Raw genomic sequence first — 144179 nt, forward strand, 5'->3', positions numbered from 1 at the left:
ATCTGAATACAAACAGGTGAACTAACGAATAACCATGGTGCGGCGACAGGGCGTGGTTCTAGCGAGGTCTGCAGTAGGAGAGAGAGAGCCAGGAGATGAGCGGTGAGAAAGTGGGTCAAGTGCAAATAACAAACAAACACATGTGTATCTTGTTTCAGTTATTGGCATGGAGAGATAGGATAAAGCCACCGGGAAACAAGCGATGTGCGCGTGCGTGTTCTGGAGAGCTGCATCATTGATTGACAATCGTGCAGCTCGCTGTAATTTGCTATTAGCTCGATTAGCTAGCTGCTATTTCAAAAATGGCGGTCACTCACAACACAAGTTTGTTTGTTTAAGGTTCTTACTTCTAGACCAGCAATGTGTTGGTGCTACTTAAGAACCACTTTTCCTGGATCGGCGCTGGTGCTTTGTGGGTGTGGAAAGACAAAGAACCGATTTGAAACTATAGGCTCTGGCTCCGAACCAGCACCAGCACTGCCTTAGTGGAAAAGGGGTACTAGAGAGCAAAGTCGATGTACTCTGCTAGACTCCAACAGAGATCCCTTCTGGGCATGAGGAAGTGAATGCCCTCATCCAGCCCGCACCAAAAATGTCAGCCACCTTGGAAAATAAAAATAACTCCTCCATGTAGTCCCAGGCAGCTTCACGGTGCCACATTGATGGGAGCGATTTCCATCTTTCTTCTCATTCTTTGGGTCTAGTTTTCTGTAACGTGTAGAGTCCACAATGAAAGTTTGTCATGTTATGCAAATAACAATAAGGCCTGCTTATAGGCTTGTTATACTACCAGTTATGAGGGAAAATTAGCCTACTGATATGAAATTGTATAGCCTATCGATTAGATTAGATTAGATTAGATTCAACTTTATTGTCATTACACAAGTACAAGTACAAGGCAACGAAATGCAGTTTAGGTCTAACCAGAAGTGCAATAGCAGCAAGTGCAGGATATACAATGGTTGCATAAGTGCAGGACATGGAAATATACTGAATATATATATAAATATTAGTGCTGTCAAACGATTAAAATATTTAATCGCGATTAATCGCATTAATGTCATAGTTAACTCACAATTAATCACAATTAATCGCACATTTTTATTTATTCTAAATGTCCCTTGATTTCTTTTTGTCCCATTATTTTTTCTTATTTTAATGCTCTTATCAACATAGAAAAGTGGATCGGCTTGCTTTGTTCAAATGTTTGTTTTATTGAAAACAACATTGGCATACTTTAGTGTTCGATTTCACACCAACATTCTCACTTGGAGCAAATAATCTCACACAATGTAACACTGCCCATCAATAAAAGGGTGAAACAAATACTTTGTTGCACAAACAGCCCCTTCAACAGCCCTTTCTAAGGGATCAAAACAGGGTGATACAAAATAAAATTACAAAGTGCACATGCAAGGTAAACTAGGACTCCGCCTATAGTGCAGTTAAACCAGGGGTCGCCAACTAGCGGACTCCGGTCCGAATCCGGACCGCGAGATGCGTCCATCCGGACCGCGAAGCCTTTTGACATAATGAAACAGTTAACGTTGCAATGCTCACTGTTACTACGTTCAGACCCAGACGCACGGTCAAGCATGCAGTGAAGAAGAGACTGATGGTGCGCTCACACCGGACGCGAATGACGCGACATGCACGCCGCTTAATCCGCGCCGCAGAATGTCTATTTGCGTCTTTGCATTGACTTAAATCACTCGCGCAAAACGCTTCATTCGCGTCTGGTGTGTAGGCTACGCACCATCAGAGCAGAAAGCAGCGCTCAAGACAAGCACTTTTAGTTGAAGACCCCTGAGTTAAACCATAGCTTAATACGTTTCTCATTTCGGCGTCTCACGCTTGCCATCCACGTCTACTCTTTTAATGGCCCAAACGAGACGGGCAGCCGCAGCGTGCCTGATGTTTTGTTTCCGGTCTAGCTACATCCGGAGTGGTGTTGTAGTTTTTCTAACGTTACTAGTTGTTGCAACAGCATGTGAAAAAACTACAAAGTTTGTTAGACCAAAAAGAACGTTAATCTCGCGATAAAAAAATTGACGCCGTTAAAATAGGTTTGCGTTAACGCCGTTAATAACGCGTTTAACTGACAGCACTAATAAATATGTATAAATAGAGAGATGGTTATTACTATAAACAGAACTGAATTTACAGGTGAGTATGTACAGTGAATTAATATACAGATGGGTTATATTATTAATTATTATATTATATTATGTTATTATATAATATATTATATTATTATATTATATTATTATATTAATAATATATTATATTATTAATATACAGATCATATACAGATACAAAGGGGAACCATTATGGATGAAAATTCTGAGACTTGTTTTTAAAGTCACTATTATTTTTTTGGCTTTTAGTATGAATGTGTTAGCCTTAAAGCTACACTGTGTGATATTTTCCCCCATCTAGCGGTGAAAAGGTATATGACCATCCAGTGAATTTTAGTTTCTGTTCCTCTCAATTCCGATTTCGTTTTAACTCCTACGGTGGCCGATTTAGACCAAGATTAACATGAATTCCAGCTCGACCTCGTCCACATTCGACACAGTGCCTGTGGGATATTCTGTGCGCAGTGGGACCGTTGGAACTCAACTGGCCTAATTATTCGGCTAGAAAGAACTGCAGCTAATCCAGAGTGAACTTTGATGATAGTAATGTTTATTCAGTCATCCAATTGCAAGGCATAAACAGGTTTGCGTGGATATGTACATAAATGTGGTTTCTGTGAGAGAACAAATAAGGATGGTAAATATACATACACAGTTAAGAACTGTATAACTACCGGTATACTTATAAGTTACATTTGTATAATGTAACCGTAAACCAGAGCTTATTGTACCATATATAGGCGCTAAATGCAGCTGCTAACAAGCGGTGTCCGGTTACAAAAGTGTGTGCGCCGCTTTAACGTTAGCACTGCAGTGCGCTCTGTATAACAATTGTTAATATGCCGATTAGACCTGATGCATATTTCCATCAACATACATTACAAGCAAATATTTTCTATAAACGAATAAACATTGTTGATAACAAAATAGGTGAGCATTATGCTATTGTATGTTGACACAAAAATACTTCTGAGGTGACATCAACTGAATTACGCGATGACACACTCTGAAACACATCCACAATGACAATAACTATTATTACTTACGGAGTTATTAACGCACAGAAATACCACACAAGGAAAAACAGACTTTTGAGGAATAAACAAGCCAGGAAAACTCCGTATAACTGTTACTGGAGCTGCTGAGATGAAAACTCTCTGCACATGCACCAGACAAGTCTGAACAAGTTGACGCGCACATGCGCGAGGCAGAGAATTTTGTACAGTGCCATCAAGTGTTAAAACCGGTTAAAACGCCAAAGGCGAAGCTTGAATTTACGGGTATGTCCCTCTTTGGCTAATGTACTTTCAAGATGGAGGGGCAACATGGCGACCACCGTTAGATCCCATTACCTTATGTATTTTCAATGGCATATTATAAACTTACGAGAATACTTTATTACTTGAAAGAAGTAAATATACATTAATGAGCACATATATTTTTGAAAGAACTAAGTGTTTTTAGCTTAGAATAGACTAAAAAAGTTACACAGTGTAGCTTTAAAGGGATAGGGCACCCAAAAAGTATCCTATGATTTACTTACCCTCAAGCCATTCTAACCTTTTTTGGACTTTGGTAGTGTGTAGTGTAGTGAACTAATAATTTTACAACCAGGTTCAATTATGCACATGGGCTTTTGAGCTTCAAAATTGTCATTTTTAACCCTGGGTTAACATAATCATGGGTTATTTGTTTATGTGTCATGGTTTGTGCTTTTAGAACTAATCAGTCATAGGTAGTCACGTTCTGAGATTTCACATTGTAAACCGTAGGTTATTCTTATTTGCATAAGTAAAATACTTAAGGTATTGTTGGTCTATTCAAATAGTTTTTTCCACTATATAATTCCTGTATTTAGGGATAATGACTTTTTTTTTAGAAAATGTTAAGTAAAATGAGTAGGTGTCCAAAATGTTGAATGGTAGTATTAGTGAGTTTCTGCAGTTGTAAGAAGCGCATGAATATTTAATGACAGAATCGGATATATGAGGCAGAGGAGAAGATTTAATTTACGATTGGTTGTCTGTTGCTAATATTCTGTCCTTCCAGTGTAAGTTAGTTTTGCTGCATAATGAGTCTATATAAGCTCTCCTCAACTAAATGAAACATTTAACATTTCAAATGTTACCAGCTAGTTTGTTCGATCCAGTGTGTCTTCCTATGTTCGTGTGTGCGTGTGTGTTTGTGTGTTATAGTAGCCGAGGTTGTGTGAAGCCCCTGGGGTTGTAAGCTGATTAGCTTGCTCCTCCATCCCACGCTGCTCCTGGAGGGAGGAGATTTGGAGCTAAAATAACCCCTAAGTCCTCTCAGCAGCATGTGTACAGGTCAGGTTAACCGACGCACAGACACACATCCACAAACTAAGGCATCACCGCAGCTCTCAGGTAGAGTAGAATTTAAATGAGCTCTTTCTGCCTATCTCTCTCTCCCTGTCACAGATCACACAGGTAGAACGAGAGAGGTTGTCTTAAGCTTTTTGGGATGTGACGACCAGCTCTCTGGATGTTTCTCTCTATTGCAGCTGAAGTCTATAAGATCTCAACCAGGCTACCTGATTTAATGCATGTGTCTGTAGGAGTGCGGATGCGAGCTCTGGAGTTGGTCGTATTCTTTGTTTCCATGCCGACCCACAGGATGATGTGAGTCCGTTGTCTTTGGTGGACTGAAGGAAGCGAGGTATCCCGCAGTCCTGAGCACTGCTAGCATGCCTGTGCATCAGATATCGGTTGTACCCATTACTAAGGAGAAAGCCAAGAGCTCCAGCCGGAATAGAGACAAGAGTAAAGAGAATGAGGCAAGTACCCATTTCATGTGAATACATTTAACACAGAGAATGTGTAATGTATGTGGAGTTTTCATAACAAATATCATAGTTTGTTTCATTGTAATTAGTTATGTTGAAGGTAGAGGTATAGCCATCCATGGTTTTCCATGTGGTTACTATAGTCTGAAAATACTAGTTGGTATTTTTGATGGATTCTGTCGAGCAATAATACATTTACATTAGGGTTACTGTTTAGATAGGGGTCAGGTTGTAAGTTGTGACTATTGTCTGATATTAAGTTTGCAAATATCTGAGATTTAAGTGCTAAAGCAATTAAATCCTTCTGCTTGAATTTTTAGCTGTGAGGATAAAAACATGACTCAATCTAAAGAGTAATATAGCCTAGAGGAGGAGCTGGACTCTGTTGTATTGGAAAAGAAATGGCTATAAATAGAACCGTGTTACTTATATTTCAGCCTTTTCAGGGTCATTGTATACAAGTATATTGTAAATCACACATGCTTCTCCATCACATAGCTTCAGAATGTATGCATTCGTTTCAGCTGTGTGAATGTTTGTAATATCTAGGACATTTAATAGATGTATGATACTCAGATGGACAGTCCGATCACAGTCCATAGATCCGCAGTCCATTCACTGATCGTCGGATGCAACTCGCACACAAACATGGGAAGTGCTGCCTAAAATCACCAGCTAAATCCTTTTGAAAATTTTTGTTTTAGACACTTAGTAGGACACTTAGTCCACAAGCAGAATTGTATGCTATGTCAGTGAAATAACCTGTATTTATCAATTTTGGATAGACAGAAATATAAATATTATTATTTATTTGTTTTGCACACCTAATTGACACTGCTATTAAATTATTATAATGATTTTTTCCCCACAGTGATATCAACTATTTCAGATAAACTTTCCCCCTAAACAGCATGAAAATGTAAAGCAAACTCATTGGTTACGTTATGTGTAAATGTCTGGCTAAGCAAAGCTATTTTTAGTATGTTTTGGCTGCATTATCCAGAATCAATTTAGCCATTGAATAAATACTTTTTGGATTTGTTGCCAACAACAGAATGTTGTTGGATGGCCTAGCAAATGGATTTGTTGAACAGTCCTATGCAAATTTGTTTGTATCTTCTGTAAACGTGGTCACCCAGTTGGCTTTCGCCATCTAAGATGTGCTTAAAGTGCCCCTATTATGGATTTTTGAAAATTACCTTTCTTGTAGTGTGTAACATAATTCTAAGTGAATGAAAACATCCTGCAAAGTTTTAAATCTGAAAGTGCACCATATAAAAAGTTATTGTCTCTCAAAAGTAAGAGTCGACTCTGAGTCAATTAAACGAATCCTATTGAGTCCTAACTTGTGACGTCAAGACGAAACTTTAGCATATTGCCCGTCTACTTATTGCGCGCACAGACACCAGAGAAAACTTGAACCACCTCAAACACTGCAGCGGATACTGGATAGCATCATGTCGAGAAGATGCTGTACTTTACAATGTGTTGTTCATTGTGTAAGTATCTGGCTAACTCACGTTATTACTGTCTTACTGAAATACTACTGTAAATCAGCTGTGGGCTGAAGTATTACCTAAAACTATTAATGCAGATTGTCTGTAATTCTTAGAGCTTAGTAAAGATAAAGGATGGAGCAAGATTTGTTTTGCAAACTTTAATGTTACATCAGTCACTCACGTTAATGCTGGGCTAACGCATTGTTATTTATACACACACACACACACACACACACACACACACACACACACACACACACACACACACACACACACACACACACACGGCAATGCTGATTGTGAGGAATTACATCTCATAATGTACCTCAAACTGAGTAGCATCACTGAAAAAAACGTCCTGCTCAAGGTTCGGGTTGAATAGCTAGTTCTTCCAATGTTTCATTTAAAAAATGCGCTGTAGGCGGTGGACCAATCAATCAGAGCAGAGTAGGCATTTAAAGAGACTGATTCATCCATGGAGTCGTTTGAGAATAATTTAACACTGTAGTGATGTGCAATATATAATATGAGAAAATTGAATTACGAACCTGACCTTTGATGCATGTAAACCTGTTGTTGGAGACCTCCAAAACTAAATTAGGAAACTTTAAAATAGCATAATGGGGCACTTTAAGATGGTCTTGTCCTATTGACTTAAACCCTTGTGTGTTGGTGGTGTGTGTAGATAGGACATTGCTTTGCTGTACCCTGAACCAATGACCAACACCATAGTCATGAATGGATGGCATTGAAAACATTTTAGAAAATCATTTTTCGTGCCAATGAAAGAATGCAGTTTTAAAGTGAATGTATCAATTTTGATATTTCATATAACTTGAAATTACTGAGTTTAAAAATGTGTCTTTGAATCATTTGGCTAAAATGAAGGACAAATTAAAATTATAAATATAATACATTTGAATTTTTTTTTTTTTTTTTTTTCACACACTTCATCATTTTAAAGACAAAATTAACAATTAACAATAGTTTCAGAAAGGTTATTGTGTGTAAAAAATACATAAAAGATTTGCATGTCTTGAATAAAATGCCATGCCTAAAATTGGACAAAATTCTGAATTTAAAGGTATAGTTCACCCAAAAATGAAAAATATCCCATAATTTAAAAGTGAAAAAAGCATTACTGGTGCGACGGTGATGTCAGATGTAGCGTAAGCGTTTTGAACTGAGAGAGGCATCCGGTTGGATGTACTGCCAAATTCTCTGAAACGTAGAGAAATTAAATTATTAACATTAAATTCACGGGTAACAGCTCTGGTGGACATTCCTGCAGTCAGCATGCCAATTGCACGCTCCCATAAAACTTGTGACATCTGTGGCATTGTGCTGTGTGATAAAACTGTATATTTTAGAGTGGCCTTTTATTGTGGCCAGCCTAAGGCACACCTGTGCAATAATCATGCTGTCTAATCAGCATCTTGATATGCCACACCTGTGAGGTGGATGGATTATCTCGGCAAAGGAGAAGTGCTCACTAACACAGATTTAGACAGATTTGTGAACATTATTTGAGAGAAATATAGGCCGTTTGTGTACATGTAGATCTTTGAGTTCAGCTCATGAAAAACGGGGGCAAAAACAAAAGTGTATTTCAGCATGTTCAGTGTATTTTTTAATTCATGTGCCCTCGTAATCTGTAATCAAAATAAGTTTCAATAGCACACAACAATCTTTCTGTGCAAAAGTTTCCACCACAGGTCTAGTGTGTTGTTATACGTATATACGGGTGTTATGGTTTTTATATTATTGCAGTCAAGTTGATAGCAACTTCTGGGTGGTTTGCTAGGTGGTTGCTTACTGACCCTAAATCAAAAGAGCAAGTCTATGATATTCTGGCCCCTAGATATTTAGGGACCTGAGTCATAAGACTAAGATTTTTTTTTTAAAACTCACTGACAGGCAGAAATCCTGAAAAAGTATCAGTACACAACTCCCCCTAGCACGCAGACGTTCATTCATGTCAGTAGCACAATGGTGTAGGACGAGGTACTGCTGAACTTTACCGGTTAAGTTCCTTAACCCTAAACATGAGAGAAAGTAAGTGATGCCTATAATAATTACGCCTTGCAGGCACTGTAAGAATGATGAGGCTATCTGAATTCTTGAAAGCATTATCACATACCAAGAACTGAGCACTAAGCAAACACTTTAGTTATTGTTTCCTTCGTAATGGTTTTACTAATATTGAGACTCTAAGACCTTCCATATGTTGTGGGTGTATTTATGCGTGTGTGTTGTGTGGAAGCCAAGAGTGTGAAGTGCATTTCACGTGTTCCATTTCTGTGAATTAGCTGCTTTTTCTCTCTAGCAGGCGTCTAATCCACTGTGCTCTCTGCTGGAGCTGTCACATGTGATCACTCACTAACACACAAACACATAAGCACATTCTCTTGGCACCATGATGGGCACTAAATGTGCTCCCCTGGCAGCCTTTCCTGACTTTTGCTCTTTAAAACTAGATTTCAAGACACCATCAAAATTGTGTCTACTAGTTATGACAAATTAGATTACTGGTCAAAACAGTAATATTATGAAACATTGTTTTAATTTAAAATAACTATTATAATGTAATGTAATTAATTCATGTGATGACAAAGCAGAATTTTCAACAGCCATTACTTCAGTTTTCAGTGTCACTTTTATTCAGCAAGGATGCATTAAATTGATCAAAAGTAACAGTAAAGACATATATAACATTATAAATTATTTCCATTTCAAATAAATGCAGTTCTTTTGAACTTTCTGTTCATTAAAGAATACTGACATTTATTTTGATAAACTAAAGGTTTTCACAAATATGAAGCTGAATTTTGAAGACTAAAGTGAAATTAAACTGTAATACTATTTCACAGTATTACTGTTTTTTGTTTTGTTTTGTTTTTTACTGAATTTTTGATCAAATAAATGTAGCCTTGGTGAGCATAAGAGACAAAAAAAATTAAAAATCATAATGATTTATAACTTTTGACTGATAATGTACACTAGAGTGCCCCACAAATATTTATGGTTGAAAATACCTTTATTTTTATTGTCAGTGTTATTAATCACATATTTTCCCACCTCGCAGTGTGAATGTTTACACAGAGTAAAAACATGAAAACAGTGTTTTTGGATTCTATCAGTCACTGTCATTGCTGCTTGCTTGTTTGTGTGTGTGTGTGTGTGTGTGTGTGTGTGTGTGTGTGTGTGTGTGTGTGTGTGTGTTTGAGAAGTATTGTATAACTTTGATCTGGTGTGTATCTGATGCTATTGCAGACATGTACAGTTCAGTGTATATGCATAACAAATTAATAGATTCTGTGTAGTGGTTGTTAACCTGCTTTGAATATGTATACTATTGGAGTGTCTTAAACAATAGGTTTGGTGTTTTGTCTTTGTTTTTATATTGTCAAAATTGCTCCGGACATGCTTATTGCCAGCTGTTGGTTTGTACTGTGATTGATATTAAGATATTGATACATAGATTTTGCATTAGGTTTGCTATATCTGGCACTTTTGCATGTTGCAGGTAATGTACAATTCAAAATTAAACTGATTATTGTTGGTAGCATAGTATTGATCATCATAGAGACTGATTGTTTATTATTATGATGATGATGAACTCTTTCTACAGAAAGAGTTTACTCAACACACTGAGGCATCTGCTCCATTAACTTTAATTTAAAGAGGTTTTTTGTATCTGGACCAGCAAAATATTGCATCTGTGTGTGCTACTATCTATGGGTAGGTGCTTAGAGTAGTGGTTTGTGACCAGGTGTATCCCATCAGCACATTATCCCATAATGCACCTGTTTCTATAGTTAGCTTCTGCAGCCAGAGCTTTAATCTTGGTCTGTGATTGGCTGTAGGCACATTGCCTCTTAAACGAACACAAATCACAAGGGATGGTCACCATTGTACTGTATGTGCACCTGCATACATAAGTGTAAATGAATCCAACACTGACAGGTTTATCTAAAATAACAGCTGCTCTGAAGCTGAAACTAGGCAGAACGTTAGATGGCATACCTAGAAAACACTACCTCAGAGTCAGACATCAGAAAAAGTATTAGTAGATCTAACTCTGAAACTGCGTGTGTTAGCCTATTTACGTGGGTATCTAAATGAACGACCAGAGATAGACCAACCACTTATAGATTATACCTCAGAGAAGCAGCTCGAGCTAATCCAACCCTGCCTATAGCACATAAACATGCATGTGTGAGCTCTTGCATGCATCAGCCTTTGGAGAAAGCAGATGTGATCGGCAGTTTGGTAGCTCATAGAACATACAGGGGTGAATTTATGGATAAGTGAATGTCAGTTTGGATGTTTCTGGTTGTTGATGATTCTCTATTATTGTTTTATGATTTTGCATGCAATGGAGATGATATTGCTTATTATACTTGTCTTTGGCTTGCACACTAGGGCTCTAATGATTAAAAAATATGTCATGACTTCTCAGTTCTCAACTGCTTAGGTTGTGTGATGTTACCAAAATTGTAAATCCCGATATACATTTTAACCCTTGCAGTAGGCAAAACAAATAACTTAATTTGACAACTAATAAATGTATATCCAACTTTATCTGCATACATGTACTCATATAAAGCAATATATACACAAATTTTGGGGTCAGGGTTTTCTTTTATTTTTAAAGAAATTAATACTTTTATTTTGGGGTACATTAAGGGTACATTAATTAAAAGCGACAGTAAAGACATTTATAATGTTACAAATTATTTCCATTTCAATGAAATGCTGTTCTTTAGAACTTTCTATACATCAACGAATCCAGAAAATTGTGGTTTACACAAAAATATTAGTTTGTTAACTAATTGGGAATAATAAGAAATGTTTCTTGAGCAGCATATCAAAATGATTTCTGAAGGATCATGAGATGCTGAAGACTGGAATAATGGCTGCTGGTAGTTTATGCTGCTTAATTTTTGTAAAAACCGTGATAAAAAAAAAACATTTTCATGCAAGTTTGAACGTATGAAATGTTTGAAGTCTTTACTGTCACTTTTCATTAATTTCTAGCTTAATAAAATATTAATTTATTTGATAAAAATGTAGTGTTACTGACCCCAAACTGTTGTGTATATCATTTGAAATATATATTTATTGCAATAAAAAAAAAAGAAATAAACTAATTACCAATTTGTACTCTATTCATGGAAAGTTTGAGCTGTATTTACTTGTGTCTTGCACATGATCAAATTGGCTTTGTTTATTTTATGTTGTTGTTTTGTTTAAGCAATGATATAACGCATGCCTTTCGGTTTAAATTCGAGAATTGACTGGAGAGACAAACAGTATATGACCTATGAACCTTGATCTTAGAACATTGACTTGAACTTTGAGCCTAACTAGTATTTAAGGGTCAAGGCTAAACATGTGTGCCCCTAGTAGGGCTTTCCATGTTTCATACACAAGACCTTTACAGGGATTTTTGAGTGTTCTAGTAGATTCATTCTGGACAGCATTTACTTTGACCTGGATTCTGTAAATTATTCAAAGTCAAGACAGGAGCATTTTATTTCTCAGATATTTTTTCTCAGATGTAGAAGCAGTATTTTAAAAATAGCAAGAGGACATTAACTAAGGTCATATCAGAAACTTTGTCACACTCTGAAAAATGCTGGGTTGTTTCAACCCATGATTGGCTCAAATATGGACAAATCTTTGGGTTTAAAAGTTTAATCCAAAAATTGAATAAACTAACATTTGAGTTTGTCCATAATTGACCCAAACATGGGTTGAAACAACTCAGCATTTTTTTAGAGTATTCATTTGTGAATTCAAATAGTCAGAAGAAATGTGATCCTACGCTCTAAAAAATTCAGGGTCGTTTCAACCCCCATTTGGGTCAAATATGGGCAAACCCAACTGTTAAAACAAACATTTTAAAAAACGTTAAAATACATTTTTTAAACCCAATGGTTGAGTTTGTCCATATTTCACCCAAACGTGGGTTAAAACTACCCAGCATTTTTAGAGTGTATTATATATTAGCAGACTGCATAGATAAGGAGAGAATATCAATAAAAAGGTCATTTTACATGTGTGGTCAGAGTATAGAAATTCTAGACTGGATGAATGAGCACTATTTTTCCAACGAGGAAGCAGTGCAATCATTCAGAACAGAAGCTGAGGCTTTTATGTAGTGAACCCATTATGTGCATTACAGCACACACCACTTGAATCTAATTCTAAAGCCTGTTGAAAGCATCCAGAGGAGTAATTTTATTTGCTCAGATGTTGTTCTTTCAAAGCTCAGGGGCGTAATGGAGTTTTTAGTTATGTTTTATGCAAGTGTCAGCTTTATTTTAGATGGTTCTCCAAAAAATACATACAGACATAAAAACAGACACATATAATAGACAAAGTAGCAATAAAATGAATGTGCACTTTGTTTTTGTTGAAATCTCGGACTTTGCACAGAAGTTTAAGATGAAAGTCTCCATTTGCTCGGATTTCTCTTTAGAAGAAACAATCGAGATATTAAAGAGAACTCAATGGTGATTTTCTCTTCTATGGTCTGTAAGTGAAGGAGTGAGATGAAAACTATGTTTGGTTGAGTGGTGCATTCTGGGTGAACTCCAGGGGCCTCTGGGAATGGCTGAAGTTCAGGTGTGAATGCAAACATGGTCATCATGTTTGACTGATGTCAAACAATCAGAGAACATGTGTATAATAATATTATTGTCTCTCAAAGGATGCAGTTGCACCTGCATGCTCGCTTAAAGATGCACTGCAGGTGTATGAAATATTTAGGAGCTGATCAGATGTTGGTGACTGTCGACTTTCACATCAATAATTCAGAGCGATAGTGTCGCTCCAGGAGAGAGGGAACAGAGCTCAATACTAGCCTTACTAACATCAGCTAAACAACAAAGACATATTCAAAAAGAGAGCAATGTATTGGAACGTTTTGCTTAATTATATTCATCAGCTAGGTATATTGTAAAAGTACTTTTTTTTTTTTTGGTTAAAGTTACAATCATGGTAGTCTGACTTGTTTTTCTGTATAAGCCTGATATGCCAAATAAATGGTCTGTGTGTGTGTGCTTGCAACACCTTAAATGCACTATGTTCTCAAACTAATATTGACCCTCAGAGGATCATTTGTGTGTGTGCTCTTGTATGTTTGCTTGAAGGAAAAATAGTTAAGTTAATAATGGGCCAGGTGTGGACCAAAGGCAAAGGTGGACCCACCAAAAGCCCAGGAGGAATCAGCTCTGCCTGAGGCACATGGAGCCAATAAATGCTAATAAAGCTTGGTTTTCATGCCTGGCAAAACAAAGCATTCAGCATTTTAAAAATCAAAATCAAAAAGGTTCACAATTCCCTTTGTGCCAGTTGTGTTTTATATTGATTTCTAAACTAAATGCAGGAGAAAGTATTTGTTATACACTACTGTTTAAAAGTTTGGGGTCAGTAAGATTTAAAAACAAAACAAAGAAATGAGTTTTAGTTTTTCAGTGATGCATTAAATTCAATTAAAAAATGCATTAAATTGTCAAAAGTGAAAGAAAAGAAATGTATATGCTGTTCTTTTGAACATTCTATTCATCAAAGAATCCTGAAAAAAATATATCACGATTTCCACAAAAATATTTTCAACATTGAAAATAAATTTTAAATTGTAATAAATATCTTACAATAGTTTTTATTTTCAATACATTTAGTTTACCTTTATTTTTACAGTATTTTTTATCAAATAAGCTGAAATCTAATAGCTTGTACTTGATTGAAGATTACAAAGACCTTTTCTTTTTTGGAATAACAATGATGCTCTGATTAATTGTTCGCAATCAGACCACACAGTAAATTCCCCGGTGTTAAATTAACACCACTCTGTGTTCATATGGGAACCACCAGCAGGGTGTTAAAGGGGTGGTAAACCACGATTTCACTATTCTAACTTTAGCTAGCGTGTAATGTTGCTGCTTGAGCATAAACAACATCTGCAAAGTTACAACGTTCAAAGTTTAAAGCAAAGGGAGATATTTGCTTTTAAAGAAATCAGTTTCTAAGAACTACAGCAAACGGCCAGCAGGCGACTACAGACATTCCTCCAGGGTTGGTGACATCACCAGGCTCAATATTTACATAAACCCCTCCTCCGAGAATATTAAATAAGGGGGGGTGAGGCCATTTTGTATCGCGGCGCTGTTGTGGTATAGTTAGGCTGGAGTGTTGTTGCCGCAATGCCAAGGAAACGCTGTTATTTTCATTCGGATTGCAGGTCTGGGGTACTTGCTCTGTTCAGCCTTCCTTGGGACGGGGGTGCGTTGCAGAGCATTTAACATACAGCATGTTATATGCACGTGTGTGTATGAGTCAGCGGGGAACAGGCGCGCGCGGGGCTCCCTGCAGCACATCCACGGAGGAGAACTTCCACCATCTTCGCGATTTCAATGCCGGATTTGCACAACGTCAGCTGCGTGAAAAAAACACTGCCAGTGCGTGGATGCACGACGCGCGCGCTGCACATTTCACGGAGGACAACTTCCACAAACTTCGCGAGTTCAATACAGGATATGCACAACGGCTTGTCCTGAAAGCTGGATTTACAAACAGAAGCTGTTTACGGGCCACAACCTGTAAGTCTGATTTATTTTTCATCAATGTGTTTTCCTGTAATAGGTTGTAGCAAGGAAGTAAACAGATGACAACGCTGTTCTGCAAACCAGTCTGTTAAATGCTCATTCATACTTAACGTTATCCGACGAACACCTAACGTTACAAACACTAACGTTAAAATCTCAACAGCGAACCTGGCATTAGTGTAAATGATTCTTTGATTAGAGCTTTTATGTATTGTTTATCTACAGGCATGCTAAACATGGTTCTGTGTGTGATTTGGCTAACTTACTAGTAAAGCCAGTGCTTAGTGTTCGTTTTGGGTTAGTTCTTGCGACAGATATTTGGCTATAATCGTTCTAAAAATACAAAAGTTAAAGTGCCATTCAGTAGCGATTATAGATCCGCAGTCTTTACTCTTGAGGACTGAACAGGTTCTGCTCGATCATCTTCACTAAAATGTTCTCGGTCTGATTCGGGCTCATATGGTTTTATTGACGCCGTTGTTTCTAATACTGACCAAAGCACAGTCTACCGGTAAGGTAAGGGGCGTGACGTTTCCGATAAACATGCACTGCGGTTAGCGAATCACAACACACTGGGCCAGCTAACCAATCAGAGCCCATCGCGTATTTTTGAGGGACTGGCTTCATACAACCCGGAAAGCATCAGACCGTTTTACAAGGAGGGACAGAGCAGTGTAGAATAAAGGTCAAATATATGAAAAATAAGGCGATTTTTTTTTAAAACGAAGCATGAACACATGTTACAGTGCACCCCACAAACACAGTCAAGCCTTCAAAAGAATGTGTTTTACCACCCCTTTAAAATAACACTGAAGCAGTGTTAGAGTTCATTAGATACTTAAGTGATTAATTGAACGATGATTGTTTGATTATTGAAGACACCTGATAAAAACGAGCAGAATCACTGAAGGAAAGAGAAACACAAGAACTACAACTGACTTCCAGCCACAGCCTTAACGCCTGTACACTCCGGGACGAATATCGCGCGTGCTTATCACCAACGTTTTTCGGCGCGAATTGAGTGTTCACACCCAAGCGATTTTCACTGCCGATGCGCCAAGTGAATGTGCAAATTCAGTAGATGGCGCTCCCGGTACACAAGCTGGTGCTGCGGCACTTTTACGCTTCTGATACTCGCTTGTCATGCAGAAGAAGAAGAGACAGTATTTACGTGCTTGCAAAAAACATTCACACACTTTTTGCTAACTGGCAAGCAGCATTAGCAGTTAATCTTCTTCTTTGTCTACTTCTTCTTCGTCGTATCAATGTGTGCTCGGCCAGACTAAGTCGTGTTTTACTGTAACTTCAGCAGCTCCAGGCACGTGAACAAAAGCGCCGATCTCATTGGTTGGCTAGTTTTTAACGCGCCACATCAAAACTAAAAAAACACTGTTGGGGTAACAGTCTAAGACCCAGGACCAGTAGTAAAAAATGAAGACCAAGAGTCAGGAGTGCAATTAATTAAAGAAAGATTTAGGCTACTGAAGAATAGTTTGCCGTTTCATCAGCAGAAGCCAGCTTCAAGTCTCACAAGGAGTTCGTAGGCCGCGCTCCCTCTACCAGCCTACCCACCTCCGCCTATCGTACATACAATTTCTGAACAGTTATACTGTTTTCAAGGTCTCGCCACGTCATTACTGCAAGTTGAAGGATTCTGATTGGCTCCGAGAAAATGGACAGTCATGGTAAATTTCCACACATTGTCAGTTTATTAGATTCACGTGTACAGATATCAGTTGTTGACGCTTTCACCCCGGAATTATGCACGTAATGACCTTCCAGATTCTGGATCAGGCGCCAGCTTGCCCAAAACAACACGTCCACTCATCTCTTAGGATGCCCGTAATCCACATCCAATACTGATCTTTAACACCGAATACTGTGCACATACACAGATAAACAGTCTCTCCAAGGTTGGTTGGTTAAGTTTTCCAAAACACTGATAACATGTGCTTTTCTCTCAGTGAGAAGTACAGACAGGCCAATTCTTTAGTGTTTCAGTAAAAGGAAATATAAAATAAAATAAAATGAAATGAAAGACAAATCCATATTTCATCTCTGGAAGCAGTCACCACTCATAGACCAAATACAAACTTTAGAAAATATAAAGGAAGAAACAATCATTGGTCCTCTTGATTTAAGCAAAATCATAACTGGAAATAATCAGTAAAGTCATAATAATTATATAGGAGGATAAATATTGATTGAGGCTTTGATTATAAATTTAATTAGGATATAAAAAAAATATATATTATATTATATTATATTATATTATATTATATTATATTATATTATATTATATTATATTATATTATATTATATTTATTATATTATATTATATTGAAGCGGCAGTGGATCTCAGAATCCAACCTTTCACCACCCCAAGGCGGTTTTTTTTAAATGACGCTTTTACGCCTGCTGTTTTGCACGTCAGTGTGCACACTCACATTGCACCCTTTGTTTAATCACGAGGCGTTCAACGTCGGTGATAAACGCGTGCAAAAATCGTCCTGGTGTGAACAGGCCTTTAGATGAAATCAACTGAAAAGACATTAAATCTCTCTTATTACAAACCAGACTGACTTTATTTCTGTCCTTTTTCTACAGTTATTTTTGAGAATTAACAGGTTTTGATGTTGGTTGGTCACCATTATGGTGATCAGTGTTTCCTTTAGTTGGGCAGTTTGACTCATGACTATTTGTGATTTTGTTTGTCTTTTTAAGTCGGTTGTAGGTCTTGTGTTTCTCTTTCCTTCAGTGATTCTGCTCATTATCATCAGGTGTCTTCAATAATCAAACAATCATTGTTCAATTAATCACTTAAGTATCTAATTAATCTGCTGGTGGTTCCCATATGAACACCTGAGCGTTGTTAATTCAACACTGGGGAATTTACTGTACAGGAAGGTGCATTAAGAAAGTAAATAGATTTTCATGTTGACTGTTCAATGAATGAAGACCTGAATGATTCCCTTTCTCTTTTTCTCTATTGCTATGACATTATACCCCATTCTCAGAACCAAATTCTCAAAGCTCTAAACCCATTTGCCGAATAAATCACTCTTTCCACAAAACCTTGAACAAGTTCAGACAGTTAAAAGACCATTTGCAAATGTCATGCACTCTTTTTGCAAAACTCTAAACACATTCTCACTCTCTAAAACACATTTTGACGATTGTTCACACTTGTTTCTAAAGATGTGATCAAACCAACTGTACAAAATATAAGCCAGTTCAGAGTGCACAGGTAGCACATGTGCACTGAATGTTGAAACCAACAATGGATAGAGACAATCTGAGAAGGAGAGGAGGATGAGTATGTGTAAGAGGTGGTAGATGAGGACGAGAAAGAGAATGGTGTGGATAGGCTGGATTGGGCATACCAGATGTTTTTTTTCTTCCTTTGCCTGGCAAGAGACAGCAACGCCTGTGATGTATACAAAGTTCTCAGGCTGGACACAACACAAATATGGATGCTGAGGCAGAATGAATCACTCATTGACTTTGATTTAAAACTTTTTTGAGTGTACTATAACATGCTTTTTATTTAGAGTTTTCTTTGACCTTTTGGGCTTTTGCAGTTGGATTTTTACAGTATACAAAAATGTACAGAAATTCAATACAATACTATATTAGAATATACAGTACATTCAGTATACAATATATTCCCTGTGCGATTACAATACTTTTTTTTACATAAGTGGAAAATGTTTACTGCATTTACAGAATGTACAGAATTTTTTACATGTAAAAAATGTATACAATATAATTTTTCTTCTGTAACTACAAGCTCTGGATGCTGTGTTCTCCATTTTTTTGATGCAGTGTCTAATGAATGCTCTGTAGTTTTTATATATTGACTGATGTGGGCATGATCTGAAAGCTTTGTTTGATTTTGAGAACAGGTGAAATGGTTTTGAGGCGATTGTCTTTATTGTATGTATTTTTGGTTTTGTGAATATAGTTTGAAGATTTGGTTTTGTGTTTAAAGTTGTAAGAAAATGGGTGAAGGTTTCAATAAATGTGTCTTCACAATTGTGAAAAAATAGTCCTAAAAATAGTCTTTGTGTTCTTTAGTTAACATGACCACACACACACACACACATATTTGCACTCAAACGGTCTTACGAAGCTGCTGTTATTTTTAGTAATAGGATTGGTTTGTCTTAAAGCTGCAGTCACATTAAACGATCTGTTCAAACATGTGACAGAAACCCTGCTTTAAAAGCCAACTTTTCTTTATTTGTGTGTATTGTGTGAGAGTGCTTGTAATTTCAGCTCTGCTAGCTTCACCAAACTGAATTGCAAAAGTACTGAACAGATTTTGCACATACTCCCCCATTCTGCCATTGGTCAAACAGACCAACAGACAAACTCACACCATTGGTTGAATCTGTGTTGTTGTGGCAGCATTCTCCTACAAACCGAGCAAAGTTTTCATGACTCGTTTGTAAGTATCTGTTAAATGAATAATATAAGTGCCAAAACGGTCATAGATGATTGTACACTTTAAGTTGAGATAGGAGAAAGTATTGTATATTGTAGTACGACTATAATGGTATGGCCTCAGTGTGGATGAGAAGGAGAGAGCGCATACGATTAATCCTCTTTGTTTCCTTCAGGGTGAGAAGGCACCTGGGCGATCGGGAAGTCGATCCAGCAATATATCTAAGGTAACACCCACACCCACACCCACACCATCTTTATTCAAAGCAACCCCATTGACAACAAAGTAAGTGTATATTATTTTGCACTTTTGTGACCTGCTGTTTCAGGCCAGCAGTTCCACCCAAGGAGTCGTGCTGAACAGCGTCTCTCAAACATCAGTTACACCCTCCTCCCAGGACATATGCAGGTGAGTGTGGTCATTGACACAGGGGTGACCATGTTTATGATTGGGGCTTTGCTCATCTACATGTTTGCACATCCTGTGATTTTATGAAACAAGTTCTGTAATGTCAGTATCTTTGGATGTATATGCAGTGTAGTCCAAAAGTCTGAGACCACACGTTTGCAATTGATTATATTTCTATTTAAACCATAAAATAGGCAAACAGTTAGAGGATTTGGACAATGAATAGAAATATTTAGCATTCTGCACTATTTCTTGGTCAACAATCAAATTTGTAAGCAAATGTTTTCTATTGATAATTTAATTCTATTGATTAATTTGTAATAAAAGATCATAATTTCATTATTTATAAATTAAATAAATTAAATTTAAAATATAATTTATAATTTATTGTATTAATTGTAACATGTTGTATTAAAATAAATTACATCTTACGTTTTAAATAAAATTAAAATGAATTTATAAAACAGTTTGTAATTAAGTTACAAATGCAAAATAGAATAATATAATTTCTGAAAATGTTGTTTTAAATTATGAAGTTTTAATGCAAAATAGAATAAGATCATTTATGAAACTTTTTGTAACAAATTAAGAAGTTTGAATGCAAAATAGAATAATATCATTTCTGAAATTTCTTTATTAAATTATGAAGTTTGAATGCAAAATAGAATAATATAATTTATGAAACATTTTGTAATAAATTATGAAGTTTGAATGTAAAATAGAATAATATAATTTATGAAACATTTTGTAATGAATTATGAAGTTTGAATGCAAAATAGAATAATATTATGTATGAAACATTTTGTTAAACATAAATTATAAAGTCATAAAGTAAATTCAATTATGAATACAAAATAGAATGATATAGTTTATAAAACATTTTGTATTGAATTACATTGAGAATTCAAAATAGAAAAATATAAATGATGACATTTTGTATTAAATTAAATAAAAAAAAATCTTTAAATTAAAGTATAACTTGTAGTCTCAGACTTTGTATGTATGAATGCATACCTGTGAAGGTATGTTAAAGAAATGACATTGTGTTTTGAACGCCACATTTTATTTCTGTGGTTCTGTTTTAAAAATAGCCTAATTATTGAAGAGTGTATTGCAAGGAGAAATAAGGGCCAATGAGTGGAACAAAATCCACAGTTAAAAAGAAATTCACTTTTTATTTGTCCATTGTTTTTCACTCATCAATTATTTCATGCTCTGTGTCTTTTTCATCCCTTTTGTTTTTATATGGATGTGTGTGTGTGTGTGTGTGTGTGTTGTGCAGCTCTAGTGGTTACGCTAAACTAGATGGCTCAGATCAGACTACACCCATCATGCCCATAAACCCGGCCTCTGAGACCGCCCCCACTACGAAGCGTCAAGTCAAGCGTCGTATTCGGCGGCGACGGGAGAGCACCGGGATTGTTGGGTGCGCCAAGGAGTGTGTGGACCAGACGAGACATTCGCGATCGCATAAGCAAGTGCACACACACTCTGACTCATCCTCAGAAGACGAGCAACGCTGGAGAGAAGCTCGCTCTTGGAGCCGCGAGAAAGCGAGACGGAGACGCAGTGGTAGCCGACACACGAAAGCGCATTCCCGTGAGGAACAGGACGGCACTGAGCTCATGTCTGTCAACTCCGACGAGGGACAGAAAGAGAACCAGCCGCCACTGTGCAAGGGTCCCAACACTAAGGCCCACAAAAAGCTGTTGTCAAAAAGGGAGGAGCGTGGGGGCCAAAGTCAGGGGGCCAATCACAGGAAAGGGAATGAGCATGGTACTAGTAGGAGTGGAAGTGAGGAGGAGGAGCCTATTACAAAGACATATGAGGAGCGAGGTTCAGGAGAGCCAGATATGTCTGTCCCATCCCCCTATAAATGCACTAATCCTACCAATCAAAATGGCGCCATGCAACAAGCATGCACTGATGATGAACTAGAGGTGTGCAGGTGAGAAAAAGCAAGAGAGAAAGAGCTGCACACCCTCAGAAACCAACTGCTGCCTTGATCAATATAAACAAAGACCATTCATGTACATATATATTACAGCATGGTTTTTCAAACTGGGGTCCAGGGATCCCCAGGGGTACACAAGGGTGTGACAGGGGGTCTGTGGAAAAGCCCAGGGCTGCGTTTCCCAAAAGCATCATAGGCCAAGCATCATAAGTCAATTTAGGCTTACGATGCTTTAGGGAAATGCAGTCCAGAGAAAAACTAAAAAACTTTACAAAAAATACAATTAAAATGAAATAAATAAATAATACATTTAACAGTAAATGACTATACTGAGAAGAAAAAAAATATAATAATGTAACTTGATAGAAACAAATTTTAGATTCATTATATACATGTTTATGAAAAATGGATCCATTTAAAATTTTAGGATGGGGTGCCTCACATGAGGATGACCATATCCGAGTGTTTTATCTTATTTCTATTCATTACTTGGCACCTTATTTTAATACTACACTTATCAAGTCAAGTTTTATTAATAGAGCACAAGTTTAACACAACCGTAGTTGATCCAAAGTGCTTTACAATTCAATAAAATTAATCAATAAAAATAAGAGAGAGAAAAGTAGTAGGAAAAAAAACAAACAAAACAGAAATAGAAATCAAGTATCAAAATCAATGAAAATGTATATACATACAATACATAACATAGAACACCAGCTAATATAAAGTACATACACAGCATCACTTGAACGCTAGAGTAAAATGAAGTCTTTAAACTGGATTTAAAAGCATCCAGTGATGGAGAGGCCCTGATGTTCAAAGGTAGACTGTTCCAGAGCTTTGGGGCGACTAGAGAAAGCTCAATCACCTTTTGAGTAACACCGAGAACGAGAGCCAGATAAAAGTAACTGATCACAAGATCTTAGTGATCTAGAGGCTGTGTATTGTGTAATAAGATCACAAAGATAATCCGGGGCTGAATTGTGCAGTGCCCTCCTGTATGCAAAAAGAAGGATCTTAAAATATTATAGATTTTAGTTATTTATTATTGCTGTATATTTATTTTTCTTGTCATTACTTGTTCTGTGTATAATGCTTTGGCAATATTGTATGTAAACGCAATGCCAGTCAAGTATTTTTAAATTGAAAAATTGGGATGGATGTAAAAGTTGATCTGTTTTTGTTTGTGCAGGATCTGTCACTGTGAAGGTGATGAGGAGTGTCCGCTCATCACCCCCTGCCACTGTACAGGAAGTATGCGTTTCGTGCACCAGTCCTGCCTGCACCAGTGGATCAAGAGCTCTGATACACGCTGCTGCGAGCTGTGCAAATATGACTTCATCATGGAGACACACCTCAAACCTTTGCGCAAGGTAACACACATACACAAGTCTATGAACAGATCAGATCCTGTTTTATATACACACACACACACACACACACAGATTACTACCAAACAGTGGAATTAATTGTTCAGAAATGTTTGAAACTTTTTTTATAAATTTACAAATTATAATATACAAGAAACAAGATTAGCTTATTTCGATTAGCAGTGTGACTGCCTTTGATTTTCAATTATTGCCTTGCTTAGTCCCTCCCCTTTGAGAGATCGTCCAATCATCAAATAGAGATGCCCGGCTTCCAGTGGGAAAAGAAATATCCAGTGTCTGACATTTGCTTTTTTTTGTGAAAGAATGAAAGTATGAATTAAAAAGAAATACAGTATTATGTTAACTTTAACAGAAGCTAAAGTTAAGCAAAATTCAGGTTAAAATACACTACCGTTTAAAAGTTAGTAAAAAAATTTTTTTTAAAGAAATTTATATTTTTATTCAGAAAAGGCACATTAAATGGATCACAATTGACAGTAAAGACATTTCGGTAGCACTTTACAATAAGGTTTAATTAGTTAACATGACCTAATAATGACCTGCACTTCTAAAGCATTTATTAATCTCTGTTAATGTTAATTTCATAATTTACTAATACATTATTAAATTCAAAAGTTATATTTTGTTAACATTAGTTAATGCACTGTGAATTGTATAGCTATTGTAAGCATCATAATAAATAAATTAAAATAGTAATATAAGCATGTTATTGTAGGCCAGGCTTAAAATGAATTTAATGGTTAGGGGCTTGTTAAAAAATCCCTTAGAATGACCAGTAATAATAGTGATGCTGGCTTTAGCAAACACTGCTAATAAAATAAACTCAAGTGTGCAGATTTGTCTGAATGTGGAAATATTGTGAAGGTCAGACCACACACACGTCCTAGTGCTGCCACATTGTGGCTAAAAAATAATTACAGGAAGGAAAGAATAACAACGTTCATAGATATGATGCTCCCTGTGTTACTATTGTAATGGTCTTCTCACCGGCCTTCCCAAAAAGACCATTAGACAGCTGCAGCTCACACAGAACGCTGCTGCCAGGATTCTGAGCAGAACCAGAAAATATGACCATATTACACCAGTCCTCAGGTCTTTACACTGGCTTCCAGTTACATTTAGGATCGATTTTAAAGTATTATTACTGGTATATAAATCACTTAATGGCCTAGGATCTCAATACATTGCAGATATTCTCACTGAATATAAACCTAATAGATCACTCCGATCATCAGGATCAAGTCAGTTACACTCAAAGCAAGGAGAGTCTGCTTTTAGCTATTATGCCAGCCGCAGCTGGTACCATCTTCCTTGGTGGTTAGGCCAGGAAGATTTGTCTGCAAGGGTACTGTTTAAACGCACAGTTACCTGACAAATATTTTATTCTGAAATCCCTCCGATGCGAGGACGATCCGTTAAGATCTGCTCTGACGGATAAATATTTATATCCCTGGTGATTCCAAGAAGATTACCTGCAAGGGTACTGTATAAACGCACAGTTACCTGACTAATATAAATAGTGAAATTGTAAACCTGACTCTCCATTTTCTTCCACTCCAGATAGGGGTGATTCGGGTTATACTATTTTTTATTTTCTTCCACTCCAGATAGGGGTGATTCAGGTTATACTATTTTTTATTTTACTCTCTTATGAATATTTTAATTCCATTTCTGTGTAAATCACTTTGAATTGCCACTGTGTATGAAATGTGCTATATAAATAAACTTGCCTTGCCTTGTTCTCTGTTAGTGGGAGAAGCTACAGATGTCTACGAGCGAGCGACGGAAGATCTTCTGCTCTGTGACCTTTCACCTGGCGGCTGTGGTGTGTGTCATCTGGTCACTCTACGTTCTGATTGACCGCACGGCTGAAGAGATCCGCCAAGGCAAGAACAATGGTAAACCCAGTCACATGCACAATTTACACAATAGAATCAGATTGAGCTTTATTGCAAAGTATGTTTACACACAAGGAATCTGTTTTGGTGACAGAAGCTTCCACAGCACAGACAGAATAACAGCATTAAGGCACAGATGAAAATATATCAAAATTACACAATAGTTAATATTCGTATGCAGAGGTGTGAACGTTTGCAAGAGGACATGAGGTGCAATGCAGTGTTATTCAGGTTACTATGTAATTTAGTTTAGTACAGCTGGAATGTTGTATTGAACAATCCGCAGTTTTATTAGTGATTATATAATGGTGATGCAGTGTTGTAAAGTAGCTTTTATTTAGCTCATTTTATGTATTTTTTATTTATTTTACTCCTAAAGAATGATCAGTACTTTTGACAAAATAGGTTTAAAAAGATGTACACTCGCATGAAATTGGGAAAATATATTATTAAGTGTTGTTAAACACGTTTTCAGTCACTGAAATTGAAAAGTTGAAATAAGTTAATAAAATATAAGATGAAAAATGTAAACGTAAAAAAAAAAAACTAACTGAAAGAAGTTTAAGTTGAAGTACCAAACAAACTAAAACTAAAGCTATATAAATATTTTAACTAAAACTAGACTGAAAATTAAAATAAGCATATTAAAATACTAATAAATAGTAATAATACTATAATAGCCATTGTAAAAAGGACACTATTTAGTTGGACATAAGGTGGTTTGCCCTCTTATTTCTTTTTTATGGTTTTAGTTTTTGTTAACTACAATAATAATAACCCTGATCTGAGCTTAATCTATTGTTTAACCTGGGGCCCGTTTCAATAAGGAGGTTCAACCAACTCTGAGTTTAAACTTGAACTCTGAGTTGACTTACTCTGAGATGGGAAACTCTGAGTTTTGGGTTTCAGAACAGCTGAATTGAGGTAGTTCAATCAACTCTGAGTAGGCCGACTCTGGGTAAAGCACATGCACTCCAACTATGAAAAGCCACGATCAATGGAGCTCCGAAATTATGATTCACCATGGCAACAGCACCCAACAAAAAGATGTTTCCATACTTCCGGGTCAATCTGTAAGTTTAATTCTTAATTAGTTTAAGTTTAATTTTCATGGTATCCAAAAGGCAAAAAAAGAATGTGCAAAAATGAAAAATAAAAACATTATTCAATCAGGTAAAGCTTTAAGCATAAAATGTTCATGGGTGTAGGTTTAATTACTTTACAAACATTTGACATATTAAATAAATATCATTCAGTTTCCAATGTGCAGCAGCTTTTCCCACATTTCCCAGACCCTTTTCACAGTGATGACGTGTTTTAATGGTCATCAATATCGTAAATCCTGCAACGTTTTTTGTATTTTTTTTAAATGTATGTACATTTATAACACTAATACTTTGTATTATATTACTTTTGCATCAAATTACAATTAGGGTGTTTCTAATAAAGCGTCTATGGGAGTGATGGTGAAAAATAATATCTTTCTCTCTTTTCACTTCCGTTATCGATCTCACTCTATTTTTTCCCTCTTTTTGAAAGTTGTGTAATCACTATTGTGAAGTTTTTCTTTTGCTATTTGAGCAAATGAGGACACAAAAATATATATTTAATGTATTCTCTCATTCACCGCTATAAAAGTTAACCCAAATATGACGACTTGAGCTTCGGAAACCCAGAAATGTGAAAAGGGGCTATGCTCTTTTCACATAATGAAATGTTCTCTAATCACACCTGTTACATTTATTAATTAGGGTAATGACATTAACATTTGGCTTCTACTAAGGCCAGCCACACACCAGCACCACTGACAGATGAAGGGGAGATGGAGGAAGAATATTAACATCCAACAGGAAAAAGAATAAAGGAAATAAAGATGACCATCAAAATTGTAAATAAATGTATTTAACAGATGTAGTGGTGGTTATGGCATATATCTCGTACTACCATCTTGCAGCATCCTTCCATTCCATACAGTAATCCGTTTTCAGAAAGTGTGATGATGGGAATATGAGTGTCATCAATGCGTCCAACCACTGGAAATCCTAAAGGAAATTGTAATTATTAGGTTACTTCTAGAGGTTTATTAAGTGAATGTCAGGATCCTTCCTGTATAAAAGGACATGCCTTTTTTGTCACTTTGACAGTGTCCTCATGATGAAAATATGAGCAATGAATGAATGTTCCAGCACTGCAAAAAATGCTTTTCTTACTATGTATTTTTTTAAGTGGCAGATCATTTAATTTGTTTTAAGTAAACTTTGCTTACTTTAGATTTAGATTACATTTATAATTGTTTGATATTTGTACTTGAAATATGACCAAAATACTCAGTAAGAAAAGCATTTGTGGCATTTGAATGAATGAATTAAGTATTTAAACACCGCTGGCACTTTAAAAAGGGGAGGAGACTGAAAGAAACTCTGGGTTTACCAAAGAAAACCTGCTCCTGACCAGGTTAAGTTCACAGAGTAAGTTACCCTGGTAACTGACTCTGAGTATAAGTTACCTCTCTTTTAGAAACAGGCTTGACTTACCCTGCTTTCTCTGGTTTGACATACCTCCCATTCTGAAACAGAAAACCCAGAGTTTCCCTTATTTCAGGGTTAACATACTCAGAGTTTTCACTTAACCTCCTTTCTGAAACGGGCCCCTGAAATATTAGTATACAGGGTTCCCACGCTTCTTGAAAGTACTTGAAAGTACTTGAATTTCAGACACATGGATTCAAGGCCTGGAAAGTACTTGAAAACAAATATAGGTCCTTGAAAGTGCTTGAATTAAATTTGAAATACATTTTGTTTAGAATGGTGTTATTTAAAAAATTGTCTATCAAAGACAGAACGAAACGTTGCTTATGTTTGGGGGGTGGAGGGGAGTGGGGGAAAAAAACTTGAACCGATGGAGAGCAGTACATACACTTGCTGAAAATGAAAATGCGATTTTCTAGGCCGATATGGCTAGCTATAATAGGAACTATACTCTCATTTCTGTGTAAAAATCAAGGAACTTTGCTGCCGTACCATGGGTGGAGCGGAGCAATGAGATCACGCAGCGCCTGAAAATAGGCTAACTTCCATCAACATAACCAATGTGACGACCTGCTTGCACAGAGAGCGTGCTGGGACTATTTTCAGGCTCTGTGTAATATCATTGCGCCGCTGCACCCATGGTACAGCTCAAAGCTCTTTGATTTTTACGCAGGAATGAGAGTATAGTTCCTAGCCGTATCGGCCTAGAAAATAACAACTTTTCATTTTCTGTCGCCCTTAGTACACGATGTAACTATACACATCACAACATGTAAATAGGAAAAAGTAGGCTAGCTGGAGCCGTTTACCTCCAGTCTTTGTGCTAAGCTAGGCTAGCGGTCGGTGCGTCAGACAGAGTTGAGACACAACCAGACACGGAGATGAGAATGTATGGACTTATCTAACTCTGGGGGATACAGTGAATAAGCTAAAATCCCAAAAAGTCGGCGTGTTCCTTTTAAGTAGCCTACTTTAAGAGGTCTTTCGTGATGCTAAATATGCTGGGTTATGAATCTGATAGGTGCTTGAAATAAAATAAATGGTGTTTAAAAAAGTCCTTGAATCTGGTGTTCATGAAAGAGTGGGAACCCTGAGTATAATAATAATAACAGCATGTTAATTTGCATATCACCTTTCTAGAGCACCAAAATAGCTGAAATGTCATTTGGACTAAATGTCAATTATGCAAATTATGGGAGTAACTTCCGTTAAACTGTAAAAGGTTTGCTCTAAGAATGCAATAATAAGCATTTTCAAAAACTGGGTACAATTAAATGCCATTATTCTACTCACCATTTAACCATCGGACATTTAAAAGTGTAAAAGCATTAACAAATTACTACCACAGACCATGAATAACCCCCGATTATTTCTGCATCAATATTACGGTCAAATTAAATATCACTGTAGTAATATTTATTTGTATTATGTAATGTTGCCTTAATCAAAAATGTTTCATTGATAATTGAGTGATAATATTTCAGTGCTTTCGTCATATTGACTAACAATAAATATTGTATTTACCTGCTTTAGAAACATTCCAGTAAACACTGCTATATGGATTAGAAGGGAAAAGGGGAGAGAATTACATTTTAAAGCACACACGTGAAACCACAACAGGACAGAGACGTGAGGATTTGGAGAGAAAAACAAGAAATTCAATAAAAATTTCTTAAAAACAAGAAAAAATAGTGAATTATTCATGGTATATATTGTAAATTAAATCAGAGAGCAGACCACAAATGTGCAGTATATGGTGTCCTTTTTCATACTCTGTTACACCAAAATACAAAGGAAAAAAAATTATAATCAGGGGGAAAAGAACAAAGCTCTTACCATAGATATTCTTGTCATACCACGTCACATTAAAATACTAAGTGATACGTTATTCTCCTGACATCTGAAAATAAAACATGAAGGAATGAATTTCACGGCTCATTCAGTCAAACTGACGGATAAAGAAATATTTGTCCGTCAACCTAATGATTTGAAATTATTTTATTCTTTTTGATTGAAACTTCCCCAAACAAAAAGTGATTTAATCTGGGCCAAAGTTTCTGTATAAAAGTCAAAACAACTGGAGCAACTAAGAGCCAAGGAATCATAAAGCACCAGGGGCCAGATTTACTAACAGCTAGTGCAAGAGCAAAACTACTATCAGGATTTACTAAAGACAAGCAGTGAAAAATTAGCGCTGAAAAGGCGTGGACACAGCTGACCTTATTGCATATGCATTTGTAGGAGTTTCCCTTTCAGACGCAAAACTTATGGGATGAGAGGATTTAACTGAATCAAGCAAGGTGATTTACTACGGTTTGCGCTCATCAATATACTGGTATTTACCGCCCCCCCCCAAAAAGCAAACCAGACGCTAATTTGCTCTACTCTTGGTAGATTGTGTAGGTCATTATAGAAATGATCCGGCTGCGTCTGTGTTCTTTATTTTGCATGTCATCAGTAGATCACGCACTGAACTGTCCACTCACATCTGCGCTTTTTTGGAATTGCGCTCTCGTGCTAATTTGCCCTGTTTAGTAAATCTGGCCCTGTTAATGCAATGATATAGTGCTGTAATGCTTGAATGTGTCAGTGGAGGTCCCAGTGTCTAGCAGTGTGATTCTACTTCAGAGTAGCTCAATGGTAATATAATGATATAGTGCTGTAATGCCATGCTATACTCTCATTGCACACACAGCGTTGGTGCGTTTGTCCCCTCTCAATGCCGTAGGGGTGCTGGAGTGGCCATTCTGGACTAAGCTCATCGTGGTGGCGATTGCCTTTACTGGAGGACTCATCTTCATGTACATTCAGTGCAAAGTCTACCTGCAGCTCTGGAGGAGGCTAAAGGCTTTCAACAGGATCATCTTTGTACAGAACTGCCCCGACACCGTCCGCAACGGAGAGAACCGACGGCCCCCGGTCACCCAGATCAACGGCACGCGAGGGGCGGTGGAGGTTCTCGTACCTCAGACACAAACAAACACAGGTGGTGTGGAGGTGGCTCCTGTTTGACCATGGATGCTTGGTGCTCTGAACCTCAGAAAAGTCTAGTATATTTGACCAAAGTGATGTGATTTACAGAAAACAAAAGCACTTTTTATTTCCCCTGTAGGTTTATCTGATGGTGGATAACCTTATATAAGACTTTCATAGACGTCTATAAAATTAAAATGTTCATTGTATGCAATTTATTAGGCCATTTGTTATGACAAGGTGTAAAAACATCACGTATAAAAATACCTCCAATCCATAATTCAATAGGGATTTCCCTACCATCTGAGCCATTCAAGCTTGAACAACCCATGTTTTTTGCGAGTCTGCAATTATATGTCATTACAGTTTTCTCTTCACACAGTTCTCCTAACCAACTTTCAGCTTGGCACAGCAGTTTATTTCACGTTCAAAAAGCACTAAAACTTCCAAAACACTCTTAACCTCTTAAACTCTGCGCACCCTGTACAGGAATGTCCGGAATGACATCAAGTATATACTTTGAATTTTAAATGTCTGTGGAGGGGCTCTGAGCTTGGAGTCTCTACTTTCTGGAGACATGCATCACTTTGGCATTTGTTTTACACAAAGTAACTTATTTACACTAAATTACTCTGGGACCATTTCCGCCTGGATTTGGCCTAACCAAATTGAAAAACTTCCCACACCCACATACAGTGGTCTAAAAACATTTTGGTGTAATTTTACAGGAAACTAGGGGTGGACCGAAATTTCGGCCGCCGAAAATGGCATTATCGGTTTCGGGCCAAAAAACCCCAGCCGAAAACGTAAACTGAAAATGAATGTCACTCGGTCGCATCCGTGCGCGAGCGCTTAGGTTTCACTCACGATCAAGCTGTCATCACGCGTCTGCATATCAAAGATTAACGCGGTATGGTTATGTTTCAGATTAGGACACCTAAGTTGCAATATGTTGTTTTGCACAGCAATTTAAAATGTAAGTAAAAAATGTTTTACATGCAGCAGCAGAATAGAGGCCCACTGCCATTCAGTGATTTTGTGTGCAGTTATTCAGATAATTGTGGATCTTTTTTTGCACAAATATTTTATTTGATGGAACAAAAAACTTGAAGAATAATTTTATTTGGTATTATTATTTATATTTATTGTTAAAAATGTTATATCAAAGTTTTTAAAAGAAGCTATTTTCGGCTTCAGTTTCGGTTTTTGGCCAAGTGCATCCTAAATTTTCGGCCCAGAATTTTCATTTCAGTGCATCACTACTGGAAACCCTTTGAAGTTACATAAAACACTGCTAAAAGTGACAAACGTGTAAGTATATGTTGTCTGAGCTGTAATACCCCCCACCCCAAAAAAAGAGGTACTTTTTGATATTTTTGGTTATAAATTCATTTTTGAAAGTGTGTAACTCAGGCTCTGTGTGCTCTAGCACCCTGCAGACAGTTTTGTCTGTTTTCACTACATTCTAGAAAAAACTGGACAAAAAATTTGTTTCGATCATGTATGTAAGATTTATTCAAATGAATCTGAATGGAGGAATGAGACCTTTTTTATGTAAATCAAAAAGCGCCTCTTTTTCATGTTTATCACTTTTAGCACTGGTTTATGTAACTTCAAAGGGTTTCCTGTAAAATGACAACCAAAATTGGATTTAGAGAGCACTCTATGTGGGTATGGGAAGCTTTTCAATTTGGGTAGGCCAAAAATGGGCCCAGAGTTTAAGTGGTTAAAGGGATAGTTCACCCAAAAATTAAAATTCTTTCATCATTTAGTCACCTTCAAGTTTTCCCGGCAGCCACTGACTACCATAGTATTTTTAACTAGCCCAATAACACTATGGCTACTAGTTGGCTACTGCAATACAAAAATGACAGCTCTCTACCGCTTTTTGCGTCAAAGCAATGATATATAATCCAACGTTTAGCCCACTTAGACTGCTGTTGTGCTGTACTGTGTGAAGACTTTTGAAAAAGTGCCCGAATTATTGAGTCCTAAGCTGATTCAAATGTTTAATCAATTGGCAGCCCTGTCCTATAGCCCTCATAATAATATTGCTGGTTAGATTCAATCAAAATAAGGAAGAAATTCTCACATTCATACCTTGTGGATTACCTGTTCTCTCCTGCGCCGTGGATTAGCGAGAACTCTGTGACCTCTGAATGTGACAGGGAACCAGAGGTGAACTTGGCAGTTACAGCAGCGATTATTCAAGTCAAGGAACCTGTCTTAAGCCAATCCTCTATAACTTTGGCTCTCTCACCTCAGTTGTCTTGGACCAGGGATTCACCTTACAGAAATTCATTGAAAGTCTTGAAAGAACCTAAACGAACCAAATATATAAATGTTACCAACTAGGGAACAGACGTGCATTGATAAATAGCTTGTATTCTTTTATCATATTTACTTAGTTTTCGGTGATCTGTGTAAAGGCCGATTGTAAATTGTTGACTGATTCTGTGACAAATGTGTATTTTTTTTTTTCTAGATATATTTATTTTGTTTATAGTTTGTTTACAGTTGGCAAGGGAGGCACTGTCCATTCATATCCTGGTTAACAGTTTCCTTTCTATTGGTAAAACAAAGAAACATTTTTAATTATAGAAAGCAAATAATTGTACTTTTTTAATCTTCTAAAAAAAAAAAAACATAGAAAATGAAATATATTTTACTGCAGTCCATTGAATAAAATAAACTATCATAAGAATGAAGTGCATACAAGCAATTCAGAGACAAAATGATATGAGACAAACATTATTGGGTTACACATTAGTCATTTTATATAATAGATGTATTAAATGACACTGTTGCAATAAAATAACCCAAGTAAGATTAATTAACTATAAGGTTAGGCTTGGAGTAGGGTTTAGTGTTAGTTGCATGTAATTACTAATAATTAACTGTTACTATAGTAAGTACATGTAACAAGGACACAGAAAATTAAAGTATTACCCATTCTTGCTTTATCTGACTTGCCAAAAGAGTCATTGTGTGCAATTTATAACGTTTTTCTGTCTAAAAACAGCGCAGTCTATGAAAAATGAATGGTTACTTATGGTAACTCCATGCATCATTTACTGAGAGCCTAGCGATAGGGACTGGATCTATATTGTTTGTTTTTCTTTTTTTCAATTGTTCTTTTTAAAAACTTATGCAGCTTTTGTGGAGGTATGTTTTGAAGCATATGAAAGAGACCAGCATTCATTTATTTGTAAGACGGAGATTTGTTAATATGCAGGGTCGGAGGTGATCATGTTTTGAGTGTTATTCAAAAATAATTCAGCAAATTTTACATTTTTGTATTTTGTGATTTTCTGCAGTGATGATCTTGATATATTAAAATTACATATACACACACACACACACACACACACACATATATATATATATATATATATATATATAAGTATATATGTATGTAATTAAACACCCCCGGGGGCATGTCAGTATTAGTGAGTTTGATGACTCAAATGCATTATTATAAAAGAAACATGCAAATATCAGTCAGTGCAATAAACCAGTGAATGTATCAAACGGTTTCAAAGTCTCAGTTTATTTATGTATTAATAATTCTGTTACTTTCTCACAAGAGATTTTTGCGAGAGCCCCAATAACACTATGGCTACAAGTTAAAAGGACTAGCAGCACAGAACGCAAGGGCTTGGACATTAATGCCCGGGCTTAAGTGTGGGACCCCCGGGTTCGGCTGGTGAACGGGTGTGGGTCTTTCTCTTTCAGTCTTTACACACAGAGTGTAGTCCATTACTCTACAGTAATCTGTACTGTAATAGAGCTGCAGGAGCCACAGTACTATAGGTCAGTATCAGAATTCAGAGATGCATCTTCCTCATTCTCTTCCTCCATGTGTTTTTCTTGTGAAACTGCAGACGATGTGCTGTCAGAGCCTTTGCCTGAAACCGTTCTCATCTTAATGTTGGGGAGTTTCTTGAGGTCACCGTTCCATTCTCTGTTAAACAATTGTGGCGCAAAGTTAGACGAATTTGGCACGGTTACAGTTTGGGTTGGACTTTACATGGATAGCTATGTGCCAGAAATTCTTTAAATCTGACGACTAGCTATAAAAGTGTTTAACAAAAAGAAGGTTTTTATGTAATAATTACCTGAATATTTTTAGATGCTTCGAGTTGATAATGTCAGGGATTTCTGTAAAGTGAAAAAAGACAGACAACTTTTAACCCTCTAGACAAGAGTATGATGAAGATATTTTTTACTTTATAAGCAAAATATGCACACAGTTCACAATTCTTATTTTTTCTATGGAATATTGCAGTATTTATTATAATTTATCTATGCATTTCATGTGCAAAATAACTTCCCTTCCCTCTCTTCTCTGATGATTTGTTTACTGGCTCAAGATCAAGTACAGTCCTACATTGCCAACTTCAAAAATTAAGGTTAGACTTTGAATAAAGAAATAAAAGTATTTTTCATGCATGGCTTGAGGTGGATGCACATTGTTGTTCTGAAGTACTGACCGTAGCATAATATTGGTACATTTTGTTTATTATTTTATACTAAATATATATATTCAACTCGTTTTTTGGGAAATAGTGTCCAACTAATGCAAGAAACCAGCCGTTTTAACATTGCTCTCATAAAAGTTTTGCAAGGCAAGAAACAAAGATAATAGAGACCCTCACAAAAGTTAATGAGAATGTATAAACCTTACCAAAGCCATTGCCTTCATACTGAGCTCTCTCTCGCTCGACTGTTTGATTGATGATAGCTTCTCTAGAGCCATGCTGACGACCCTGTCGTCCTTTGATACTGTTCGCTAGCTGAATCTGCTCCAGCTCTCCATCAAACCGGTGAAGGTACCTGAGGAGGAAGACATCTTATGTGAACCAAGATTATTCTCAATGCACAGCTAGCATTTCTAAAACTAAGACGGTGTCGTTTTTGCAGAACTTTATAAGTTATAACCGCATATATTGCTATACCTCTCAATTATTTCACAAGCATCATTTTTGGTGTATTCCGACTTGTCAGGGTCCAGTTGACTTTGGAACCACAACAGTTTTTCACCTGTGGAAAATGAGTAAAGACATGTAAGCAGCTAACGGAACGGCAAAGTTATTAACAAACATTCTTCCAGTAACGTTAACAGAACGTCCGTTCAAAGTTATCTGGTCCTTAATAACATTTTCTGAATGTTTGCACAAAAATGTTATTTATACATCAATCAGTTCAACAACATTTGGTCCCACTTTATATTTGGTGGCCTTAACTACTATGTACTTACTTCCATAAAAAATAAGTACAATGTACTTATTGAGTTCATATTGTATTGCAAAACCCTTTTGCTGATATTGAGGTGGGATACGGGTAAAGTTAGGTGTAAGGGAAGGCTCAACAGTGTAATTTTAAAAGTAATTACAGAAATTAACAGATGTAATTACATTCAGGTATTTTTAAAATATAAGTTCACTGTAAAAACACGTATGTACACAATAAGTGCATGATATCAAATTATTAATTAAAATGTTAGTACAAAGTAAATAAGGCCACCTAATATAAAGTGGGACCGGGCATTCAAAAGTAACGCTTCCATAATGTTTGCAAAATTACGTTCTGACGTTCACATGACCAATAAAACATTTTTAAAACGTTCCGAGAACATTCAGAAATAACGTTTTCATAGCTTCACGTGAACGTTAATAAAACGTTCTCAGAACATTTGTTAGCTAGAGTATAACACTGGTATACTGCCAAATATTATTCAATGTCCTTTCACAAACTTTCAAATTCCTTGCTTACATACAGGCAGTACAAAATAACAACAACAACACACAACTTACCAATCAAATTTAGACGCTGTGCCTTCTCACCCTTTAACCTAGAAGTGATTCAACAAATATTACATTTACATCTACAGGTGTAACAGTATAAACCGCGGCAACACAAAATCATTTATATTTCCCTTTAAAACAAATGCACGTACTTTTCTTTCCTCTCTTGTTTGATGGCAGCTCTCGCCATATATGCAGCTTTCCTGCTGTATGGGTGAATAACCTTCTCCACCTGTCCCTTACCTTTCACTGCCTTCGGCTGAAATGAGAATACTAATTGTTAAACACACAATTCAAAAGTAATTCTTAATTAAACAAAGGTTTTAACTAAAAACTTACCATGTTGGCTGATGTATGTGTGCCTATCGTTCACACGTGTGACGTTCGGGGGGTAGGTTTAAGGGACGGACCACTGAATCGGTTCGACAGTATTTTTGTTCCGTGTATTTTGTTCCGCTTTTCAAGATTCTTTCTTCAAACGATGAAATGGGCATGGTTATTTCTACAGACTTGCAAAATTAATTTATGATGGTTGAACTCTATTTAAAAAAAAACAAGAAGAAGAAACAGAACTGGACAAATGTTATTTGTATTCTCCACTGTATGGTCGTCGTCTTTTGCTTTGATACAAATTTATATTTTATATGACTGTTGTCAATAAAAACACTTTAGCTTTTTTATCTGCTCTTTTTTTATTTTCACCTTTATCTTTATTTTTTCACGTTTCTTTATTATTTTAATTTAATTTGATCATTGCATTATTTTTTTCTAGTTAAATTTTTTTCAGAAAGATTACAATATTGAATAAATGTTCTCTATTATACCATACATTCTCTATTGATATCATCCTTTTCATTTAGTAAACTGAATTTATTTTAATGGAAATTATTAATGCTAACTTATTTGCAAAGAAAGAAAGAAAGAAAGGAAGAAAGAAAGAAAGAAAGAAAGAAAGAAATAAATAAAGAAAGAAAGAAAGAAAGAAAGAAAGAAAGAAAGAAAGAAAGAAAGAAAGAAAGAAAGAAAGAAAGAAAGGACACCATAGGCACGTTAAGCACGTTCTGCACGTGCCGCTTGTAAATCCGTGTCCACTCAGCAGAGAGCGCCCGTGGGTTTGGGTTATTGACAATCTGCTCGGTGTTGCAGCTGAGCTGGTGCATATGTCACATGACTCCAGCATGATGGAGAAACGGGAATCCCAGATATTACGTGTTTGTGAAGAATAGAGCGCGAGCATGCCGACGCTGCTGCAGAAGCTCTTCAGCAAGAGAGCCGTCGGTAACGGCAGCGCCCGGGACTGCTCGAGGGGAGCCGAGCAGTGGTAAGACCATTAGCACGCGCAGATACTACACCTATGGATACACAGTCACACTCTCTTCACAACTGCACGCGCTAGTCTATGCATGTAAAGTAGCGCGTGCCAGTCTGAGCGCTTTATTATGTGACACCTCTCTGCGGCAAACAGCTGTTTCTACTGCAATAAAGTGTAGAGGTTTGTGCACATATGTACGAGTTTATGATCACCGTTTTATTGTGCCATATCTTGCAGGCCGTAGTGTTACTTGATCTATATGTGCCAACGGTGATGTAGAGTCACACACACACACACACACACACACACACACACACACACACACACACACACACACACACACACACACACACACACACACACACACACACTCACTCACTCACTCACTCGTGCAGGCCGTAGTGTTACTTGATCTATGTGCCAACGGTGATGTGGAGTCACACACACACGAGTTCTGCGCGTCCAGTCAGCTGATCCTGAGTCCAAGCGTTATGTAACTAGTCCGGTGCATTTTTGCTTGCACAATTCTTTCAAGTTCTGACACGGTTTTTTTTCTGTTTTGCTTCATGGCTTCTGCTGTGTGTTCTCTGTTGGTTCCTTTATTCTGTAGTCAGAGTGGGTGGGTGGAGTGAGAGGAGTAAAAAGTAGAAATGAAGATTTCAGATGCAAAAGCCTACGTCTGACGTTTTTCTTTAAAATAAGCATTTTTTGTCAGGCTTCTATGTATAGGTTTCTACCTATAAGTACCGGTACTTCTGAATGGGCTGAGGCTGGGATTTAGTGGGTTTGAAGTGAAAGTATTTTATGAACGTTGGAGAGCAATATCTCATTTTTGGCTTTTAGAGGATTTTGCATCTGAACTCTCCAAATGTTTATTTGTATAATTTTCCAATTGTCTTTTTATATTCCTTTTACATTTCACTTTTCAATACATTCAATATAATTCAAACCGGTCAATAAAAGGGGTTTTATGGATAAAGCAGGCAGGCAGGTAAATGTCATATTTCTGGCTGTCTGTAATCAACTGAAATGACAGGAAAACGATGTCTATATCAAGGGCCATAGAAATATACTTTTTCAGAAAACAAGTAGTCTAGTGACACCTGGGGATGATGAATGAATACCCATTTTAGAAAAATGTTAAAGTCTCCATGAAATCAAAAAAGTTTTTATGGAATATTGCAGTATTTTGTTTATATAAACAGCTTAACTGTTCGCATCATTGTTTTATAAAAATGCATGTGCCCTTGTAATCTTTAATCAAATTAACTTCAGGACAGTGACATCTCTTCTCCGATGACACGTTTGTTTACTGGCGTGAGGGTGGGACGTCCTATCACTTACATGAGATCACAGCAATATCAAACAGCAAAATAGCAAACATATACAGTTTGTTAATAAGATATAGGCCTACTACGTAGAAAAGCAGATGACCCCAGAATATGAATGCAAAGCGCTTAGCACATTCACAAACTTTGTGCATTTCGTTTCGTGCATATTCTGGACTCATCTGCTTGTCTGTACATTCTTTAATAATAACGAATGTACTGAATTTTGTGTTTTAATATCACTAATGCATTAAGCTGAGTTAAGCATTTTCTTTATAACATTTTTATTATTAGGCTCGTTGCTTTCATATTCTGGGTTTTTCTGCTTGTCTGTATGCTTTATTAATAAGGCATGACCTGAAATTGGTCCCCCGGTGTTTTAGTACATTAAGCCACATTTAAGTGTTTTAGAGTGTCCTGTTGAGGATAAAATGAATAATCAACGCAAGTATCATATTTTCCCCCGTGTTGTTTTAGATCACCAACTGCAAATTTATTGGCTATGAATAAAGTAATCTCTGATTTGTCATTGACAAGCGAAAATATATATATTTTTATCTTGCACGGTTGTCACGTACCATGTTGTAGAACAGACAGGAGAAAGGGGTGATATATCAGATGCAAGGGGCGTGCAAAGAGGTGTCCACATGTTTGGTCACACCACAGGGTGTCACTGTGGCTAGCTTTGCCCTTGTCACTTTTAGCTGGATTGCCATGTCTGATAAGCATATTATAGACACAAAAAAAAGATATAAATTCATATATAAATAAATAAATGTGGAAATGCATGTATAATTAAATAATAAAAATAAATAAATGTAGAAAAAATACAATTATACATAAATAAGGAAATAAAAGTGTAAATACAGATTGTTTAAAAAATGTACATTTTATTGTATATTTATTTATAAAACACATTCTTTCCAAGGCTTGATTGTGTTTGTGGGGTGCCCTGTAATGTGTTCATGCTTCGTTTAAAAAAAATAATTATTATTTTTCATATATTTTACCTTTATTCTACACTGCTCTGTCCCTCCTTGTAAAAACGGTCTGATGGTTTCCGGGTTCTGTGAAGCCAGTCCCTCAAAAATACGCAATGGGCTCAGATTGGTTAGCTGGCCCAGTGTTGTGATTCGCTAACCGCAGTGCACGTTTGTCGGAAATGTCACGCCCCTTACCTTTACCGGTAGACTGTGCTTTGGTAGTATTAGAAACAATGGCGTCAATAAAACCATACCAATTTAAGCCCGAATCGGACCCAGACAATTTTAGTGAAGATAATCGAGCAGAACCTGTTCAGCCCTCAAAGGGATTTTTTGAGTAAAGACTGCGGATCTATACACTGTAAAAAATGGCTGTGAAATCTACAGTTATTTACTGTCGATTTCACAGTAACAGTACTGTAAACTATTTTTACAGTAGAATATTGTAAAGTTTACAGTAAGACCGTAAAAAACACAGTAGTCCAAGCATTACAGTTGAAATCACAGTAGTCAAAGCATTACTGTAAAAAAATCACAATTTAGCCACTATAGTACTGTAAATAGTAAAGTAAACTACTGTAATTTTTTCTTTTTTTATCATATCTTTCTTTGTACCCCTTTCACATGGACGGCCCCAGATTATTGTTGTTCAGAATTCATGTCCGGAATATGATATAAATACTCAAAGGTGAGCTTTAAGTAAAAGTGTAATATTAATAAATTAAAATGTGTCATGTAACTTGTACTCTGATGCACCTGCTGCAGCTTTCTATTCCATACAATATATATATATTTTTTTAAGAATTCACATAAGATTCCAAGAATATTTTTTGTTTTGTTTTGTAAATGGGTGTTTGGGTGTAAATGGGTGTTAACAGGGCAATAAAATATTTGATAAGCCTTATCTTAAACTTCTCCAAAGTCTCCCCTGACATGGTTTATAATTTTTTGAGATATCCTCAGATTTGAAATTAAGCATGATCATTGGTTATAAGTTGCAATAGTATATTCACATAATTATGTATATTAATATTAAAATATTAATATTTTTTATACATTTAATAAATATATTCTTAATAATTGTTTTTATTTTTGAGCTTATATATCTCAATATTAATAACATCTGATTAATTTTGAGTTTTGAACTTCTACTTCGGAAGCAGGAGAGATAAACGTGCAAGTTTCCAGAGCTGTTTCTGAGCTGCTGGGCGAAATCAAAGCGCCGGCAGAGTGGGCGGGGCTTACCCAGTCTAGAAAGATCTAGAATCTGTGTGGGGAAAAAGCGCGAAAGAAAAGCAGCACTTGAATTTCTGTCTCGTCGTCAGTGACAGAAAAGCTCCGTTAATTCTCAAATTTACGTTTCTTTACACACTTTGTTTCTTTACACACGCTTTGTCTTGTGGTTGTATTTATTTTGTTTTCGTCTTTGTGTTGATTTCTTTAACTTTTTGCCTGAGAGGAATTCAGCGAAAACGTTTCCGTGAGAGCTCCAACGGAGACGTTTTCACAGCCTTTAACGTTAATGTATTTTTCCCACCCGTGGCCTCTGCCGAAGTTTCCATCTTGGAATCGCGGATCCTTCAACTGCTTATCGGGACTTCCAGAAAATCAGTAAGTAACTTTACCATCACTACTAGGAGCAAAAAAAATAAATAAATTCAGTGCCACACCCTTGCAGGCTTAATGTCGAGCCCTGGTTTTTTTGGGACAGTAATGTGATATAATCTGCAAAGTCTAGGTCGTCCAGTTGTGTAAATGGGGTCCATTGGGATCCCGTTGCGCCTCTAGTCGACCTTCGAAGAGGAATGGTAAACAAGAAAGTAACGTTACACTGCCTTGACTAACTCCTGTTGAGATGTGAAATGCCTCTGTCAGCTGGCCTTTATGTATGATCTACATTGCTCACTGCACTTACAGTTATTCATTAATGTGTACATATTGTCCCATCCCTAACTCCTATACTCATGTTCATAGGTTTTTAGTCAGGATTAATCCTGACTCCAACAAGTGCACTGCCAAGGAGCAGATGAGCAAAACGACTGGGAGAGTGGTGAAGCGGAAGACTTCATACATGAACCCCCATGTAATCTCCTTCATCAGGGACTTCACAGAGTTCTATTTGCTAACTGACTAGATACAGGTGAGGTTCTGAAAATAGCTTTAATAATAATAATAATTATAATATAATTAATAATATAGGTATATGTGGGTATAATATAATTAATCATAATTTGATAATAATAATAATTATGGATGCACCGATACCGGTATCGATATCGGGCCGATACTGAGTTAAATGTACTCGTACTCGTAAAAAGGTTTTTTTTTTTTTACTCCAATACCAACAACCGATACCAGGCGTGTAAACAGTGTCTGTGTTTAGAAAAAGAAACACTGACAACAGAGGGCATAATGGGGATTAAAAAAAGGCAGTCTATGAAGTAAATCTATCTTACTAGTGGAATATTAAACGAAATATAGTAACATAACATTGCTTTGGTGTGCGAGCTGATAAGAGAAAAAACGTGGCGTGGATTGAGCGTGCAGCGGGACAGACGCGTGAGCTGGTCGAGTGCATCCGTTTAACCAGACGTCATTGGAAAGTTTGTAGTTCAGTCAGATGTAAATGGCAAAGAAAGGTTAAGAGAGACGAGAGAGAGACTTGTTGATTGCTCTTGATTGACTAAATCATATATATGTAAAACATAAACTATTACCTTATTTATTAGGGCTGGGTAAAAAAAATTGATTTTTTTATTTTAATCGATTCTCATTTTTACAAAACTGACATTGATTCTTATTGAGACATTTTCATTGAGACATCAGTAGCTATATTACTAATATCAGTGATACACGCCTTCATTCATAAAAATATTCCATTAACATGTAGGGCTGGGTACCGAAGCTGGTATTAAACGGTTAGTTCACCCAAAAATGAAAATTCTGTCATTAATTACTTACCCTCATGTCGTTCGACACCCGTAAGACCTCTGTTCATCTTCAGACACAAATGAAGATATTTTAGTTGAAATCGGATGGCTCTGAAAGGCCTCCATTGGCACAATGCACTTTACACTCAAGACCCATAAAAGGTACTAAAGATGTCGTTACAAAGTCCATCTCACTACAGTGGTTCTACAATAACTTTATGGAGTGACGAGAATAGTTTTTGTCCGCAAAAAACCCCTTCAATAACGACTTATATAGTGATGACCGATTTGAAAACACTGCTTCATGAAGCTTCGAAGCGTTATGAATCAGTGAGTTGATTCATGATTCGGATCGCGTGTCAAACGGCTGAAATCACATGACTTTGGCGATCCAAATCGCTGAATCGACTCACTGATTCATTACGCTTCGAAGCTTCATGATGCAGTGTTTTGAAATCGGTCAGCACTATATAAGTCGTTATTTAGGTTTTTTTTGCACACAAAAACTATTCTAGTCGCTTTATAAAGTTATTTTAGAACCACTGTAGTGAGATGGACTTTGTAACGACGTCTTTAGTGTCTTTTAAGGGTCTTGAGAGTGAACCGTGCATTGTGCCAATGGAGGCCTTTCAGAGCATCAGATTACAACTAAAATATCTTCATTTGTGTTCTGAAGATGAACGGAGGTCTGACGGGTGTCGAACGACATGAGGGTGAGTAATTAATGACAGAATTTACATTTTTGGGTGAACTAACCCTTTAAACGGGCCCCGGGCCTGAATTTTGAAAGACCGTTGTATCGATAAGCTCGGACGTTATCGGTTCTGCTGTCGGTACTTAGAAAAATACATGTAATGTTATTATTGCTATAAAGATGTTTTTATCTCGCCAGCCATTTCTATATACCATAATATTAAACCATTTGTCTGTGATGCATTTTTGCTATTCGCAGTCCAAGAGAGAGAGCGAGATCTCCACAGTGCACACAACATGACATGAATAACTTCAGCTTTAATAAGCATTAATCTATCTATGATAAACGATGCAGCGTTATTTTAAATTTGATTACTTTACTAGAATTATTTTTAGACCAGAGATTCCCAAACTTCAGAGTGGTAAGGCCCCCCAAAAACATAGCAAGGGCAAGGGTGCCCGAGAGGAGCGCCTCTGAGTTCGGCTGCACTCGAACTGTGCCGCGATTCGCGTGAACATTGTGAGAAACACGGACTCGGTGCACTCTTGTTCAGAAAAGTTTTAGTTTTAGCAGATTATAATGTATTTAGTTCAATAAAAATAAAACATGTAAGGGATGATAGTGTTGATGATTTACCTTGGATACGAGCGAGAGCGAGCCTGCAGTGTATTCGCGCATTGCGAGGGCAATCAGGGCAACAAATTAATGGCAATCCACTGTCTCCTCAAGAGTCCCTTTGCAAGCATGCAGCAGAAAGCCGCCTTCATCCGACTAGGGATGAAATGGTATGGAAATTTCACATCACGATTATAGTTACCCAAATTATCACGGTTATCAATGTTATCACGGTTTTGTTCAAATGAGATGAAAGTGTTCAAAAAGAACAGATGCACTTAAAACATTTCAACAAGTTAACAACAAATAACTAAAGCAGCTCTATGCACTTTTTTAAGCTAGATTCTCTTCTGTGGGATTTCCTTTCTTATAATGGCCGTCGTCAATAGCAATGCATAACGCATAAATAATAATAATTTTGTGTAAATATAATCTCTAATATTATCTCTGATGAGAATATTGCTTGAGAATATATTTACAGTGTTCAGCAATAAATCTAGCATATTATGTGTTAGAGCCCAAACAGTATCCTAGTGAAATAATGCATATCCATATTTCCATCTGATTTGACAGTTTATTTGATTAAATATCAAAAGGTGTGCATCATACCTGACACCTAGATGAACACTTTACAGTCAGTTTTATGACTTTCATTCTCTTCAAATTCTAAGTTTGAAATGTGTATAACGTTACCAATGTTGTGTGTAACTTAAGAGACGGTCCCTAAATTCACCAACTTTATTCCAGTCATATCAGATGCGCTGTGGTTCTACTGTGTTTGTTTGAAACTATTTTCGCTGCTGAAATAGAACAAAAACAGTCAAACACTGTATGATGAGTGAATCTCCTGCGTACATCGCACGCAGGGTACCCGCGGGATCTTAAAAAGTCTTAAATGTCTTTAAATTCAAAATCAAAATTTTAAGGCCTTAAAAGTCTTAAATTCGCTGAAGTATTGAGTTCTAGGTCTTAAATAATTTTAAACGGGTCTTAATTTTCCTACGTCCATGTAACGCTACTCCATTGCTCATTGAAATGCTCCCGCGATGTTTTAGAGAGAGTGTGTGTGTGTGTGTGTGTGTGTGTGTGTTGTTAGTTCGTTTTTTCGCTAGTGAGTGACCAACATGCATCTTATATAGCAGCCAATCAGCTTTCGTGTTATTGGCGCGTGGCTCTTTCGGATTGTACGACAGACACATCAAACAGATTTTATTCTTCAGCTTCAGTTCTTCCAGTTCACGCGATCGTGAAACCAAAGGCGAATCTTTCTCACCTGCTATCTCGTATAATGACCAAATAAAAGTTTGATATGCCCTAGGGCTGTGCAATTAATCGAATTTCGATTTCGATTTCGATTTTGCCTCCCAACGATCACCAAAATAGTACAATCGAGAAAAAACGATTATTTTGCCTTGCGTTCTGAATGAAACGCGCACGCGCACATCCGCCCCTCCCGAACCCACAAATCTCTCTCAGTTCGTGAGTCTCGTGTGCATATCATCCGCTGGAATTTAAAAACTCGGCGCGAGTAAAGATGGCAGAAGGAGGGCAGTTACAGCAGCGTTTGGTGAGCAAAAAAGGCAAAACCAACTCCGTTGTCTGGGAACAGTTTGGCTTCGAGGAATCAGACGACGAGCAGAAACATGCTAAGATTTGCTATATGGTAGTGGCTGCAACGCAAGGGAACATCACGAATTTGTTTAACCACTTGAAAATTAAACAGTGACCTATGACAATCTAATAAAGAAACAAAAACTGACGAGAGCAGGGGTGCCGTGTAAACGTCCTTTTTTTCCTTCATATTTTTCAAATAATTCTCTCTTTGTAAACTTTGTTCAATGCATGCGAGATTGCGAGTGCTGCCATATTTTCGAATATGACCAGTCGTTTTCACCGTCATCACCCGGGTTTAGTGCTTTAGGGTTTAGGTTTAGAATGAGAAGCCGCGCGCGCTGAGAGAAAATGTGTCTCTGTGCGCTCCGAGATCCGAGAGCGCGCACACGTCTCTCAGCGCGCAAATATTGAGTTCTCTTTCAAGTCTTGCTCTTAAACGGACAAACTCACACAAAACGTATGTCAACATGTCCATCTTGATGAGTATCTTAGCAGACATAGTCTGTATATGCCTTAAGTGAACTTTATACAGTCGATAAAGAAGACGCGAGGTCTTAAAGGTGCAGTAGCCTTTACTGCTGTCTGTTTAATGTCAAACAACAAAAGACAAGGACATCACTCACTGCTCTTGATTGAATAGCTTTTGTAAGTTTAATAGGATTAATCTTTAATTTATGCACTCAAATATGCAATGTTATTTTACATATGATACATTTCTGTACCTGAAAACTAATGTTAGACGTACATGAAAAGCATAGCCGAACCATATTGTTTATCTTATTTATTTGTGGTTATCATTTTTACGTGAATACTTTTATACTTTGATTTGAATATATGTTATATTATTTATTTTAATAGTTCAAAAAGTACAACAAATGTTACAATTTCAATTGAATTGTTGAAAGGTGTATTTTTAATAAATACAACACATTCCCAAAGTCATGTGAAATAATCGTGTTACATAATCGTGATTTCAATATTGACCAAAATAATCGTGATTATGATTTTTTCCATAATCGAGCAGCCCTAATATGCCCGATAGCACTAAACAAAGAGTTTAAGAAGCGATGGAAACCCCGAACTCATTCGCTACTGACACACGGACAGATGTCAGACTGGCCGCGGATTCTGCACGCGTTTGCCGCCTCAGCGCTCGCGCGAGTGAACTGAATTTAGGCACATTCATAGATATCCATATCTATGGGCTCATTACTGTAGGTCTTAAAGTGAAAGCAACCCAATATAGCCTAGCCTATAACGTTACCCCCTCCTGCCTGTGTCGTTAATATTAATCAAACAACAACAATGGGGAAAAACAAACAGTAGCCTGCCTAAACTTAAAGCACTGTTTGTATCTGTATATTTAAGTTGTATTTATTTGTCCTATTGTCAAACACGATTAATGCATTTTGTTTGTTTTATTGCCATGTGTGATTATTGTGCATCTAACATAATGATATGGTAAATGTGGCATCCTAATTATGAAAAAAAAGAAACATTTCTGAAAATGACCACCACAAAATCAGTAATTTTGATCTCACAAAAAAATGTATATACATACACACACACACACTACCGGTCAAAAGTTTGAGAACGGTTCGATTTTTAAAATGTTTTTTAAAGAAGTCTCTCCTGCTCACAAGGCTGCATTTATTTGATCCAAAATACAGCAAAAACAGTATTATTGTGAATATTTTTTTTTCTTTTACCATTTAAAATAACTATTTTATATATCTTAAAATAGAATTTATTTCTGTAATTCAAAGCTGAATTTTCAGCATCATTGCTCCAGACTTTAGAGTCATAATCCTTCAGAAATCTTTTTTTTTTTTTTTACTTTTTTTTTTATCCATCAAAGAATTAAAAAAAAAGTTTTACACAACTGTGTTCAACACTGATAATAATCATAAATGTTTGTTGATCATCAGATCCTCATATGAGAATGATTAGTGATTTAGTGAAGGGTCATGTGACACTGAAGACTGGAGTAATGATGATAAACTCAGCTTTGATCACAGGAATAAATGACACTTTACTATATATTCACATAGAAAACAGTCACAACAGAACTGTCACAATATTACAGCTTTTTGTATTTTTAATAACATAAATGCAGCATTGGTGAGCAGAATGTTAAAACATTTAAAAAATCTTACCGTTCTCAGACTTTTGACCGGTAGTGTGTTTGTATATTAATCCTGGTGGGATTGAGCTATGAGGAAGTGCAAGATTACTAATACTTTGTTCAATTTGAATAAATTAATTTGCTTTGCAAGTAATTTTGTGATTCTGCATTTCCTTTTGTACGTTTTTTTTTTAATTGCGTGATATAGGTCTTAAATTTAATTCATAATGGTCTTGAAAAGGTCTTAAAAAGTCTTAAATTTGACTTGGTGAAACCTGCAGATACCCTGCGCACGTTTATCTATGTTTTGAGTGCAGATTTCAGCGAGTGAGAGCGGCGCGCGCTCTGAACAAAACTCCGGCTAATCTGAACGCCTCTGATTATGAGACATTGCATTGATAAACTCAATAGAAACACATAAGTGGTTATAATGCGCAACGCGATTATAACAGATGACTTTTGAGAAGACAATAATAAGTTCAACAGCCAGAGTGGCTAGTGTGCAGCCGAAATAACGTTACACTTGTTACACCCGCAAATGGCGGTTGTTAATGTCAAGCCCTGATTATCCCTTATTGTCACCCTAGTCTTGTTTGAATTTGTTTGTTCGCTTCACGTTATTATTTCCCAGACGTAGTTTTGGTATTGAGGTCAAAGTCCACTTGCGTTCGTAGTTTTGAAGTGTTTCCCCTATTACAGCGGCTTTCTTCTGGCATGTTCTGCAGACAAGGTGACCATCTTCGATTAAGTTTCCCTCAGGACATTTGTAAAAGCCAAAATATGACCACACCTCAGATTTGGTCCTTTTAGAAGTCTGAAAATTCTCCCGGCGCTGTCACTGCCATCTACCATTTCTTCTCATTCAAATACAGCATTGCGCGCTGCGCCTGCACCAGACTGACGCTGACTCGACAGGATTTACCGCCAGTTTTCAAAATCGTGATAATCACACGCGGTTTTAAAGATAATTAAATTTTAAACGATATTACTAACCGTCACTTAATTTTACCGGTAATCGTTTCATCCCTACATCCGACACACATACAGCAAACCCAAATGTCTGCTGTAGAGCGCACAGAGTCTGTGTTTCTCGCAATGTTCATGTGAATCACAGCACAGTTCGAGTGCAGCCGAACTCAGAGGCGCTCCTCTCGGGCACCCTGGTGCGCTCCCAGGTCTGCATGACAGCTTTCATATTACCAATTTTTCATGCAAACCGTGGCCCGTTCTGAACTAAACTGCCAGTGTAAAAACATTTATTTATATTTTTCGCCCTTCTATTCTATTAAATCGACTTTTAAGTGAGAGAAATCACTGCTTATTCTGAATTTTAACAGAATGCAGTTTCACCTTTTTCCATCTGCAGCACAAAATGAATAGCCTAAAAATAGTTAACTTGTGAATTAATACAAAAGAAACATAAAAAAGACTGTGTTTGATAAAATTACAAGAATTATGTTTTACAAGGAACGCATCTCCTCAGCATACATGTTTAATAAAATCTTTGTGAGGACGACTAGCAACAGCTGGGGCCGGATTCATAAAACATTCTTAAGAATTAAATTATTCTTAACTGACAATTTCTTCTTATTTTCTAACTTAAGAAAAAATATAAGAATATTTTTTATTCCCAAAAACTTTTCTTAAGAATTTTCTCATCTTTTTTCTTATGATTGTTCTTAAGATAAAATGTTAGAAGTATTCATATTTACAAAAAGAATGTTCTTTAAAATCATCGTAAATAACTTCTTAAAGTTAGGATAACCTACAACATATCTTAAATACCCAAATGTAAGATGTTTAACACATTTATTGGGGTGTTTCAAATAGTAAGCATTACAACATAACAGTAGCTAGCTAAATATAATATTTATAACTAATAGTACCATATGGACGAGTATAAAACCAGCAACCAGTTCGCACCAACCATCAAGCGTCAATAGCGGACGAGAAACCCTGCGTAATTTAAAAATACAACTGTTAATGTTTCACAAATTGTAGTTTTAAGACTTTTCAGGTGAGAATGTACTTGTTTAAAGATTAAATCTGTGGTTTATTTATAAAGAGAGCGCCTATTTTACAATTTTATCTGCCGTTTTCAGAGTTGTGAGATCCAGGCGATCAGCGGGTGTTCAGCGCTCGTTAACCCCGCCCACAGCAGCCTTTCCTCAGCTAGTCCTTCTGCCGTCTGCCGCTGGCTCGGATGTCTCTGAGATATGATTCGTCTTGTGTAGATCTAACGGCCGATCTTTGGTACCCGAGCAGTGTTCTTGAAAATAACGATTTTACAGACACGGCACATTAAAAACACGACATTGAGTGTGAGTGATTAACTCCCGTCAAGCCAGTCACGACGAAAAAAGTCCATTCATAATCGACCTAACAGGTGTTCCCTGTTAAAAAAAAAATGTTTTATATGTTTTATATTTTTGTAATAAGGAAGGGGAGGGATGGGGGGGTCAAATTTTAGAACAATTAGAATATTTAAATACTCAACCTACAGGCTAAAGTGAATTAATGTTTGCAGGAATTTACCGCATTATAAGTGGGAGACCAACGGGAATGATTAAAATGATGCGCAGAATACCACGCCGAAATTAGAGCCCTGAATATGGAAAAAAAAATAGATTCGTGGTCCCTAAGAATCGATTTTGAATCGACCACATTTTAAAAAACGATTAATCGAAAAATCTAATTTTTTTGCCCAGCCCTATTAACATACAGCCGTAAAACTTGAAAATCAGTGTTTCCCACACATAGACTAATTCGTGGTGGTGTGCCACAGAATCAACACCAGCTGCCTGCCACATTGCGTTTCGTTATTCATTTAAAAAATATTAAATGGTGTTAAAAGAAAATTAATAACTTTCCCTCCATTTCTCTCAGCCGCCAAAACGAATTTTTGTCCCGCTAAAGCCATTTGAACGGTGTGATGTAGATGACTGCTGCACTTGTGACCGGACCATAGACTGTAAAAAAATATGGACGTAGTGTCCGTGACGTCACCCATAGGATTCTGATGAGCCGTTCTGAAGCGCAAAGTAGGGACGAGCCATTTTGGCAGCGCGTCATCGCGCGTCACTACCGGATAACAGAAAATGGGCAAAAAGGCGGGACGTGGGCGGAGCTTAAGTGACGCGATGACTAACAGACAGCAGATAAATGGCTATCCACCTGTCACTCGAAATGGCCACGCCCTTAATTATGCAGAATTTTAAGGCTTTATATAATGTAAACGAATGAGTTATAAAAAAATTCACCCCCCTCACAGTTGTCATGAAGGGCAAAATGAGCCGTATAGACCAAAAGCACAATTTGTACCAGGCTGTAAACATGTTTTATTCTGCTCTAAAGTTGGCCATTTTAACATGGGGCTCAATGAGATTCTGCTCCCTTCTGGATCCTGTCCCTAGCGGCCAGTCGATGAATTGCAGTTTGAGGCACTTCCGTATTGGCTTCAAGAGAAACTGCGGGAGGTTGCCGCTTGGACAGGATGCATGTTACTGATAGAACGAGCAGAGAGAGAGAGCCCTGGCCGCGCGCGCACTCTCACAGTCATCAAACTGTCTTGCTCTCTCTCACTCCCTCAGGCATATTAATCAAAATCAATTGAGAATTGACACGATGGTAAAAGATCGGAAGACCGAAGTTCATGTCGATCATTCAGAGATTTTTTTTTCCCTGAATTACCGCTGGGTGTGAATTGTGCTAAAAAAACGTTGCCTTATGTACTCTGAAAAGTGTTCCGCATCAGCTGAAATAAAAATACACTTTCAATAGACAAACAAACTATCCAGTGATGAAATGTTACCTGTGTTGACAAAAATCTTATGCAATGTCCTAAACTCCCGGGATAATAAAACGTGTGCCATAGTCCGCTAATGACACATCCGATCCTCGAACTAATGACTCCTTTGAACCGATTACATTTAATGAATGGTTAAAACAACTGATCTGTCCAACACTGAACTCACGAGTCGTCTGAATCGGTGTATAACAAAAATTGGTAACACTTTACAATATGGTTCCATTTATTAAACTCTAGTTAACTACATTAGTTAACATTAACTATTAATAAACTGCACGTCTACAGCATTTATTAATCTTTCCAAATGTTAATTTCACCATTTACTAGTAGCCTACATTATTTAAATAAAAAGTTGTATTTTTTGTAAGAACACTCCACTCCACTTTTTTTGGAAATAGGCTCATTTTACAACTCCCCCAGAGTTAAACAGTTGAGTTTTACCGTTTTCGAAACCATTCAACCGATCTAATGTGTTTTCTTATTTAATTTCAGGGCTCCAACTAGGATTCTAGGTCTCCAAGGTCAGGGCATGCAAGAGGCCTTTGTCAAGTGGCAGGGGAAGTTTATTTTCCTTTCTGTTTTAAATGTTCATGCAAATGTTAAATATTATTATTTTTTTTATGTTTTAATGTTTTTATTTTTATTTTATTTCAATATTGCCATAGTGTTATTTATTTCTCTTTAGAATGTGGTAATAATCAGTTATTTGCACAGCTTCAAAGTAGTAAAAAAATTTGACCGTATTGTATCAATTAGCATTATTGTTCCATCATAGTAACCAGTCATGCGGAACTAGTGAATGAACTAGTAACAGTTTGCTCTGTAACTTTACAAAACTTGTAATGAAATAGCCTCGTTTTGTAAAAATTTCTTCAGTCGTAAATTAAATTTAGCAACAGTAGAATAAGCAGATAATAGAGTTTATGCCATTAGAAATTACAAACATATAATGTGCATTAACTTTAGATGGTATAATGGCATGTTGTCCAATGTCCATTATCCCATTATGTTGTACCTGTTTTGTCATTCCTGTTCACCAAATGTTTTTAAATAAATAACTGTTAACAATTTTCTTATTGTCTGCAGTTGATTGCAATGTTTTAGAATATGGGTGATTCTTTTAATGATGGTTAATATTAAATCACAGTGATACAGTATTTAAATTGTACAGTGAGAAACTGAATTTACAGTGATTAACTGTTAACAACTGTTTATAGTACTGTATTGCATACAATACATAAAAAACAGTGCTTAACTGTTAAAATCACAGTGTTTAATAGTTTTTTATTTCACAGTGAATACACAAAATACTGTAAATGGAAGTACAGTACCCTTACTGTAAAACGTATTTACAGTAACTTACTGGCAACGATTAGCCAGTAAGTTACTGTAAATACAGCTAAAATCACAGTATTTAATTGTTTTTGATTTCACAGTATATACATAAAATACTGTAAATGGAAGTACAGTACCCTTACTGTAAAACGTATTCACAGTAACTTACTGGCTAATCGTTGCCAGTAAGTTACTGTAAATTTTACGGTAAATTTTTTACAGTGTAGTGATCGCTACTGAATGCCACTGTTACTTTTGTATTTTTAGAACAATTATAGCCAAATATCTGTCGCAAGAACTATTAACCCAAAATGAACACTAAACATTGGCTTTACTATAGTAGCCAAATCAAACACAGAACCATGTTTAGCATGCCTGTAGATAAACAAGCATGTAGATAAACAATACATAAAAGCTCTAATCAAAGAATAATTTACACTAATTCCAAGTTCGCTGTTGAGATTTAAAAAAAGTTTGTAACGTTACGTTAGGTGTTTGTCGGATAACGTTAAGTATGAATGAGCATTTAACAAACTGGTTTGCAGAGCCAAACAGCGTTGTCATTTGTTCACTTCCTTTGTACAACGTACAATTAACAATACAAACTATTACAGGAAAACGCATCGACGAAAAATAAATCATACTTACAGGTTGTGGCCCGTAAACAGCTTCTGTTTTTAAACCCATCTTTCAGGATAAGCCGTTGTGCGAATCCTGCATTGAACTTGTGAAGATTGTGGAAGCTTTCCTCCGTGAAATGTGCAGCACAGAGAGCGAGATTTGGGTAATAATTATGAGGGACCGAATTAAAAATAAATTTTAACCATTGATCCCCAACTCCCCCGTCTTTAGGAAGGCTGAACAAAGTGGACCTGCAATCCGGATGAAAATAACAGCGTTTCGTCGGCATTGCGGCAACAACATTCCAGCCTACTAACTATCCCGCAACAACTCTTCCCCACAGCAATACAAAATGGCCTCGCCCCCCCTTATTTAATATTCTCGGAGGAGGGGTTTATGTAAATATTGGGGCTGGTGATGTCAGCAACCCTGGAGGAATGTCAGTAGTCCCTACCGGCCGTTTGCTGTAGTCCTTAGAAATTGATTTCTTCAAAAGCAAATATCTCCCTTTGCTTTAAACTTTGAACGTTGTAACTTTGCAGATGTTGTTTATGCTCAAACAGCAACATTACACACTAGCTAAAGTTAGAAAAGTGAAATCGTGGTTTACCACCCCTTTAAAGCCGTTAAACTTTTTAGTGGAAAGTTTTCAGTGATCCAGTAATCGAATTCATTCAAACAGTCCAAAACAGCGCTAATGTAAAGAAGGCCAGGCTGATTACATCATATCAGAGAGAATAGAGACACCATTGCGTTTTCAGTGAATTGTTCGTTCCAGTGTGCTTAGCTTTAAAGGAACACTCCACTTTTTTTGAAAATAGGCTCATTTTACAAGTCCCCTAGAGTTAAATAGTTGAGTTTTACCGTTTTTGAATCCATTCAGCCGATCTTTCTATCTGGCGGTAGCACTTTTAGCATAGCTTAGGATACATCATTGATTCTAGCATCGCATTCAAAAAATGACCAAAGACACTTTCAATATTTTTCCTATTTAAAACTTGACTCTTCTACATTTAATTTGTGTGCTAATACCAACTGAAAATGAAAAGTTGCGATTTTCTACACCTATATGGCTAGGAGCTACTTTCTCATTCCTGCGTAATAGTCGCGGATCTTCGCGGCCGTACCATGGCAGCAGCGCAAGTTTTTATGTAATTTTTTTTCATGGGTGCTTCGTTATTATAAGGGTCAATGACAAATAAGAAAAATAAAAACAATTTGTAAGATGATAATTTTAAGCAAATGAGTTTTAAAATGCATTTTTATGTCCAAAAAATAGACATAATGTGTTGATTCATATTGGTTTTACAGCTTTTAAGACAGCATTAATTCATTATTAAACAAGATTTCAGATTTTACCACCCAGAAAATGTCAGGTGGTGCGACCATATATTCATTAAAAATAATATACATATACAATATACATATGAATCATTGTAAAATGTATATCACATGGTAAATTCCGTTTCCCTTTTCTATGTATTGTCCTTTTAGTCCAATTCATATAAACGGACACTGTTCTATGTGTTCAGAACACAATTTTCCTTAAAGAGTTTTTATGTTTTTTGAATTTTTATTATTTGTATACATTATATAATGGTTTACATTTATATATTTTTTTACTTCATTTTGCAATTGCAGTGGGAAATTATACTTTCAAATGTAAATTTGCTGATTGCACCACCTGACATTTTAGGTCTTTGAAACACCACAACTCAAAAAGTCAATTGAATTTCCAAAAAATTAAAAGAGTATCTTATAAAGGAAATATTGTAGATCAATTTGTTATGTGACATGTATTTATTTTTATTTTTGTTAGGAAAATAATACATTCGTACACAAAAAATAAATGTATTATATAATTGAAGTATATGAATTTCCTTATATTTGGTTATTTGGTGTCATTTTGGAGTTTAGTGAATCAGTTCAATCTGATTGTTTACTTTGGATATAGCAAATTATGACAAAATGAATGTATTTAATGAAATGGCGTATGATTAATTTCACGATAAGTGTGTGATTAATCGCGATCAATTGCATAACAAAGGTGCGATTTTACATTTTTTTATCTTTTAAAACTTTTGTCTTTTGACATTCTTATTAGTTATTTCTTTACTTCAGCTCATTTCAGTTAGTTGCTATGGCAATAGTTCTAATTTTTGTTTGTTTTTTATCTAAAGATTTATACTTTTTTTTTAATTTCAGCTTCATTTCAATCATTTCGATTTTAATTGTTTTATTTAATGATCACAACAGTGCAACTAGTGGCGTTGATGCAGCATAGTACAAAAGTTTTTAAAGTTTTTAATAATGCTCTATTATTGGATAAAGTATTTCTGCTGGTCATGTGATTTCAAAATGTCTGCCCCCATGAGGACTCCATGTAAAAAAAAAAAAAACTGCATTTAATAGGCTACTTGTATGATCTTTCTTTTTTTGGGGAAAATTCCATAGTGAACCTTTTACTTTTTGAAAATGTTCACTCTCTTTTTGTGTGGGAGGGGAGCATCTGACTTCATGTGTTGCAACATGCATTCTTAATGTTAGCAAAGAGTACATGTTCGTTTGTTTGCTGAGGTTTGCAACTTTGGCCAGTGTGAGTGTCCTATGACTGTGTTTGGATCACATGCTTTGTGAGAGGGTGTGTGAATGTGTGTATGACAGTCATGTGACATTAGAGCTGTAGTCAGTCTGTCATCAGATGGATAAGAGTAGAAACCCGTCTCTGAAAAAATGCTCCCCAAAAGCATCTCTCTCTCTTTTCTTTGAATCTCTATCTGAATTTTCCCATTATTCAAATTCATATCCTTTTAATTTCATAAATGCCCTTTGATTTGGAGAATTTGCTTATAGACAAAGTAAGAACTCATTTTTTAGGAGAACCGGATGAGTGTACGCATGCATGTATGCACACACACTCTCTCTGTAGTGTAACGAGTGGAATACTTTTGAGGATGAAGATTAAGAGTCTCAAGAAAACCACCGCAAGGTGGTTCATTCCAGAGGATGCTTTACGGAACAGGTACACTAGTTGTGTGTGTTTGTGTTATTTAATTTATTTTTCCAGCTACAATACAAATTTTTTACATTTTTGTTTGCATATAAGAGATATCTGGTCCAAATCTTTTTTTCTTTTTCTACGCTTTGGTCGACACCTGGCCAGTATGTGCTTGCATGTGCATGTGTGAATTGCCATTCTTAAGGCATTGTTACACAGCCGAGTTAAGGCTGTTTTGAGCAGACTCTGTTTGATTATTTTTAACATAGAAGTCGAGAAGTCACAAACAAAAACCATATTTAAAATATGCAGCTTTGACCCACCTCAGCCTCTAATATCTGTTATGGTGCTGCTTTGCTTCTGTCTAAATGAAATGCAGCCATCATAGGAGCCTTAAACGACATGGTACATAGTAGTATATATTTAGTTATTTGCAATCAAATGTATAAATATTTTTCATTTCAACATGTATAAATAATATAGATTAAATGGTTTGAATTTTTCATATTTATTTTCACGTTTATATATTCATAGACTGCGATTTGTAGTTATTATATCTAAATTCATAATTCCCATTTAAAACATAAATTTCATGAACTTCTTTTTGAACTGTAATATCTTGTAATATCTGTGCAGCATTAAATTGTCTGTGTAAATGGATCTTTTTGTGGTATATATGCCACTTGAGATGCAGCTTGTGTGCTGTATTAATCTTTCTGTTATGCCTGATCTTGAAGCAGTAATGTTGACACATGAAACGTGGCAGAACATGTTTATTGTATATATTTGTATAACTATTTGAATGCGAATCTGTGTGTTAGTGGACTGGTATCTTTTACTACTTTATTCATTGCTGCTGAAGCTGCTTGATGTGTGACCTTTGCTTTGAGTGCATGAGGCTTGTTGGACTTTTTTTGGGGTAGCAATATATTTTGGCAGCGCCATATATACATGGTAAATGTGTTAAATGGAGTTAAGAATACTAGACTGTTAGTGCTAGGTGAAAGCATGGTCAAATTAGTCAAAATATGAATCCACAAACATGCATGGGTTCGTGGATATATAGAATTTGTGATCTGAATGTTCCAGTTCAGTTCTCTGCACACAGACCGATTTCAGTCAGCCAATATGAAATGGTTCTAGCTGTCAATCAGTGTGTGTTTGTGTGTACTTGCAGTGATCATGTGACACAGCTAGCGGTTGCTGAACATGTGATCTGAAGTATTAGGAAAATCCCAAAAAGGATGCGTCAAGGCTAATTTATTATTAGACATTGATTCACTTTTAAAAAGGAAAAAACACTGTCGGTTAGAGGTTTGTGTGTGTACGAAACAGACTTGTCACAACATTTGAATATATCCTAAATAGTTTTTTTGCTTTAAATCTAATAATGTAAGCCGGTTTCTGTGAGAGTTAGGTTTAGGATATGGTATTATCTTAGTGTGAAAACCATTGTATTTATGAGTGTTACTAATATAACTTCTAGGGTCTGTGTGTTTGTTTGTGTGAAAGTGTAGTGGCAGTACCACCCCAAAGCAAGTGTTTTTTTTCTCTCTCTCTCGTTCCCTCCATCCCTCTGTCTCTCTCTTATATACTGGCACACACACACACACACACACACACACTCACACTCAGGCAAAGTCTCAGTAGGAGAGGATAAAGAGAGCCTGTGCCCTCCGTGTGTGTAAGTGTGTGTGAAGGATAAAGGGGGCCTGTGCATAGCAGTGTATTGTTCAGCAGCTGGGTTAGAAAGGACTGAGCAACGTATCGTCTAACACACACATACACACTCACATTAACACTAAGCAGTCCATATACAAAGTCCGTAAGCTCAACGCAAACAGACACATAGTGATTGCCAACTCACACATGGACACTGATATAACAAACACACTGCATCATCTACGCAACCAGAGAGAAGGGGCGCTGCCGACACCATGCGTGTGTGTGTGTGTGGTTTCGTGTGACTTGTGCACTCAGAGCCCGGACAAGCGGAGATGGAGACGGTGTGCCTGTGTTTTCCGTTATTAGCCTGTGGTGATCTTCTGATGTTTAATAGAAGAAACATGCAACTGTGTGAATGGTCCACTTTTCGTGCCTTCAGCTGCTCTCTTGGCCAGTTTCGGGCATCTTGTGGTTGTTATTCATATCTATTTTGGATGTATATGTAGTGCTTGGAGGCTGAAAATGAGTGTCTGATCACTTATCATACACCAGGATGGAAAGCAGGTAGGGTCTCTGTATTTGTGTGAAGAAAATGTATTTTTGCTCGTTTAGGTATGGTGCAATGAAATGCTTAATTGAAAGTTCTTGCAGTTTTATGGTTTAAATGAAAGGAATAGTTGTAATTATTTACTTTTTTCTGAGAAACACAAAAGGAGAAATTTTGAACAATGTTCATGCTTCTCTTTTACTATGTGAATTCAGTGACTGATTCAGTGTACAGGTGTAAGTGTACAGTGTAAGATTAAAAAAGGACAAATATAGCACTATAAATGTAGTCCAAATGACTGATATGGAGTGTTCTGAAGCCATACGATAGCTTTGTGTGAGGAAAAGACCAAAATGTTCACTACCGTTCAAAAGTTTTGGGTCAGTGCAATGTTTATAAAAATAAATTAATACTTTTATTTAGGATGCATTCAATTGATCAAAAGGGATGGTAAAATGTTTTATATTGTTACGAAAAACTATTAATAAATGCTGTTGGACTTTCTATTAATCAAAGAATGAAGAAAAAAAATGTAGCACTGTTTCCACAAACATATTAGGTGGTACAACTGTTCAACATTGATAATAATAAAAAATGTTTCTTGAGCACCAAATCAGCATATTACAATAATTTCTGAAGGATCATGTGATTCGGAACACTGAAGTAATGGCTGCTGTGAATTCAGCTTTGCATCAGAGGAATAAATAAAATTTTTATAGACGTATATTACAATAAAAACATATTTCATAATTTTACTGTTCTTGCTGTATTTTTTAATTAACTTAACTAACGAGACATTACAAAATCAGTAATACATCCTAACGACCCCAAACCTTTAAACATTAGTGTTAGTTGTTATTCACTTAAAGGGGCTATATGCAACTTTTCCCCCAAAATAAACGTAACAATAGCCTTTTTATTTGACCATTTATGACTCAAACATCTCCTGATGAGCATACTGACACCTTGTCCGCTCACAGTGGGTGCACCTATAAGCCTGTATCCTATTTTTCCTATTTTCTGGCGGGTAGGTTTTTCCCGCGCTGTCTGCGGATGTGACGTCACCACCGCTGCGAGAGCGAGCAGAAAATAAGAGCAGTTCTATTTTTTGGCCACAGGTGTCAGTCGCGAGTTTAAATTTCAGAAAAACGCATATAGCCCCTTTAAAATTCACTGTAACTGTGTGAATTGATAATAAAAGAATGTTCATTTCAAGTGAACTATTTCCAGTTTAATATTTCCAGTTATTCGTTAAAGAAAATTTACATTGTAGTTGTCATTTTGAAAAGGTCTGAAGCCTATTTTTTTGGCTTTTGCTATAGATTGTAGAAGTTGTACAGTAAGTACTATTTTCTGTTTTCAAATGTTTTGACCACAATGGCATGTTTCTCTCTTTTTCAGTTGGGCTTCTGCAGAGTTTGATCTAGCTCAGATCAGGTTGATAGTGTATCAAGACTGTGAGAGAAGAGGGCGGCAGGTTCTCTTTGACTCCAAAGCAATACATAAACTGGATGCATCCGAGCCGGTAAGTTGCTTATGTATTTTGTGTGTGCGTCTGTGTGTGTGGGTGTCTATGAGCACTGTTTTGGGAGGAGTCACATGCTCTGTAATCCAGCTTGCTTGGATCTCATGACAGGTGTGACTGCACAGCTAACTGGGTCAAAGTGTTTAATACTCATGAGAGAGTGAGTTGTATCATGGATTAGTATTATCGTTCACTGACTTTTGATTTAAAACAAAGTTTTGGTGTATATATATCATCAAGCATCAAACATCAAGGATGTTTTAAGGGGGTCATGTCGTGAGAAATCAGACTTTTTAAGTTAAAAAAAGGACTGTACTATACAAACTTACTGTAACTGTTATTGTTACTCTTCAGTAAATAAAATGTCAGTGCCTATTCAGTGTTCTTCTGAGATAATAAGGAAGAGGTAGAACAGATGCTATTCTTAAAAAAATAAAAAACAGAACTTACCATAAGAATAAAATGTGGGGAAACGTTGGATTATTCTTGACTGTGTAGCGCTTGCCTCTCTGCATGTCCTTCTGAAGGATAACTTTTTTATTATTATTTATTTATAATAAAGAATGGAACATAAATTAATTTAAAGGGGTGACGAATTGAGAAATCAACTTTCCCTTGAGCTTTTGATATATAAAAGGTCATGGTAATATAAGAATATCCTGTAAGTTTCAGAGCTGAAAACTTCCTTGTTAGTCAAAGAAAAGCTTTTATAGACACCAGGCCCAGCAAATGATCGATCTCAGAATGTGCCTGGCTATTACGTCTGAGTGTAGTGAAGCACAGCTGATGAAGTACTTCATCACTGCCTGTTTAGCCCCGCCCACCGATTCGGGCATGTAACATAGGCCTTGTCTTAAACCAGGGGTTTCAAACTCGCGGCCCGCAGGATGATATTTTGTGGCCCCCTTCTTGACATCAAAGTTAAGTGTTAGTGCAGCCCACGCGTTGCTCTGAAAAGCACCTTTTTGCTGAGTTGTTGCGTGTGCAGCGCTTGCCACGCTTGCTGCCTCCTTTGTGTGTGTGTGAGAGAGAGAGAGAGAGTTGGCTCGCCCCTCCCTCGTGCAGTATAATTGGTTGACACCGCGTGATTGACAGGAACAGACGAACGAAGCTGATCAGACAGTTGAAACGAATGTGAATGTGAAAATGATTGAGATGGCCAATCAAATCAAAGTAGGCGGGTATACGTTCTCTTTTGGCTCGTGCACACTGCACAGTCTTCACACACAGACGAGCGCGTCAATCTATCGCTTAATGCCGTTGCTGAGAGAGACTCTATTTTTTCCGGTGAAATCACAAAACAAAATGCAAACGTGTCCATGGTCTTATTATACAATCATTGATGAACATCTTTGATTTTAATGAAGAAAAACTATATGAGAGCGGACTAGAACCCGGAACCTTTGACACGGTTGACAAAAATTCTACCACCAGACCACTAGAGAATTCGGTAGTTTTTTCGCGGATCTATGTATTTATTCACTCACTCATGCGAAGAAAATCGGCACTAATAATATATTTGACGCAAATTAATGCAAATATTGTTTACAAATAGTCCCAAAAAGATTATTTCCCAACTAGAATTAGACCTAGAATTTCGTTCACTGTTCTGTTTGACCTGGTTATGGCCTTGCTGTGAATTAGTCTATTATTTAAAATACAATTAAAATCATTCATTATTTCATATTGCATGATTTAATTTCTATAGGCTATATTTAGTTCAAATTCAGAGGAACAGTTCATGTTCAGAAGAAACGTTCATGTTGAAGAACTGTTCATAATAAAGATTGAGAAGATTGGATCAGTTGTGCTACTTTTTTTTTGGAATACTTGAAACACTTTTTATGTGTAATACTTGATGCGGCCCAGCCTGACCCAGAGTCTACCTCCAGCGGCCGCCAGGTAAAATGAGTTTGAGACCCCTGTCTTAAACTATCGAGCTACAAGCAATAAACACGCCAATGAGGATCACAATTATTGTGCAGTGACTGGGTTCAACAGCAATGCAACATGTAAGTAACTGTTCATTCTAATACCTGATCTGAAATGTAATGATTCATGTAGTCAGATGTTCTTTGTCTGTGTATCAGTAAATCAGACCAGTGACTAAACATCAACTTGTGTTGTTACTCTTAGTAGGATGAAAATATCGATTTATCTATTATATCTAATATCTATTATATCAGTTATTTAACAGTGATTCAATTCTATAAAGAAAGCGATCAAAGAAAGCTCCCTTTGCAATCGTTTGAGCAGCGCGCGCTGAACCTGTCCATCAAACAGCGAGAGATTATCAAGGACTCGTTTATCAGTGACTCCCGTTTTATTCAACGAATCTTAACTATATCACGTTTGCACTGTCAGTGAAGATGAAAGCATTCGTTAGTGTACAGAAACTGAGTTGCAATGACAAGATCGCTGTTTTCATGTGCTCAGCATGTGTGTGATCGGCTATAATGATCATCACTGTCTGCAACCTTTCATGCCATAGATCGAAATGTAATGCAACACTTTTCAAGATTAGTTAACCATGAGAGCTGTAATTGTAAAAACGAGCTAAAAGAGGGAGTAAAACTATTTCAAATGAAAAGACGTTAGCCAATCACAGCAGTGGGCGTTTACACTGAAGTCTCCCAGTAGACAAGCCCCTTAAAATGGAGCGTTCAGACCAGAAGGCTAAAATCAGGGTAGGTAAATGCCTTTTATTTATAAATTATGACCATTTTTGGTGTAAAAAGCATTCTAACATTATAAGTGCACCCCAGGAAACATCATAAAACAATTTTAAAAAAATGCAGTTCATGACCCCTTTAAAAAAGATAAAAGGTAAGTAATGCTGAAAATAATAAAATAAATAATTATATACTCAATACATGAAAGTAAAACACTGAAATGTCCTTGATTACATCAGTCTTACTCTGAGCACTTTTGTGCACAGATTGTTTTAGAATAGTGATACAATGTAAAATGGACTTTGCAAAGAGGAAGGAAAATAAAGGAATAGATTCTTATTTCGCATGCAAAGAAAAACGGTCAGAAATACATTTCTCACTATTGCTTATACATAGTCTTGACATAGTCTTAAATCAAAGCTGTATTTTTCATGTCAACCCATCTTTGCATCTAGACAGTTGTTATTGAATGTCTCTGACTCTCTCTGAACAGACTGTGATTTATTGTCAGTAAGTTGTCACATGATTGGTCTGTTTATTCAGCTCTTCAGCTTTTGTCACACAGAGAGAGAGAGAGAGAGAGAGAGAGAGAGAGAGAGAGAGAGAGAGAGACAGACAGAATAACAGTGTGTGTGCGTGTGTGTATTGCCATTGAATTGTGTCTCTTATGGTGGAATATTGTGCTTGCAGACACTTCCATATCACCCCCACCCCCCCTTTTTTTTATCTCCACAACATAATCTCTGTGAGACATTTTCTAATAGAGCTGCACGATTCTGGATAAATGGAGAATCAAAATTTTTTTTCTCTTTAACATAGAGATCACAATTCTCCCATGATTTTAAATAGACAAATAAACAACATAACGTAATTTACTAGAGGTTCTGACAAAATGTTAATTGTTGCAGTCTTTTAAAAAATATTTAATTAATTTGAATTACAATTTTTCAAAGCGGTGTGAATGAATGATTCAAGACTTCACTTATTTCATTACTGGTGAATCAAGGTTTTTGAACAAATCTCTTGAATGAATGATTTATTGACAAATACATTTTTAACAGACACTTGTCGCCACCTTCTGGTGTAACGATGTAATTGATACAATCTTTTTGATCGCTACCAGTAGAGATCGGTGTGTGTACATCTGAAGTAAAAGCTTTTGAATGTTCTGCTGTCAAAGGTTTAAAGTACCCATATTATGCTATTTTAAAGGCTCCTGATTTTGATTTGGAGGTCTCCTATAACGGGTTTATATGCATCAAAGGTCAAAAACACTTTTTATTTTTTCACATAATATTTATTGCACATCACCACATTTTTCAATGATTCTCAAACGACTCGACGGATGAATCAGTCTCTAAATCCCTCCTACTTTTGTTTTGGAAGCTAAACGCCCATTACCATAACTGTTCTTCAGCTCCGTCCGGAGGCTTCCTAAAGCTCAGCAATTTTTAACCCGAACCTCCATAGCAAGGATGACTTGAGCAAGGACGATCAGTGAAACACTACTCATTTTGAGGTACATTATGAGATGTTGCAACTGTAATTCCTCACCATCAGCATTAACAAGAGTATGTCCATCAACAAATCCATGTGTATATTTCTAATTTATTGCGGTGCACATGCGGGAACTGTATCAATTACGGTGCATATATTACCTGAGCACTAACGTGAATGACTGATGTAACATTAACATTTGTAAAACTTGTAAAAATTATTTATACTTACAGGTTGTGATTCTGAGGAGCAAGCTGGTCCAAATAAGCTGGGTACTGACCCATCTTTCCAGAGCAAACATTTAGCAAATCCCGCGTTGAACTCTGAGATTTGAGAAGCATTTGGTCAAGTTGTTCGTGGGCAAATGCATTTTCTAGTGATGTATAACCGTCTCGCAGTGGGATTCGAAATACAAACGACTCGTAGGTGGTTAAGAGTCGATTCTTTTGGGAGACAATAACTTTATTTATTGTGCCCTTTCGACTTTACAACTTTGCAGAATGATTACATTCACAAACAGCTATATTGCACACTGCATGAAAGGGAATATTCGAAAAACCATAATAGGGGCACTTTAATAGTCACTCAAAGCCGAATAAATCTCTTATGCTCAACAAAGCTGCATTTATGTGATCAACTGTGAAATATTATTACATTTTAAAATACTATTTTCTTTAATATATTTTAAAATGTAATTTTACTCCTGTATTTATTCATCCAAAGCTGAATTTTCAGCAGTCATTACTCCAGTTTTCAGTCTCACATGATCCTTCAGAAATAATTATAATATGCTGATTTGGTGCTCAAACACAATTCTTATTATTATCAATGTTGACTGCGGTGCTGCTTAATATTGTAGTGGAAACTATTATCCTTTTTGTTTCAGGAGTCATAATGAATAGAATATAAGATTTATAAATTTAATGTTTTGTTGTAATGTAAAAAGAAACGTTTACTTTTGATCAATTTAATGCATCCTTGCTCAAATAAAAGTATTAATTTAATAAAAACCCTGAACTTTTGAATTATAGTGTATATTAGTCCTTAATATGGATGCGTAGTACCCATTTTTTGTAGCGAAAATCCCCTTGATTCTGTGATGAACTTAAAGATTGAGAGGCACAGTGTGATGTGGCTTATTGTGTCGTTCATCTTACAGACTGCTGATGAAACCAAAAATCCTCCCAATCGGAGTGGTGCTTGCCATATCGGAGGCCAAGCAAGTGAGAAAGACAAGCCTCCTACATATCAGGTTTGTGTAGAAAAACATGATGAGGAAATCCATTAATCAAAATTTGTTGTAAATTCTAATACTAAAATTCAAACATACATAGAATACTTTGTCACATTTGACTTGTGTGTGTGCATGTTAAGTATACCAGACCGGCTTCAGACGTGAACATGCTTGGAGAAATGATGTTTGGCTCAGTTTCCATGAGCTATAAAGGTTCAACTCTTAAAATTCACCACATTCGGTGAGTATTTTTTATAAACGTAATATATTTCACAGGAATCAGTGCCTTGGTGGTGGGTATGCAATAACGCTGTATTATTGTGTATGTGACAGGTCTCCACCGCAGCTGATGGTCAGTAAGGTTTTTTCTACCCGGTTTGGCAGCAGCACCTCTGGAAGTACAAATACGTACGTCTCTTTCCTCTCACCTGTAATCTGCTGCTACACGAGTCTGCTCTCGATCACTCATTGTCTCCATTTTTTTAAAGGCTGCAAGACAGTTTTGAGTCAATGAGCCAAACTTTTCCTAGTCACACCAGCAGCATAGGTAAGATAACACTTCTTCTATCTTTATTTTGTCACATTCTGTTCCAAAACCTAGTGAGCTACCAAGTGCCTACATAGTCAGCAATTTATATGTTCGCTCCTCTCACAAAGGCTGTTCCAAAAGGTATGTATCTTATTTATGCTGTTTCCCAAGTTTTAAAGCAGCATTCCATGTGCCCTTGACTGAGAAGACCGCCCCAGAATACACTGCACCAAGCTCAAAAAAAACACACAATTAAATATAAAATTTATGATAAATAATGATAGAAAATAGTTTAGTGGAATTATGAAGGAATATATTTACCCAATATTTATCTGTGTTATGTATTTTTATGCTTGGAGTAGTTAGCAGTTGGCTTTCTAACATCAAAGTATATAGTGGGGTGGGGTGTTAACCCCATTTTCAATATTATTTTTTTTAACAATTTAACAACTTAAATCTTAAAAAACACTTTGAGCTACAAGGTTGTTATGTAAGGGATAATGTACATCCAGATGGTTGTTAACGCAGAATAAACCCTGATGCGAAGCTAAATATTGACTTGAGTTTAAATATTTTATTTGGTCTTTAAATGCAAAGCTTCCATGAAGAAAGCAGTTGCTAGCAAGAGTTCAAACTAGACGGACATTAAAGGAATACAGTACAGTCATGCTACTTATTACACAGCTTTTCGCCATATAAATCATTATGGGATAAGAGATATTGATTTGAGATGAAACCGCAAATTGTACCTGTTTGTTATCTTATAATAATCCATTATAGTGTACAAAGCAATCATTGCAAAATGGCAGCAGCTGCGTTTGTTTGAAACAAAAGAGAGTGAGTCTGCGATACCAGATGACATAAATCCATATTTTGTGTCCAGTTATTTAATTGAGTTGTAATGTTTTATTAGCTCACTAAACGCAAAAATTCCTAGCAAGCGTATAGCATATAGTATAACGTATAGCACTTACTTCAGTTACCTGGATGAACCTGTGTATGTAGTTTTTGCTGTGTAATAATCAATGATATATACTTTTGTATAAGCCACCAGCCTGCATTATTTTAACTTATTTCAATTCAAATAATCCTTTTTAACAGTGAATGCAATGAAGCACTGTGAATGACGTAATAGTCTCCCTAAACTCTCAAAAAAAAGAAAGAAAAATATATAATTACATTTCAGTGGGGATGCTAAAAGCAGCTGCATATGTAGGCAGCATGCCACCTCATGGTTTTGGAACAGCACTTAAATCTTTTTATTTTCTTAAATCTTTCTCTTATTTTGACCCAAACATACTGTTTCTCAACATGGCCATATTATACCGCTCCTCTTTTTAGGAGTTTGTCGTGTACCTAGCGCTCCTCTGCTCTGCTTGGCTCGGAGCGCATCTTTCTTTGCAGGTTTGTGTGGAATGCTGAAGCAGCGTGAGCATGTGTTGATCTCACATGCACACACCCTTTAGCTATGTTTCATTTTCTACTGTGGGCTCTCCTGACTATTTAGCCTTTGATTGATTTTAGGCCCCTCACATAATGCACGTCCTCTGCCTTTGGCCCTGTGTTACACCTGGTATTAACATACTTGGGTGACGCCATCACAACAGCTGAGACAGAATGCTATTTACAACTGATACTAATATGCATCTCCTATGACCACAATGTGGTTTGTGATCAGATCACAAAATATTTTTTACCCTGTTTACATCTGTATTTATTACCACTGTACTCAAATGGATGTAAATACCAAGTGTGAACAGAGTCATTTGTGGGTCAGCGGCATTGTTACAGATGAGATTGCACTGTTTCTAGGTTACAGGGGTTAACTACACTCTTTCAGATGGTCCCACACTTTTGCAGGTGTTGTTTTTGTGTGTGTGTGTGTGTGTGTGTGTGTGTGTGTGTACTAACCTGCATGCTTTCTCAAAACGGGCTTGGGAACTCAAAACCAAATCACCCACAATGTTAAGCAATGCGGACACACTTCTTTACATTCTTCAGAGTGCAGCTAAATGTGAGGGAATGTGTAATGACTCTTTTTTTTTTTCAGCCCACAGTAATCCAGTGGACATGCCAAGCAGAGGACACAGTGAGGATGGAGACAGTGGCATTGCTCGCTCAGGTGTGCACACATTTATAAAGTTCTATAAAGTCATAACATCCTTAATGCAGTCTAGAATTGGCCAAAGCATTGCAAGCAAATTGTCCAATTGAACATGGATTACCGTTTAAAAGTTTGGGGTCAGTAAGATTTTTCTTTTTTAAGAAATTAATACAGTGGGATGCTTTTCTTTGGTAAAATATTAATGCAATATGCAGCCATGGTGAGCATATGAGACTCAAAATCCAAAATATAAAACATACTTCAGACTTTTGAATGGTAGTGTACTATTTGTGCGTTCTTCCATTCAGTGTGTATAAAAACCTCACTACTCGAGATTCAAATGTTTGTGCTATTATACCAGATATGTTATTCAGATGGATGGCTTTAAACATGTTGACTTAAGGATGCACAATTTCTATGTATCACACCAGTAGGGGTGCTCCGATTGATCGGCAACCGATCTCGATCGGTCGATAATCGCTTTTGGATGACTGACCGGCGGTCTCTAAAAAGGCCGATCTCATGAACCGATCGCATGCTGACGACACATAACCCCGCACCTGCCGTGAGAGCGAGGGCATGATATGCAGCGACACCGTCTCATTCTCTTTCCAGCGCGGGTAAAATAATTATAATGCTGAAGGTGAGGTACAATTCATATTTCTATATTAAATAACTTGCGCAGTCATTTGAAAACTGTCTGTGAGACGTAAGTTCACAAACAGCGCGAGTGAATCACCGCGTGCGCGCGCTCTCTCTCTCCCTTTCAAAATGCTCAAATGGCTTCATATCATCGCATCTGCACTAAAATCAAGCTGCACAGTTGACAGGATTTGCCACAGTTGACAGGATTTGCCACTTGCACAATCGAGGCAGTGTCGCATCGTCACTAAAGTTTATCATTTGCATTTATTTTTAAGTCTTGCCAGTGGTCAAAACCGCTCAGCACTCGCGCGCTCTCCAGACCGTGAGCGCGCGCCCACACACACACAGGCCATCTCACAAAAAGCTTGCGAGAACAAATTGCGGTGAAATGGTCAGATACACACAAATGTATGTACTAAATTACCGTCTTGACGAGTATGCACGTAAACCCCGTCGTGACTCGCAAGTGAATGTTTGTGCAACTGCATGTAACCGTATCCGTGTTCGCTCTTAAAGTGACAGCTGTCGAATAAACTGCTGCTGTCTCTGAGTTTCTCTTTGTCTTGTGTTGTTTGATGAACCTTTATGACACTCACTGCTCTTGAATGACTAACTTTTCCAACCTTAAGTGTAAGGATTAATCTAATTTAATTTATTCAGGGAAGACCAATATAAATTTACATTTGATTTCTTATTAAATGTCTTTAGTATTTCTTATCACAATACTAATGTTAGACCTACCTGAAAATTTGTCTTTAAAAACAAAAATGCACTGCATGATCAAATATTTGGGTGAGATAATTATATACATTTATTATATACATTTATTTATATGGCCTACAGTAGCCTTAAGTTATCTCATTTTCTAAAATAAACACTTGGTGGTTCTTCAAGATCTTGACTCTAGCCTATTTCTACAGTTTTTTTTCTCAATACAGTTAATTTAAAGTTAGTTTCATTTCTACAAATGATGCAAACTCTGCAAGATTATAGATAAAAGATTGCCATTCCCTTGCCATTCTGTGATCGGCAGTGATCGGCAATCGGCAGATCATGATCTTGGTGATCGGTGATCGGCCCCAAAAATGCTGATCGGGGCATCTCTACACACCAGTTATCGGCCAATGTTTGACATATATTTTTTATTTATTGTTATCAGTTGATAGTGGATATTTATTTGTGCATGCTCATTTTCTCAACTTTCACATTTTGTTTATATTTTAATATTTATTAATAATATTAATATAAAAACTTTTTAAATAAATGTTCTAAATTATGTAATAAACTCATTTATACTTTGGTCTGTTTAAATACTCAATTCTGATTGGCTGGAAGGTGTGCAGTGAAACCGTTTAATGCACAGGTAGTTCCAGTCAGTTTGATTACAGTTCGAAATTAATCCGCCGGTATAAACATCAGTAACAATAGTAACAGAGTTACGCTTGCAAACAGAGTGACAGTAGCAGTATTAACATTGTAACATGACATCTGACGCCCAGAAGCCAATGTCACTTTGCATATTGGCACATCCGGTCTTCATTGGCATGTGCCAGTGGATAGTGCCATGTGTCACTGACATTATCGCGACACCTCCAGTAGTGACTGACAGATTACTCGAGCACCTAATCTGACGTAATTGTGACACAAAGTCCTAAATAAATAGCCTAATTTTGCTGTATTTTAAATGTCAATAAAACACATTAAAGCTACACTGTGTGATATTTTCCCCCATCTAGCGGTTAAAAGGTATATGACCATCCAGTGAATATTAGTTTCTCTTCCTCTCAATTCGATTTCGTTTTAACTCCTACGGTGGCCGATTTAGTCCAAGATTAATATGGCTTCCAGTTCGACCTCGTCCACATTCGACACGGTGCCATCGAGTGTTAAAACGCGAAAGGCAAAGCTTGAATTCACGGGTATGTCCCTCTTTGGCTGATGTACTTTCAAGATAGAGGGGCGACATGGCGACCTGCATTCAAACCCCTCACCCGTATGTATTGTCAATGGCATATTATAAACTTACGAGAATACTTTATTACTTGAAAGAAGTAAATATACATTAATGAGCACATATATTTTTGAAAGAACTAAGTGTTTTTGGCTAAGAATAAACTAAAAAAGTTACACAGTGTAGCTTTAAAGATGTGTTATTTGTGTCACGTCTGTATTTGATTGTCATGTGCCACTGAATGTTTTGTAATACGTCACAAACTGCCCATTCTAGGAAAAACATGAAATAAATCTATCATGGGTCACTACGAATAACGCATTAACAGTTGCGTCTTTTAATGTAAACCTTTATTTTTGCGCGACATACTGACATCTAGAACCTAAACAAGCAAAGCGAAACATAATTTCACCTCCAAGCCTAAACCTGTAACAACCCTACCCTTTTCCATGTCTAATTTCACTATAAATGGAAATGTGGAGTTTAACATCAATTAGTATAACGATGAGTAAAACAACCCCCAAAAGAAATTTCCAACCGTTTGATTTTTGTTGTTGTCTTTATTTAATTTAATGCATTTCAATAAATGTAATGTGTCTTTATATTTATAGTAGCCTAAACTGTGGTTAGAGACGCGGTTTTATTTCAAATTTTCCATAATTCATTTAAATAAATTATATGATTAGTTCAAATAAAGATTTTCTTGTCACTGTCAGTGTTGCCTGTCATTCATAAGTAATTTTAATAAATCCATTAAAGAATCATTAAGTTGGCCTATGTTAGCTATATGCTTAAGCAACAGAGTCAGACTGTAGACTTTAAAGAAGAGATGCACACAGTGCAGGTAACTCGCGCACGCATCTCTCTCTCTCTCTCTCTCTCTCTCTCTCTCTCTGATCTTTCTCTTTCAGTTCTCTGTCTCTCTTTTAATAATTAATTTAAATAAATGTGATAATTCGTTCAAATAAAAACAATCCGATGGCTCTTCTTTATCTAAAGCAGACGGAGTGCTAGAACTAACGAGCCGTAACTTAAGAAAATAACCGTCAATTTAACCCGTCTGTTAAAAAATCACACTGTAAACATCAGTTACAGCTTTAACTTGTTTTTTTGACTTGGCAAATAACCAAGGTATAAGCGGGATAATCCACGGTTAGCCATAGGGGTGCTCCGATTGATCGGCAACCGATCTCTATCTGCCGATAATCGCTTTGGGATGATTGATCCGCGGTCGCTAAAAAGGCAGATCTCATGCTGACACATAAAACCCGCACCTGCCGTGAGAGCGAGGGCATGACATGCAGCGACACCGTCTCATTCTCTTTCTGGCGCGGGTAAATGAATTATAATGCTGAAGGTGAGTTAAAATTCATATTTCTATATTAAATAACTTACGCAGTCATTTGAAAACTTTCTGTGAGACGTAAGTTCACAAACAGCGCGAGTGAATCACCGCGTGCGCACGCTCTCTCTCTCCCTTTCAAAATGCTCAAATGGCTTCACATCAGCGCATCGCATCTGCACTAAAATCGAGCAGCACAGTTGACACAGAATTTGCCACTTGCACAATCGAGGCAGTGTCGCATCGTCACTAAAGTTTATCATTTGCATTTATTTTTAAGTCTTGCCAGTGTTCAAACCGCTCAGCACTCGCGCGCTCTTCAGACACACACACACACACACACATGTTTGTTTTTGTGAAATGTGAGGACATTCCATAGGCGTAATGGTTTTTATACCGTACAAACCGTATTTTCTATCCCCTTACACTGCCCCTAAACCTAAACCTAACCCTCACAGGAGACTGTGCAGTTCACTTTCTGTGAAAAAAAACTTGTTCTGTGTGATTTATAAGCATTTTGAAAAGTGAGGACATGGGGAACGTCCTCATATTTCACCCTCTTTTTGTAATACCTATGTCATACCCATGTCATTATACACATTTGTGTCCTGATATTTCACGAAAACATGCCACACACACACACACACACACACACACACACACACACACACAGGCCATCTCACAAAAAGCTTGCGAGTACAAATTGCGCTGAAATGGTCAGATACACACAAATGTATGTACTAAATTACCGTCTTGACGAGTGTGCACGTAAACCCCGTAGTGACTCGCGAGTGAACGTTTGTGCAACTGCACGTAACTGTAACAGTGTTCGCTCTTAAAGTAACAGCTGTCGAATAAACTGCTGCTGTCTCTGAGTTTCTCTTTGTCTTGTGGTGTTTGATGAACCTTTATGACACTCACTGCTCTTGAATGACTAACTTTTGCAACCTTAAGTGTAAGGATTAATCTAATTTAATTTATTCAGGGAAGACCAATATTAATTTACATTTGATTTCTTATTAAATGTCTTTAGTATTTCTTATCTCAATACTAATGTTAGACCTACCTGAAAATTTGTCTTTAAAAACAAAAATGCACCGCAAGATCAAATATTTAGGTGAGATAATTATATACATTTATTATATACATTTATTTATATGGCCTACAGCAGCCTTAAGTTATCTCATTTTCTAAAATAAACACTTGGTGGTTCTTCAAGATCTTGACTCTAGCCTATTTCTACAGTTTTTTTCTGAAAACAGTTAATTTAGAGTTAGTTTCATTTCTACAAATGGTGCAAACTCTGCAAGATTATAGAAAAAAAAATTCCCATTCCCTTGCCATTCTGTGATCGGTAATCGGCAGATCATGATCTTGGTGATCGGTAATCGGTCCCAAAAATGCTGATCGGAGCATCTCTAGTTAGCCATGCATTAAAGGATTTTGCCGCTTTGCGTCGGGTGGTTCTTCGCCTCTACGTCGTGCATTAAAATCCTTTAATGCATGGCTAGCCGTGGATTATCCCTTACTTAATATTATAGTTAAATGTAATCTCTTTACCAAATTTCTAAATTAATATACTGTACATTTATAATGTTGTGTTGTTCACATTTGTGTGCAACATTTAAAAAGATTGCTTTTAGTTTAGTGTTTTATTTGTAAGTTATTTTGACAAAAATTGCATATAATGTAAATATTATTGCTAATGCCATTTATCAGTTATCACACATAACATGAAAGTAATTGCTTTGGCTTTAAGTAATTTAGTGTAGATTTTATTTATAGTAGATTTTAGACTATTTTTGCAATAGTATTTTCTTTCAATATTGTAACATATATCCGAGTGAAACAAGAAAAAATGTGTGGACTTAATAAATCAGAATTCCCATTCTGCAGCTTCTCTGAGCAGTTTATTGGCCACTCCCCTACCCTCACCTGGCTCCTCCTTCAGCAGTGGCTGTGCCAGCAGTTACCAGCGGCGATGGCTCCGTAGTCAGGCCACCAGTCTTCAGCATGGTCCTATGCCTCGCTGGTAAGTGTGAATTTATGTTACACAAGTAAGATATCAGAAGATAGACAGGGCAGGTAAGTTAGATGTATTTGTGTACGTCTTTTCATCAGGAGCACTGAAGAAATGTTCAACCTGTCTGACGAGAGCTGCAGCTCCAACCCTGCGATGGTCCGGAGGAAGAAGATTGCCATCAGCATCATTATAAGCCTGCCAGAGAGAGAAGAGGAAAACCACAATTTTCAGGAGTTTTTCTTCTCCCACTTTCCTCTGTTTGAGTCTCACATGAACAAACTCAAGACTGCCATCGAGAGGGTAAGTGTGATAGTGCAGGCGAGTTATTTGTTATATTAACCTACTTTGGTCAAACATTCTAGTATTCATCTAAAGTAGGGACAGGGCACAATTATTTTTTTTCTCACAAAAATGTATCATCCGAATTTAAAATGTGTTATTAAAAATTCTGTTTCTTACAAAAACATTACAGAAACAAGAAAAAAGGGCTGAACAATCTTTATTTTACAGACAAAAAAAGGCGGAGACTGGTTTATTATGCCAGCTTATTCTAATTTGTGTGTGACTTTTTATCAGTCTAGTGGTGTTGCTTTAAAATTGAGATGCATGGAGAATATATTTTGAATAGGATTGAACCGCAAGGTGCTGCTTGGATTTATATTTTATATATCGTTTACCAAGACTTCATTCATTTGATCAAAAATACAGTAAAACTGTAATATTGTGAAATATTATTACTATTTTAACTGTTACTGTTTATATATTAAAATGTAATTCTTCCACTGTTGTAAAGCTATCCATGATGGATACAAGTATTAATTTCTTTACAAAAAAAAAATAGTATATATACTGCATGTAGTATTTATGTTTGTATAACAATTAAACATTACCTCAAAGTTCAAACTGTGTGTGATTTTTCTGTTTTTCAGGCAATGATTGTGTGCCGAAGGATTGCTGAGTCCAGTCAGCGAGTGCAGGTCTATCTGTGTCGAGTGATGGAAGCACTGGGAGAATTCAGGTGAAAGTGAGAGAGATGTGGTGCTGATATCATCACACTTCGGTTCATGTACTATGTACGATTTGTACTGTCTTTTAAGCATCAGCAAGACAGTGATCATGGCACTTGAATTAAGTATTTACAGTAATGTTTTAATGTATTTTCAGGCTTGTTCTGTCTCTTTAAAATTTAAATATCTTTAAACGCTCCTTTTGAATCGTAATGCCCCCCTACATTCAGCCTTTGTTTCATCACCAACTTGCTGCAGAGGATATTGTTACAGAAGCCCTCAAGTTTGAGAGGGTCTGTTCTTCGTACGTCGCTAATTTAGTTAGCTGGATTTGATTGTTGTTGATTTGCCATGATCTTGGATTGTTTGGTTCTTCGACGCTTATCCTGGACTTGCTGTTATAGCAATAGGTCCGTAAGCTTAAACCTGCTCGCGAGCAGGCTTATTTCATGTAAACAGGATTAGATTGCATCTGGGGGTGATACTTAAAATGTGTCCCAATCACTGCTACATTATTACAATAGTTCCTTACTGAACCAGGGGCAATAATAATTGTAAATAATAATATAAAAATGTATTTGAACATAATATTATAATGTTGTGTATAATACTATAGACACAGCCACTTGATTGAGAGATGTATTTGTGATGGAATAATTACTTTATAATTTTACTGGAGTCTTACACACATGCTGTACTGTTACTCTGAGCCCTGCATTCATTTGAGTGATGACGGATATTATGGGAGTGGCTTGATGCAGCGCAGGAGAAGCAGAAACTTGATCTTGACCCTTAAGAAATGTTAATTAATGCTGTCATGCAACAAATCTGCTTCAAAGATAAAATTAAATTAATTGCTAATTACTACATTGAAATAAAAATGTAAAGGGTGTACAAATACTATAAAATTGTAAATATAAATAATTGGGAATCATGTTTAAAAAAACGGTGCACATTTCATTTATCTATGATAACTTTTATGTTGTTTTGGTCACTTGGCTGTTTCCTTATAAAGGTCCAGAAATTTGTTTTTATTTTTATTTTTTAATTCGTAAAGTTTTTCGTCAGATGGCTTTTTAATTATATGGTGTCATTACGTTTCTGTCTTGCGCCAGCCAATTGCTGCATTGCTGATTGTGGTTTCGAGTATCGATACATCTGCCCTCTTCAGGGAACACAAGAACGCGCAGTAATCTCAGACAACTTAATCCAGGTATTTTAATCCAATCCACAAATTCGTTTGAAGAACCAAATTAGCCAGAGATCAGCAATCACGTTTATAAGATCTGGGATCTGTCAAATCATCTCGGATGTATTAAACGAGGTACGAAGAATGGACCCCAAGTCAACATTGACCTGCGTTAGTCTCATCTTGTTCTCTGTTGGTTTGTAGGATGACGGTGTGGAACCTGTACATGGCTCCCCGCATCAGCGAGCCAGTCTGGCTTTCCATGATATCCCAAAGTACCGAGCGAAACCTACTGTGTCAGCGATTCCTGAAGGAGATGAGTTTGCTGATGGAACACGGAGCCAAGAGCCAGTCAGTGATCTTTTAAACTTCCAACTAAACATATTACTTCAAATCTTTAACCCTGTTTTTTTTACTAGTACTGTGTAATCAAAGGGATATTTGGAAAATCAATTATTTGTTTCCATCACCATCACTGATCCTAAGCGTGTCAGGAAACACAATTGGCAAGGTGTGTCTGTGTGGCAGTCAGTCATGTGGATTTCCTCTTGTTGCCGTATTATTCTGTTCTGGTGGGACCTATTGTGAACTATTCCTTTCATTTTTGTTTAGGTTTCTCTCAGCTCTCCTTACTGCTGTTCTTACGCATCACTTAGCCTGGGTACCCACGGTGATGCCCAGCAGCCTGCCGCCAATCAAACCGGCCTGCCAGAAACCTGCCTCACAGACAGTGGATCTGTTGGCAAAATCTCACCCATACAACCCACTGTGGGCTCAATTAGGTAAAAATGCACACAAGACTTTGTTTATAAAAACTGTTTTGTTACATTTCAAATTTCTTTAGTGTGTCATGTTGCTGTTTAAGTATGAAAAAGGTCTGCAAAGTTACAAAGCCCAAAGTCACTCCAAAGCAAGGTCCATAAAGACATGGATGAGCAAGTTTGGTGTGGAGGAACTGGCCTGCATGGAGTCCTGACCTTGCCCCAAAAGAACACCTTTGGGATGAATTAGAGCGGAGACTATGAGCCAGGCCTTCTCGTCCAACATCAGTGCCTGACCTCACAAATGCGCTTCTAGAAGAATGCTCAAAAATTCCCATAAACACACTCCTAAACCTTGTGGAAAGCATTCCCAGAAGAGTTGAAGCTGTTATAGCTGCAAAGAGTGGGCCAACTCCATATTAAACCCTACGGATTAAGAATGGGATGTCATTTAAGTTCATGTGCATGTAAAAGCAGGCGTCCCAAAACTTTTGGTGTGTGAAAAATGTTTTTTTTACCTTCAAGCATGAAAATCTATTCTAGTAGACTCCAAAAACAAAATCAAGACTTAAGAAAGGAAATTGAATAGGCCTATTAGTAGGCTATTGTTGCTGTCAATGGCGAATCCATCGTGGCGGCGAAAATGAATCGTAAATGGAGGTTTTAATCGCAGGTTAAATTCTAATCCCTGATTTGTTAATCTGGGTTTAAAATTAAGTGGTGTAACACAACTCGATTTAAAATAAAGCCTAGATCAACAAATCCTAGATTAGCTCTAAACTGAGTTTATTTTAATCCTTGTTGGTGCAACCCACCCTTTGTGTAAAAAAGAGAGGCATAATATGGCCTCTTTATATAACCATGTGATTTTTGTTGCATCCAGAGAATTCAAAATTTTACTAACTCACTTGATTTATTTAATCTGTTTATGATGGATATGAACAAAAAGATATTGTTAAATGAAGCATAATTGTGGCAGCAGTGCAAAAACAGCTTCATATTATTTAGCACTTTAGCACATATAGTTATAAATACTCAAACAATAAAATATTATAAAACTGATTTATAAAATTCTGATGCAATTTCAACATCTGTCTCTGCACATCAATTGAATTCTGTATACAATTCTATAAAAATAAAATTAATATATAATAAGCAATATACATACTTTATGATTCTTATACATCATCAAAACAATTATGTACAGAATCATACTTAAATGTTAAATATTAAAGGGTTAGTTCACCCAAACTTTTTAATTCTGTCATTAATAACTGTCGTTCCAAACCCGTAAGACCTTCGTTCATCTTCGGAACACAAATGAAGATTTTTTTTTTGATGAAATCCAAGAGCTTTCTGACCCCTCCATAGACAGCAGCGCAACGAACAACTGACGTAGAACCCGGAAGCACTGCAGTGTGTTTACTACATCAACAGTGTAGGAGACTGACACAGAATAGAATAAATTCTTCAATAAAGTTCTTTTTGTTTGTTTTTTGTGCACAAAAAGTATTTGCATCGCTTCATAAAATTAAGGTTGAACCACTGGAGTCACATGGACTATTTTAACAACCTTTCTGGGCCTTGAAAGTGGTCATTGCCACTTTCAAGGTAAAAAGTAACTTTGCTATTCCTGAATTTGTTTTCATTTGCAACTATTAACCAGTTTGGTTACTGTATTATATTGTTTTGTTGTGTGTTGTTTAGGTGATCTGTATGGTGCTTTGGGCTCTCCAGTGAGAGTGTGTCGAACGGTGGTTGTGGGACGCAGGAGAGAGCTGGTACAGCGAGTCTTGTATGTTCTGTCCTACTTCATTCGCTGCTCAGACCTGCAGGAGCATGTACAACCTCAAGGACAGATGAACAATCCAGCCAATCCCTGCACCTCTCAAACCACTGATCCCACCTCTGAGAGTGAAAGGACAAATGAAAAAACAGACCCATTAAAGCCCTCTCTTAGTGTTTTTGAAACCAGTGAAAAAGCACTGAACTCTGACTTGGGCGATGCTATTCCCGGCACCTTTGTAGACCAAAATGATGAGACACTTTTGACTGATAGAAAATCGACTAATCCATCCCCCAGTATGGAATCGACTACTGTCAGGCCTGAATGTACAGAAATGGGACAGGAATGTTTTGGAGAAGACAGTGACTCTGTTGGTGGTGGATTAGAGCACATTTTGGCAAATCAGAGTCCTCTTCTGCATAGGGTGCAGTTTCACATTGGCAGTCCCAGGGAGGCAGAGAATGACGGACAAGCCAGCGGTCTTACTGGGGCGGGGTATGGGCGGGGATTGGACAGGAAGTTGCATCAAAGGATTCTGAGTGACATACGAAGGAACGAGAGCTCAGATAGTGCTCTAGGTGACAGCGATGATGATGAAACATCACAACAAGAACTGTACATGTCTACAGAACAAAATCCGTTTGAGTTACCACTGCCAAAGTAAGTGCAAACTAATTTCACTCTTTTACTTTAAAGGGGTCTTATCATGAGGCATACAATTGTATTAGACTTTTTGATAGTCGTTGTACAATGAAAACATATTGTAATATGGGTTTTTTGCTAACTTTTTTGATGTCAGACAGATGAAAACACATGACGGTTCACATTTACATGTCAGTCTTGCCAATTCAGTGTTCAGAAACATGGTCCACCCATGATGAGGAAGTAAAATAACACCCGAAAAAACTAGTGATAATGTAGCACCTGCAGCTCTGCATATACTTCTGAAGGATACCAACAAGAATACATGCATCTTAAGTTCATCTTATCAACAAAGTCCTTAGTTCAATCTGGTCTTAATAGTTTGTGTGACACATTTCAGATGATTTTGTTATCCTGGAGGTTAAAAACCTGTACTGGACCTGAGTGGAAACCCACAGCTTGTAGTTGCACACAGCACTGTACAATTTTACATGCAAAAAGGGCTTTGACATAAAAAATCTTTAAAAAAGAAGGAAAATGGTATTAAAAACCAAGTGTTTTTGACTGTTGTCGGAAACATAATATTTTTAGTCTAAATTAAATTAAATACCTTGTTAAAAGTAGGGAACAATTAAATGTCACAACATTCTTGTTCTAACTTCCCCTGAATCTAAGATCTAAACCAGATTACCCTTGATTTTGCTGTATCACAAGAGGGCTGAAAAAAAAAAACTGGGGGACAAAAAAAAAAATCACAATTCATCTTTTTGTGTTAACATTTTTGTTTTATTTTTGTATTGAAATGTAGAAAAGGATAAAAGTGAAATTTCATCTAATATAGTTATTTTTGGCCCATAGCTCTCAATCACGTTAGATTTTTGGCTCATCAGAGTAAAATGTTTTGGCACATCTGCAAGGAAGGCTGCAATAACCTTTTGTGTTTGTTTCTGTATAGTTATCAGGTAGAGAGTCGAGCCAGTGTTAATCATTTTGGGTGTTCTTTGCTGGGTGGTTACTGTCCTCAGTACATGCCGGACTTTGCCTTGCATGGCATCAGTTCTGATCTCAGGCTCAAACAGTGCCTTATGGCTGACCTGGAACACACTGTTCTCGTAAGTACAGTTACATTTACAGTTATTACTGCATACAGTAAATTATTCTTGTATGTTGAGTGTCAGTGTTTTATGCCCGTTCCTTTTGGGTTTGGTTTCACAGACAGGACTTAGACTAAGGCAGGATTAAACCTTAGATCAATTACGGCATTTTGAAGCATACCTTGGAAAAAACATTACTGGTGTGATATGTCAGTGCAAGTTCCCTTTCGAGAGTACTCTCGTATTGCGTAGCTACGCTAGGGGGAAACTCCTTTCTTCTAGCGTAGCTACGCAATTCTCGTTCCCTCTCTCAGGGAACCGAGGTTACGTAAGTAACCAAGTCGTTTCTTTCAGATAAAACCGCTCAAACATGCATTTTAGTCTGGGTCTAGTTTAAGCCTTGTTTGTGAAAACTGTAATCATTATGGTTGTGGTCTGGACTGCTATTCTATTATATTTAGAATTTTTTTTATGAATTCTATATTTGTCATTATTGTTATAGTTATCGTCCTTGATATGAGTCTATCCCTCTCAGTCTATCCCTCTTAAATTCAATATGGCATCTAAACTAACTAAGGTCTATACCGTACATTAGGAAAAAGTGTGGACCTTTTGTGTATGTGCAGCATCCAGCGCTGGATGAACCAGTGGCCGAGGCTCTGTGCATTGTGGCAGATACAGACCGACTGAGTGTGCAGGTGGTGACGAGTCAAAGGCGCGTGTGTGAGGGCGGGCGGATGGGCAGGGACGTGATGGTGTCTAACCTCATACACACGCTCATCACATCAGTTCTGCAGCTATATGCGTACAACATCGCAACCGATTTTGTAAGTCTCCTTAACACACACAAATATATTTCAAATTTATTACATGCCGTGTTTAGTATGTTTATCATGTTAGTATGTTCAAATGTTTGGGGTTAGTAGGAATTTTTTTTTTTTTTTTTTAAAGAAATGAATACATTCATTAAGCAAAGATGCATAAAATTGATCTAAAGACTTTTTACATTGATTAAAAAAAATGTAAACTAATGCTTTTGAACTTTCTAATCAAAGAATCCTGAAAAAATATACCAGTTTCCACACAAATATTAAAGGAACATGCCGACCTTTTGGGACTTTAGATTATTCACCATGTCCCCCAGAGTTAGATAAGTCCATTCATACCATTCTCATCTCTGTGCGTGCCATAACTCTGTCTGACGCACCCACCGCTAGCCTAGCTTAGCACAAAGACTGGAGGTAAACGGCTCCATCTAGCCTACTGCTCAGAAAGTGACAAAATAACGGCAACATTTTCCTATTTACATATAGGAAATGTGATGTGTATAGTTACATTGTGTACTAAGACCGACGGAAAATGAAAAGTTGCGATTTTCTAGACCGATATGGCTAGGGACTATTCTTTCATTCCTGTGTAATGATCAAGGAACTTTGCTGCCGTCCCATGGGTGCAGAGGCGCAATGATATTATGCCTGAAAATAGTCCCCAGCATGCTCTCTGTGCAAGCAGGTTGTCACGTTGGTTATGTTGACGGAAGTTAGCCTATTTTCAGGCGCTGCATAATATCACTGCGCCGCTGCACCCATGGTACGGCAGCAAAGTTCCTTGATCATTACGCAGGAATGAGATAATAGTCCCTAGCCATATCTGTCTAGAAAATCGCAACTTTTCATTTTCCGTCGGTCTTCGTACACAATGTAACTATACACATCACAACATGTAAATAGGAAAATGTTGGCGTTATTTTGTCACTTATTGAGCAGTAGGCTAGATGGAGCTGTTTACCTCCAGTCTCTGTGCTAAGCTAGGCTAGCGGTGGGTGCGTCAGACAGAGTTATGGCACGCACGGAGATGAGAATGGTATGAATGGACTTATCTAACTCTGGGAGAATAAGGTGAATAAGCTAAAGTCCCAAAAAGTCGGCATGTTCCTTAAAGCAGCGCAACCTTTTTCAACATAGATAATGAGAAATGTTTCTTGAGCACTAAATCAGCATATTAGAATGATTTCTGAAGGATCATGTGACACTGAATATAAAAATAGCTTATTTAAATTATAATAATAATTCATAAATGTTTACTGTTTTACCTTTAAATGGGTACTTTTTTTAATCAAATAAATGTAGCCTTCGTGAGCATAAGAGAACTCTTTCAAAAACATCTTGCAGACCCCAAACTTTTGATCAGTAGTGTAGATTCAGATTTTTTTTGTGTGTTTTTGCAAACATCTCAGTGTGTGATGCATCTGGAGGACCGGTTACAGGAGGTGTATTTTAAGAGTCGATCCTTAGCAGAATATCTGAGAGGACAAACCAGGGTCCATGTAAAAGAACTGGGGCTGGCACTGGGGTAAGATTGCACTTGCCTATTTTATGAGGTGCATTCACACCATGTCGTAATTACGATATTTCATCTTGTAAAAAGAGTTCACAACCTCGTTGAGCTCGTACTTGTACCACCTGAGCGCTGCAGATTCATTTAGGCGTTGATAATGTTGCCAAACAAACACATAATTCCCAGTCCGAGGACGTGAGCAGCTCCGAATAGAAAATCATGTGTTGTCATCTGGAGACTATGGTAATTACGACATGGCAAATGCCACTAATCCGACACTTAAATCATACATTATGGTATTGTAAATGCAGACAGTATAAGAATAAAATTGCATATAGTCAAATATATGTATTTTTCCCCCCTCAGGATTGAGTCCAGTGACATTCCATTGCTTGCAGCAGTGGCCAGCACACACTCGCCCTACGTGGCTCAGATCCTCCTTTAAATGGACCAAGCTAGATTTATTACACATTAAGGACCAATAAGAATGTGTTCCTGTTCTGCATGGACCAGTAAGGATCTGATCATTATCAGATGACCACACCAATCAAGATGCACTGTGCTCGACAACCATTCGGAGCCTACACCCGGCCTTAATATACCAATCAGAATGCCTTGTTTGTCCAGCTGACAGTCTGCGTATGTATGTACGAGTGTGCATCTAACTATTTATCTATAGACTGAATCGGGCACCACACAGGGACTCTTGTTAATGTATATCATGTCTTTTCAAAGGGAAGACTGGATACAGCAAAGATTATTGATGGAAAACATCACTAAGAGCAAGAATATGGACAAGCATCAATCCTTCCCTACTATAATGGCTCAGCGCCCTACAATAATGGCTGAATGCACAATAGTGTAGTTAAAGGGATAGTCCTCCCAAAAATGAAAATGGTCATATCGTTCCAATCCTATATGAATTTCTTTCTTCTGCTGAACACAAAAGAAGATATTCTAAAGTACAATGGAATTCAACAGGAACCAAAAACTGTCAACGTTCTTTAAAATATCTTCTTTTGTGTTCAGCAGAAGAAAGTAAGTCATACATATCTGGAACAACATGAAAGTGAGTAAAAAATGACAGAATTTTCCATTTTTTTAGTAGACTATCCCTATAAGGAAGAAAACAACTATAAATTGTATAGTCTCTCTGAGAAGCACATTAGTTTACATCAGGAGCCACATTTTGTGGCATTCCTGCGACATGACTGATCTTGGAAGAAAGAGTTCACCCTAAAATAAAAAATCAGCCAATTTACTTTACCTAGTGTCATTCCAAATTTGCAGGACTGACTTTTTTCTTTTTGAAGGATGACTCTTTTCCATATATTAAAAGTGAAATAAGATGGCAACGGCAGCAAAATGACAAGAAAATACCATAAAAATAGAATGAAAATGTGGTCCATACAATTATATTATATTCTGTCTTCTAAATTCAAGACTCATTTTCTAACTTTTTTGACATTTTAGAGCTTGACAGTCCTAATAGATCATCATATGGAAAGGAACAGCCAGGATAATCTACAAAAATGTACAGAAAAAAGTCAGGTTTGGATCAACATGAGAGTGAATATAAAATTGCAGGATTTTCAGTTTTGGGTGAACTGTCCCTTTTAAACCCTTAAATTCCAACCAAGTGGCACAACCACCCAACTCTGAAACCATAAAAAGGACATTTTAAATTAATGTCTGGAATTTAAAACATCATTATTTATATCATTATTAAAAGCATAATTATTTGACAATGTAAGTCACAGCAGCGTTTAGCTCCTTATGTTAGAATTTGATCAAATCAATCAGTTTTCATAGTTTTCAATCCCAGTGTGATCTTCAATTGCAGATTAAACGAAATTTAAGTATTTTTTTTCACAGTCCATATTCTACAGAAAACTGTGTGTGTGCTTCAATCTCTGAAAGACGAGAGAATGTTTACATAATGGAAAGAGGAGTAGACTGGGTGTGTTTTATTAAATTGTGGTCAATTACTGGACAGTCCACAGATTGTGGATTACAGTATTAATCTGGTGCTATTATTGTGTCAAATGCTTACTAAAGCACATGCACACTTTTACGCTTTGTCCTTGCGAATGCTTTATATTTCTCTCAGTGGTGTGTTGCACTGAAAGATGTCACAGCAATTGAACCCCAATATAATTTGTGACACAAGAAATTGATGAAATACTTTTTTATTGTCGTTTATTGTTCCACTTTAAAGAGCTAGAGAAAGATGATTATTTTTTATATTTTCACAAAATACTCTACCTCAAATAAAAGATTCTAAAGTGGTCTGATCTGATTAATGGGTTTGATCATCAAGAATGCAGTGTGCATTTATATCTTCAGTGAGTTTACACTTAAAAGCTGCATTTTGGATTAAAACCGGCATCTTTTTACATGTGCAAACGTCTCCTAGTGAATTTCTGTACTGAAAGTAAATGTAATTTTGTCTTGCTTTTTTAATAATGTTTTTGTTGAGATTGGAACTTTGAACACTAAGGTTTTGCCACTTTCAGTAGTCTCTTGTTTTACTTTTGTCTGTTGCATGGAGTTTATACTTCAGGTTGAATGTGATTGAGTATTTTGTCTGTGACAATTGGATGTTGCTAAGAACTGAATAAGTGAATAAACAAATTGCCCGGAATTGAACAGCTCTGCATTTTGTAGTTATATCTTCTTTCGCATGGTCCAGTTTGATATTGGGTATGATAACACCCGGTGGTTGATTATGATTTCACTTTTTAAACTTGTGTAATGTTGCTGTTTGAGCATAAACAACATCTGCCAAGTTATGAATGCTCAAAGTTCAAAGCAAAGGGGTATATTTTCTTTTTAAAGGCACCTATTATGCCCCTTTTTACAAAGATGTAGCATAAGTCTCAGGTGTCCCCAGAGTGTCTGTGACGTTTCAGATCAAAATCCCTAACATATCATTTAATATACCATTTTGAAAATGCCAATTTTGGGGTTTGAGAAAAAATAGCTTTTTTTGTGTGTATATCCTTTAAATGCAAATGAGCTGCTGCTCCCCACCCCAGAGGGCGGAGCCTTCACAGCTCGTGAACACCAGGGAATGTTTTCTGGTTTTATATATATATATATATATATATATCACTTTACTTTAGGGTTTACAGTAGAAAGTGAAACTGTATATCTCTTCACATCGTATGAGCCTTTACATGCAAAATGATCCATTCAGTGATCAAAATCTGTCTCTGACATGTTATATTCCATAAATATAATGACGTGTTTGTGACATACAACACACACATTATATTATATAGGTGTGTATTATATATTATGTAGTGTGTGTTTGTGTGTTGCAATGGAGTTTGACAGCTATTACAGAACTGTCTTTTCAGCACCCCGTACACACTGTCTAAGAGCCAAAAACTGAGGTTGGAAAAATGTTACCTGCTCCGAAGAGTCTATGTCTGCTGCATTCAGACGGTAGGGTCGGCATTTGGGGATAACAACACGAAAGCATGGATAAATCCTGCCTTGTATCAATGGTTCAGGCTAGTGGTGTAATGGTGTGAGATATTTTCTTGCCACACTTTGGGCCCCTTAATAATTCTGATGGCTACTTCCAGCAAGATAACACACCATGTCACAAAGCTCAAATCATCTCAAACTGGTTTCTTGAACATGAAGATGACCCGGCCTCCACAGTCACAAGATCAACCTTTGGGATGTGGTGGAAGGAACAAGATACATCATGTGCAACTGACAAAGTTTAGCTTGGTACCAGTTCCTATAGGCTACTACTTCTTTATGTAAACAATGCATTTTTGCATTTTACGATAATAAAAGGCACACATGTGAAATGTCTACAACATTTATAAAAAGGACTGTGTGAATTAAGAGTTTATGGCTGAATGAACACAGGCACTTTAGTATGTATGACTGACTTTCTTCTGTGGAACATAGATATTTTTAGAAATGTGTTTTGTGTAGGCTATACAATAGAAGTCAGTGATAACTAAAACTGCTTGTTACCAACATTTTTCACAATATCTTCCCTTACAAAAATATAAATACAAAAGTTTTTTTTAAAGTAATACTGCAGTTGTTACACATGTAGAACAATATTGCAGTTTTACTTCAATGTACTGCATTTATATTGCATCTGTACTTCATTTACTGCAAATCTACAGTTGTACTTCACTGTACTGCAGTTATACTACAGTTGTAGCCTACTTCACTGTACTGCAGTTATACATTATACTGCAGTTTTACTTCAACTGCAGTTCTTTTTTGTAAGGGTTCTTGCAGAAGGCAGAAAGTCATACAGGTGTGAAACTACATGAGGGTGAGTAAATGATGACCGAAATTTCATTTTTGATAAACTATTCACACGCGCTCTAGTCATACACTCTCCAGTCATACACTCTCCAGTACAGTAGGTGGCGGAATGAGATTCGTGTTCACATATTGCTCCCAGATATGAAGACTGGGCAGCTGATGCGGTCTCCCCTGACTCGTCTTTATTGTGTGTCTCTTACTCCACAGGCCAGTGCCTCGCCTAACTATCATGGGCAGCTTTTGCATGCATTTTTGGATGTTAACAGAGGACAAACCCTGACTCCCTGAAGACGTATGAAATAGACGTCAAAAGTAAGTGTGTTTCAGGATAATGTGAGATAACTGAGCTAGCAGCTAACAGAGTAGCATCTATCCTTCCAACATAACTACTTGCTTTATTTATTAATTGCACCTTTAAACTACAAGCTGTTAGCAATCTGATCGCATCTCTACATATGGGTCGTTTTCCTTTTTTATTGTTAGCATTCTTATCCTTAATAGGACACCCAGACAAGGTTTACACAAAAGTCGTTCTTTGTCTTATTTGGCAGTACACGCGGATTTATTGTTAACTAGTGACTTTGTTTAAAAATGATGTAAATTACATTTTAATTTTTTTGACGCGTATGTTTGCTATTCTCTGATTTAGTTTAACGGAAATGACTGATGATGGTCAACGATGTGCAGATAACTTTACCACGTACAGAATTCACCATGGTAACCACAGCTTCCGCTGTACAGTTATTCTTACTAACGTTACCATAAAACTGGTAGTAGCCAACACTGTTATAAAACATCGAAAATGACAAGATAGTAGACATATTCCACAATATTTTTTACATTGTTTGTTGATGTGATAATAAGGTGGTCCCATTCTAAGGTATGACGGGTTTAATGTAGATTGACATTGTTTGTGTGATAAGATGGTCCCATTATAATGGTGGGTAATAGGATTATTGTAGGTTGTGTTAAAGTGGTATTTTGCTGTAAACTATTGTTGTTACCATTGTACATGTTTTTTATGGGACATTGCTGTTTTTAAATTGAAATCCTAAAGCTAGTATTACAACAACTGCAATTTAGGGGCCAAGCACAAAAAGGCACAAGTTATGCAAGCATGACTGGGAGCTTCATAGCAACTGCAACAAATATCAAAAATGCAATTACTTGTAATATGATTAAATTGTTTATCACTTTTGACCAATAGGTGGCGTTGTTACCAAATTGATGATGTGTGGTCAGTGTGAGGAGAATGACACTTTAGAGTTTGGTGTCTGCCAAAGTATACTTCGGCTGTCCATTGTCCACACGGCGTAATTTTTGTCAATGGGAAACTCTACTGGCAGGTTTAGTTTCCCATTTAAAAATAGCCTATCATTAAATTTTTGTTCAATATTTCATATTTCTATATTCAGAATTTTGTATTTCAATGTTTATTGTCACAACATTATTTATGCAGTTGTAATTGCAGTGTAAATGCATTAATACTTCCTCTAAGCAGCATTAAACTGTCAGTATACATCTAAATGCCACTTCTGCATTGCTAAGATGGATTTGTTTACACTGATTTAATTTGATTGGTAACAATAGCCAGCTATTTACTCTCATAATTATTCATAGGAAAATCTATACTAGTAGTTTTCATTTACATCTATCTATTTATGAAAATTTGGTCCATTTTGTAGATTTGAATTATGAATTAACACAAAATACTTCACGGTATCGTGATATTGAAATTTCATTAAGTTTTGACCAGAAGGTCTGTGCAATTCCAGAATGAAATGGTCTTGATTAGAGGTCAACAGATAGTGGATTTTACCGATAACGATTACTAGGTTTAATCGCACGTCTGATAACCAATTAATCAACCAAAGGTCTCGGACCCGCAGTCTAGTTAAAAAAAAGAGTAGGTTTTCAAAGAAATTCAAAATGATGGAGAGTAGAGTAGGGTTGAAGAGTATAGCGGTACTACAGTAGTATCGCAATACTAAAGCTTCAAAATACTGGCAATGCCAGACAGTTTTAGAGACTCCTAATTTGCTGAGGTTAATGTTCAGATCGTCTTCGATCTCTGTGCCAAATTTCATCATTTTCCCGCATGCGGTTCTATGGGCTGCCATAGACTTCATGAGCGGATCAGGAGGAAGAATAATGAATCACTAATGTATACAATAGGTGCCTTTGCACCTTCTGTGCTTGGCCCCTAATAATAATCATTATTGTTGTAATTATTATTATTGCATGTCGTTAGCATTGCTTTATTTTAAAATACACCCTTTGGTGTGTCAGACAAGTAATAACCAAAATCACAAGCAGTCAGTTTAGACAGTCTCACATAATTAATTAGTTATGACAAATTAGTTATTATTATTGCATGACTGCTGCCTGAAGTGTTGATTTATGATTTTCGAAACATGAATAAGTTTTCTTAAATTGTTTCATCTGCATCAGACACTTTAACATAATCATCAACCATGTCTGTCATACCATCTGCATACCTTTTAAATTCCTTTTTGATCTCATTAATGTACATATCATGTACAGTAAGATATTCCAGACTGGTATTCCATATTTGTTTGTGGTTTTCTCTTCTCCTATTTAGAAGAATGAGGGGTGTGGTTAGTTAAACTGAATAATTTTGCAGTAAACCATTGATTGTTTTGAGTCCTAACCCTGTTCATGTTTTTTTTCCTACTCGCCACCATTGTGTTTGTTACTCCACAAACCCTTAGAACTCTGATTCTGTATACACTATGATGATTACGTCTACCCGGTTTGTAGTGTAGAAACAATTTTCCCTCAAATTGCTTGTAAACTTTTTTTTTTAATAATTGCAAAGAAAGGGCAAGTAACATTGAATTTAGCTTGACATTTTGACGTAAAAAGCCTAAAAAAGCACTTTCTTATGAAACGCAGGACTGCAATAATCCTGTTTTATTTTTCAACTTTGGAAATGTAACTAAAAATGCATTTTCAGTGTAGTCTGTATTGTTTAAGCATTAAATAGTTATTCATCTTAACCTTCCTCTTGCATATCTATTCCTTGTTTGTTCTCAGGTCATGGATTTCCCAGGGCACTTTGAGCAGATCTTCCAGCAGTTGAACTACCAGCGGCTGCATGGACAGCTGTGTGACTGTGTGATCATGGTAGGCAGCCGTCATTTCAAGGCCCACCGCGCTGTGCTTTCCGCCTGCAGTACGCATTTCCGAGCCCTGTTTACTGCTGCCGAGGGCGACGCCAGCACGAGGATGATCCACCTGGACTCCGAGGTTGTGACCGCTGAAGCCTTTGCTGCTCTCATGGACATGATGTACACATCCACGCTGATGCTAGGAGAGAGTAACGTTATGGATGTCTTGTTAGCTGCTTCTCATCTGCATCTAAATGCTGTGGTGAAAGCCTGTAAACATTACCTTACGACTCGCACACTGCCCATGTCTCCTCCGGTAGACCGTGGAGGTCAGCATCACGCTGAGCAGCAGCAAGCAGCAGCGGCTGCAAACTCTCATCTCCAGCGCTCGTTTCTGCTGCAGCAGCTCGGTTTGAGCTTGGTCAGTTCTGCCTTGAATGGGGCTGAAGATGGGGGAACAGGGACCGGGAGGAGAACGGGATCAGGGTGCGGTAGTGGGTTGGTGGATCAGCATGGTTCTCACCAGACACGCCGTTTCCTGAAGCGCAAACCGCCCTTGACCCTGATCGCTCCAGAGCGGGGGAGGCCGCGCCTCTCCTCACAGGTGGAGGGGATTGTGGGGGAATCGGAGGGCCGAGAGGGTGGAGAGGAGCTTCTGTCTCCAGATTCCCACAGTAAGATGGTGGATGAGGTCGTCGCTGGAGTCATTCAGGGGGATGATGGAGGTTTACTAGAGCAAGATGAGTACCGGAGGGGACTGACCCATGAAGACATGCAACTTCCCAGCCAGTCAGATGGAGGCAGGGGAGCAGGACCGGAAAAAACATTGATGCTGCCACGTAAAGAGGAATACCCTGATGCGAGCCATCACCATAGCGAGGGGATGAAGATAAAGAATGGAGGTGAGGAAGAAGAGGAGCCGCAGCAGCACATGCAGGTCGTGGTGAAGAGTGAGCCACTGAGTTCTCCTGAGGCTGTTGATGAGACTAGCGATGTTACCTCTCAGGCAGAAGGGAGCGACCAGGTAATTGTTTTTGATATTAAGCTAGTGGGACTGAAACATATTTGCTACTGGATTTTAGGCACACATGATTTGTGAGTTAGTATTTTGGTTCCTGAATTTCCCCATGAGAACAAATGAGCATGCCTTTCCATTTTAGAAAAGTAATATTCATTGTAGATTTATAACCATTTTCAAAAGGAAATACTGTCATTAAATGATTTTCTTCTTATTTTGTTCCTGAAAAAAAAAATACACTACCATTCAAAAGTTTATGGTCAGTAAGATTTTTATTTTTGAACGAAATTAATACCTTTTTATTCAGTAAAGACACATTCAATTGTTCTAAAGACCTCAAAAATTAACCAGCATTACTGTTTTCAACGTTGATAATAAATGTTTTTTTGAGCAGAAAATCAGCATATTAGAATGATTTCTGAAGGATCATGTGACACTGAAGACTGGAGCTGTAAATTCAGCTTTGCCAATGCCATCACAAAAATAAGTTACATTTTAAAATATATTAAAATAGAAAACAGTTATTAATAATTAGGGACGCACCGAAATGAAACTTCTGAAACTGAAACCAAAAATTCTGGATGCACTTGGCTGAAAACCAAAACCAAAAATGACTTTAAAAAAAAACTAAACTAATTTCTTATTTTAAATTAGTTTGTTGTATAATTGTATTTTTTATTAGAATTTTAAATAAATTCAATCATTTTAGTGAATCTAAATAAAAAAAACTACAAGCCAATAAAATAAAATAACCACTGTTTTTATTTACACCGTGTAAATGCCAACTAGATTCTATTTACACTCAGTGAAAATAGCATATTTTCTTAGCGATAATTGTTATTTACACTAAGTGCAAATAAGCTGTAGATGCTATTTACACAAAGTGAAATAGCATACTAAGTGAAAATAGTGATGTATTCTATTTACATCATGTAAAAGTAGTTCTTTGCAATATGTGTAAAAAGTTATTAGATGCTATTTATACTTTATTTTGTCAGATACATAGTATTTGCACCTCAGTATTGTTTTACATAAACAGGATGCAATAATGACATAGAGTATAAATGATTATATTTATTAAAACTAATTAATATGCCGCCTTAATGGGAAAATAAAAGCCCTCTCTACAACTTACCCTACCCAATAAATGCTTTTATTATTATTACACTTTTCTTTAGGCACTTTATTTCCACTTTTAGAACATTTTCTTAATTTTTATTGAGAGTAAATGACTTTCAGATGTGATAGGAAAAGAGAGAAGAGCCAGCTCTGCAAAAGGCGAATTCGAACTGACTGACTACGCCACTGAAAGTGTTGAAATATGCCCGTTATTTTTCCCAAACAGGCATTGTTAGGTGGAGCTAGTGTGAATGGCACTTTCCAACAAGGCACGCTATTTGCACTTCTTGGTGTAAATAGACACTCCATTTTTTGGAAGTAACACAAAAATACAAAATAGGACAAAATAGGCATATATTAAAACAATATTAAATATCAATACATCATTCTTCATTCAGTCCTATGCACCAGAATCAGATTGAACAGATACATTCTTTTGACCAATTGTCAAAATAATGTCATAAAAAGCTATTATTATCAGAGCATTCTAGCAGATAGTAGGGAGTGGATCAATGAACGAGAGGGTGGTGTAATTTTACCAGCATCATGTTACAGCACAGTATAGGCTATTGCAAATAGAAACGACTCCAGAGAAATTTCATGTCGGCAGGTTATTTGAACAGCTTTGCTTTTCCTTCGTGCGTGGTACATAAGTGGAGCTTTGGGCAGTGAGCGCCGGAGCAGAGAGTGCGGCACATGCACTGAGCGGAACAAAAATAACTTACAAAAAGTTACAAAACACTGCGCGAGAATGAAACCTGATTGCTGAACACGGAGGGGCGGCAAATTTTCTGCAATTTTTTTCGGCCTTTTTTCTCTTTCGGCCAAAAACCAAAAATGCTATTTTTTTTGGCCGATCATTTTGGTGCATCCCTATTAATAATAGTAATAGTTTACAATATTACTGTTTTTGACCATTTTTGATCACATAAATAAAAAGTCTTGATGAGCATAAGAGACTCATTGAGTGTATTATATATATTTATGTATGTTTGCAAAAGAACAATTTACTATACATTTTTTGTCAGATTTTCTTGTGAATTATTAAAAAAAAATAATTAAGCAGCAATTTAAATATCACAAATACAATTACTTGTAATATGATTAAACTGTTTATCACTTTTGACCAATAGGTGGTGCTGTTACCAAATTGATGTTGTGTGGTCAGTGTGAGGAGAGTGATTGTTGTTGTTCTGTTTTATTGCTGCTTAAAAATGTATTATTGAAACAGTTATTGTCATTAGCTATGTTTCCAACCGAAGTTGCGAATGTAACTTGTGCGCAAAATTGCAATATCGCATAAAACGTTTGCAAATAAAGCACCATTTCCATCCAGTGAGTCGAAGAGAACATAATCATCACTTCCTGATAAACTACTGCTAAAAATCACTAAGAAACATAGGAGAAGCCACCATATATAATAATTTTCCTATATAATAAATGATTTGCGTCCCAGGGAAACCTGTGCATCTCAATAAACACAGTCATGTAAGACAGTTCTAGGAGGGAAATATACCGAGCATCTTTGACAACAGACTTCTGAATGACCAAAACAGCATTTTCAGATGCTTTGCAAAGATTTTTCCGCTGTTAGTACAGTTATGCTGTTACATCGCGAAAGTCACATGATTTTTTTTAAGCGTATCGAGGAATTTATTCAGTAAATGCATTTCCATCGTAGTTTATGTGCATGTTTTCATATTGGATAGAAAATGTATCCGTCTCAAACGAGCGTATACGTTTATGAGCATTTTTAGAATTTATGCGCATCTTGGCGTTTCCATTCAGCATTTTTTTGATGCGATATCCCAAAATGCGCATAAAAATAGGTGGATGTAAACATGGCTACAGACAGTTATACCCATTCTAGTAGATAGAGCTTCTATGCGTATTGCCTACGTAGAAAGTAGTTGCCAGGGGGTATTACTAAATATTTACAAAGTCCATCTTGATGGTACTAGTACTTGCTTTGTAAATTCTTAGTATTAGTAAGTAGTTAGTACTTTGTAATAATGTGATGTTTCTTCAGGTGGAGCCAGTTGGAGAAAAGCTGGAGCTGAGTCCGGAGGGCAGTGAGCGCAGCTTCTCCGATCCTCAGCCCAGCTCTCAGCTACTGATTAAAGGAAACAAAGGATTAGGAGCATCAGAAGACAGAGGAAGAGGAGAGGTGCTCTCCTGCAGTGACGCTCTGGAGTCCTCCTCTGGATTACATATCACAAGTTTCCTCAGCACCAAGACCTTTATTGGCAGAGGGGCGTCATCTAACCTTACACATAGTGTTGACAATGTTCCCAACACTACAACCGGAGAGTTTCAAGCAGACCATGATTCTGCTCGCTTTTTCCTCCCTACTGATGCCATCAACTCTGCAAATTCCTCTCTTCACCTCCTTCCAGGCGAGGCGCAGGTCTGCTCGGACTTGCAGCCAGAGTCCCTTCTTCTACGGCCACTGCATGATGGAATCGCATCATCCTCTTCATTTACGGCATCTCGTGGCGGATCGGTGGACCAGCTTGCGCTCGAGTTCCAGCGTAACATTTTAGGATTACAGACCTACCCTCGTTCGTCCAGGGGTGGCTCTGCAGGGTGCCACTCATACCGGCGCATCGCTCCCAAAGTTCCGCCAGGAGGTGCTTCAATTCATATGGATGGCCCTCAGCAACTTGACGTTGCTTCATCGTCCTCTTCCTCAATGCTTCTCAATGGAGTAAACTTTGAGGGTTCTGTCACTGTAGGACAAAATGGTGGCAACTCCAACTTGAACCCTCTACCCCAGTTGACAAGAGCCTCTGCAGATGTTCTGTCAAAGTGTAAAAAGGCACTTTCCGAGCATAACGTGCTGGTGGTGGAAGGCGCCAGGAAGTACGCCTGCAAGATCTGCTGTAAGACGTTCCTCACTCTGACGGACTGCAAGAAACACATCCGAGTTCATACGGGAGAGCGCCCGTATGCCTGTCTGAAATGCGGCAAACGCTTTAGTCAGTCCAGTCACTTGTACAAGCACTCAAAAACAACCTGCTTACGATGGCAGAGCAGTGATATGTCCAATGCCCTGCTCTAATTCATCACATTCGCAGGCACTCCAAAGACGCCATACAAGGATGACCAGCCACCAGTCAGTTTCTCTACTGTATGGCCAGACCTGTACACCATAATCACACACCCGCCATTATAGTAGCTTTATTAACTTTTTCTTTTTCCAACACTGTTTTATGTCGTTAACATGCTTCCAATTAACATGCCGTTGATGATACCAATTAAATGGATAGCTCACGCAAAAATTGTTTTAAAACTAAGGCTTTCTTCTGCAGAACACAGATTTTTTTTTTTTAAGTAACGTGTTTGAGTTTTTCTTTTTGATCCATACAATGGTGTAATGTTTACATTTTGTGGACAAATACTGTTGAATCTTTCTTCAAAATATCATCTTTTGTGTTCGGCAGAAGAAAGTCACACAGGTTTGGAACAGTATGAGAATTTTTTGTGTGCGTGTACTATCCCTTTAGGTTTCACTGTGAAATATTTTTAAATGAAAGGTGATTGAGAGGTCTGCATCAAGCATTGCAAGCAGATGTCAGACAGAACCTTAGTAGCTGAATCCTGGATCATGATGATCAGAAGCTTTGAGTTTCAGTCCCTCTATGGAAGTTAGTGTTATATTATCAGCTGTGTCTTAAGTATTTTTGCTTCTGTATATCTTTAGGCCATTGGTTCTCAACCTCAGCCCATTAGGTGAATTCACAAACTTCCATTGAACCCAAAGTTTTAAAATATTTTAAATTGAGTTGTGTTGACATAATCTTGACTTAAATGCTAAAGATACTTTAAATAAACGTAATATTTTTAACTTTATTTCTTTTATTACTGTAGAAGTACATATCAGCTTAGATAGGTGGTCCTTTGAAAATGGTCAAAGGAAAAGATGAGAACCACTGCTTTTTAGCTCTGTTCCAAAACCAAGCAAGCTGCCTGGCTGTCCACTGCCTTCTATGGCAGCATCTTAACTGAAATGGAGCCTCACACTGGAACATAGGCAGTTGCTAGAAGCTCTGGTCCATTTAACTCTATCCCTAATCAAACACGCCTGCTTGTAATTTTCTATTAGTCCTGAAGACTTTGGTTTGATTTTTAAAAGTATTTTTAATTGGGATGAAGCTAAACTCTGCATGGCACTGGCCTTTCAGGACCAGAGTTGCCCATCTCTGGATTAAGGGAAATGGGGATGGGGAAACATTTTGAGATGGGAGGAAAAAATATTCCAATGCTGTTGCATTTGCTTGTGAAACTCTGTTCCCCTGGAAAGTTTAGAATTTTTTTTTTCACACAACTTTTGTGTTCTTGCAAAAGTTTTCATTCCCCTGAGAAACGTTGCATTTGCTTGCAAACTTTAATTTCAGTGCTTCTGTAGCCACTAATGCAAAGATTCTTGGACAACCAGGAAGCCTTTTGCCTTTTTAATTTTTCCCCATATAGAGTCCCTTTAGGGTCTTTCTATAACTTAGTTGATTGCAATGGAGTTTGATGTAAAGTCCCTTTTAAGGAAAGTCCTTTCACTCGGCTATAATTGGCAGCTATTTCCAGTTCCGGTATTTTCCAAGATCAAATCTTATCGACTTGAATGGGGAAATGCAGAAATCTCAAAAACTGCTTGCCCCTCTCATATTTAAGTAAAATAATTCAAATCAGCCACAGAATCTGTTGTGAGCTGTCCAAATATTGTTTCTTACAACCAGTTTTCTTGGTCCAACCAGTGTGCATGTGCTGTCTTAAGCTGATTGTCGATTGGCTCTTTTATTTAGAAGGACAGGACTTATTCCATCATATTTTGCATTGTACTTTCATATGGATAGTGCATCATCTTGGTTTGATGTTAGAATGTTGCTAAATAGTATTTTAATCAGTATGTTAAAGGTGCAGTGTGTAATGTTTTTGAGGATCTATTGACAGAAATGCAATATAATATTCTTAATTATGTTTTCAGGGGTGTATAAAGACCTTACATAATGAACCGTTATGTTTTTATTACATTAGAATGAGCCATTTCTATATACATACACCGCGGGTCCCCTTACAGTGAAGTCGCCATTTTGCGCCGCCATGTTTCTACAGTAACCCTAAACGGACAAACTGCTCTACAGAGCGCTAGATACTCTCTGCTGTCTCAGAAAAAAAGACATCTTTGTCCTGTGACAGCCTCCGTAGCTTTTCTATATGCTTCCAAAGTGAGGGGTGAGCTTTGGGTGATTGCAATTTACAACCTCACCACTAGATACCGCTAAAATTCACACAGTGCACCTTTAAGTATATTTATAATCATGCAACCATTTTGGATGCATTTTCCCCCACTGAGCAATGCATTCTGGTTGTGTGGGATACATGTGATTCTGCTTAAAATTTGGCCAGAATCATCAGCCTTCACTTTGAGAAACTGCCTATAAAATAGTCTAGGTTGTAAGCTTGCTAGGTTTTGGAACACCGCTAATATGTAGCAAATGGTTTAAGAGATGAGTAGCCTACCAGAAACATTACTGGTACACTTTTACTGTTAAAAGGTCAAATTATAAAAGGTCAAATACAATACCCTCCATTGCCCAGATGTCGCTAAACTACTAATACCTAATGATTAAACTCTATCTGGTGTTTTCTATGGGCTGCCGTCATTATGTTGTATCTTTGATAATATTAATGTTCAAAATGAAGGCTATTCCCACGGAAGAGGTGAATGTAAGGACATTTTGACTTCTAGCACTGTGTTTTTGTGCCTTTTCTGTTGTATTCGGATGTTCTAATATTGATAAAGGCAGATAGAAAGCATAAACAAAGCATTGCATAAATGGACTTTCAGTCTGTTTTGCATTGGTAAAGTTTACAATGATCCCTCTGTGGCTGAAACTGCTATTAGTACTGAGAGAATAGTAGACTACAATGTTTATTGGGTACACATTTTCCATATTAGCTCAAGCACATGCTTGGTGATTTTAAGTTCATAATGAAGAATTTGAGCAAAATCGAGTGGTAGCTATTAGTCAGGTTGTCACTTTAGAAAAGGGTGTTAATACATTCATGTGCCTCTTCTGACCTTCCAGTGCACAGAGAGAATGTTAGTGAAAGAAAATGAACTTTTATGTAAAAATTGCACCTTTAGTCTTTAAGGCTTCAATGTTTTATGGTTTGTGGAGTAAGTAATCATATAGAATTTAAAAAATGATCCTTAATTTGCTGTAAATGAAAAATAGATGTTCAGTCATTGTATTAGTGGTTGTTTATGGATACTGTTAGAGTAAATATTATATTACGGTCTTGTCCTAGTATTTCGTGAGAAGTCTTGTCTCCTGTCATGTGTTTGATGCTGTACTGAGAGGAGTCCTTAAATACTCGAACTAAGTATAAACGTCAAGATTTCAAAGCTGCTTTTATAAACACATTCCAACTTGTAAATAAGCTATCTTACTGTAGATTTGTGCATTTTATTTAAGCCATCTTTTATTTGTCTAGTATTTGGTAAATATTGCCCCTATATTAAATCGTGTTTGATTGGATGAACTCAAAAGTTCTAAATATGGAAAATCATAACCAAAAATCGAAGACTAAGATTATTGTACTTTTATTTTTTTTCAAATTGTTGTTTGTTTTTGCGTGAATGTTAAAACATGAGTGTTTATGAAACATATTTTCTAGTATAATCAACAAAATACACTGGGGATATCAGAAATTCAAAACCTGTTTAAACTCAATTTACACATGAATCATCACAAAGCAGATGACCTTAATGTATGTACATATCATGTTAACTGTTACAATAGTCATTGAAAACTGTTTCTTTAAATTAATTGAATCACAAATCACAATGGAAGTAAAAAAAAACTGATGATTCTGTATGATTCTTTTTTCCCCCATATCTAGAGTTGCCAAAAGTGAAGGAATTAATGTGAGTTTGTGTAATGGCTAATCGCACATTATTAGAGCACTCGTTTTTTCCACTGGTTTAAAAAAAGAATTGAATAAATAAAATCACGAAGAATGCTAAACATCTTTTCATTAATGTGTTGTCCTAAATTTGTCCTAAGCAACATATTTAAGGACCTTGCTGGTCTTTGCCGAGTTTACTTTTTGTAGATCATTGATCTCAGACTGTGACCCTTGTCTGTGTACTAGCAAACACTGGTCTTTTGATGTTAGAACACAAACATGGGTTCAGCATTGTTGTTCTTTTAAAGGAATAATTCACCTAAAATGAATGACTGTGTGTGTGTGTGTGTGTGGGTAGTTGACAAATATACAGTAAAAAAGCTTTTTTTGTAAAACACCACTTTTTAAGAAAAAAATACTTCTTCTTCTTATTATTATTATTAATGTAGTCGAAAGTCTAATGTTTAAGAAAATATATGGGGTCACTTACTTTCTTTCACTATTTTTGAACATTTTCACTGAAATGTGTATTATGGTGTGACATGGCAACAATTAAGAATATAGGAGTGTTGCACCAAAGGACAACAGAAATGAACACTTTTATAATGGTTCCAAAAAAGTTAAATTGAATGGGGTCCTTCGACTAATTAAACTTGTCTGTGGAATTGCCCCATATAAAATCAGAATGTGGTGTCACCGGAGGACATGGTTTTCAGTGACAAAATGTATCAAGTGCCTATACTTTTAGAAATGTATGGATGAAAAATAGACACTTGTACTTAAATAGACACTTGTATTTATTAACATTTGTATTCCTTTTAATTTATTAAAGTTGTAATTTATTGAACCATACTTGAAACGGTCACACCATAGTACAATTTTGAGATTTGGCTCAAAAATAAATACAAAACAAAGCAGTTTTTATATCACCAGGTCCATGTAAGACAAAGACGTGTTTAACCATTTACTGCATTTTAAATGACATTTCACATAATTAGTTTAAATTGTTAGTGTTTTATTTTTAATTCACATACACAAAATAATATAGAATAGGCCATTTATCGGCTTAATATGAAAATAATTAATTTGTCCTTTTTTGGAGCTGTGGTCACTGTTGAACTCTTGTACAGAACATTTTTCAAAAAGTCTCCTTTTCCGTGCCATGGAATGACGACAGCATACAGGTTTGGAACAACAGGGAGGCAAGTAAATAGACAGTATTTTTAATCTGGCAAGAACTATTCGCTTAACTGGTTCTATGGCGTCCAGTTCTACAGTTTAAGTTCTTTAGGCATGGGTTCGCCCCTGAGTCCAGCCAGCAGGTTATTGGCAGCAAGGGCAGACATGGCGTTTCGTGTCGTATAGGAAGCACTGGCAATGTGGGGGAGAATCACTGCAAATACAGACACAAACACAGAATACTCAAAATGTTTTCAGAGAAGACCTGCATCAAATACTTCAGTAAGATACATGCATGCCTACCACAGTTTTTGAGTGTGAAAAGAGGATGGTGTGTGGGCAGCGGCTCAGGTGTGGTGACATCCAGCCCGGCTCCAGCGATCAGACCGGTGGACAGGGCTTCATACAGATCCTCCTGATTGACCACTCCCCCTCTTTATAATAACAACACAGTCATGCAGTCAAGGGCCTTTTCGAGAAGATATTGCTGAGTCACTGGTGTTACTTTGAAGTGAATGCTCAATTTCTATTAACATGAATTCTGATATTTACCTTTTACTTAAAAAAATGGTTAGTATTCCAAAAGTGACAGTGATGTATCTCTTCATACAGGGTGCATTAAAGATGCACATATGTTCTGCACCCTTCAGAGTGCTTACTTTAAAGTTGCGATAGTCTTTTCTTCCCTATTGTATATCATATATATATATATATATATCCGAGTGGAATGGCTTCACGAACCAGAAAAAATATAGGACGGGACTTGGTTTTGTCCATCTGGAATTAATTGTATCGTTGGACTGCTTGCTATTGCTGTGATCTCATGTGAGTGACAGGTTGTCCCGCCAATCCAACGCTCTCCATTGATTTTGTATTGCGTGAAGTGGCCTCCTTGTCATTTCGGACTTATAACAAAAAACAGAACAATGTCTAAAAGCTAATATGTGACAAAGTGTACAGCAAACAAGCTAAACAAAACCCAGACATTTTTATAAGCTTTTAACCAGACGGCAACCTCCCGCATTTTCTCTTGAAGACATTACGGAAGTGACATATACTGCCATTCATCGACTGGCCACTAGGGACAGGCTCCAGAATGGAGCAAAATCTCATTGAGCTCATGTTAAAATACCCAACTTTACAGCAGAAAAAAACATGTTTACAGCCTGGTACAAATTGTGGTTTTGGTCTATACAGCTAATTTTGCCCTTCATGACAACTGTGAGGGGGGTGAATTTTTTTATAACTCATTCGTTTACATTATATAAAGCATTAAAGTTGCATAATTAAGGGCGTGGTGATTTCGAGTGACGAAGGATAGCCATTTATCTGCTGTCTGTTAGTCATCGCGTCACCTCAGCTCCACCCGCGTCCAGCCTTTTTGCCCATTTTCTGTTATCCGGGAGTGAAGCGTGATAATGCGCTGCCAAGATGGCAACGGCCAGCTCGACCCTACTTTACGCTTCAAAACAGCTCATCAGAATCCTATGGGTGACGTCACAGACACTATGTCCATATAGAGTGCCGAAGTAATGACGTCACTTTGTAGGCCAAAACGCGGAAGTGAGTTAGCATTTTAGCCCTACCGGTTCCCTCGCCCTAAAGTCTATGGGTTTTTTGAATGAGTTTTTGCTAAATCGCCTGAAATAAGGTCTGTGGTTAACAAAGCCTCTAAATATTTTCACGTTTTGATCTATGACATAAAACACATTAGTTAAAACCTGCTTGTGATTTTTTAAAACTTTATTGTGTCTTAAAAACGATGGTTGCTAACAAGTTGCTAAAAGGGACTACATCCTTTGGCGGAGACTTTAGACGTCATCGTGACAAACAGGCAATCTCTCACTAGCCCGCGTTTCAGCCTTATGAAGAACTTATGTGGCGTGAATAAATCGCGCTATTCGCGCAAAGTTGGATGCTTGAACATTTGGAGTTTACTCGCTTCACATGTTCGTCTCGTTGAGAAATGGCTGACATGGGCTGTGTTTACACGTCTTTTGTGTTAAAATCTACTGTAAATGTGTGAACGTAGTTTTAAGACTTTTTCAGTCGATAATGTAGTTGTTTAAAGCTCAAATCTGTTGTTTATTTATAAGAAGAGTGCCTATTTAAACATTTTAGCTGGTGTTTTCGGAGTTTTGAGCTCCAGTGAGTCAGCGGCGGTCAGCTCTTGTTTACCCGGTGAGAGTTGACTTTCCTCGGCCAGTCCTTCTGACGTCTGCCGCTGGCTCTGATGTCTCTGTGGCGTCTCCAGCTATAATTAGTCTTGTGGAGATTTAACGGCCCATATTTGCTCTCATGGATCTATAATTTGTTCTCCTGGCGTTTAGGCTGAGTGCAAAGTGAAGTTTCATCACTTGTTTATTTTTAGGCTATAACTGTACGTTACCGTTGTAAGTTAGCCGACTAGCACTGACTTTGAATGTTTGACTGAATTGTTTGCTTTATTTCATGTGTAGCTTATTATACGTTTTGTATTATTGATCATACATAAACTTGCATTTAACAAAAAGAGACTGCGTTGTGTTTCATGTCATTTAATGTTATCACAGTGATAATCATATTATCTGAAAAAACATTAACAAAAGATACATCTCAGAGAGGCACGCATAAACAAAATTAGTTTCTAACATTTTTGGAAAAAACGAATGGGCAATATTTCTCATGAAAAAGTGGATAAGTGTTCATACACAGCGCAGATCATAATGAGCGAGCGTGCTTTTAAATAAAGTTTGAGAAGCTTGATGATGACGTTGATCCGCGACCATGGTGTGCTGTAGTCCGTTTATAGCCTACCGTTAGCATTTTATATCTGACGGCTTTATTTGGGCTTCAAAATGTATACATTTTGGATTAACTTGTAAAGATTATCTTGGTAGACAAAACGTGTAAGGGTCATAACTCTTTGTTGAACACAGATCTTATTTTTTGCGATTTTCCAAAAGTCTATGGGGAAAATGAATGGCTTTTTGATCGAGGGAACCCATGCGCCGCTAACTTCCGGGTTGGCCTATAGTGACGTCATTACTTCGGCACTCTATTTACGTTTAAGGACAAAAAAGTGGATACAGGCAATTGAGACAGAGCGCGACACTGAGAACTACACCCACTAAAGGGGAACGTAAGAGCGACAGGAAATATAATATATAAAACTGACATTTGGATATTTGACTTAACAGTGACAAAATGATTTCTGCACACATAGGCATACTGAGTGTCAGGACCCCAAAATGTACCCATTCTTCCTGCTGATGCTTCACCTCTTATTGCCTGTATCCACTTTTGTCTCCTTAAAACGCTTGTTTTTTTTGGTTGACAGCTTATAAAAACTTAGTTCTCTGTTTTTTAGCTTGTTTGCTGTACACTCTGTCACGTATCAGCTTTTAGACATTGTTCTGTTTTTTGTTATAAGTCCGAAATGACAAGGAGGCAGCCTCACGGAATGCAAAGTCAATGTTGAGCGTTGGATTGCCCCACCCCCCGGTGTGGGCGTGGCCTAAATGCGCTCTGTCTCTATGGTGTATAGTTACATTCATGCTATTTTAAGGCATGGATAATTTTTTTGAACATTTAAATATGTCATTTTGGTGATCAAAGATGAGTTTTAAGGGATAAAATGATTGACTACGTTACCTGCTTGTGTTGATAAGGATGGCATTTTTCTTCATCTTGGAGAAGAGATTCCAATTGCAGATCCCATGAGTCTCTGGAGTCAAAGCACAGCATATGGCCAGAAAATCAGACTGCTTGGCCAGCTCATCTAAAGAGACTGATAACACACACACACACAGTTAATTTATTTACTACGTTGTAACTCAAACTCTTATGAAGGTTCTGAGATATTCCCACCATATTCTGCCTCTATCATATTTGCAAGCTGAGGTCTCGGCTCCACATCTGTGTAGATGAACTTCTTCACCTTAAACGGCTTCAAACGCTCTGCGATAGCCACACCTACACACATATACACCACACAACCTCAATTTAACCAATCCTGAACTAATAAATCAAAAATCATATAGAATCATAAGGCCACCCTATTCCTTACCAATCCTCCCAAGTCCCAAAATGCCAACTGTGCTGTTTGCTAGTTCATGACCACACAGCCATAACGTTCTCCAAGTTCCCCAGCCACCCCTATACACAAACTATAAATCAGTATGGATCAGTGTATGATTAACAAGCAAATGTGTGAGTGCTGTTAGTTTTGGTACGTTTTAGCCTCATGTGTGGCCTCAACGAGTCTTCTGGATGTAGTGAGTAACAGGGCAACAGTCAGTTCAGCCACAGCGTCAGTCAGTACATCCGGAGTGTATCCTACACGGATTCCCCTGGAAACACACAAGCCCATGTAAACAATGCACACTTCAAGAAACTCATATCTAAATTTTACAACTGACCTTTTCTTGAGTTCATCCAGAGAAAGATGATCAAAGCCCACTGACATGGTGCTGAGGACTTTTAGATTTGGACCTGCGTTTTTGAGACACACACGTCACTGAATTTGTCCGCTTTTGTTTCAACCTAATGATCATGCATTGCAAGCTAACCTGCAGCGTCCAATAGCTGTGCATCAATCTTCTCTGTGAGTACACACAGTATTCCATCGCAACCTTTGACCTTTTTCAGCAGCTCCACTCGGGGCACAGGGTCATCAGAGTCCCACGTCTCAAACTGCACCCTGGGATTGTGTGGGTAGAATTTAGAGAAGAATGAGAAGAAAGCAGTTCAATGATTTGCCTATTTAGCTCGATTAAATCGCCATCAAAACACGGATCAAAACAAAAAACGGATCAAAACAGGGACTATAATTGTAGCTGCCCACAAATTCTCAAAACAAAGTTAAACAGACTAAAATGACACATTGTCAAAAGACACTTTTATTTGTTTTCTTGAAGCCAAACATTTTCAGCTTCAATGAGTCCCAGATGACTAATTCAGGGTTAGGGTTAGGGTTCAGAATGAGAATGCTCGGCCAGTTGGTCAAAAGTTTGTTATTAACTTTTTCTCCCTCAGTTATCTTCAACTGAGCAGAGGTCAACTGAGTGTTTGGTTTGGAAAATATATACTGCAAGCGTGGCGGTGTCCATATTACATAGGCCCACATGTATAATAAATTGAATTATGGTACAACATTTTATTCAAGATGATCACCAGGTTTTCATCTTTCAACTATAAATAAGTGAAAGAATAGGTTTTGGTGTGAAAAGCACCTTGATGTTGGGGCCAAAGATCCTCTGAGGTCAAAAAGGCCACTCAAAAACACTGTTAAGGTGATATTTCAAGGGGGGAAAGGTCTGTTGTCTACAGTCAATAGTTTAGCTATATTTGAAGTACAACTCACACAAAAGTCACTTTCAAAACAAACAGATTTCTCTTGGACCAACGTAAACCAAATCGGCGAATGACTCGATTTCAACCACGAAAATTTGCAGAGTGTGACACAACCTTTCTTTTTTTTTTAGCTATTGCCTATTGGTAGGCCTACTTTACAAAGGTCTAATTTGTTGTTAGAACATAACTAGCAATGAGCAATATTTTCATTGCATTTATTAACCTTTTTTAAAGTTAGTTAAAAGTGGAATTTGTCAGTTATGTTAACAGATAGTATTTCATACTACTTTTGATCTGAATGGAAATATATTAGGCAAGTAACATTAACTAAGATTAATAAAAGATGAAGTAGCCTGTCCATTGTTAGTTTATGTTTACTAGTTAACTAAATAAAACCATATTGTGAATGTTACCCATTTTAATCAGTAGTAAAAATCTATTTTTGTCGTTGTGTTGCTCAATCATTAGGCTAGGCCTATTTAAAATGTTTATTTATTTATAAACTTTGGGGCAGAAAAATGTCTAAATAATAGGCTAGTCAACATTTTATGCAACTAATCACCGTAAATGAAAATGATTTTATGAAGCTAATTAGTGTATGTGGTGACTGACTGCTTCAACCTACTGTCCGGATTTGCGGAGAATGTCCAGTCCGTCCGGCGGCACTTTGCGCGTAACATAAACTTTGGGTAACGTGGACATCGCGCGATGAAATCCGGTGACGGTACACGGGGCGATCTTCTGTAGTCTCCCGAGGGCTGTTCTACTGCACCACATTACGAGCAATATCAATCAATGCAGGGATCTTTCTTTGGTAAAGGATGACAGAAGCTGGAAGCGGCAGCATGTGCAGTGTGTGGACAGTTTAGGGGGAGGACACGAAATGGGTGGTGTGTGTGTCTCTCTCTCTCCACACAACATGAGAAAGAGAGCAAATATGTAAGATAAATATGTTGTTTTTGTTTGTTTATTTGTTTTACATTCCAAAGTACCATAATCACCAAGTGTCTCAATTTCTGGTATCAATGGTAGGCTATTGATTTTGTTTCAGTCAATCATTAATCAGGGTCACAAGCAAATGTATCCCTAATGTATGAAAAGCAATGAAAATATACTTTAACCAAATAGATCCTATATGAAAAATAAATGTAGGGCTGTTGTCTTAAGGTGTGTTTGGACTGTGTGTTTATATGTGAAAAATCATTTTAAATTGATTTTGCAGTAGCAGTTCAAGGCTGCTCAAGTGTGTGTGTGTGTGTGTGGCTCAGATAAATGGGGACAAAATGTCCCCACAAAGACGGCAATATCCAAAATCCTTGACCTTGTGGGGACATTTTTTTGGTCCCCATGAGGAAAAAAATATTAGGCTAAAAATCTAAGTGAGGTATTTTTTTAAAAATGTAAAAATGCAGAAAGTTTTCTGTGATGGGTAGGTTAGGGGTCGGGTTAGTGTAGGGTGATATAATATACAGTTTGTAGCTACAGTATAAAAAGCATTATGTCCATGCAAAAAAAGCAAGGACGGAGACATGACATTCCTCGATAAGATTATGTCTGTATGTTGTGCTCTGACAAACATGAGCCCTAGTGTTGTGCTGAAATAAATGTGCATTAAATACAGCCACAAGTGTCTGTTGCATCCATACCCACAATCTTCACAATAAATATACTTAAATTAAATGTATGTGTCTTATAAACAAGACGCAATAACAGTATGATGTGCAAAAGCAAGAAGTGTCACACAATCAGATGTTTTTCAGCGTTTATTTGCAAGTAGTGCAGCCTGAGAACACATAACGGTGCAGTGCAGTTGGAATGCTTCAAGGTAAAAGGTTACATAGGCTTCATGATCTGCAGCTTCTGAACCCATCCATTTGTGAACTGCACATTTCATATGGATCCAAACCGTTAATAGTTCCGATTTTGTCCATATACCGGTCCCTGGCTTCCCTATTTAACGTATCCCGGTAAATTCCACATCCTTTCGGGATTTTAACATAGTTTTTCTTTCTCCCAACTCTGCTTCTCCTCGTTCAATTTGCTGTATGTTTACATTCGCGAGGATATCAACATGGCCGCCACGTCCCAGAATGCAACGCGGCACCCAAGCCCTATTAAGATATTTTTGATGAAATAGACATAGACAGCAATTTAATTACCACTTTCAAGGCCCAGAAAGGTATTGTTAAAATAGTCCATGTGAATACAGTGGTTCAAACTTAATTTAATGAAGTATCGCAAATACTTTTTGTGCACATGCGTGTGACGCAGGAGCTGGCCAACGTAACCTGCGTAGGAGACTGACACAGACGAGAAGAAATTGTTGAATAAAGTTGTAATTTTTCTTTGTTTTTTGCACACAAAAAGTATTCTCAACACTTCATAAAATTAAGGTTGAACCACTGGAGTCACATGGACTATTTTAATGATGTCTTTCCTACCTTTCTTGGCCTTGAAAGTGGTCATTAAATAGCTGTATATGGAAGAGTTAGAGAGTTCTCGGATTTCATCAAAAATATCTTAATTTGTGTTCCGAAGATGAACGAAGGTCTTATGGGTTTGTAACGACATGAGGGTGAGTTATTAATGACAGAATTTCCATTTTTGGTTGAACTAACCCTTTAAGTTACTGTGTGTTGTTGTTTCTATGCACTTGAAGCTTCATGACAAATTATTTTTGTGTGTATACATGCTTGTCAATCAGTGTTGGATGTAACTAGTTATTAAGTAATTAGGGGCCAAGCACCGAAGGTGCAGGCACCTATTGTAATCGTTAGATTTCTTCTTATTATTATTATTCCGCCACAAAGTCTATGGCAGCCCATAGAACCGCTTGAGGGAAAGTTGTGAAATTTGGCACACAGATAGAGGACAGTCCCAGCATTAACCACACCAATTTTGGAATCTCTAAAACAATCCCTCTAGCGCCACCACCTGTCCAAAGTTTGACTCATATTTGTGCTAATAACTTTTGAACCATAAGGGCTAGAAACAAAATTCTTTTTTCCTCTGATTCCTTGGCTCAAGCCAATTCGATTGCATTTCCCGCCATTTTTAATTAACCGAAAAACCTACTTTTGCGAACTCCTCCTAGGCCGTTGCAGACTAGAGATGATTAGTCAAACTGTTATTGAACAACCCTCGAATTAAATCGACATAAAATGAAAGTCAGGCTTTATCTCCGAAACACTTTAGCATATTCTAACCAAACTTGGTGTGTGTTATGCCAACCATGACCTGAGGCTGCCTGCAGCGTTTCGGCGCAGTGCCACCTAGTGGTCCAGAGATACAAAAATTGGATATTTTTGATTATACCTTAAGAACGCTTTAGCCAAATATCACAAAACTGGTCTATTTAGAGTCGGGGCATCACGCCAAGCCATGCCATACCCAATTTTCCCATATCAACCATTTTGGGCGTCGGCCATTTTGAATTTTGTCAGAAAGTGCTATGTTTTACAAACGCATTGGCGAATCGTTACGAAACTCGGTGTGTGTCTTTGTCACCAAGCCCTGAAAGTACACAAAAAGTTTCAAGGCAGCGCCACCTTGTGGACAAAAGTTATAGTGAATTTTCCAATAATGCTAATAACTTTTGATTAAATTTGACTATTGTCATAAAAATGGTTTCAATATATTCCTTGGGTGATGCCAAGAACATAGATCCCAATTTTGCCATATTTGGCCAAACATTCTGTTCGCCATTTTAATTTCCTTCAGAAACCTACTTTTTCGAACTCCTCCTAGACTATTTGCCTGATTTTCACCAAAATCGAATCGTAACATCTTCAGACGATGACAGCAAAAAGTTATTAATTTCGTGTCAACAAACAAAACCGTTTTCATATACTGCAGCGACAAAGTTGAGCCATGATGCCAAAATTACTCTTGAGGCTGTATCTCTGCAATGCTTTGACATAATGACACCAAACTTTGCCTTTGTCATTGTCATCTCACTCTGACCACACCACATCAATTTCGTTACTGCGCCACCTATTGGTCAAAAGTGACAAACCATTAAATCATATTATTAGTGACTGTATATATGACATTTTAAGCCATTTTTGTCTAAAATCATCTTAAAATGCCTTTGCTTGCTCATTGTTGCAGTTGATCTAACCCTCCCAGCCATGGTGGCATGTCATGTCTTCTTCTTTGCGCTTGGCCCCGTTAATGGCTGCTCGCAGCTATATTTAGTTACTGTAATTCTATTACTTTTCCCTTGAAAGTGTAAAGTAAGGGATTTCTCTTATTATTTCTGTAATTGAATTACAGTTGCTTCTGATTTAATTGAACTAAATGCTGTGTATAGACTGTAGAACAATTATATATAATACAAGAATTAACATCAAAATTTAAAGTCTAACTTTAAAATGAGTGTTTTATGTATCCTTCTCACATATAATAATTTGAATAATTTAAGCAGTTTTAAATTTTTTATTTGAATGAATTAAAAGAGCAGTGTCATGTCTATCCTTGAATCACTTAACTAGTCGAGGATGGTATAGGATTTAGAAAGTAATAGTGTAAACGTAAGCTCACCAAAGTCTACATTGAAACATTTTAGTGCACGGGGTACTGGTTTCAGTACAAGAAGTTATGTTAAAATAAAATATTAATCTCTCAGACAATAATATTTTATTTTATTTTAAATGACAAAAGCATTTCAATTAAGATGTACACCATTAAATGTAAAAAGTCCTGCTGTGCTTAATGGGTACATGTTTGTACCCTTTAAGCACACCCCTGTTGCCATTAAGCTCACAACATGTTTTTTTGGTGTGGAAAATTCTTGTTTATTTTAAACAACATTTTTAAAGAATAATTGTATAAAGATTAACTTGAAGTGACAATAATCAGTTAATATTTAAAGTATGTTTATTTACATAGACGTTCAATGTGGATGAAAGCTTTAAGGAGCACACTGTAAAAAAAAAATAAAAAAAAATAAAAAAAAATTATATATATATATATATATATATATATATATATATATATATATATATATATATATATATATATATATATATATATATATATATATATATATATATATATATATATATATATATTATTAAATTACATTTAAAAGGACAATTTTGCTATTATTTTGTATTTTTATTTTGTATTAAGTTCATACATATTTTAATATGAACAGCTATTATTGGAAATATCTATAAAAGATATACTTTTTCTTATTGGTATCACACTGAAGCTGTGATTTTCATAGTAGTACACCCTTTAAGCTTACCATATACCAGTCCATTGTATATACCTTACCATTGTATACCTCTAACTGTAAAAATTCTGTTTAAAGTACTAGCCATCTGTATATTATATTCATAGTACATATTCACCTGTAAATTCTGTTTATAGTAATAGCCATCTGTATATTAATTCACTGTACATACTCACCTGTAAATTCAGTTCTGTTTATAGTAATAACCATCTCTCTATTTATACATATTTATATATATTCAGTATATTTCCATGTCCTGCACTTATGCAACCATTGTATATCCTGCACTTGCTGCTATTGCACTTCTGGTTAGACCTAAACTGCATTTCGTTGCCTTGTACTTGTACTTGTGTAATGACAATAAAGTTGAATCTAATCTAATCTAATCTAATATACAATAATATGAAGTCTTTAAAATTTACAGCAGTGTAAAACCACAGAACATCAATAAACTGTAAATGTATAATATAATGGATTTAAAAGTACAAGCCAGTAATGCATGTGAAGTGATATATTAGTGTAGCACACAATCTTATACAGCTAGTAAGCTAACAATGTTCTGTAGCACCGGCGCTGTATTGCTAAAACTAAAATCTTTTGGATCTAACTGTAATTATTTCCCACATATTATTATTATAATATGCAAAAGTCTAAACATGAATCTCTTAATTTTGCAGTAAGAAGTTATTAAAAAAAAAATTAGACAGCTTTCAAAATGGCCACCAGACAGTGTGAACACATGAATACCCATCTCAGTGTGCAATGGTCTGATTAGCTTGAAATTACTGGAGGTATATAGTAACAAACACATCAATTGGTTAAGATATCAAGTAGGATGATAAATTATTATTTTTCTTTTTATAATCTGAGCTCAAAGATAGTAGCCTAGTACTTAATGGGTAGGCTACTTGAGCTTAATAGGTACGTTTACCCTAAGTAATTAAATACTTTTTGGAGAGAGTAATTTGTACAGTAATCTAATTACACTATTGAAGATGTAATTAGTAACTAGTAATTAATGACTTGTTTAGAGTAACTTACCCAACACTGTTGTCAATAACTGATTCCGAGTAACTCATTCCACTAGGTGGCGGTCCATAGTTTCCCATCACGAAACCCCACCGCACAAGCGCAGTAGAAGAAGTGTGCTGCTCCCGTTCCTCGCGCACATTGACAGGTAGCTAATCCACAACTCTTTCTATGCTACAGACAATACTTTATACCACGAATCATTGAAATCAAGCCATCACAGCCGTAAAGGCGCATTACGCAGAGTCGTGCCTGCAGATTTGATTGATCTGTTATAGTAAAACAGATAGGCTAATTTTGTGAACAGCCCAGTTAGCCGATGTGCTAATGAGTAAGCAATATGATAAATTAATGATTCTATGACATGTTTAACGATCCCCGATTAAATATGAAATGTTTTTGTGATTATGTGATTTATAATGTGTTTTAGATCTTCACTTAGAGCCTGTCGTCTTTATATGGAGGATATTATACACGTTATATGTGTGATTTCGTGTGTTAGTGCTAAAACAGATTGCCTTTTTAGAAAGGCATAATGTGTTGATTATTTGATAAGCATATATCTGAAACATGACAGTGCATAAAACCGACCTGGCATGCAGGCAGGATTAATTGTCAAGTCATTCAGAGCTAAAATGCTCAAGGAAAACCGGAACATATCAGGGGATTTTTAAAATTGTCATCTACAGCCTGGTAAAAGTTATGGAAATAATTACAGTTTTAAAATTCATGGTTTCTGTTGTGAGTATATTTTTCTAAAATGTTTCATCAAGCCATAGAGTTTTGTCAATTAATCGTTATTTTGAGTCGGTTCTTTTGAATGAATCAGTCGAACCGGTTTACAGATTGGTTTGAAGACCAATTTAAATGCCAGTCCTGAGGTGCTCATGAGCAGGTCAGGTTGATGTAGTCGCTGTCAAAAGGGTCTGAAAAATAACATGGGTGACTGACATGATCTTTTACAAAAGGAAGTTTACAGCTGTAAACATTCTGAACTGAATTCTTAAAGGGTTAGTTCACCCAAAAATGAAAATTCTGTCATTAATAACTCACCCTCATGTCGTTCCAAATCCGTAAGACCTTCGTTCATCTTTGGAACACAAATGAAGATATTTTTGATGAAGTCTGAGAGCTTTCTGACTCATCCATAGACAGCTGTATAATTAACACTTTCAAGGTCCAGAAAGGTAGTAAAAACATAGTTGAAATAGTCCACGTGACTTAATTGGTTCAACCTTAATTTTATGAAGTGATGAGTACTTTTTGTTTGAAAAAAACAAACAAAAATAATGACTTTATTCAACAATTTATTCTCGCCTGTGTCAAACTCACTGCACTTTGTTTACACTACTTCAACAGCGTAAGATTCTAACAGGCTAGAAGAAATTGTTGAATAAAGTCATTTTGTTTTTTGCGCACAACAAGTATTGTCATCGCTTCATAAAATTAAGGTTGAACCACTGTAGTCACATGGATGATTTAAACCAGCGGTTTTCAATAGGTGAGGCGCGCCTCCCATGGGGGGCGCCAAAGAGCCACAGGGGAGGCGCGACGTGAAGAAAAAATAAAAATAAACCATATACTCGCGTCGCGGTATACTGGGTAAAAGCTACGCGGGATACTCGCGTCGTGGTACAAACGAGTTGACTGATTACTGACAAGTAGTAATGCTGACAGATTAAGCAATGGCTCCTTCTGGCTCAACGTGTGCACAGGTGCTCAAAAAACTGCAATACAATTATTTTTTTAAGGGGTAGGCTATGTTTATTTTTTTCAATCATTTTAAAATTAATTGGAGAATTAACTTGAATGTGCCTAATAGCCTATGTGTTGTAGCCATTAAATAAGCGCATTTAGTTTCATATGTTAAAATATTATATGTTATTTTTTTTCCATCTATATGTTGATTATGAAAACTGAACACCATGAGTAAGATAGGATACATCGGGGACATGGAGTGGGTCAGACATGACCACTTCATTAAGTTTCGTTTTGTAGAAAGACTTTCTTTAGTTTAAAGTGAATTTCGTTTTGTATAAATTGTATCTTAATTTTAATAAATGTTTATTCAACAAATTGCCTGGATTTAATAAATAAGAAGCAAATATAGCCGCGATCAATTGCATTGCACGCGTGAACTGGAGAGCATCATAAATTCATATCTCATATCTCTTTAATTTTTTATTATAAATTAATCGAAACTCAGTTTATGCCTCATAGACATGAAAAATATTTAAGAAAGCTTTACATTTCTTTAAACGAAACTATTCAAAACGAAAAGAAATAGGCTAGCTAACGTTACTCAATGTAATCCATGATGTGCATTTCTCTCTGTAGGCTTGGCTTCTTCAATACGGAGATGGCGATCTTCAACTTCATTTTTGCAGCTGACACAGACAGAAAAGACTAGTGTAGGCCTAATACAAATCAATGCACGAAATCGAACTTTTTTATTTTAATTTTTTATTTTATTCAGCTCGAATGGGGACTTGAAGCAGAGACTAAATGCCGATCACGCGTTTCTGGTTGTCTGTGGAGAGCGAGTTCCCTCAGATCTCCACTAAGGCTATGCAAGTCCTAATCCCCTTCACCTCCACTTACTTGTGTGAGTGTGGGTTTTCCGCACTGACCATGATTAAAAATAAATACAGATCAAGGCTGCTGGTGGAGGACGACTTGCGTTTATTTCTCTCTGAAGTGCAGCCCCGCATCGAACACCTCTGCGCGTCAAAAGCGCGTCCTCATTGTTCCCACTGATATGGGCGGTTATTCAAAGTTCAAAATTAAAATTCAAATGACGTGATTGACACGTGCAAATGACGTGAATGGTGCATTTTGTTTATTGTTTAAATCTGAATGTATGATTATAAATAATTTTAGCCAAAAAACATTGTAATGCAAATCTTTTTGAACATGCCTTCAATGCAGTTGACTGTTATGTGTTATGCGCTGTGAACAAAAAGCGTTGTCGTTCATTGATCAGAGAGCTGTCCATTGTGCTGATTTTGTTCGAGAAGATGTGCATTAAAATGTGCGCTTAAAGAGAGAGTTCACTTTAAAATGAAAATTCTGTCATCATATACTCACCCTCAATTTGTTTCAAGCCTGTATGAATTTCTTTCTTCTGCTAAACACAAAGCAAGATATTTTGAAGAATGTCAGTAACCAAACAGTTAACTGGTCCCATTGACCTCCATAGTATATATATTTTTTCTTACTATGGAAGTCAATGGGACCAGTTAACTGTTTGGTTACTGACATTCTTCAAAATATCTTGCTTTGTGTGCAGCAGAAGAAATTCATACAGGCTTGAAACAAATTCAGGGTGAGTATATGATGACAGAATTTTCATTTTAAAGTGAACTATCCCTTTAAGACCCAGACACAAGTTTCACACTTGTAACATTCACATGTTAAGCATGTTTTGTTGACTTATGGTTAGGCCTACTGATGTTCTGTGATTTTTAAAAGTAGCCTCAAATAGGCCTGCATAAAGTTGGAAGTTATTTGCTGTTGCAAAGATTTATGAATGCACTTCTTAAAAAAAAAAAGGAAATAAAATACAATATGAAAAAATATTTACATTTTATTAGTTGTTATTGAAACTCATCATTGCCAGGAACACACAGAAGATGGCATTTACTGCCGAGGCGTGTGTGGGTTAGAAGAGGCGGACAGGATTTTGGGGAAGGGGGGGCTCGGCTGTCCTTACCTACTCTAAGGGGAGGCTCACATTCACACAATTTGAAAACCCCTGATTTAAACAATGTTATTACTACCTTTATGGGCCTTGAAAGTGTTTATTAAATTGCTGTCTATGGAGGGGTCAGAACTTTCGGATTTCATCAAAAATATCTTCATTTGTGTTCCAAAGATGAACGAAGGTCTAATGGTTTTGGAACGACATGAGGGTGAGTTATTAATGGTAGAATTTTCATTTTTGGTCGATTATACTTTAAATAATGAGAATGTGTTTCTCATGTCTTCAGTTATCAGCAGTGAATAGAATCTCTTCATCTCTCCGACAGAATCTTACAGAGGAACTCCTGGACACCCCCTCTCCCCTTCCCACTATGGCTGACTCCATGGATATAGATGATTCTCTGTACAGGTACACTGTAAATACTGAAGCTGAAACACTCTGGCCCTGTTTACACCTGGTATTAAGATCACAAGTGGACGACACTAAATACAGGTGTAAATGGGGTCTAAAACGTTTTGAGCTTTTCCACTTTCGACCACTTCCAGAGGTAGTTGAAACGCATTCGACCGGATTTCTTTTGTATAGTAAATTCTCATGTGATCGAATGAATAGCCAGAAAAGACTGCCTATTCTCCGCCTACTGACCTAATGCGTAAACATTATGAGAAGCACGCTGATGCTCTCTGTATATTTCTCCGTACTCGTTCATATGTAAATTGTACGAGCTTATTTTGTCCATTACATCGAAAGATCTGAAAAAGCCCGTCCATTGTTGAAAGTGGACAAAGGAGACCGTTAAAAAACAAGGTGTAATCGGGAATGTGTCTCTGTCTACCTGAGATCTGATCAATAAACTGAGACAGGCTTTGATTTCTGTCATGTAGAGAATCTGATTAGTTATGAATCAGATTCAATCCAACTTTGCTGCTCCTAATCGTGTGTGTGTGTGTGTGTGTGTGTGTGTGTGTGTGTGTGTGTGTGTGTGTGTGTGTGTGTGTGTGTGTGTGTGTGTGTGTGTGTGTGTGTGTAGTCGGCAGCGGTATGTGCTGGGGGACAGTGCAATGCAGCAGATGGCCCAGTCTGCTGTTCTTGTCAGTGGAATGGGAGCTCTTGGAGTGGAAATAGGTGAGTGATGCCAATGTCCATCCATACACCACTCCAGTACTTATTTTCATTTTTGTATTTCATTGTTTTCTTTTTTGCATGGTTTTAACACTAGAACTGGAACCAAGGTGGTCATTTTGACCGTTTTGAAAATGTTGCTATGTAATAACTTTGTTGAAACTAAACCCATATAGCTTTTGTACCCTGACTTTTCCTAAATGTTTGTATATTTTGTTCTAATATAGTTCTGAGTTTTTCTACCTGGAATGGCCATAACGGTCAAATTGACCGTAGCTTTCAGTGTTTGCTAGTTCCCCCCTCCAGTGAAGATGCACGTCACTGTTGCCTAGACAAGTTCTAGTTGTTTTTATATGCTATTGCTAAGCTAAAACATAGCTTTACCTTTAAAATGTCAGCAAGAAAGAGATTGACTGGCGCAGAGGTTTTAGCCTTGCTTCAGAGCCTTGATGATGCTGGTGGCTGTATAGGATTGTTTCCGATTTGTGTGGTCCAGACATTTCCAATAACTCCAGTGCGTTGCAAAGTCCAAAAGTCTAAATTTATTGAAAAAAAATAGATCTAATAATTTGACACACATATAAAGCCTCATTCTAACACCTCAAAAGAAGCTTCAAATGTAATTTTGACATGACAAAATTACATGATATTTGGTGCAGTCTAGTACGAACGGTCAGAAAGTTTCATGCCGCCTTTAAAATCTCTAGAAATTTTAAATGGCTATAATTAGTACAAGGGTGTTGAAAGTATCTAGTATCGAAGCTTCATGAATTCTTGACATCTCAGATCATGCTTTACTAGAAACTAGTATACCATGATCTGAGATGTCAAGGATTCATGTAGATGTATTTTCTTCAGTCTTTCCTCCAATAAGGGAAATTGTTGTGAATTCCATACCATGTACCTCATCTACAGTCTTGATTGATTTTTTTTTGTAATTTGTTGTTTAGTGCAGTGATTCACACCATTTAAATTCTAATAAAAAATATATCTTCTTATACAGCAAAAAACATTGTTCTGGCAGGAGTGAAGGTAAGATAATTGTCTAGATTTAATTTTGTTCTTTGTTTTTCTATATACACTTTTATGGAAATCATGTTTGAGATTTCTTGGCATACAAACATGGCTAAATAGTTTTTTTTGTAATACACTACTGTTCAAAAGTTTTTTTAATTGTTTTTGAAAAAAAGTAACTTATGCTTACTAGTGCTGCTTTTATTTTATAAGTAAATACAGTATAAACCGTATTATTGTGACATGTTATTACAATTTAAAATAACTGTTTGCTATTTGAATGTATTTTTAAATGTTATTTATTCATTGCTCTATTCTTGAGTGTCAAATGATCTTTCAGAAATTATGCTGATAAATATGCTGATTTGGGTCTCAGTTTTGCTTAGTATTTCTATGGAAACATTTATATTTTTTTCAGGATTCTTTGAATAGAAAGTTCAAAATAACATTTATTATTGAAATAAAAATCTTTTGTAATATTATTATTGTCTTTAACAATTTAATGCATCTTTGCTGAATAAGAGTAATAATTTCTTTAAAAAAAAAAAAATTTGAACACCTATTATCAATAGTATATTGTGTACTCGCTTTTTACTGTTATAGGCTACTTAGACTATTTGCTGAGCGGTTACTTTTCAGTAGTGTTATGACTGTTATGAGATTTGCACATGTGTGTTTTTAGGCAGTCACCCTTCATGACAGTAAGCGATGTGAAGTTTGGGATCTGGGCACCAACTTCTTCATCAGAGAGGAGGATGTGCATAACCAGAAGAAAAGGTGCACTGTAGTTTTTGTTACAAGCAGACTTAATTCAATCTCTTTTTTTGATTTTCCAGAAAAAAGTCTTCGTTATTGTTAAATAACTAAAATATATATTAGGGCTGGGTAAAAAATATTGATTTCTCGAATGAACGTAACTTTGTAGAGCCCATCCAAATCAATCACAATAATCTTTGTGCTTTGTTAGTTTTGATAAGATACAAAGTCTCAGATTTCAAATTACGTCCATTTTATTACGAAATTAAAATAAATAAATACCGTTTTGGCACTGTTTAACGTTGTGTGACAGATCACAGAGGCGCAGCTCAGCTCAAGAGAAGCGGCAGCGTGGAGCGCTCGTGAACTGATCATCTCCTCCGCTTTAAAGGGGTGATGAATTGAGAAATTAACTTTCCCTTGAGCTTTTGATATATAAAAGTTAATTGTGATATAAGAATATCCTGTAAGTTTCAGAGTTGAAAACTTCCTTGTTAGTCAAAGAAAAGCTTTTATTTATACACCAGGCCCAGAAAACGCTCAATCTCAGAATATGTCGACCCTTGACGGCATAGAATGCAGAAACGCTGCCTCAACAACAGATAAATATGTACGCCTGCTTCTGTAGCCCCGCCCACCGACTTTTGGTCATGTCATCCACCCTTAATAAAGTTATTACCCTACATGAGTGTCTCTTTAACCTTATCCAACAATAGTTTTTTAAATTTCTATAAAGCTATGTAGTGACCACAATGGTTTTCTCTCTCTCTAAGGGTTGAGGCTGTCCATTCGCGAGTGGCTGAGTTAAACCCATATGTTCAGGTCAGTGTTTCCACCGATGTCCTGGATGAAAGCACTGACCTCAACTTCCTGAAGAGATACCAGGTTGGTCTCAGTGAAAACGGCTCAAAGTGCAACAAACATTTTACATAATTTGCCATTACTTTGATTAGATTATTATTTAGATTATTCTTTATGTTCATATCATACATAATGTGTCTATTCTTGCATTTGTTTCTTTAGTGTGTAGTACTAACAGAAACAAAGCTGAGCTTACAGAAACGAATCAACCATTTCTGCCACTCTCAGCAGCCTCCTATTAAGGTACAGATATTCTCAGACATACTTGCACATAGCTATAACTGTCAGTTTGGAGGCTTTAAAATGTGTTTTTTGGTGCAGTTCATTGCCTGTGATATCTTTGGGATCTGCACACGAGTGTTCTGTGATTTTGGGGAGACGTTTGAGGTATCTGACCCTACCGGAGAAGAACCAAAAGAAGTTTTCATCCAAAACATCAGCCAGGTAATATAAACACCCCACTCTCTCACCTTCACCTTTCTTTTGTCACATTAGGGAGTGTTCACAGTTCAGTTCTTTTGTTCCTGACCAAAAAAGTAAATTATACATTTAGTCCTGGTTCACTCACTTAGCTTTCACACTGTCATTTTTAACTCCTAAATATACAAAAAAAAAATCTTACCAAACATCCAAAACAATGCTGTGTGCTGGGCTAAATGTGCTTGTTGTATGTGCGTACAGTACATATGATGGTATTTTTACCAGCTGAGAACTCATGAAGAGCTTATAAAATGTGTAAAGGAGTCAAAACCGCTCCAGAATTTCCTCCGTTGCACATCTCTGTTGCGGTTCTGACGCCAATACCGAACTGACATGGACAACATAACTCTACTATGATGAGTAGAACCAGGTGTGCTTGAGCATTCTGTCCTTTTTAGGTTTGCATCGTGACGACATGTCCTGTTTTTTGTTAGCTTAGAAGTCTTTGGCCTGTGTTCCATTTAAGGCTGAACAATTTTGGAAAAGAATCTAATAGCAATTTTTTTTTATATATATATATATATATATATATATATATATATATATATATATATATATATATATATATATATATATATATATATATATATATATATATATATATATATATATGTATATATGTATATATGTATATATATATATATATATATATATATATATATATATATATATATATATATATATATATATATATATATATATATATATATATATATATATATATGTATATATATATATATATATATATATATATATATATATATGTATATATATATGTATATATATATATATATATATGTATATATATATATATATATATATATATATATATATATATATATATATATATATATATATATATATATACAATATATATATATATATATATATATATATATATATATATGTATATATGTATATATATATATATATACACAATATATATATATATATATATATATATATATATATGTATATATGTATATATATATATATATACACAATATATATATATATACACAATATATATATATATACACAATATATATGTAAACTTTTTTGTTAGTTTTTTTACCAATATTGCTATTTAAAAAAAAAAAAGTTAAGCTCTTTATCTTCTGTATTATTCAACAAAGACAAGCAATAAATCATTGTATGGTTGGAGTGGGAATCATTAGACACCTCAAGATGCGATTCCAAAATGATTCTTTGTCTTTTTTTCTTATCATTTATTTTATTAATATTTTAACGTAATTAAAACATAGCAGGTAAGAATTTTAAACATATAAACAAATATATCTTCAGAACATATAAGCTAGTAAATAATAAAGAGGGGGAAAATTTTTTTTGTATGGTATGACCAACAAAATATTAGATAAAAACAAATATTAGATTTAACAAACTGTTCTGTTGCATAGCGTGCCAAGTTGATGCTTTCTCAGAGCTGAATGCGTACTCACGTGTCACGTGACCAGAGTGTAATCGTAACCTTTGTGGTTAAAGGTGCTCTAAGCGATGTCACACGTTTTTTAGGCCAAAACATTTTTTGTCACATACAGCAAACATCTCCTCGCTATCCGCTAGCTGCCTTTACACTCTCGCTTAGAGCACCTTTAAAAAAAATCGTGTTTTATCATATCGCGATATTATCGCAAATGCGTTACCTAGTTACATTCATATTTAAGTCGAACTGCACGAAAGTTCCTTTTGAAGTGGAACGAGACCCCATGAAAAGATGGGACTCGGTCCTCTCGTTTGGTGCGCACCCAGGTTTGGATGGCAGTGTTCACACTTATTCAAATGAACCGCATTAAAATAAAGCAACAGCCTACTGGTTTGGTGCACAGCACAAAGGGATAAAAAGTACCCCATACCCACGGTTAAATATACTGCTAGATCTTGTTGTGGGCATAATTTTTTGCTGGAGGTCTTGGACATCTAGTTCAGGTATATGGTATCATGAATTCTAGCAAATACCAACAGATAACCTGATAGAAATGAACCCTATTTCCCCCCGCCCCCCCCAAAACCACACACACACGCACTCAAAACTTTTACATAAATGAAAGGTTAGATCTTTGCGTTTTTTAAATGAAAGATCAAAATTATTAACAATGGAGATTTGTTTTAACTTTTATTTATTTGAATAAAATATTTTAACCACTGTGTCATTTTTCAGAGTAACAGTTAAATTTACAACGCATCATTCATTCATTCATTCATTCAACTATTTTGAAAAGACTGGAATAATAACACCAACGCACACAAGCAATCATTTTTATTAGTCAAATTAATTAAAAAATGTAAGCTGCCAAGTGTGAACACACTGAAATGCTCAATTTTGTGATATGGGTCGCATATTAATGTCCTGCCTGACATCCAATCACAGGGGAGCCCTGGTGTTGTGACTTGTATGGACAGCCGAACACACGGCCTCCAGACAGGGCAGAGTGTGTGTTTTAAAGAGATCAATGGCATGAGTGAACTCAATAGTTCCACACACCAAGTTACAGGTATGAACCCAAACTCTACCTTCATCATGCGCAAAGATGTACTCTACTGACTTACTTAACACTCTTGTCTATGTGTGTGTATTTAGTTCTGTCTCCCTACAGTTTTGCAATTGGAGATACCTCATCATTCCAGCCATATGCTCATGGAGGAATCTTCCGTCTGGTCAAGATCCCCAAAACCTTCAGCTTTGTATGTTTATACCAACTTCTGTTGGTCTGTTTAATAGTGGTAAAGTATAATGAGTAACTGTTTCGTCTGTTTATGGTCTGTTTAGGAGACAATGGAGCAGCAGTTATCTGATCCTCGGCTCCTTACTCCCGACTTTAGTAAACCTGAGGTCAGAAGCACAGGGAAACAATGAGAGAAAGTTCATTTATTTTTGCTGACATGAGAATCAGTCACTTTTTGTCTTAATAAATGTGCCCTATCCAATCAGGTCCCTCTGCTGCTGCATACTATCATGTTAGCTTTGGATGCTTTTCTGGAACAGCATGCTAGACTCCCCAGCATCGGGTAAATAACTTTTTTCCTCTTTAATGATGTGTCATGATATTAGGCAGCAAATTAACATTTTGTCCTCAAAGTTGATGTGTTAGAAGCAGGAAAAAGGGGCAAGTGTAAGGATTTGAGCGAGTTTGACAAGGGCCAAATTGTGATGGCTAGATGACTGGGTCAGAACATCTCCAAAATTGCAGCTCTTCTGGGGTGTTCCTGGTCTGCAGTGGTCAGTATCTATCAAAAGTGGTCCAAGGAAGGCATTTGGCACCAGGATGCACTATGGGAAGAAGGCAAGCCGGCGGAGGCAGTGTGATGCTTTGGGCAATGTTCTGCTGGGAAACCTTGGGTCCTGCCATTCATGTGAATGTTACTTTGACACGTACCACCTACCTAAGCATTGTTGCAGACCATGTACACCCTTTAATGGAAACGGTATTCCCTGGTGGCTGTGGCCTCTTTCAGCAGGATAATGCGCCCTGCCACAAAGCAAAAATGGGTCAGGAATGGTTCGAGGAACACGAGTTTGAGGTGTTGACTTGGCCTTCAAATTCCCCAGATCTCAATCCAATCGAGCATCTGTGGGATGTGCTGAACAAACAAGTCCGATCCATGGAGGCACCACCTCGCAGCTTACAGGACTTAAAGGATCTGCTGCTAACATCTTGGTGCCAGATACCCCAGCACACCTTCAGGGGTCTAGTGGAGTCCATGCCTCGCCGGATCAGGGCTGTTTTGGCAGCAAAAGGGGGACCAACACAATCATAATGTTATGCCTGATCAGTGTATATATTGGTGCATCACTAGTTTCTATTTATGCAGCGTTATGCTGAATAAGTCTCATTCACCATTGGTACAAAGTGGAGTTCCACATAACTGTACATTAAACATTAAATCTTTGTGTCAAATTAAGTGTCATTTCTCATTCAATATGGACAGACACATTGCTTGTTTAATTTCTCTCTTTTTTGTCTCTCAATTGTGATTGACATGGATAATTAATGTTGTGATGGATTATTTTCCTCTTCTGTGTGTAGTTGTATGGAGGATGCTGAGCTGCTTCTGAAGTTCACAGAGGAGATCAGCAAAACACTTAAAAACAAAGTCAGTTTTTTACAAACACTCAGTCACATCCTGTTTTGCACATCTTCACACTTTCGTCTTTTAATTCAAATTGTGTGTTGTCAGGTATGCATAAACCAGGATCTGGTGAGGTGTGTGTCGCGCTGTGCGAGGGGATGTCTCTCTCCTTTAGCGGCAGCGGTGGGTGGTATCGCTAGTCAGGAGGTTTTAAAGGCTCTCACTGGAAAGTTTTCCCCTCTGCAGCAATGGGTAAGTCAAAGATCAGATGTTCTTTTTTTTTCAAGTACACTAACATTCAAAAGTTTGAGGTTTAAAAGATTTTGAATGTTTTTGAAAGAAGTCTCTTGTGCTCACCAAGGCTGCATAAAAAAAAAAAAAAATACAGAAAAAATAATATTGTGCAATAATGTAATTTAAAATATATATATTTTTTCTATTTTTATACTCTTTTTTTAAGACTAATATAAATTAAAATATTAAACTACAAAGTAATTCCAATATGCTGATTTGTTTCTCAAGAAACATTTTTATTATTATTATCTATATTGAAAACGGTCATGCAGCTTAATATTTGAGTGGAAACCGTGATAAATCTTTTTCAAGATTTTTGATTAATAGAAAGTTCAAAATAACCTAATTTATTTGAAATAAAAAAGCCTTTACTGTCAATTTTGATCAGTTTGGTAAATAAAAGTATTTTTCTTTCACAAATGTTGAATGGTACATTGATATGGAGAGATGGGATTCATTCTTTCTTATATGTGTGTTTGTACAGTTTTATCTCGATGCATTTGAGGTGGTTCAGCCCCTCCAATCTCTTCCTGCTGAGGAATTTGCCCCAAGGTAAGCGTGACGCCAAGTATTGAGCTCCACTATCTTGTTTTGTTAGTTCATATGTTTCTACCGCATTTTGAGAATAGTAATATTTCTTAACGTACTTTTGTTCTTTTTGAATAGTTCGAATAGTTCACCCAAAAATGCTAATTCTGTCATAATTTACTCATTGTGGTCATTCTTTTAAATGTGGTTCTCAACCAGGGGGCCTCAGTAAACTTACAAGAGGCCTCAAAATGACATAAAAATGATATTAAATAAGAAAAGAACTTTAAAATAAGCCAAAACTAAGACTAAGAATTATGATTTTTTTTTGTTTTGTTTTGTTTCAACTCCTCAACAACTTTTTTTTGTCATTGAAAAACCATAGTTCTCATAGGAAATATGAGGTAGCTTTATTTTATATTATGTCTAGACCTGGGAAATTTATTTTTAATTAATAAAATCTTTTACCTCCATGAGCATTTTTATAGTGAATATATTTTTCTTATTATGCCAAGCTCTAAAAAATGTTTTTTCCAGGTAGAAATTGAGTAAAAATATGTTTAAAATAACGTATCTTTAACCTTTATTCATTAGCTCTCAAACAACGGAAAAATCATGAACTCTTCAAATATTGTTGTGGACAATAGCTGCGTTTCCACTGTCGGGTCAGTGCGAGCCAAGGCTTTCAACGGGCCGGCCTGGGCTAATATCCTCTGACCTGTAGCACAGCCCAAAACTCACACTGCGTTTCCACCGTCGGGCTTGAAGCTCTGCAGCGCTTCACTAAAACCCGCCCCGTAACACGCCTCTCTGGGACACACCCATTAGCCTAGAAATCTAGACGCACCCTAGTGTAGTCTAGCAACTCTCGGTAGACCTGAGAGCTGGAAAAAACAAACTCTGGTCAGGCCAATCACATCGTGTATAGAGTCGGTGGGCGGGCAGAGTTGCGGCGGTTCCACGCTCTACTCGTAAACAAAGAAGCTGGCGAACGGCGGTCTTTCGAATCGGCTTTGGCTGCGACTCTGGAAGACTTTGAGTTAAGCTTTTCTTTGAGAAAAGAACAAAGAACGGCACTGAAGTCATTCTTAAGAAAGGAAGATGTGTTCGGAGTTTTGCCGACCGGATACGGAAAAAGTTTAAACCATCAACTAGCTCCACTTCACATTGCTCTCTGGTTGGTTGTAGCACTATCCTATTGCGTGCAGAGGGAATTTGAAAGACAACCGTTTGTCCTGCCCCTCGGATTGAGCCCTGTCAATGGTGAGTTCCCAGACCCAAAATCTTGATGTGGGTCTGGCTTGACAGGCTACACACCCATCATTTCACCAACAAATGGAAGTTTGATCAGAAAACTAAAGAAAGAAATCCCTGGAAATTAGCGAGATCGCAAAACCAACATGATAAAAGCGGTTGTTTGTTGCCATTTTTGTTTACTTAAAGATTTAAAACCCAAGCATCGATGTTTTACAACAAGTGATGCGTTGATCATGAATTAATAAATTAGTGTCGAGATTAGTCACACAGAAATAAAGTGGTATTTACCGTTATTTCACTAAAGAAAAGGACACGCATCGGTTTCTGTTTAGCTATTTGTTACAGGCCAGTAGCCTATTACATCACATTTAGAAAGAACAATCATTTCTACACATTTTCCAGCAAAAATATAACATGAGGAGCTTTAGCACTCTCTCCAGAGACAGTCCCAATAGTTATATTTTCAGTCAGAGAAACCGCTCCTGAAAACCAGAGTTGCTTTATTTTATGACATAGTAGGCTTTGCATGCAAGTCCGGTATAAAGAGACGAGACCTACTGAGTACTGACAGATACAAAAAATTCATGAATTTGATAGCCTATATGATTTGTCTGATTTCTTCAAGCAGTCATATTTACCATGTTTACTTTGGTAATGGTTAGTGCAAATTTAGTCTTTTGCATCACTATTTCTGTCTTATACAGTGATCAGAATCCACATCGAATCACAAACAGTTATTTCAAACACTCGCTGCTGTTTGAAAGGGAGTTTTGAGCTAAAATGTTTTTAAAAGACTTTAATGGCGAGGAAGCCCCGATGAGGCCCGATCAAGCCCCGGAAGTGACTGTGGAAACACTACTGGCACGCACTAGCACGCCCATTTTTGGCCCGACAGTGGAAAAGCGGCTAATGAGGACCTTGGAGTCAAAAAGGTTGAGGATCACTAAATGTTGTTTTTGACGTGTGCTTGTAGGGGTGATCGGTACGATGCGTTGAGGGCGTGTATCGGCGAGTCACTGTGTTTGAAACTGCACCATTTTCGAGTCTTTATGGTGGGCTGTGGTGCTATTGGCTGTGAGATGCTGAAGAATTTGGCACTTTTGGGTGTGGGATTGAACAGGTGCTCAGGAGAGGTGGGGATATACATCTAATAGAACTCATTTTTTCCTTCTCTCTTACTTGAGTAATAGAAAGTTGGTACAATTCTTAGAATGCGTTTTTTCATTCCTAGATTTGCGTAACTGATCCAGATTTGATTGAGAAATCCAACCTCAACCGACAGTTTCTCTTCAGACCACAGCATATACAGGTATCTTGTTAATCTGATCGTTTTTCACTCTTTCATTCATTAATTATTTGTCTAATTTTTTTGCCCATTTTCCTCCCTCTCTGTAGAAGCCAAAGAGCACTACTGCAGCATCAGCTACATTAGAAATAAACCCAGAGCTGCAAATAGATGCTCATCTGAATAAAGTGTATCCTGCTACAGAGGACATTTATAGTGATGCTTTCTTCTCCAGCCTCAACCTGGTGGTCACCGCACTGGACAATGTGGAGGCTCGGAGATATGTGGATAGGTAATTCATGATTAACCGCAGAAATATTTTTTTCCTGTGTATAATGTGTGCTTCATTGCACATTCTTTAATGGTTTATTTTGTCAACTCTCAGTCGGAGTGTATCCAATCAGAAAGCTCTGTTAGACTCTGGTACCATGGGAACGAAAGGGCACACTGAGATCATCATCCCAAACCTCACAGAGTCGTACAACAGCCATGTGAGTGTGTATATGTGTTTATATAGGCTGTGCGCCAGTTTATGTATCCATTGCCCATGTTTTTTTCTCAACTGTGATTGTGTTTCTTAGAGAGACCCACCGGAGGAGGAGATTCCGTTTTGCACACTAAAGTCTTTTCCTGCTGTCATTGAACACACCATACAGTGGGCCAGAGACAAGGTCAGTAACACACACACACACAACTCTTACACAAATTACCAGGCGTAAATATTAGGCTGATTTTTCAGATAACTTCTGTCTCTTAGGATGATTTGAACAATTTCCTAAAAAATTGATTACAAAGAAAGTGCCCATATTATGCTTTTTCAAATATTACCTTTATGCAGTGTGTGATATAGTTGTTTGCAAATGTAAAATGTCTGCAACATTTTAAAGATCAAAGTGCATGACATATAAAGTTATTGTCTCCTAAAAGAAAGCAATCTTGCAATGCGTGCAATCCCACTCTGAAATTCAAGCCCTGTTACAGCAACAATATTAATTTGGAGCAAATTAAACAAGTGAGTGAGGGGAGGCGGGTGTGTGTGTCAACTCGCTGTCGGAGAGATGAGAGAGCGAGAAAGCACAGCTGGTATCGTGTAGTCTCAGCCTCAGACATCACGCCCATGGGTCTTGACCAATGAAAGCTGTGATGGAGTCGAGACCTTCTGCCGTAAAGTCTGAAGGTCTGGCTTCGCGAGACTAGGTATCGTGTGTCTGTTCTGCGGAAAATGAGAATCGGAAGCGTTTCAGTATCGATATGTATCGACAAATCATTATTTTTGACCACTTCATTGCACTTAGCTTATTATTTCAAGCCGCCAAATTGGCTAATAGGTAGTGTTGTCACGATACTGGAATTTCTAACTTCGATACGATACCTAAAAAAGTATCGATATTCGATACCACGGGGTAAAAACGCTGCATATACTGTCAAATAGATATTTTTAATATAATCCGTCTATTGAAAGTCGAGGAAATAAAAAAATTCTTCTGAGAGATCACTTTATATGATAAAGCTTTTTCTCATATATAAACGTTGATCAATTACCATTACAATTATCTCACAAATATTTGCTAACTAATTGTGTTGCAATAGCTTACACAGCACAAGGAAGCTTGATTCAAATTGAATTTAAAAAGATGAGTAAACCGTAATAAAATTAGAACAAATAAACACATTACAAATAATAGCACAAATAAATACAATAGAATAAAGATACAAATGTAATAGACTGCTTTATTTTTTCAGGTAGGTCTGACAGTATTCAGGTAAGACACTGAATATATAAAAAAACAAAGTAATCAAATTTAAAATAACATTGGATAATCTTCATTGTAAAAAATTTAATACAGATTAATTCATTAAAGTTACACAAGTTAATCAGTCATAAGCAGCAAGTGATCGTTTGTCTTTTTGTAGTTTGATTAATAAATAACTGCGGTCCCTTTAAGACCCGACGCACGCATGGATTCCTGTAACACATTCTTCCTGAACTAGTTACGACTGTGTTTACGTTAATACTCACCAAGATGGGCATTGAGACATTTTTTGGGGGGCATATAGTGTATTTGACCATTAATAAGCTGGAAAAAGGAGCTCATTTTTGCACTTGTATGTCAGAGGCGGCTTTATTACGGTATGTGTGTGCGCTTCAGATGCGAGCACGAAATCTTTTTGACAGCACTACTAGTAGGAGTGACTGTGTTACACAACACTGCTGATATCCACCAGCATTTGGCAGGTTGGTGGGTGTTAATGTCAAGCACTGCATGGATACATGTAAACCTATTGTAGGAGACCTCCAAAACAAAAGTAGGAACATTTAAAATAGCATAATAGTGGCACTTTAAAATATTCTAACAGCTTTATTTATTTATTTATTTATTTATTTATTCTTTATTAAATTTTTTAAGCTTCCTCTAATAAAGTTTCACATAGGAATCTCTATTTTACTTAAAGAATCACCGTTCCCATTATTACTGTAATTATCATCATGGGCATGTATTTTGGAGAACAGTTGAACAGAGAACAAGTGTACTGTATATTTAGTTATTATTGACAAGTGATAGGAGACCAAGTATTTGCAGTGTGACATTTTGAAGACAAGAAATATAATTTTATTGTAATATTTTTCATGATTTGTGAGTAACTTTTTTTAAAAGTGTTTTCACCAAACCGGTTAATATTTAAGAATTAATTCAGAAACCATCCATTTCTTCGTAGGTTTGCAGCTGTTTTAATGATAATTGACTGTTCGATGACTTGAGGTTCAGTATGTCCAAGGCTTAGCCAACTTTTTCTTGTGAAGTGAAAAAAGTGAAAAATGTCATAATCACCAGAATACACTTGAAGGCTGATCAGGGACATAATCAGATCTTTTTTCTAGGACATGCGATAAATGTTTTAATATTAATAGTTTAAAGAAGTTTCATTTTCAAGAAGTAGTCAAAGGAACCCTAATTAAAGAATCCTGTACTGAATCATTTTTGAATCATTTGCTTTCTTGATGGCTCACTCATTCATTTCTGTGTGATTTTATCGACACATTACAAACAATTGCTCTGTTTTAGCGTATTTTTCTTTAATTTCCAATGGTTGGTAAATTTTCGCCACAAACAACCCGGTGCGACTTTTATGACAACTTAGACTCATTAAATCCATATTTTGTTTGTTCAGATTACATTTAAAAAGATCACCAAGTAAAAAAAAGAAAAATAAAAAAAAAAGCAATTGGTCAATAATGACAAAATCTTAGATACAATGAGTTCTCCTTTGAACTCCGAATAGTACTTGGAAAATGAAATGCTGTGAATGTTCTGATTTGTGGTTTTGTTTTTGTTGTGTATAGTTTGAGAGTTCTTTCTCCCACAAACCCTCCATTTACAACATGTTCTGGCAGAGTCATTCATCACCTCAGGATGTGTTACAGGTGAGGATATATACTACATGCTTACCTAAACACATTCATTTAGCCTTGTCGGTGTAGTTTAATTTCTTTGCTTGTGTGTGAAGCGGATGATGGCTGGGGAGAGTATGGAAGGATCATTTCAGGTCATTAAGTTGTTGAGTCGGAGACCCACTCAATGGGATCACTGTCTAACTCTTGCTCGGCTCAAATTCGACAAGTACTTCAAAAGAAAGGTACCTGAACTGTCCTGCAGAAATTCTTATTCAATAGCATTTATCTTGTACTAATGCTCGCTAATATTTTCAGCATGTAAAGGTATTTATGTAATAGTTATAATGCTTTTAAATGCTTTATTATATAGTAATACATTCTCATCTCAAAATAAAGCGTCTATGTGGAATGTGTTTACAACATCCCATTTTTACTTTAATATTTCAGGCATTACAACTACTGCACTCATTTCCATTGGACACACGGCTAAAAGACGGCAGTAAGTCACATGCTTTGCTCACCCATGAAGAGAAGCTGTATTAAAAGCCAACAGAGTCACGAAAAGTGTTTTTTCCTCTTTTTTTCAGGTCTGTTCTGGCAGTCTCCCAAACGGCCGCCTTCTCCTATAGAGTTTGACCTCAGTGACCCGCTGTGAGTATCTGATTAAATATTCTGTTTATAGATTGTTTCTTGCAGTGATAGAAAGAAATGAGATGTGATGTGTGTAAGTTCATGAACAAATGTTTTTCTTCTACATCAGGCATTTTGGTTTTGTTGTCAGCGCAGCTCGCCTTTTTGCTGGAATTTATAAAATTCCATATTCAGAAGAGGTAACATTTTGTTTTACATTTTAACATTTCTTTCTTTCTTTCTTTCTTTCTTTCTTTCTTTCTTTCTTTCTTTCTTTCTCTCTCTCTCTCTCTCTCTCTCTCTCTCTCTCTCTCTCTCTCTCTCTCTCTCTCTCTCTCTCTCTCTCTCTCTCTCTCTCTCTCTCTCTTTCTTTCTTTCTTTCTTTCTCTCTCTCTCTCTTTCTTTCTTTCTTTCTCTCTCTCTTTCTTTCTTTCTTTCTTTCTCTCTCTCTTTCTTTCTTTCTTTCTTTCTCTCTTTCTTTCTTTCTTTCTCTCTTTCTCTCTTTCTTTCTTGTGTGGTACCTGAATAGAATTCTTGAATTAATTTCTTTAATGTTTTGTTGTTGATTTTTCTTATGTGTTGTTGAATAATTCATAGAAACTTTCCTATGAGGCTGTTCAAAGCGTTTTAGCTGTAGTGGAGGTTCCCGAATACAAACCAGCTGTAAAGGTATGTGTTCTTTCACCAGTTATTTATGTATTTTTAGTAATCAAATTTAGATGTACAAATTCAACTTTTTAATAAAAAAAAAAACTAATTTTGAGTTGTTTGAAGGTGAACTATTGATTTATTTTTTACAACTGTTCACAACGGTCAGGAAATTGATCAAAAGTGACAGTAAAGGCATTTAAAATGTTCCCAAAAATATTATATCTAAAATGAGTGCTGTTCTTTTGAACTCTATATTTTTCAACGTTAACAGTAATATGACATTTTTATTGTGCACCAAAATAGCATATTAGAATGGTTTCTTAAGGATCATGTAACATTACGCTTTGTCATCACAGTTGTAAATTACATTTTAATATATATTAAAATAGAAAACAGTTATTGTAAAATGTAATGTCTGTTTTGATTAAATAAATGGAGCCTTGGTGAGCATTAGAGACTTTTTTCATAAACATAAAGACCCCAAAAATGTTTGAATGGTTTTGTACAAAAAGCTTGTTTCCATAACTGGGGTTGATGAAAAGCTAATATAATATAATGTAAAAATATAAAATTAAAATAAGTAATTTTAATACAATCAAAATTAAACATTAAGAAGAAATAATTATTTGTTTATCTGCATTTCATGTGACCATTAACTGTCATTTAGAGATCTCTGAACATGCAAATGTGTGGTCAAGTTATTGAAATATTAAATACAAATTTCAGGAGGTACTTCAAGTAAATATATTTACGGTCAAAGGGGTTTGGCTGAATACAATTTTTTGGGGGGGATTCTCTGCATGTAAAATTGCTTTTTTTTTTTTTTTTGTATTGTGACCTAAACATTGATTTCAAATCATATCGCTAGGTCCCTGCTGATTTCTTCCTCTTATAGATGACATGGCATTATAAAATAAGCATCACTTATGGTGCAAAATGCAGCCAACCAAGACATCCATTTAATGCATACCGTATTTTACGGACTATAAGTCGCTCCGGAGTACAAGTCGCATTTATTTAGAAATCTATTTCACAAAATCAAAGACAAAGAACACCAAGAAGGCCTGCCTGCAAAGTCATTTATTCATCTCTTTGGCAACTACTGACAAGCCTCTCCTGGCAGAGCGTTGTTCAAGCACCCATCTGTGGACTCGTTCCTCCAGGTCTGGCCATCTTGCTTTCAGTCTGCGATTAGCTTTCTTTGTTTTCTTCATTAGAGTTAAAGTAACCTCTGCTTTTCGCCAGTCCCTCACAAGTTTCTCACTCACTCCAAACTTTCTTTCTGCTGCTCGATTACCGTTTTCGGGTGCTTATTTTACTACCTGCAGTTTGTAATCTGCAGAATAGGATTTTCTTTTTGGGGGCATTTTGTTTGTGTTCAGTCTTTAAGTTAATATTCAGTTAACAGTTTTTCAGTTTTCAGTTAATTTTTTCAGGGGTAGGCTAGAGCGCCCTCTCGCGGCTGTAGACGTAAATGTTTTCTCTTGTCAGTCAGTATGAATTAATTTTGATATATAAGTCGCACCTGACTATAAGTCGCAGGACCAGCCAAACTATGAAAAAAAGTGCGACTTATAGTCTGGAAAATACGGTATATTAATAGAGAAACAAATGAACAAATTGCTAGACAGTAATGCCATTAGTGGGGTAGAAATTGCTCTCTTCCCCTTTAACAAAAAATAACTAAGCGTCTGTATTTGTATCAGCATATAGAGACAGATGAGAGTGTTAAGAAGCCTGATCATTTGAAAATGACAGTGAGCAGTGAAGAGGAGAGAGAAGCGATCTCACAGCTACAGGAGGCCATCAACTCCAACTTTATAACACCTGGTTTGTTGATACTCATCCACATACACTCATACACAACAGCTGTATGAGCTAAACCATGATACCCAACTTCTCCATACACTTTTCCCTCTTATTTTATCTCTTTTCTTTTCTTATTTTGTCTTTAGAGAGGTTACGTATGACTCCGCAGTTCTTTGAAAAGGATGATGACTCAAACGGACACATGGATTTTGTAGCGTCTGCATCGGCTCTGCGAGCTCATATGTACGCCATTGAGGCCGCTGACAGATTACAAACCAAACGAATTGCTGGTAAAATCATCCCTGCTATCGCCACGTCTACAGCTGCCGTCGCAGGACTGGTGAGAGAAAAAAAACTTTTTTGAAGGGAAATGTGTAGTCCTTTGCTTTGTGTATTTATGATTGTGTTATTATTATTCATTCTTTGTAGGTGTCAATTGAGTTGGTAAAAGTAGCTGGTGGTTATGGATTTGAGTTGTTTAAAAACTGTTTCTTCAACCTGGCAATTCCAGTCATGGTGCTCACAGAAACCGCTCCGGTCAAGAGAACCCAGATCAGGTAACGGCAACACTCATGCACAGATTGGCACTTGTAAAAAAGAAATGTGTGTGTGTGTGTGTGTGTGTGTGTGTGTGTGTGTGTGTGTGTGTGTGTGTGTGTGTGTGTGTGTGTGTGTGTGTGTGTGTGTGTGTGTGTGTGTGTGTGTGTGTGTGTGTGTGTGTGTGTGTGTGTGTGTGTGTGTGTGTGTGTGTGTGTGTGTGTGTGTGTGTGTGTGTGTGTGTGTGTGTGTGTGTGTGTGTGTGTGTGTGTGTGTGTGTGTGTGTGTGTGTGTGTGTGTGTGTGTGTGTGTGTGTGTGTGTGTGTGTGTTATCTTTGTATAATTTTATCTTTTTGTTTTGACCAGAGATGATATCTCCTTCTCTATCTGGGACCGTTGGACTATTTTCGGTCACAGGGACTTCACCTTGTCTGATTTCATCAGCGCAGTAAGGGTGAGTATCATTTGAGCCTGGAGATCAATAATGTCAAGGGCACTTTAATCTTCAGAGAATCTTCAGAGACCAATTGTACCAAAAATTACTTTTTGAAAGTAGATAATAATCTAATCCATAGTTGGTGAAAAACATGATTAAATTTAGCAACTGCTGACACTCTGAAATGTATCAACAATTTTGGAAGGAAAATATTGAAAATGTGAATCTCACAGAATGTTACAACATCATTGTCTGCTGGCAAATTTAGCAGTCTTTTAATTATTTTAACCACACTTTTTTCATCATTCTTAACGTGATCGAAATAATACGATATATTTTACAGATTATTAAAAACATTTCTTAACCTGAAAACAACAATGTAACTGCAATTTTGAAACACTTTTCTAAAATTCACCTAAAATAAAATGTACGCTACTGTTCAAATTTTGGTGTCGAAAAGTTTATACTTTTTACTTTTCAGTAAGGATGCATTCAATTGATCAAAAGTGACAGTAAAGACTTTTACATTGTTACAAAAAAATGTATTGAAAACTTTCTATTCAGCAAAAATCTGGAAAATATGAATCATGGTTTCCACAAAAATGTATTAAAATTGATAATTATAATAATAATAGGAAGTAGAAAAATGTTTTTATTGTAATATTTCACTATAGTACAGTTTTGATCAAATAAATGCAGCCTCAGTGAATAGAAAACATACATAAAAAAATTTTTAAACCAGTGGTTTCCTAAAAATACATTTAAGTGTAATGTATACGTGTAATATGTAACAAAAAAAATCTTTTTAATGTAAGAATAAATGAATTATTACTTTATGCTTAATTTCAGGAGAAGTACGGAATTGAGCCCACGATGGTTGTTCACGGAGTGAAGATGCTGTATGTGCCAGTTATGCCGGGCCATAACAAAAGACTCAAACTGACGTAAGGCCCAACTGTAAAATAGCCTATTTTACTTCAATTTTAAAATTAATCTTACCCTGTAAAATCTTCTGCGTTTCAGTTAATGTGTGTAATTTCTGTGCAACGACTATCATCAAATGCAACTGCAAAAATTATGCATGCTTCAGCTTCAAGATAAAATGGTTTGTGGTTCTCTTATGCATTTCCATAACAATATCCCTATATCTCTTCTCCTTTACAGAATGCATAAACTGATCAAACCTTCAGCAGGCAGGAAGTATGTTGACCTTACCATATCATTTGCCCCTGAGGTGGATGGTGACGAAGATCTTCCCGGTCCCCCAGTGCGCTATTACTTCAGTCGAGAAAGCGAGAGTGGCGAGAAGGCCTAACACGCACACATACACACACACACACCTCCCTCTTGCTCTGTGGACCACAAGTGGAGAAGCACTTGATCTGACTCAATGTACATAGTGATTTTTTTTGTTTTCTACTGGTTTATTATTTTATTGCACATTATTGTCTGTGCAGATGCCTTAAGATAATTATATTGTGCTTCAATGTGACAATAATAATGGTTATAATATTAATGCTCTTAAGAGTAAAACAAAAAGAAAGTGTTTACACAACTTCCCCAGGGCTTATTATATGTTAGTCTCTTAGACTAGGAGAGAACTTGTAAGAGATGAACATCAATCATGAATCAGCGGAAATTTATTTGCACATGTTTTAGGAGGATATTGAGGTTTAAGAATTTGTCAGTCACTGTAAGCAACATAAACACCAAAGATTTCACCTCTGGTTCATTGTCGACATTCAGCGATGCTTCACAACTAGTTTCCCATGAGTGTGGCTGTCAGGTTCTTTGTGATCTTAGCTTTCTGCAAAAACATATAAAGTAAAGAAAATTGTCTCTGATGTTACACCTACAAGCCAGTTCAAAAGGCATCCTCTGTAGCGCCACTAGGGGGCGCTATGGTTAATAGTATCCTTGTACTCATCTGCTACCAACAACCGCTTGATGTGCTGAGATACATGAGCGACAAGGCTTAAAGGATGAGACTCATCCTGTATGTGATGGTATATTCATATCACTTTAAGTTCAACCTGCATGTTGACATCTAAAACAGGCTATTCACAAGTTCCTCGCTGCATTTACAGTCTTGATGTCATTGACTCCTAAAGTGAATCCCAAAGTATCCTTTAGGCAGTTGGCTGTTGCTTGGCACACACCTGATTGGCAGTAGTGATCAGAAATCACACTTCCATAGACACACCTGACCCAACATGCCGCTTTGAGCTTACAGTGGATATGTTAGAATGCACAAAGAACAGGCAAAAAACACAGACAATGTTTCTAGTTTGATCCCTTTAAAAAAAAAAACTTGAGTTGCACAGAATTCCGTCATGATGTCCAGCATTTAGTTCATAAGAAAATTAAAATTGATCTGATGATACCTAAAGGAGCTAAACCAGTCATTGGAAAATATGATGTCATTGTGACTACAGTATTCAACAGAAAGTTCAATAAATCAAAAATTCAAATTAAGACTCCGCTTTCATCTGTTTTCCCAACTCTTCTAACAGCTTAACTTGTGGCACTGTGTGAAAAAGATTCAAAAAGTAGCATGGATCTTTATTTGATCTATGATCATATCTGATAAACCACTTTGGAGGTTTGCTCTGTGCTGAGCAGTGTTGGGGAGTAACGGCGTTACGTAATTTAATTTAAAAATAAATATAATCAGTTACTGAGAAAGAAATGTGTAATTAAATTAGTTTGGTATGAAAATGATTACAAAGGGGGTTACATCTGAATATTTTCTGCAAAAAGCTAGGATATGTTGAATTATATTAATTTGTTGCCTTTTTTTGACGTGCACAATGCCTCCTGCCATTTAAAGGCCGTTTAATGAAGTGATGCTATTCTTTGGAAATTAGAAAAGTAATCAAATGTAATCAGTTACAGTACTTTAATAAAATAATTGAAATAGTTACTTTTAATAGGGTAACTTGTAATCTGTTACCTATTACATTTCTAAAGAAACCTTCCCAACACTGGTATTCACATAATATTCTTAAAATATTAATAATAGTATTATTATATAATACCAATATACTGTAATGTAATAAAATACACAAAATATACTGTTTAAATGTTTAGGGTCAAGAAGACATTACTTTTATTTAGCAATGATGCATTTAATAATCAAAAGTGAAGAAAAGTGGAAAGACATTTGTAATGTAAAATATTTCTATTGCATATAAATGCTGTTCTTTGGAACATTATATTCTTTAAAGAATCCTTAAAAAAAAAGTTTCACTGTTTCCATAAAAATTTCAAGCAGCATAACGGTTTTCAACAAATGTTTCTTAAGCACCAAATCAGCGTATTGATTTCTGAAGGACTGAATTAATTGGCTAAATTCAGCTTTCCTACCTCAGGAATAAATTACACTTTAAAGTATATTAAAATAGAAAACCTATTTTACATTGTAATAATTTTTCACAATATTATACTGTATTTTTGATCAAATAAATGCAGCCTTGATGAGCTAAAGAGACTTCTTTCATTTAAAAAATCGGTAACACTTTACAATAAGGTTCATTAGTTAACTACATTAGTTAATATTAACTAATAATGAACTGCACTTACAAAGCATTTATTTATCTTTGTTAATGTTAATTTCAACATTTACTAATGCATTATTAAAATCTTGTTAACATTAGTTAATGCACTGTGAACTAACATGAACAAACCATGAACAGCTGTATTTATATTAACTACATATCAACAGAGGTGTTGTTCATGGTTAGTTCATGTTAACTAATGCATTAACTAATGCTAACTAATACAACCTTATTGTAAAGTGTTACCAAAAAATCTTATAGGCAGTACATTTTTTTAATGGTTGTGTATGTTTAAGCTAATAATAATAATAATAATAGCCTATTACGTTGCTTATTGTGCACAAGTCACAGGTACTTTCTGACTTGACGCATAAAAGTGAATCTGCACGCATGGAGGTTTACGATTGAAATGTTTGATTCATGGCTCTACACTTTAGAATACAAACAACTCGGCTCTGTCTCTGTTCTTGGCACGGGTGTTACTTTGAGGAGTGGAGTTTGACCTCTGGGTCACTTGGGACAGCATGTCTGAGCGTGTGCTTTCAGGACACATATGCCTTTTGTTGTTTCTGCAGCTTCTCCTTCAAAAAATTATCTTACATTGGATGGGTTGAATCAATAAACATTCCTTTGCCTACCTATTCAATACAACACAACAAAGCCATGTTAGTTTAAATATGTTTCATAACATCAGAAGAAGAAAAAAATCATTTTCTGTGTGTAAAAAAACAACAACACGCATACACAAATTCAGACAGAAGAGGAGGCCTCAGGAATTCAATTTACCCCGGAGTGTCAAATGAACTGCCTGCCACAGTCTGTCGGGTCAAAGTTCACAGCAAAAGTCTGCACCCTCCCCCTATCCCACACACACGCACACCGTCAAAGACATTTAAGAGCACAGATGGTTAATGGCTATCTTGTTTAACATGCATAGCTACAAGCTTCTCGTTCTCCTCCTGTGCCTTCTTTTCCCAAAGAAGATGATGTAAGAGAATAGCTAATATAGCAGTCTAGACACTGGACAGCTGCTTAAATGCTCATGTCATGCAAACTCATTAAATGGATCTTTGCTGAAATAAATTCATTAATTAGTTAGACCAGCTACAAACTAGCTCTAAAAATTAATGTAAACAAAGTCCATTAACGTGATAGGATCTTTATTTTATTTCAGCTCAATTTACAAATAGGCTATAATATGATATTGATTACTCGCTGATTTAAGTGTTCGAGCTCTAAAATGCGCTATACAACTAAAAGAAAAATCTTTTTAGTGCATGTTGACACGATATTTATTATCAGAGAACTTGATTATTATTATTATTATTATTTCGGACAGTTTCTGTTTTCAGTGGTACATTTGCTCCAGTTTAAATTGTGTAAGGTTCTCTCTCCCATTCTCCAAACTTTCCGTCACGCTCTCTCTTCTCTCCGGGAATGTGTTTCCTGTGGTCTGCTGGCTGATTGGTCCGCTGCCTTCCGGGGAGACGCGGATTGGATTGCGCGCTCGACATCTGGAAGGGAGGAGAGTAGTCATGGGAAGTCCGACTCATTTCTGCGAATCGGTTCTTTCAAACGGTGAACGTGGTTCTGTTACGCCATTGCCTAGTACCAGCCATCCCAGTATTATGTGCTATAAATGAGCAATAATGCCATAATATTGCTTCCAGTAATCTATAAACTTGCAAAGTGTAATGACAGTATTTCATCCAATTGCTCATTTTGCCATCGCTTTGAAGGACCCACTTATTTTGGAATTATGTTGATTGCATGTTTTTTTTTGCTGTGACTTTTCATTTTAATTTGTCCCCAAACATCTGTATTAATATATATTTTGGTGGCTCTTTGAAAATGGACCCTTTTATATGAAGTTTGTAATTATTGTATTATTGTTCCTTGCACAATTTACAATCATGAATGTACATTTTCAAAAAAATACCTTTTATTTAATTTTCAAGAAATTATTTAGATTATAAAAAAACCTAAAAATTCGATTGACTGTATTATTTTACTATTCTATGGTGTAAAAAAAAGTATAAGATAATATAATATGGGCTACTTTAGCTAATTTCAGAATTTCATTAATTGTTACCTCATAGAATATGAGGTTTGTTGCAACAAAAAGGAATATATTGCTTTTTTTTATTATTAAAAAAAAGGAAGTTGTAAATCATGTGCCCCAGTTAAATTGTTTATTGCAGACAGGAATATATTGCTTTTTTATTATTAATAAAAAGGAAGTTGTAAATCATGTGCCCCAGTTAAATTGTTAATTGCAGAGATTGATTTAGTTAATAATAAACATAAAGTAATTTTGATTTAAAAAACAGTAATACTAATTTTCATAATTCCTATAAAAACATGTTTTTAATGTTGTAATAAAATGTTCACTCATTGGTTTTCAACTCTCCGTTCAATGACTCGTTTGTTGACTCGAGAACCGGCCGGAACAATTTTCAGGTATTGGGAATCGGTTCAACCAATTCATGGAAAAGATCCGACTCAAACGAACGACTCGTTTGCGAATCGGACATCGCTAGAGGAGAGGAGGAGAATAGACGAGAGGTAAACCAGAAAAAAAGGAGGAGAACGGGAGAGGGTGCTGACATCTGAGGTGAGTGATGTGCTATTCCAAAATACTTAACCTGGACACACGAGCAGCTGGATTTATGATTTGAGAACATTTAATTATTTCCGTTTGCCACTTTTGTTGGTTATAAGTGTGAAAGGCTGGACATATTTTTGTGGACGTGCTTCGCCCCAACTGCGATAGCAGAAGACAGACGCCTGACTAACTTAACTGTTTCGAATATTATCGTTGCTAATTAAACAAACAAGTTATCGCTTGATATATTGTAACGGGTGTGACGCGTCTTTGATGTTGTTATATCCTGTTCGTTTTAGTTGCGATGAAATGGTGTAAACGGGGGTCGTCCGTGTGTGGTCACAGCCTTCCTGAATTTCGCTTGACTTAACGGGTCACTTTGTGTTTCGCTTTTGATCCTTGAGATATCACTTCAACATTTGCCTGTATTACGTTATTTATATTATATATTTAGGGTGTTTATTCCGCGACGGTTATTTTTACGCGCCTCGCCTCTCCCCTCTCAGGTCCATGGCAGGCTCCAGCAGCCCCTGTTCAAGGCCAGGCCAATGGAAAAGTCAAAGCAGCGGGAATCCATAGCGTATCACGCGGGGCTGGGGCAAACGCGCATGTTTGTTTAAGTTAAAGCACCAACATGTGTGTTTGAAAGAATCATTAGTATGAGGCGAGCGCATGCACAGGAGCGCGCCCGTAGGCCTGTGTGTACGTACGTACTCGCTGCTGTAGGTGCGCGTCGCAGTGGCGAGACTCTAGTCCTGTTTCATGACGCCCGTGCTGCGGCAGGCACAGGCAGCTCCAAGAGCAGACATGTTCTCTGAAGACCATTCCACATTCTCTGCTCCTTTTATAGAAGTACAATAGCCAATTATACTGTACACCAGTCACCCGCATAACATCTTCCACAGTAAGGCCTTTGCGAGCTGTCGTATAATTGGGTTGAAATGTAGATAGCCAAGGTAACATTGAGAGCAGCTCTGGGAATTGTTGTTACTTCAAAGCTTGTTGCAATATTTCTGGAAAGCAATGTTTTTGCCAGATGTAACGGTGGTTGTCAGTATTCTGCCTGTTTGTTTGTGATCTTGCTAATGTGTTTGTAAATTACAAGAGGTCATTTCCACTGAGTTGCGTCTCTGGGCCTTCTTATCCATGAGAGATGTGTGGTGTGATTGCTTCATGGGTTTGTCTTCCCTCTCATTGCAGCACTGTTTATTAGCTCACAGTAGCTTGGGGCATACATTTATAAATATTATTAACAGTCTGATATAGAAATCTGTAATGTATATAATATAGACTAGTGTATATAAAGCACACAAGTCTAAGACCACCAGTGAAAATGTATAAATTAATAAAAATTCTGTCATTTACTCATCGTCATGTCATTCCAAACCCACAACATTCCTTCATCTTTGGAAAACACACAAAAAAATATATATTTGTAATATTTAAAAAAAAAGATTTGTCCATTGAATATCTTGGTAATTAACAATTTTCAAAAACGTAACAGTAATTACTGTATCAAGAAATTTTCTGAAAACACAATCATTATATGATGAATTTTTTCATTTACGGTTTTATTCACATATAAACATTAATGAACGCAGCTGTTGAAATGAACGCTCAAACATGGAGCAAGGTTTGCTCTTTTGTGTCAAGGCAATGTTTATATGTGAATAAAAACGTTGCTTTTTGAACCGTAACAATGTTGATTATATAGATTTTCAATGGATGGACAAGAAATTATGAAATTATCTTCATTTGTGTTCCAAAGATGAACGAAAGTCTTATGTGTTTGGACAGATCTTTCAGTTTTGGTTAACACTTTAATACATTGAAAAGTAATTCAAATTCATATTTTGTGAATGTTAAAGGGGTTTCCAAACTTTTTCTTCATATTCCTTGTCTTGAATTCAGTACCATGATAACAACATTAAAGGCAGTTGTTTAAATTTGGAAACAGCATGTTTTCTTTGTCACACTTCATATTTTTTTCATAATAATCTATATATTAAAATATATAGCTAACTGCTCCTTGCAAGGGGATCATTATATTTCGGGCTTCTTGGCATCATAAATTAATGTGAATTTATCAAAATGTTTGATACCATTGAAATATCATAATTCTCTTATCACCATTTTCAATATAATAAAACAAAAATAAAATTGGCCTAAAAAAACTCTCAAGCTTACTGAAGACAAGTAAACTGTGATAAAGAAAGAGAAAATAAAACAAACCACAGAACAAAGACACAAATGCAATAGACCTACCTGAAAAACTTCAAGCTCTAGAAATACTACATAAAATATAAAGTAATTAAATGTATAAAAAAAACAATGCATAGTCTACTGTGTAAATTAAATATAAATTTATTTTTTATTAAAGTTACAAAGGTGATTCAGTCAAGAGCAGTTAGTGATTTTCTCTTTTTTGTTGTTGGATTAGCATTATAACAGCAAGTCAATTTGGATACTGTCACTTTAAGACGACTGCATGCATCCAATATACTTGTGCATTTTCTTTCTCAACTGTTAACGTT

At 36.6% G+C, this 144179-nt stretch overlaps 7 protein-coding genes across 22 annotated transcripts in view; 5 read left to right on the forward strand and 2 right to left on the reverse strand.

The window, feature by feature from the left end:
• The first annotated feature begins 4386 nt into the window (after nucleotides 1-4386).
• marchf1 (membrane-associated ring finger (C3HC4) 1) lies at nucleotides 4387-33286 on the forward strand. Of its 4 annotated transcripts, none has more exons than XM_079811741.1 (8): nucleotides 4457-4522; nucleotides 4714-4932; nucleotides 19678-19728; nucleotides 19831-19910; nucleotides 21193-21858; nucleotides 23057-23237; nucleotides 25006-25153; nucleotides 30377-33286. In XM_079811741.1, the coding sequence occupies exons 2-8, from the start codon at nucleotides 4843-4845 to the stop codon at nucleotides 30691-30693; spliced, it is 1533 nt and encodes a 510-aa protein (XP_079667867.1). In that variant the 5' UTR covers nucleotides 4457-4522; nucleotides 4714-4842; the 3' UTR covers nucleotides 30694-33286. The 4 variants fall into 4 exon arrangements, with proteins under 4 accessions (XP_079667870.1, XP_079667867.1, XP_079667869.1 ...); XM_079811743.1 differs by having other exon boundaries at nucleotides 30410-33286; XM_079811744.1 differs by lacking the exon at nucleotides 30377-33286 and having other exon boundaries at nucleotides 4387-4522; nucleotides 4660-4932; nucleotides 25006-26279.
• Nucleotides 33287-34174: 888 nt separating this feature from the next.
• Nucleotides 34175-36898, reverse strand: tma16 (translation machinery associated 16 homolog). Its single transcript, XM_079811745.1, has 7 exons — nucleotides 36801-36898; nucleotides 36614-36720; nucleotides 36471-36508; nucleotides 35613-35697; nucleotides 35342-35490; nucleotides 34773-34815; nucleotides 34175-34618 (listed from the first exon to the last, which is right to left on the reverse strand). Exons 1-7 carry the CDS (start codon nucleotides 36801-36803, stop codon nucleotides 34462-34464), a joined length of 582 nt encoding a protein of 193 aa, XP_079667871.1. The 5' UTR covers nucleotides 36804-36898; the 3' UTR covers nucleotides 34175-34461.
• Nucleotides 36899-37696: 798 nt separating this feature from the next.
• On the forward strand, nucleotides 37697-86032 carry fnip2 (folliculin interacting protein 2; the record flags this gene model as incomplete). Of its 4 annotated transcripts, none has more annotated exons than XM_079812493.1 (18): nucleotides 37697-37782; nucleotides 60438-60561; nucleotides 65890-65982; nucleotides 66105-66205; nucleotides 66298-66372; nucleotides 66453-66511; nucleotides 67835-67897; nucleotides 68544-68615; nucleotides 74432-74567; nucleotides 74657-74858; nucleotides 75488-75576; nucleotides 76959-77105; nucleotides 77367-77536; nucleotides 79223-79961; nucleotides 80899-81055; nucleotides 81664-81864; nucleotides 83274-83389; nucleotides 83741-86032. In XM_079812493.1, 18 exons carry the CDS (start codon nucleotides 37697-37699, stop codon nucleotides 83817-83819), a joined length of 2709 nt encoding a protein of 902 aa, XP_079668619.1. In that variant the 3' UTR covers nucleotides 83820-86032. The 4 variants fall into 4 exon arrangements, with proteins under 4 accessions (XP_079668619.1, XP_079668617.1, XP_079668618.1 ...); XM_079812491.1 differs by lacking the exon at nucleotides 37697-37782 and adding an exon at nucleotides 56500-56848; XM_079812492.1 differs by lacking the exons at nucleotides 37697-37782; nucleotides 67835-67897 and adding an exon at nucleotides 56500-56848.
• Nucleotides 86033-87810: 1778 nt separating this feature from the next.
• Nucleotides 87811-99595, forward strand: zbtb5 (zinc finger and BTB domain containing 5). The gene is made up of 3 exons (XM_079813392.1): nucleotides 87811-87991; nucleotides 90737-91834; nucleotides 94977-99595. Exons 2-3 carry the CDS (start codon nucleotides 90740-90742, stop codon nucleotides 96006-96008), a joined length of 2127 nt encoding a protein of 708 aa, XP_079669518.1. The 5' UTR covers nucleotides 87811-87991; nucleotides 90737-90739; the 3' UTR covers nucleotides 96009-99595.
• On the reverse strand, nucleotides 99563-107302 carry grhprb (glyoxylate reductase/hydroxypyruvate reductase b). 2 transcript variants are annotated; one of them, XM_079813394.1, is made up of 9 exons: nucleotides 106995-107302; nucleotides 105586-105716; nucleotides 105436-105508; nucleotides 105250-105366; nucleotides 105084-105172; nucleotides 104885-104989; nucleotides 104669-104804; nucleotides 101339-101469; nucleotides 99563-101249 (listed from the first exon to the last, which is right to left on the reverse strand). In XM_079813394.1, the coding sequence occupies exons 1-9, from the start codon at nucleotides 107144-107146 to the stop codon at nucleotides 101128-101130; spliced, it is 1056 nt and encodes a 351-aa protein (XP_079669520.1). In that variant the 5' UTR covers nucleotides 107147-107302; the 3' UTR covers nucleotides 99563-101127. The 2 variants fall into 2 exon arrangements, with proteins under 2 accessions (XP_079669520.1, XP_079669519.1); XM_079813393.1 differs by having other exon boundaries at nucleotides 105250-105508.
• A 5426-nt stretch (nucleotides 107303-112728) lies between these two features.
• uba6 (ubiquitin like modifier activating enzyme 6) lies at nucleotides 112729-137956 on the forward strand. 3 transcript variants are annotated; one of them, XM_079811794.1, is made up of 33 exons: nucleotides 112729-112785; nucleotides 116512-116548; nucleotides 116666-116748; nucleotides 117371-117465; nucleotides 118466-118494; nucleotides 119159-119253; nucleotides 120006-120117; nucleotides 120256-120336; nucleotides 120415-120537; nucleotides 122963-123086; nucleotides 123173-123276; nucleotides 123362-123424; nucleotides 123524-123600; nucleotides 124620-124686; nucleotides 124771-124914; nucleotides 125441-125508; nucleotides 127715-127874; nucleotides 127973-128050; nucleotides 128137-128318; nucleotides 128412-128517; nucleotides 128608-128697; nucleotides 131370-131450; nucleotides 131534-131662; nucleotides 131868-131919; nucleotides 132008-132071; nucleotides 132181-132250; nucleotides 132648-132719; nucleotides 134408-134531; nucleotides 134657-134850; nucleotides 134940-135067; nucleotides 135414-135501; nucleotides 136333-136427; nucleotides 136648-137956. In XM_079811794.1, the coding sequence occupies exons 2-33, from the start codon at nucleotides 116543-116545 to the stop codon at nucleotides 136796-136798; spliced, it is 3135 nt and encodes a 1044-aa protein (XP_079667920.1). In that variant the 5' UTR covers nucleotides 112729-112785; nucleotides 116512-116542; the 3' UTR covers nucleotides 136799-137956. The 3 variants fall into 3 exon arrangements, with proteins under 3 accessions (XP_079667920.1, XP_079667922.1, XP_079667921.1); XM_079811796.1 differs by lacking the exon at nucleotides 116512-116548 and having other exon boundaries at nucleotides 116627-116748; XM_079811795.1 differs by lacking the exon at nucleotides 116512-116548.
• Nucleotides 137957-141552: 3596 nt separating this feature from the next.
• apbb2b (amyloid beta (A4) precursor protein-binding, family B, member 2b) overlaps nucleotides 141553-144179 on the forward strand; it is a 71111-nt gene continuing 68484 nt past the window's right edge. For 3 of the 7 annotated variants that reach the window (XM_079813368.1, XM_079813371.1, XM_079813373.1), the window contains exon 1: nucleotides 141597-141654. The gene's annotated coding sequence lies outside the window, so the exon portion shown is untranslated. Of the gene's footprint in view, nucleotides 141655-144179 lie in introns of all 7 variants that reach the window. The other 4 variants (XM_079813369.1, XM_079813370.1, XM_079813372.1 and 1 more) reach the window with 3 other exon arrangements.

This window comes from Gobio gobio (assembly GCF_949357685.1).
Source record: "Gobio gobio genome assembly, chromosome: 3".
In the NCBI taxonomy this organism is placed as follows: Eukaryota; Metazoa; Chordata; class Actinopteri; order Cypriniformes; family Gobionidae; genus Gobio; species Gobio gobio.

Bases quoted from the DNA above. Each gene is read 5' to 3' on its own strand.
- tma16 (XM_079811745.1), bottom strand. The intron at 36,509-36,613 runs GTACGTGCATTT...AATCACTTCTAG, and splicing joins AAACAAGAGAGGAAAGAAAA to GTTAAAGGGTGAGAAGGCAC. The intron at 35,491-35,612 runs GTATAGCAATAT...CTTCCTCCTCAG, and splicing joins GCTTGTGAAATAATTGAGAG to GTACCTTCACCGGTTTGATG.
- zbtb5 (XM_079813392.1), top strand. From the start codon at position 90,740: ATGGATTTCCCAGGGCACTTTGAGCAGATCTTCCAGCAGTTGAACTAC. The intron at 91,835-94,976 runs GTAATTGTTTTT...ATGTTTCTTCAG, and splicing joins AGGCAGAAGGGAGCGACCAG to GTGGAGCCAGTTGGAGAAAA.
- grhprb (XM_079813393.1), bottom strand. From the start codon at position 107,146: ATGTGGTGCAGTAGAACAGCCCTCGGGAGACTACAGAAGATCGCCCCG. The intron at 105,717-106,994 runs GTAGGTTGAAGC...ACACAATCCCAG, and splicing joins ATTCTCCGCAAATCCGGACA to GGTGCAGTTTGAGACGTGGG. The intron at 104,990-105,083 runs GTAAGGAATAGG...ATATGTGTGTAG, and splicing joins TTTGGGACTTGGGAGGATTG to GTGTGGCTATCGCAGAGCGT.
- marchf1 (XM_079811741.1), top strand. From the start codon at position 4,843: ATGCCTGTGCATCAGATATCGGTTGTACCCATTACTAAGGAGAAAGCC. The intron at 19,729-19,830 runs GTAACACCCACA...CTGCTGTTTCAG, and splicing joins GATCCAGCAATATATCTAAG to GCCAGCAGTTCCACCCAAGG. The intron at 25,154-30,376 runs GTAAACCCAGTC...TTGCACACACAG, and splicing joins CCGCCAAGGCAAGAACAATG to CGTTGGTGCGTTTGTCCCCT.
- uba6 (XM_079811794.1), top strand. The intron at 123,087-123,172 runs GTATGAACCCAA...GTGTGTATTTAG, and splicing joins TTCCACACACCAAGTTACAG to TTCTGTCTCCCTACAGTTTT. The intron at 131,920-132,007 runs GTAAGTCACATG...TCTTTTTTTCAG, and splicing joins CACACGGCTAAAAGACGGCA to GTCTGTTCTGGCAGTCTCCC.